Below are 119027 nucleotides of genomic sequence, written 5' to 3'. Positions count from 1 at the left end.
TAATAATTTACTATTTACATTTTTATTTATTTCTATGCCATCCTATCCTTTCATGCTTTCTTTTCTTCTGGGTGTGTCAGAACCACAGCCGTTGTAGACTACTGTGAGCTAGACATTTTCTGAGTCCAAGGTTTCACTTCCTTCCCTCTGCCCACCCTGTCCACTGAACACCTCCCCCAGGCCTTGTACATCTTTCCACAATGGCAGCTATTCTGAGGACAATCAGCCTGCATCTCATGCAAACACCCTGGCTACCAACTGTTTTCAGGCCCATGCCACAGCAAGCACCTATACCATATACGCTATTTTCCTTTTCCATTCCCTCAGCTGCCCTGCCTGTAGAATGTTGGCCCTGACCCTCAGCTCTGTTTGCCACTTCAAGAAGCAGGGCAGGCAGCATGGAGCAGCCAAATTCAAGTAAGTGAAACATTACTTTGTGTGAAATGCAAAAGTTGATTCAGATACTGGTGACAGGAAAATAAGTTTGATTCATTGCCTAAGTTCTCATGATGTAGACACGGGCATTGCATGAAACCACAGAGAATAACTACCCAGTAACTGCCCCGGAGCACACATTCTTACTGATTGGTAGCAGTCAGTCATTGCAGAGTCCTATCTATTTTTGCTCATACTAACAGCTGGTCTTCAGCTGAGGTGAAGCACAAACTTTAAGCTGAGAAATAATGTTTGTTTAGAGATTGAAAAATAGCTACCAGACCATCCCTACCAGCATGGTTTGTTACTCTCATCCACTCTAGGAACACTTCTTGGGGGGAGCATCTTGGTGAATAACTTCACTGGGCATCTTCCTGACTTGCCCTTTGCATTTTGAATAAGACCATTCTTGGCTTTCTAGTCAGTAGTAATAAAAGATGCAATTACAGCCTTCCTAGAAGATGAACAAATCATAGAATCATGGGGCTGGAAGGGACCTCAGGAGGTCATCTAGTCCAGACCCCTGCTTCAAGCAGGATCAACCCCAACTAAGTCATCCCAGCCAGAGCCTTGTCAAATATCATTTAGCATTTTTGATACCCCTACATCTGTAGCTTCAGCACTGGCCTGACCCTTAAAAGACACAGGGGCTTGCTCCCCATAGATCTGACAGGACATTTTCTCTCTTAGTGCCCCCTCTTGGTAGCTGCTCCAGGTATGCTGCAGTCTGCCCCTTTTTGTGGTTCAGCACTCTGGCTGGGCCGTAGGTTGTGTCCAACCCTTCTTGGGTATGCAGAGAGTCCAACAAATGCTAGTTCTGCTCCCCAGCAAGGGGTTTCAGGCTTTACCCAATTAAAGTCCTACAGTCAGGATTTTTGAGTTATTAGGAGTCTTCCTAATCCCAAGCTTCTAATATCAGAGACAGTCTTTTGCCTCCAGCCCCATCAGGGGTTTGGTAGGGAAACCCAGATGTACCCTTTCCGCCAGCTCCCAGTCCAGGCCCAAGGTAGCAGTTGAATCCTGCACACTGGAATGCTAAGTTGTTGCCTTCCTGGTAACTTCCTAACAGCCTACCCACGCAAAATGGAACAGCAAAGGCGCTTAAACAAAATCAAGAGGTGTCCAACCTTTCACACAGCCAGCACCATTTGCTCTCAACAGATCAAGTAGGCCATCCATAGCCTGGCATAGATCTGGCAGCTTAGCCTCCACAGTACATGTCTAGTGACTTCCACTGGCTGCCCACAATTGAGCTATTCTGTTTCTGTTTAAAGTTCTTCCTCCAGCCTGTGTATTCATTGCAGGTGTGACTGGGCAGAGCTGCATGGGCCTAGAATGGCTCTTAGCCCTTCCTTTCAGTGTGGCATTTGTACAGTCCACCACAGGCCCTTATTCATGACTGAAGAGTCAGCAAGGGGGAGAAAAGTGAAGGCTTATAATGAATTAGTTGCATTACATCACTACAGAAAAGCAAACAGAAAATGTAGAGACATAGAGCCAGTATGTGAGGATTTAGAGAGGGAATCTGACTGGGATCTTTCCAGGGAGATCATTTCAGTGGGAAAGGACACCATGGTAGTTTCTAGGGGATATGTTGCCATGGTCAACAACGGTATGGAAAAAAGGGAGGCAACTCCTAGAGACCAAGTAAATCCTGTTGCAGTGCATCTTGCTGGTGCGACAGCAGGTAATGCTGTACTGAAAACTAGCACCCATACAGGCTTCTGGGGACAATGGAATCACCTTTTCACTCTTCCTACCGTAACACTGCTCCTCGAGGCCATTCCCTTCAATGAACCCAAATCAGGCCATCAAGAACAGCGGCACCTAGGAACCCAGCTCCATTGAGCCTTTGGTCATTCCTAGTAAATTCATGTATATGCATTCCATGCCAGACAGCCGTGAACCACATGAGACAGATCCAAGATGTATACTTGACTCCGATTTAAAGCCCTCCTGTGTCTTATGTTGTGCCTTGTAACATACTGTTGCACTTTCGTGTTTTAATTAACTACTGGTATAATAAAAAGGGGTCTTTGCAGTTAGATTGTTTTGCTTCTTAATTAAAAGCTGTTCATTTTCATGTCAAACGAAGTTTTATTTCTACGTCACATAGTAGTTTAACTATAACCTTTAAAATTGCATACACAAGGAGTCAAGAGTTCATTTTACACAGAAAATATTGAAATTTACATTAATTCAAAAGGTTTTAGAGACATGCGTGGGCAAAGAAACAAGGCACAATAAGGATTGCTGCAACGTTTCACATCATTGCCAATAAATACTGAACTATACCAACTTCTATCACCCGCCAATGTTAACAGCTGGATATATAGCCACCAATTTTAGGCCTGACACTCAGAATAAGTACAATAGGAATGTCTGACAATACCACCAGAGTGTTTTTTATTTTCCATGGAACACATTGCTGACTGTTTAGACCTCTGTGTAAATTTTTGTATCTCAGTCTCCCAACTGTCATTAAGGTTTTCTCTGGTCTCACAAATGTTGTGCAAAATACAGCATGCTGCAATCACTCTTGGGAATCTTTTTCTGCTGCTTCCAACCTATTCTGCCTTTCAAATGGCTAAATGCATATTCTACAGCTATTCTGTAACTATGGAGGTGGCAATTAAATGGTTCTTGCCTTCTGTTCAAGTGGCCTGTAAATCACTTTATTGTCAAGGAAGTGGAGGATAAGCTGGGTCTCCCAGGATAGCCAGATAACTTTAACAGAATTAATATCCACTGTGACACAGTAGTTTCTCCAGTAATGTATATAGCTCTGAATTCACAGTGATCCTAGTGTGAACACAGCACACTCATTAATGTATTTATTCTCCAAATATCCTGTGAGCTACATAAATGTTATCATCCCCATTTTACAGATGGGGAAGTGAGGCACAGAAACTAACCCAAGCTCACAGAGGAAGTCTATGGTAGACTAGGGACTCAAACCCAGGATCACCCAAGGCCTATGACAATAGGTAATCCACTAGAACACCCTTTCCTGTGTAATTACAGGAAGCTGATATGCTTGTGTCAAGTGCCATTTTTATGTAGTCACTCTTCTGACAAAATTGTGTGATCTTATAAAGCATATAGTGTTTCATCCGTTAGCTTTGTGATGAGAGCCAGTGACTGGGGACAGCTGGCCAGAGCAAGTTGGAAAAGAGTACTTGTAAAATGCAAAAATTAAGAATGCAGTGTGGAAAAAGTATATTAATAGAGATTTTCCATAAGCACCATCTTGAACAGTGCACCTCATGTTCAAATTATGACAGCTAAATTGAAGAGATTTAGAAATCAATCCGTTACAAAACAAGAAATCTAAGAGGAACAGGAAAGTGCTACAGGAAGGAACAGTGAAAACCACAATAGTATTGGTTTTATATACAGATTTTATTGTCTTGCCTAAAGTAATACCAGCAAAGACAGGAGTTCTGTGAGGATACCTCTTAAGTTTGAGGAACAATAGTTCTTTCTGATGCTTTGGGAGGCCCCATAATAGGCAACTAATCTAATGAAAATTTGGTTCAGTAGGAATCTGTCCATTCCTAGGGTGGTAGGAATAGTAAAACGTAATATTATTTATTTTTTAAGAAACTGTTCTGTTCCCTCAATCTGTTCCTTTCATAGCGTGGAAAGGGCAGGAGTCAGCAGCTCCAAAAACCTCTACAAGTGAATTCTTTTTTGGTCATGGAAAAAAGGAAATGCTGTGTTTGGAGGATGGCCATTCTCAAGGCCAGATTTAGTACAAGCCTACAATTCTGTAGGATGCACAGCATTCAGTATCTTGACTGCTCTCACCCCTTCCCAAGGGTAGTATGACAAATGGGTATAATTTGATCTTTAAAAAAGGGATGTTTTTAAATTATATAACTTTGTTTAACTTCTATGTCATCATTCATTTTAAAAATTTTGAGCCAGATCACCAGCAGTGGTGTAAACCACTGACTTCAGTGACCTTTTATCTCAAAAATGCCAGTTTTCTCATACCCACTAATGCCCCAGTTTGGAGGAGTGTCCCTATTGAGAAGAAATACTTTAGCTCAGGCTTCACTTAAAGCAATATATATGTATCTCCCTGAGGTCAACTGGATTGCCATACATGCATAAAGTTACATGCTTAAGTGATTTCCTGATTCAAGGCCTTAAGCACGTGCTTAAGTCCTATTGAAATCAAGTGCTTCAGTTTCTTGTTGAACCACCCCTTATGTTCAAATGCTGAAATTTTACATATTTTAAAACTAGTCTTTTTAGTTAACCTAAATCTGACAAACAAACAAACAAACAAACAAGAAAGCCAATAAGAACCTTCACGGCATTAACAAAAGAACCATGTAGCTTAATTACAGTAACATTTTTGTAAGCAAATAAATGAAATGCAATTGTTTACAAGCTGAAGATTTAATTCCTGTGCTATTGTGTATGCTCAAATACAGTGGCATTACTCAGCTACCACATGATGACAGCAATATAAATATATAATAGATGAGAATGATGTCAATAACCTCTTGCATTAGATTGATGAATTAACTTATTAAGATCCAGAAGATTTTATGGGATTGATTCTCATTTACACTAAGGTCTCTTTATATTGGTCCAGCGTAATTCATATTTACTCTCACTATAAGGCCTTTTTGCTCTGCCAGAGCTGTATAAAGTGGACTTTGTGTAACTGAGAATCAGATCCTAGAAATTTAACAATGTCATTTGAAATATGTAATGGAAAAGGTGAGTCAAAATAGTTTCATTAACAGTTATTCATTCCATCACAATTTAATATAATGTCACTGAGCTGTTTGGGAGAATTTGTCCCATCCTTTTTGCCAAAGGCAGAGCAATTAGTCTTTCTTTCTCTCTCGCTCTTTCAAACTATTGTGTGAAACCAAAGCAAACGAAAGCTTGTAGAAACTGAGACAACAATGAAATGCAGAGATAGTTAAACCCATGGACCAGATCTGCTTCTTTTGGTGCAAAGCATAGAGAAGGGGCAGTCGTATCTCTATAGACCCACAGTAATTTCTCTCATCTCTTTCCCTTCCATTCTGGAATGGCAGCAGCAGCACTGAGGCCCTGATTCAGTTGCCAGGGCAGCATTTCCCACGCAAAGCAGAGAACTATAGCAATGGTAAGCCACATTACCCTTAAATCTTGACCTGCATGTACCTCTGATAACCCCTCTACATGTCACTGAGTATTTACCATGCTGTGCTGCTGTTTTTCATGCCTGATCATTTTTGTATAAAAGCTGTAGGGGGAAGTTATTAATTCTGGGTTTATCAGGGACTTCTGTGGGGATTTGCCTTACCGTACGCTTGCTACCCCCAGCTGCTGCTCCATTTTGTCAGGACACCAGCTCTTAACAACATAGTCAAGCTTCTTGACATTCTGTAGAGTTGGCCTCAATATTAACGAAGCACAATTGTCCAAATGACTGGCTAACACTAGACCCTCAACACTTGGGGATTAGGTGTGACTCTAGTGAGTTTTCACACATTTAGTACATTATAGGTGTAACCCTTCTGTTAACGCCAGATGCCTGCCAGAAGGGCCGGGTTCAACTCTTGTGGGGTTTTCCTATCAAGGACACAACCAACCAGCTCGAGCCCCGACCCAGTGGCCTGGGACAATTTCACCCCCGTGCTGGGTGCTTGTAAGGTGGTTCTCCCCCCCTCGCAAGCACAGAGTCTGAGATAGAAATGGCTTGTTTAATGACCGTAACCTACCCCAAGGTTACAGCGACAGATGCAGTATATCTCAGCACAGAAGAGACAAAACCCCTTTTACCCAGATACCATCCCCATATGCAGTAGAACCCAGTCTCTTGCTGGGGCTCTTGGCCCTTTTCCACACACACACAGTTACAGGGTGTACCCTCTGCGGTGCAGTCCCAAACTCAAAGCCCACAGATACATCACCAGGGCAGTACTAGCTGTCCACTTGTCTGTAGCCTCCCCTTGCTGTCACTAGCCGCCCACTGTCATCCACCACTCCTACCAGCCACCCGCTGGTCCTACTGTTGTCCACCAGTCCTAACCCCACTGCTTGGGACTGCCCTAAGGCAGAACCCAGTGATTTCAGCTCTCTGTAGCCTCAGCTACCACTCTGTGATTTTAGCTCTTGGTATCTTTACTGTGGGCTTTCACAAACACCCTAGTATCCAGCTCTGTTTTTCAACAGGTGGGGAGGGTTAGTCAAGCCAGGCTTATAGCTATATGGCCAAGACATAGGCAAGCCCAAAACACTCAGCAAGCTGACTCAACCAATATCCCTCCTCTCTCTCTCTCTCTCTCTCTCTTACAATGCTTTAAACCAGGGAGCCGTGTGTAATCAATGTCTTACACAGCTAAGGCGGCTGCCCTGTCCCCCACAACAACCCAGAGCATTGGTGAGATCTCACAACTCCCGCATTAAGTGTCAGCTTAAATTGTGATTTTACAACTAGATGTTTACAATAGACCAAATCTCATGGCTTACTTGCTACCCATTAGGCTTTGCCTGAAAAGGTATCACACATGCGCACCTTTTGCATTCTTATGCAGATGACCTCTGGGAGACTCATTCCTCCCAGCCTTCAGCAGCACTGCATTCCTTCTGCCACATTCCCTACATAGGCATTAAGTATTTGTCACAGCTTCCTGTTGAATAAGGCATTAGTTTTAGAGCTAGGAATAATTAAGGCAGAAGCTGACCTGACTTGATGATGCCATGAAAGGCATGGATGTCATAACCAAGTTTACAGTTTTTATTCCCAGCCCTACATGTTGTCTGCTCATTCCTGTTTCATATTATTGAGCTGTCTCTTAGGCTAATTGACTTGCTGATAGGCAGCAAAGAAATTTGCTCAGTTTCTGTAGACACCTCGATAGGAAGCAGCTCATGCTGTCCCTGGTACCCTGGGCTTCACAGCCTATCTCAGTCTGAGATCCATCCTACAAATAAAGGAAAAGTGGTAGTAGATTTCATTGGTTCCTAAATTGTCAATGTTCACAGTGTAGAGTGATAAAGAGTGGGATTCCCTCAAGGCTCTGCACTGGGATCAGTGCTGCTCAACGTATTCATAACTGGGCAACAAACAAACAAAGCAATTCACTGTTGATAAGTGCAAAGTGTGGAAGTATGAGTTACATTGTTAAAATCACACTATGATACAATGTTGCTTCTGAGCTCAAGAAGGGGAAGTTATGTTGATGCTGTGTGTAGTAATGTAGGGTGGGTTTGGATGGTGCCAGGTGTGCTTGGGAAAGCAGGAAAAAGAGCAGTAGGTGCTAGACGGTAATTAATTAAGGTAAGCAGAGAGTCATAAACAGGAGACTGCTGAAGATGATGTGGAAATGAAGATACGTGACTGGTCTCAGGGACTATGTGGGGTGTGTGTGTGTGTGTGCGCGTCTGGTTTTTCTTTTTTTATTGACTTGCCTTCTTTTGTCTGAAAAATTGAGAGACCTGAGCCCTAGGTTGGGGGCTCACCTTTTTCTGAATGTATTAGCAGAGCAGCTTTGCTAATAAACAGAGTGGTCTGACAAATTGTGAGTCTCGAGTCTAACTTTGACAATTTGGAGGTTCCACCGAGATGGCAAGCGTCTTCACTGAGGCTGTGATCCCTGACTGCTTTGCAGGACATCCGTGGCAGCTGGCGCCTGGCCATTTAGTCCAAGCGGTCCTCCATGAGACGGAAAGGTGCACAACCACAGCGCAGTCTACGCCATCGAACCTGTTGATTCCCACTCTGTTCTGGTAGGGGTCCTGGGATCTAACTTCTGGAATCTGGTCCTGATCAGGTAATTATTCTTTCTGGGTTTTGACTGGTCTGAGGACTGTTCTGTCTCTGTGTCTATCCATCGTCGCTGTGGTGTGCTTGAGTCTGGGCGCCATCTCCATCCAGGGACTGGCTGACCAAGGGGTTCCCATCCCCGTGGTCCAAATAAGTGAAATCTGCACAATTGCAGCTGCACCACACCTTGGGTATAACCCCTGGTGTGAAAGCAAGGGCAATTGAGGCAGTAGCCTGTGGGCTCCTTTCTGTGTGTTGCACCAGGTACCGCTCTGACAAGCCCGAGTTTCCCTCTTGTGTAAGTGGTGTGTGAAGTCCTCCTGTATGGGTAACCAGATGTCTAAGGTAGAACAGTTCCCTAAAGGGATGTTGGCTCATTTTATGTATTTTAGAAAGGGTCCAGACTCTTGTAGATTTCTTGAGAAATGGTCTGAACTGACCCTGGAGAACCCCAAATTGCGGTGGCCACTGTTAGGTTCTTGGGACAAGGACCGAGTGAACGCCTTAAAAGACAAACTTGTCCTCCCAAAAACTAAATGGCTAAAGGAGAGGTGGACTGCTTCATGCAGTGGTGGGAAGAGGCAAATCATAGATGGACTGAATCAAAGCTCACCTCTCTTAGAAATTCTAATGATAAATTAAAAGCCCAATTGGATGCAGTCTCTCCCACCACCAGTCCGAGCGCTCCCCTTTGCCCATTTCTGTGTAATGATCTGGATCAAACCCGACCCCCCCTGTACTCCTGCCCTAGTAAAGGAAAAGGGAAAGAAATGCCCTCAGTAACTACCGATGATGAGAGCAGTGATGAGAATGAGGAAGATACCCTCACTGGCCTCACAGCCCTGCAAAATGTTATGAAAAGACAACCCAAATCAGACCGCAAAAATTCTCCTGATCTTGCTACCTGGACAAGAGAATCTGATGGGAGGTTGAAAAAGGACTCTGATAAAAATGTTGTGGCACCTTTACGGGTCCTTAAGGTGGAAGGAAGTGAGCCCGTATGGAATTATAAACCCTGCACCCGTATGGAACTTTTGTCTATAGTTAAAGGTTTTCCTAAGCCACAGGAAAATCCTATCAAATTTGCTGAGGAGTTTCTGTTAATCTGTGAAACCTATGAACCCTCCGAGACAGACCTCCTCCAACTGTGTAAACTGTTAGCCTCTACCAGTCGGTATGAAAAATGGTTGACTGTTGCAGACTGGCCAGCTGAGGCACGTCATTCAACCATGAAAAGTACTGGCCCAGATACTGCACATAGAGACAGGTGTAGGGCTCTTTGGAGCTGCCTGTATGAAGCCATTCCTAAAGTGTGGTCCCCTAAAACAAACTGGACAGCCATACACTGCTGTAAACAAGGGCAGGGAGAGAGCCCAGGAGACTATCGGTCCCGGCTCACTGATATTTTCCTACAACATTCGGGAATACAACAGCCTGCTGTAAATGGACAGGGAGCCCTGGCACATGCATTTGTTGATGGCCTTCTCCCTGCTACAGGCAGTATGTTAAAACGAATAAGTGGTGGGTGGGAGACTGAGACCATGGACAAATTGCAGGCAGTAGCAGAGCATTGCTACCGCACTTTAAAGGGAAAGAAGGAACTGTCCTCCCAAAGGTTAATGGCTCTGCAAATGTAGCACTACTCAGGGCAGAGCAGGCAGCACCAGGGACGGGGACACGGTTGCCGTGGGGGCCGTGGGGCTGGACTTTTGAGGATTTGCAATTACTGTAAGCAGCCCAGACACTGGCAGAATGATTGTCCAAGCCGACCTAGTAACCATGCAGGAAACCAGCTAAACTCTGCTGGTCCCATCAGCTAATCCCCAACCCTACTTTGCGCCGCAACAGTGACGGGATGCTGGGGAACCTCAGGAAGTTTTAGCTCCCTTATTACCTCTATCCACTACTGGAGAATGTGTCCTGACTATTAATGATCTTTCTCTCCCTTTCCTTGTTGATACTAGAGCTTCTCTTTCTACAGTCTGTACCACTGACCTACCTGCGGTTCCCTGATCTGGAAAAACTGTGTCTGCTGTGGGCATTACGGGAATCCCTACCTCTTTTCCCCTTTCAAAACCTTTATCGGTTCAGGTCGGCCCCCTCTCTGAAGACCATGCATTCCTTCTCTCTGATTCCACTCCTGTAAATCTTCTGGGTCAGGATTTGCTTTGTAAACTTGGCTGTACTATTTACTGTTCCCCAGACGGTGTCTATCTACAAATTCCTCAGTCTTCTCTGTGTGATTCTGCAGCCTCCCTGCTGTCCGAAACTTCCCTTTCCACACCAGTTCCTTGTTGCCCCTTAGTCCCATCCCTCGAATGCCTAATTTCACAGGTTCCATCTTCTGTATGGCCATCGCACCCGTCTGAAGTGGGCCAATTAAACACTGACCCTGTTCGCATTACTGTAGACAATTCCAAACCTCTGCCTCGCCTGTCTCAGTACCCTTTAAATCCTGAAGCAGAGGCTAGTATTGCTCCAGTTATAACCTCACTGAAAGAACAAGGCATTATTGTTCCCTGTTCCAGCCCCTGTAACACCCCTATCCTCCCAGTTCGAAAGGCTGATTGTAAATCGTGGCGGTTTGTTCAGGATCTCCGAGCTGTTAATCACATTGTCATACCCACTTTTCCAGTAGTCCCTAATCCAGCCACAATACTGGCTTCTGTTCCGCCAGATGCAACCCATTTTACCGTTGTGGATTTGTGTTCTGCTTTCTTCTCTGTCCCAGTTCACCCTGGCCGTGTCTACACGTGCCCCAAACTTCGAAATGGCCACACAAATGGCCATTTCGAAGTTTACTAATGAAGCGCTGAAATGCATATTCAGCGCCTCATTAGCATGCGGGCAGCAGCGGCACTTCGAAATTGATGTGGCTTGCCACTGCGCCTCTCATCCAGACGGGGCTCCTTTTTGAAAGGACCCCTCCTACTTCGAAGTCCCCTTATTCCTATGAGCTCATGGGAATAAAGGGACTTCGAAGTAGGCGGGGTCCTTTCGAAAAGGAGCCCTGTTTGGATGAGACACGCGGCAGCGAGCCGCATCAATTTCGAAGCGCCGCTGCCACCCGCATGCTAATGAGGCGCTGAATATGCATTTCAGTGCTTCATTAGTAAACTTCAAAATGGCCATTTGCGTGGCCATTTCGAAGCTTGGGACACGTGTAGACGTAGCCCCTGAGTCCCAGTATCTTTTCGCCTTTTCTTATAAGGGTCAGCAATACATGGGGACGACACTTCCCCAGGGGTATACAGAGAGCCCATCTTACTTCTCCCAAGCCCTAGCCAGGGATCTTGCTGACCCGGTTTTCCCGTCAGGATCTACATTGATCCAGTATATAGATGACTTACTCCTCTGTTCCCCTTCATTGTCTGCGTCAGAGACTGATTCGTTGGTGCTCCTTACTGCCTTAGCAAACAAGGGCCATAAGGCTTCCCGCTCTAAATTGCAGCTCTGCCAAACCTCTGTCACGTACCTTGGCTTTCTTCTTTCCTGGGGCTCCCGTACACTTTCTCCCACCTGGGTTCAAGCCATCCTTAGCTTTCCCCAACCTCGTTCTCCATGCGAGGTCAGAAAGATTTAGGCATGACAGGTTTCTGCAGGCAATGGATTCCCCAATATGCTTCTCTTGCTAAACCACTCCAGGAGCTTACTCAGTTCTCTGTGCCCGACCCCACGCCATGGTCCCCAGAAGCAAATGCTGCCTTTATTTCTCTTAAACAGAGCTTAGCTTCTGCCCCTGCCTTAGGATTACCTGACTATTGCAAGCCTTTCACCCTTTTCTGTCATGAACAATCTGCTTGTGCACTTGGAGTCCTTACCCAAGAGCATGATGACAAAAATCACCCAGTAGCTTATTTCTCTGCCACCTTGGATCCTGTTGCCCAGGGTTTACCCCACTGCCTGCACACTGTAGCCACCAAAGCATGCCTTGGAACCCCGGTGGAAGGGTCCATACCAGGTACTGCTCATTACCCAGACAGCTGTAAAGCTATCCAGCATCGCAGCATGGATTCACACTTCACAGTGTAAGAAAGCATCTTCACCAGCAGACCAAGCACCACCTCAGGACGCCGCAGAGCCAATTTTGGCTCCAGAAGAAGACACAGATGAACAGCCTGCAATACCTTACAACTTACGCCCCCGTAAGGGTTGCCAGAAGCAGATGGTAAGCAGATAGCAGGACCCGAGAGGAAGCAGTAGTGAGCCTAGTGCCTGCTGCCTGGTGGACATAAAACTGTGACTGCGGTTCCCTCGAGAGAGGTTGTAAGAACCAGAAAGAGTCTTGCCTCCAACATGTGTCCTTGGTGGAACCTAATCCTTGGCTACTGGTGTCTTAAGGTCTGGGGAATCCAAAGTGACAATGACAATTATTTTATTCAGCAGCAAGTGTGGATAGCTCAGACAGAATCACAGAATCATAGGGCTGGAAGGGACCTCAGAAGGTCATCTAGTCCAGCCCCCTGCTTCAAGAAGGATCAACCCCTACTAAGTCATCCCAGCCAGGACCTTGTCCAGCCAGGACTTAAAAACCTCAGGGGATGGAGAATCCACCACCTCCCTAGGCAACGCATTCCAATGCTTCACCACCCGCCTGGTGAAGAAGTTTGTCCTAATATCTAACCTACACCTTTCCCTCTTTCTGACCATTACTTCTGACCAGACTCTCAATATCTCTAATTGCTGGGTCTGCAGCCACATCCCAGCTCACTCACAAGCTAGAGTCCCTGTCATGGTAATTCCTCTTAATCCCTCAGACCTCACTGGAGGACCTCATCCACTTGAAAAGATGTGGAAAAGAAATGACACTTGGGGATTGGTGAGAACAAATGCTTCTAAATGGATAAGTGTGATGGAGGGAAAGGGCCACTGGTGCTGAGTATGTAATGGGACAGGGCTGAATTTAGGGAGGAGCAGCTGTCTCCAATATATTGTGATCCATGGTGTATGGGACTATTCAAATAAGATTGGAGAATGGCGAACCGGGTATGGGGATATGAATTTTTTCTCAACCTGGGATTGAACAGGAAAATCAATCTCTTGCTCCCCCCACCAGCCTCCCTGAGAAAAACAATACAATCTTTCAATGCCATGTGAATGTTACTGCTCCCCGCAAGGAAGATTATCCTGTGCCCTTCGAGGGATATTACTCCTTTTTTATAGACGCCTATATGTCAAATAGATGCAGCCAACCTTTCCCAGCTTTAATAGGGCATCATTGGGTCTGTGGGACAAAAGTTTATACCACATTAGCAGCTAAGTGGTTGGGTATCTGTTATCCTGCTCAGCTTTTCCCACAATTCCATGTGCTTCAATCCCTCCCCCAAAATCGCCTCCTTAATGTTAGGCGAAAAAGAAGAGATTTGTCAGATGCCCAACGGTATGTGGATAACATAAGCCCTTTGACCTGGGAAGAGGCTATTAGTGGTTCCTTCATCCCAACTGGAGGAGAAATACGCCATGCAAAAAGGCTTTTAAGATTGCAAGCAGTAGTTGAAATCATGGCAAATGAAACTGGAGAAAGTCTAAAGGCTTTGGCAAAAAAAAAACCAGGAGCAGGCTGACAAGTGGCCCTCCAAAACCGTCAGGCGTTAGACATAATACTAGCAGCAAAAGCTCTCTAGCAGGTCTCGTCCCCTACTCCTCCTCCTCTACTTAAGATACATTGATGACATCTTTAGGATTTGGACCCATGGTACAGAGACTCTAGAAGAATTCCACAGAGACTTTAACAATCTACACCCCACCATCAACTTATGCCTCAATTACAACATGCAAGAGATACATTTCCTGGACACTACAGTACTAATCAAGGATGGCCTGATCAGTACCACACTGTACCGAAAACCTACTGATCGCTATACTTATCTACATCCTTCTAGTTTCCATCCTGCACACATGACTACATCTATTGTTTACAGTCAAGCTCTTAGATACAATCGCATTTGCTCTGATCCAACTGACAGAGACCAAAAACTACAAGATCTTTACCAAATATTCATAAACCTGAATTACCCACCAGGAGGAGAAAAAAAACAAATCGACAGGGCCAGACAAATACCCAGAGACCAGCTACTCCAAGATCAGCCCCAAAAAGCCCAGAACAGAACACCACTGGTCATCACCTAAAGCCCCCAACTCAGACCACTGCAACGAATTATTAAAGACCTACAACCTATCCTTAAACAGGATGCCACTCTCCAGAAGGCCCTGGGTGACATGCCTGTTCTCTCCTACAGACAACCTCCCAACCTTATGAGGATCCTCACTAACAGCCACAGTCTATACCCCAGCAACACCAGTCCTGGAACCTGTCCCTGCAACAAAGCCTGCTGCCAGCTTTGTCCACATATCTTCTCTGGAAATACCATCACTGGACCTAACCAGGTTACTCACAGAATCACGGGCACTTTCTCATGCTCCTCTACTAACATCATATATTCCACCATGTGCCAGCAATGCCCAGATGCTTTCTATATTGGACAGACTTCTAACTCCCTTAGACAAAGGGTTAGTGGGCACAAAACAGACATCAAAACACTCCAGATCCACAAACCAGTTAGTCAACATTTTAATGGAATGGGGCATTTTATTAATGACCTAAAGGTATGTGTGTTACTGAAAAAGAACTTTCACACCATTCTTCAAAGGGAAGCAGCTGAGCTGGCTTTTATGTTCAAATTTGGCACATTAACACATGGTTTAAACTGGGATGGGAACTTTCTGAGTCACTATAGGGGCTCGTCTGCATACTTGGCTTAATCTAATTCTTGACCTCTCCCCCCACCCCTCCACTCTCTGATTTGCTCACCTTGATTATCTTTTTCTGATTTGTCCTCCTTGCTTACTGTTTTTGGTTCTCTGTGCCTTAAATATTGAGTCTGTTCTGGTCTGGCTATGGTCTGAAGAAGTGGGTCTGTCCTACGAAAGCTCACCTAATAAACTATTTTGCTAGTCTTTAAAGTGCTACTTGGCTGCTTTTTGTTTTGATAGTGTATAGACTAACATGGCTTCCTTTCTGTTACTAGCAGCAAAAAGAGGGACCTGCGCCCTCATTAGAACAGAATGCTGTGTATATCTACCTGCTAATACCAACGATGTAAGAAATCGTGCTAGCCACTTGGAGCAAATTGCATACCTTCCCCACAAACAGCCAAGTTCCTTGTGGAAATGGCTAAGTAGCTTATTTAATTTCTCTAGCCTAGGAAACTGGTTGTTTCAAGGAATTCTGACTATCTTATTTGGAATTTTAATGATTTTTGTAGGTTTCCAATTAATCGCTTGTTGTATCCAAACCTGTGCTAGACACACCATCCAGCAGGTTACCCCTAACCAGAGCGTTAACCTGATGGTTTTAAATATCACTGATGAGAGGAATGAAAAGGAACGGCTAATGTATGTAGCCCAGTAATTGTTGGTCATAGGCGTAGCTTGACCAAAAGGAGGGATTGTGAAGTATGAGTTACATTGTAAAAATCACACTATGGCCGTGTCTACACTATCCAAAAACTTCGAAATGGCCATGCAAATGGCCATTTTGAAGTTTACTAATGAAGTGCTGAAATACATATTCAGCACCTCATTAGCATGCGGGCAGCCACGGCACTTCAAAATTGACACAGCTCACTGCTATGCGGCTCGTCCAGATGGGGCTCCTTTTCAAAAGGACCCTGTCTACTTTGAAGTCCCCTTATTCCCATCTGCTCATAGGAATAAGGGGACTTAGAAGTAGGCGGGGTCCTTTCGAAAAGGAGCCCTGTCTGGATAAGCTGCGTGGCCATTTCGAAGTTTTTGACTAGTGTAGACGTAGCCTATGATACAATGCTGCTTGTGAGCTCAAGAAGGGGAAGTTATGTTGATGCTGTGTGTAGGAATGTAGGGTGGGTTTGGATGAAGCCAGGTGTGTCTGGGAAAGCAAGAACCAGAGCGGTAGGTGCTAGACAGTAATTAATTAAGGTAACCAGAGAGTCATAAACAGGAGACTGCTGAAGGTGATATGGAAATGAAGATACGTGACTGGTCTCAGGGTCTATGTGGTGTGTGTGTGTGTGTGTGTGTGTGTGTCTGGTTTTTCTTTGCTTATTGACTTGCCTTCTTTTGTCGGTATAAATTGAGAGACCTGAGCCCTAGGTGGGGGGCTCACCTTTTTCTGAATGTATTAGCAGAGCAGCTTTGCTAATAAATAGAGTAGTCTGACAAATTGTGAGTCTCAAGTCTAACTTTGACAAAAGTAATGCTCATTGGGGAAAAAAAGTCAAGCTATACATACAAAGTGAAGAGGTCTCAAATAGCTCTTGCCATTTAAGAAAGGGGTCTTGGAATCATCATGGACAACTCTCTGAAAACATCCAATCAGTGTGCAGTGGCAGACAATAACTAATGGAATGTTAGGAATCAGAGCAGAGGGAAGAATATGACCCATTTTTGTTCTCAGCAGTGCAGGAATGGTGAAGTTGACTTGTATGGGAGATAATCCGTTGTTCTGAAACTCCTGCAATATACAAGCATAACAGTTTAAGATGTGTATTCCCCTGAGTAAAAATGCCTGATCTGAATGTTAAATATGCAATTATGTTGGAACATGAGGCCCGGCATCCAGTCAAAGAAATAATAAACCAAAGTAACCCATCTTTTAAAGCTGTGAGTCCCATGCATGTCAGAAGTTTATGGTGATGAAAGTGACACAGCTGTTCTAATTAAGCCACCAATAACCTATTCTAAGTGAAAACTATCTCATTGTTTTGATACAGTCTTCATGTGCTGCTGTCTTTAGAAACTTCCACTGCAATTGTTTGGTCATGTTCTGAATATTGTGAGGCTACAAGTCTCAGTATTTCAATACAAACAAACAAACATCAACATTTGTTCCATAGCTTATTTCAAGCTCAAGTATTCCAGTTATTTTGCAAATGTTTGGTGAAAATGCTCTCTCTGCACTTGAAGAATGGGATAGGAAATGCCCCTTTGTTTTGGAGAATATGCTCAATAAAATTCAGCCTCTGAAAGGAAGGAGGTGGCAGGTTAAAGACAGGAAACTAGCCACTGGCTACCAGATTCTCGCTGCCCTACCAAAGCTGCAAGGGGATGCAGTGCAAATTCATGGAGGATTGGTCCACCAGTGGCTTATAGCCAAGATGGCTAAACTTCCAGTTACCAGATACTGGAACTAGACAAGAGGAGAAGCATCACTCCATAAATTGCCATGTTCTGTCCATTCCTTCTAAAGAATGTGGCAGTGGCCACCATCAGAAGACAGGATTCTGGGGTAGATGGACCCTTTCTCTGACCCAGCATGTCCCTTCTTATGTTAATAAATTCATGCCCACTGAGATCTGCATCCAAAGCCCATAGAATTCAATAGGAGTCTTTCCACTGATTTCAGCAGACTGCGAAGTTATCATTGCTCTTCTTTGGGCTGTCAAAGTAACACTGGAGAGATCCTCACAGGTACTTAAGGGCAGCACTCCCATGGATTTCAATGGGAGTTTGGCACCTAAATACTTTTGAGCACCTGCACACCCCCACCCCCATCCGTGCCTTGAAAGAAGGTTGTAAAGGTTGCTTGCAGTTTCCCATGGTTCGCATAACTGGATTATTCCAGTACAAGGAAGCCTGGGATCTCGGACTATTTTTAATACTGAAACTAATATTTAGCTGCTGCTCGTCAATAACACTATTAAACACAATCTAAATTGCATTTTGCTGCAGCACAAATACAGAACCCTTCTCAGCCAATCTCAATCAAATTAATTTATATTTGCATGTCCTTAGAAATCTATTATGTGAATGCATATGTCAAGGCTCAGATCACTGTGAGGTGAAAGCAGCCGAAAGCAGGTTTGCTATTAGTAAAGTAACACAATCCTTAACGAACCAACTTCAACAGTACTATATATATTTTTATGACTTCAGTATTGTGAATTTTTATAGATGTTTTTGTAACATATAAACCCTAAGAGTAAAGTCCAGAATAACCATAAAGATTTAAAAAATATTTTGTGTTTTATCATGCTTTGGTGGAAACAAAAGCACATGGAAATGAATATAGCTCTTATGAGCCAGCATTTGTCTTTCATTTACATCCCCTCATACTACGGCACTGAAGCCTTATGCTATTTGGTGGACTTCACAAATTCAAAGCCTACTCCCACTGGTGATGTAGTAAACCTAGGCTACGTCTACACATGAAGCCTACATCGAAATAGCTTATTTCGATGTAGTGACATCGATGAATAACGTCTACACGTCCTCCAGGGCCGGCAACGTCGATGTTCGACAGCTGCAGCCAGGGTCACAGGGTGGACTAGCGCTTCCGGGGCAACAGTGGCACAGGCCCGAGTTCTGGAAAACCCGGGCGTCGTGGGTGCTGCCAGGCCAGCCCACATAAATGTCCTGGAAACGTCCCTGACTGTCCACCAAGGCCTGGAGGACCACAGAATGGTAGCCCTTGCGATTCAGGTATCGTCCTCCACTGTGATGCGGGGCGCGGATGGGGATGTGAGTCCCGTCCAGAGCCCCAAAGCAGTTGGGGAAGCCCAGGGTGGCAAAGGCCGCGATGGTGGCATCTGGGTCCCCCAGCCTCACGAGCCTGTGCAGGAGCATGGTGTTGATGGCACGCACAACCTGCAGAGAAAGCACATGGGAGAGCACCAATGAGGGGTGAGCAGGGTGTGCTTGGCCCTCCCCTGCCCGGCCCTCCTCTGCCCTCCCCCGCCCTGGCCTTCCCCACCCTCCCCTCCCCTCCCCTGCCCTCCTCTGCCCGGGTCCCCCTCCCCTGCCCTGCCCTCCCCCCGTGGGTTCTCTTACCTCCATGAGGACAGCCCCGACGGTGGCCTTGCCGACACCAAACTGCTGCCCCACGGATCGGTAGCTGTCGGGAGTGGCCAGCTTCCAGACAGCAATGCCGACCCGTTTCTCCACTGTGAGGGCACGCCGCATGGCTGTGTCCTGGTGCCTGAGTGCGGGGGTGAGCCACTGGCACAGCTCCATAAATGTCTGCTGGCTCATCCTGAAGTTCCTGAGCCAGCGGTCATCGTCCCACTCCCCAAGCACCAGCCGCTCCCACCAGTCGGTGCTGGTGGGGTAACTCCACAGCCGCCGGCGTGTGAGGCGGGGGGAGGGCGGGGTGCTGCAGGGTTGGGGGTTGAGCCCTGCTGCCCTGGGGGCAGCTCCTCCTCCGGGGTAGCAAGGAGGTGCTCAGCTGCCTCCCGCATGGCATGGAGCAGGGCAAGCCCTGCTCCTGCCGGGAGGGCTGGGTGGACCTCTGGCTGCTGCTGCTGCTGCTGCTGCTGCTGCTGCTGCTGCTGCTGCTGCTGCTGGGGGTCCATACTGCTTCGACGGGGTGTGCGTGCCTGTGGCTCTGCAGACCGCTTGCTGTGCAGGCTGAGTGTGTCTGGGAGGGGCCCTTTAAGGGAGCGGCTAGCTGTTGCCCCAGACGTGCTAGTCCACCCTGTGACCCTGTCTGCAGCTGTTCCTGGCACCCCTATTTCGATGTGTGCTACTTTGGCGTGTAGACGCTCCCCCGCAGCGCCTACTTCGATGTAGTGCTGCCCAACGTCGACATTGAACGTCGATGGCACCAGCCCTGGAGGATGTGTAGACGTTATTCATCGAAATAGCCTATTTCGATGTAGCATACACGTGTAGACGTAGCTCAACACTCCTTATTCATTTAAGAACTTTTTAAAAGAGCTTACCTATAAGCCTTTAGTTTGTGCATTAGTAAAATTGTTAGTTTAACTTTGTTGTTAGACACATAGAAAAGGTAACTGTTAAGTGTATTATTATTACTGTTATTTGTTTTATAGTAAGTAGTAACATTGTTAATGTTCCTTGTATTTGTTAGTTATTTGTAGTTAGGTATTTAGGTAGTTATTAGTTATTGTTGATTTGCTAAAATTCACCTACCTATCCAATCCCACTGAAGGACCTCAAAAACCTTTCAGTAGGTGTCTGGACCACAAAAGGGACGGCCTAGCAAACCGTCCTTGGTAATGTGAGGAGGCCTAGCAAACCTCTTCCTTACCCGGGAGGATCAAATAATCTCCCTTCCAGAAACTGATCCCTGTTGCCTCTTTCCTAAAAAGTTTCCTGAAGACCATAGTTCTATTTATGGAAAAGAGACAAAGATGGCTTCCTCAATCTTTATCACTGTGAGTACTTCTTAAAAAATCAAAAGTTTGTTAATTTAATCCCCGTTTTACTCTATTTTTCAAATTACCTACTGGATTTTTATTCCAGTGTGTTGATCTCAAGTTTTAAAATTTGTGTTTGTCATACCCTCTTTTAGATTTTATGGGTTGTTTTTTAAATAAAATAACTACAGTTGTTTTTCATAACTTCTTCTCGCGTGCTCGTTCTCTCCCTCCTGGTGTGGTGGTGCATCTTGAGGTTGACTAGGGAGTAGAGGGCAGGGACAGAACCACCAGAGGCAGAATTTTAAGACAGGGAGCAGTACCGGTGTGCCTGGTCAGGACAGCTGAGCTCTGTGCATGGGCTGTTATTGACTCACAGGCATACTCCTCTCCTTGCTGTGGGTTCCTGTGCCCACTGGCCCACAGGTCACCATTAAACTTGGGTGGAGAATGAGGAAATATTGGAAGATGGATTGTGCTGATCAGTTAGTACTTGTCCCGTCAGCCCTCCTCTGTTGTCAAGGTTGATTCATTCCCATTTGTGAAACCAAATCCGTCTGAAGGAGGGAAGGTTTGGAAGAAGGAGATGAGAATACTTCAAAGGCATTTCCCAGTTCCAATAACTCTTAGCCAGGAGTTTGAGTTCCTTCAGCAATCATGTTTGTTGTTTACCCAGGATACACATATTAGTGCCTCTTTTACATTAACGCCAAGCATATTTTATTTTTCTCATCCATGGGCATTATCAATTACCTGACTGGCATGAAAAAGTGATACAAAAATGATTTGACCTGTTTTTTGTCTGTATCTAATGATGTACATTTTACAAGTTATATACGTCTGGGATTAGACATTAGTATGGTTAATTGCTTAATGTGAACATCCGAAGAAGAATAAGTATTTAGCTTAGAAAACAGATAAAATCTGATGTTTTTGTCCATAAACTAACTTAAAACTCACTTGGTTTTGGAAGTTGCTTCCCAAGGGGAAGATTATTCCATAACTATCCACTACAGGGTATTTGGCATCTCTTGTGAGGCACCTGCTTCTGAGGACTGAATGGGACAAGAGCTGGACAGACCACTGATCTGATCATATATGTCTATTCTCAGATTCCAGTCATCCAATTTTTAAAAAGGGGCCTTTAGTGAGGTGTGCTGGCCTCCCCCAGACTCAGAGGTGGAGGAGGCTGCTCAGAGGCCCTGGTGGGCAGGCCCTGAGCCGGAACACCAGTGCCCTACCCCTAAGAGGGCAGCGCCTAGAGCCAGAAAGGCCAGGGGCAGGGCTCGAGGTCCATTAACTGCTGAGCCGCCAGGCTGGGAGGAGGCCACTGCTTGGGCTCCAGGGCACCAGAGGCGAGGACCCCGCCGCCACCTGGCCTGTCGGCCAGAGCTGCCCCCAGCCACCCAGACCAGCCTGTGCAGCCACAGGTAAGGATGCCACAGGGGTACTACCCGGACTTCCCAGACCTACCAGGGTCCTCACGCCGGTGGAGGGCCCCCTCCCCGAGGCCCGGCCAGGACCAGGCAGACTGCCTGGGGCTAGCTACCCAGAGGCCCCGGAGGCACACGATCCCGGAGTTCGGCCAGACACCCGCAATGCAGAGGCCTCCGATTGCCTCGAGCCCACAATGCTGCCACCGCCAGACTACCCCATCGACATTGAGATGTCCGACTGGCCGGAGCCCCCGAAGGCAGACTACTCAGATGAGACCTACCCGCCAGGACCGGCCGACCAGGCTGACTGGGACCCCACACAAATGGAGGCAGAGGTAGGAAGTGGCCCAGGGAATGATCCCCCTGAGCCAGTGGTGGTGTGTTGCGGTCTGGATCCCCACTGCCAAGCTCAGCTGTGAGCGATCCACAGGGCCCCGGGCTGGGTCACAGTGGAGCGGGAGGGCCTGCAACCCCCTACCCCCTCCCTGGCGGGGTCACTCCTCGCCTCTCTAAAGCCGACCCCGGCTAGGGGAAAGTGTTGTGACTGCTGCCCCGCCCTGAACTAAGGGCTGGGCTTCCCCCAACTGTTGGTTTAACCCTTGCCCTGCCCCAAGATGAGGGCTGGGGCCTGTAAGCCACTGTTTGACTGCTGCCCCGCCCTGATCCAAGGGCTGGGCTTCCCCAAACTGTGTGCACGTACCTGCAGCCCCACCCTGCTGCAAGGGCTGGGTGTCCAAACCACTTGCAGAACCCTTGCCCCAATCCAAGCTGAGGGCTGGGGCCTGTAAGCTGCTGTTTGAGTGCTGCCTGGCCCTGGACTGAGGAATGAGCTTTCCAGGACAGCGGGTGTGACTGCTGCCCGCCCTGAGCGGAGGGCAGACCCCTGACTGTTTGACTGACCGTGGCCCCACCCTGGACTCTAGGCAGGGCCCTCCAGCCGCTGGCCAACCAGCCGCTGGCCCTTAAAGGGGACAAAGCCCTGGGACAGCTAGACCCAGTGGGCAAGCTGTACGGGCCCCCGCCGCCCAGAGGGGGCGCAGCCATAGCACTGGGCTCTTACAGGGCCTCAATCAGCCTTCAGTAATTTTCTTGATTTCTGCTTTTTTTATATCTATTTTGCTCACAATTTGCAATAATTCCCTGTGGGTCTAATCCTGCAAGCACTTGCATACATAGCAAACATAGGTGACTTTGGAAGGCATCCTCTCATGAATACAGTTACTAATATATATAGGATTACTCTATTTCTCTATCTGAATACAGGAGAACTGGTAAAATGACTCCTGTTCAAGTGAGTTCAACCAATGTTCAAATTAACATCAAGTTAAGCGAGTTCCTGTTAAAAAGAAATACTGTGTATTTGGATTCTTTATGTTTACCTTCTTATCTTGAGGGTTCAAACAGGGAGGGGTGACATACACATACTCTGGTACATCTCACTTTCATGCGAGGGGAGTGAGTGACCAACCTAACCCTTCCTGCCTGCACTCTCTGCCATCCATGCCTGGCTGGACCCCCAGGATGGACACACCTCTTTAGGTAACAGGACAGCATCATCCTCAGGCAACATGAGGGGCAGGCATGAAGCTAAAAGGTAGCCCTGATTCAACATAATTTGCCTCAGTGTATCTTGCCAGTTATCCATTCTGACTAGTAGAAAGGAACATCCTTGTGCTGTTCGAAAAGATGCATTAAGATGGATGTTTGTGTTTGTTATTACTGTTAAGGCAGGAACAGATCAAAAGGGTCCTTGTGACTCACTGTGATCACCCTTTAACCCTTGGGACTGAATTTAAAAGTTTAAAAATGTTGTTGCTTTTTTGTTTGCTTATTATTTAGTATTATGGGAGAATTTGTATTAGTAGCAGTTACCTTAACCTTAGAATCTGGTACTAGGTCTGTTCTAACAAAAGCAAGAATGTAATCCTTGCTTATGGGAAGCATCCATGTAATTTTTGTTTGTGTGAATGAAGAATGTGGGTGTTTGAAAAGGGATTAGTCTGAAGGCCAGTTAAGCATCCAGCTGGTCAGAAGAGCGCCTGCAGACACAGGAACACCAAGCAAATATCAAATGTATCCACTGTGGTGTGAGAAGAGGGTAGACTGAAGACTGTAAAAGGTGAGGCAGGCACCTATCAATTTGGACAAGACTGAGTTGATCACATCCAGCATTATGGGAAAATGGATAAAGGATGAGAAGAACAACAAAAACAGGCATTCATCAAACAGTGATTGATTACAGCATGATGATATGAAACTCCCTGATTGCAATGAAGGAAAAGGAATATAAAAATGGGTTGCTTTGCTAAGGACTTTGAGTTCTACCATGTCAAAAAATCCTGGACCGTCGTCCATTAATGTGGATTTGGCCTCTCTCTCGTGCTCAGCCGGGATTGGCCACCAGGCTCATGAGAGCAACAGACTGGTAACTATAACATCGACTGGCGGGCTGTGCGTGTGTGTTTATGTGTCTTTATGTGAGAATATGTTAGCTGCTTCACTGTTGTAATCTTAAAAAACATGGAATATTGCCTTTTCCCCTCAAAATAGCATGCATGCTTCTTATAACACACATGAAGGGTCACATGACCCCCCTCCCCATATTTCTGTTAGGGTTTATGTCAGAATGGGATCAGCAGCAGCCAGTGGGGAAGGGATAGGAGCTACTTCTAACTGAAGGAAAGGGAGGGGAGGGGTGAGACTGCAGACCTCATCTCTTCCCCGTCACCACTTGCATGTGGCTGAAGCAGTTTGGCCCTTGCTAGCCAAACAGTGTCAAAAGGCAACTAACATCTCCAGGCTGCTGCTGGCCACTAGCATAACCCAGCCATCTTCTGTTTCCTGGTTACAACATGGGACACTAAAGTTTAAGCCATAATGATACATTGTACCCCATGGAAACTGATTACAGGCCCTTCAGTGAACCCAACCAGAGAGATGGCTCAGCAGAGAAGGGTGTACAGGAGATAGAGCAGCTCCATATTCCCTGGGAGCAGGACCCAGGGCTGGTGGGTTTGAGGGCAGGTGAAGAAGATGCTAACCTTCTGCCCTGGTGGAGGGGGGCGTGGGGAGAGGCTGCTGTGGAGCCTGCAGGCATGGGATGTGAATGGGCTGGAAATCACTCTCCTTCCCATAACTCCAGTGCTTAGCTGAGGAGCAGAGATGTTTGCCTTCTCTATGCCAGAACTATGGTTGTGTCTACACTTGCATTCTTCTTTCAAAAGAGGTTTGCAAATTAGGTAAATTGAAAATGTAAATGAGGTATAAATTTGCATATTCAGCACCTCATTTACATATTATAATTTCAAAAGAGCTTCTTTCGAAAGCAGAAAGCCAGTGTAGACGCTGCTCTTTTGAAAGTAAACCCCATCTTCGAAAGAATCCTTCTTCCCTTTATTTAATGGGAAGAAGAATTCTTTTGAAGATGGGGTTTACTTTCGAAAGAGCAGTGTCTACACTGGCTTTCTTCTTTCGAAAGAAGCACTTCCGAAATTAGAATATGCAAAATGAGATGCTTAATATGTAAATTTATGCCTCATTTGCATTTTTTATTTATCTCATGTGCACACCTCTTTTGAAAGAGGAATGCAAGTGCAGACACACCTTATGTGGGGCTTTGGCACATGCAGAACTTGACTATTCCTGCCCAGTGCCCCTGGCTGGAGGTCCTTGGGCTTCCCTAGTATGCTGGCCCACCCATGCAGGGCTAGAAGCAGGATGCACCCTGCCAGTAGGGATATGGAGAAACAGTGGTCTGGGGGAAGGGTTTGGAAAGGCAGAAAAGGCAGAGGACAGTGAGGGACAAAGCACATAAAAGGGCAAGAGGTGAACAGCAGAAGCAACACTTTGCACCTGGTCACATTCACCAGCCAGTGCACCTGATGCCAGCTAGAAAGAGGAATGTTGGGTGGGGCTTTGCTGGCCAAGGACTGACATGAAGCAGGGGCTGCATGGATGGACCAGACGGAGGAACAGCTGGCCCCACACACTGCATTTTGCCTTGCCACCAGTCTTGTACTCCCACCGCCACTCACCACTGGTGAGCAGGTAGCTAGTGAGCAGTGATCTAGCCAGTAGTAGGACCCAATTGTACTGATGGGGGAGAACAAAAAATATATGAGACAATTTGCCCATTTTTTTAAAAAAGGGTTGGGACACCTGCAGGAGGGCTTAATTATAGGACTGTTCCTTTACAAGTGGGACGTCTGCTTAACCTATATATGAATTAATATATATACCTTGATTTGTGTGTAGAAATTTGATTTGCTCTCCCACGTCTGTTTCTGTGTATGCAGCAATTTAGAGGTCAAAAAAATCACGTGCAAAAATGTTTTGTCAAGTTGGATATACATTTTAAAATAAAATTATCGGATTTTATTTATATCAGAATTTTTAACATAAATTGATTTTTATTTTTAAATCATCAGTAAAATATTAAATTTCTAATTTAAAAATAACAGTTACAATGAAACCATATCACAAACATGCTACACCTACACTTACAGCCTTATAAAAATGAATGAATGATAGCCTGTACAGCATAACAACCAGCTCTGACTTCTTGAAAGTTCTGGGTCTTCATTTTCTGTTTCTCATGAGACTAACATGAGCAAAGATAGACACAGGCTGGACAACGTTGTTTTTGTTCTGTGCTGATGTGGTGGTGGACGTGGGCCAAGCAGAGTTAGTTAAGATACTGTCTAAAGACAAAGAGATAATATGCAGGAAAGGACAGAGGCAGCATAGAAAGAAAAAGTTGAATGGACTTGAAAGAAAAAGGGGTGACAATATTCAGCACTGTAACAAGTCCAGAGACGCCCAGCCCCTTGGCCTAGGGCGGGCGGCAGCAAAAAGGGGGTTAGAGCACCAGCCCGTACTCAGTTCGGGTGGTCAGCGGCTCACCGCTACAACACCATACAGGCCCCAGCCCTCAACCGAGGGCGGGGCCGTAGTTCCCAAGAGTTGTATAGTTCTGGGCCCAGCCCTCAGTCCAGGGCAGGGCAGCAGTTCACAGGTAATAGTACAGTTCTAGGCCCGGCCCTCAGTCCAGGGTAGGGCAGCAGTCCCCAAGTACTAGCACCATTCTGGGCCCAGCCCTTAGTTTGGGGCGGGGCAGCAACACAAGGGTTTAAACACAAGCCCATCCCTCAGTTTGGGGCGGGGCAGCAACCCAAGGGTTTAAGTGCAGGCCCAGCCCATGCTGGCCCTGTCAAGGAGGGGGGTAGGGGGTCGCAGGCCCTCCCACTCCACTGCGACCCGGCCCGGGGCCCTGGGGGGGCGTCGCTCACACGCAACCCCGGCAGTGGGGATCCAGACCGCAACACACTGCCATTGGTTCGTGAGCGTCGTTCCCCGGGCCACTTCCTACCTCACCCTCTGCTGGCGGAAGGTCCCAGTCCATCTGGTCAAGGGGTCCCCCTAGATCGGTCTCCTCCAGGTCATCCACCTTCGGGGGCTCCGGCCAGTCATCCATAACAATGTCATTAGGGTAGTCGGGCGGTGGTAATACAGGAGACCCGAGGCGATCCTGGGTCTGAGTGATGTAAGGATCCGCCGGGACTCTGGGGCAGCCCGCTCCTGGGGCCTCTTCCAAGGCAGGGGGTCTCTGCCGGCGTGAAGGTCCTGGTAGGTCTGGGAAGTCCGGGTAGTACCCTTGGGGCATATGGACCCGGGATTGCTTGGAGCCTCTGGGGGTTTGCTCCTCTGGCCTGGCTGGGCGGCCGCAGGCCCTCTCCCTTTGGTGCCGAGGAGCTCGTGCAGGCACGTCCTCCCTGCCCGGAGGCCCAGGCCCGAATGGGTCCTGAGTCCCGCCTTTGGCTCTTCTAGCCCTTGGCCCCGCCCTCTGAGGGGCGGGCCTCTGGTCTCCTGGCTCCGGCCCCGCCCACCAGGGCCTCTGCATAGTCTCCCCGGCCTCCGGGTCTGCAGGAGGCCATACTGACTCACTACAAGCACATACAGAGCTTCTTATATTCCCCTATGCTTTTGCCACAGAAAACTGCCCTGGCTTCTGGGCATCAGAGAGACCCTAACTGGGAGTCTTTTGAAGAAAGTCATTCTCATTGTAGAAAAGGAAAATGTGTCTAGTGTAAGCAATGCAAGAGGAAGATGCAGGACATAGCTGTAAGAATGAAACATCATAAGGAAAACTGCTTATTGGGAGAAAATGATGTGGTTGAAGATGTAGATACATCTGAAGACCAATGTGGGTGAATTAACTTTGCAATTCATCATTCTTCAAAATTCTCTCCACGCTTTTTAGTGTAAGCGTGATTTAACAATAAATTTCCAAGCTGTTTGCTATGTTGGATGTTACTAGAAAAAAAATAAAAGTTTAGCTTAGCTAATCCATATGGTTTGTTTATTTAGTTAACTAGATTTACAATCTGTCACCCATGTATACAGTACAGAAAAGTTGCAGAAAGAGAAATCTAGAGTTGCCAATTGCCATTGAGTGTCATATTCTTATTTTATATTACATAACACATACCCCATATTTCGGAGCAGCATGGTCACAGACGAAAGGGGTGATACCATAAATCTATTCCCTATTTTCACAGAATCCCAGAATCCCAGCCCTGGAAGGGACCTCAGGAGGTCATCGAGTATTTTACTTTCGCGCAGCACAACTCAGCTTTCCTATATGAATCCTACCCTCCACTTGTTTTCAATGGGTCTAACTCCAAAATTAAGTGCACTCTAAGTACAAGCAGTCTTAGAATTTTTGGTAACTTGGAATCACACCTCCGTCAAAATGACAGTGTGAGTGAGGAAGAAGAGATCTAGTTAAGCTAAGTTTTAAGGAGACTGTATGTTTAGTGTTCTGAAGACTTGTTTGTTAGAACTAATAAAATTTGAAAATGAAGAAAAAGAGTTTAAGGACTGCTGCTGGATCTGTAGCTTGATATGGATAATGAGCATTGTACTATTTCTTAACTTGATTTTTATTAATTTATCTAGAAAATTACACAAAGAATACCCCCGAAGGTGTTGTAAAATGCTGTGCAGAGCTTTAAATGAACATATTTAGTGATCAGACTTGCATCATTTTAAGAAATACATTAAGAAGTATCATTAGGAAATGATTTAAATCAATGATTTGTTGGTGATTAAATAATGATTTGAATAAATCCACCTGTGTTTTGATTCAGAAAACTTAAGACTTCAGTTTTAAAACCAGCTTATGAAAAACTGATCCAGTGAGCTAAACTCACTGCTTGGAGTGGCAAAACTTCCTTTACATAAGTGGGGTTACTGCCATTTGAAAAAAGCAATGAATTCAACACTATGTATTTAAGACAATTTTATTGTCAATTTAAAATGAAATATAAAATATGTATTTTAAGTCATTAAAATCATTTGTATGATAACAAAGAATTTTCCAGTGATAGTGAAGACACGTTATGTACAATATAATTATTCATAATTTGTCACTATAGCTTTTTCTTACCAGACACAGCAATGGAATAGAGTTATCTAGAATCGGATCTATTCCTCTAATGTCCAGAAAAAAAAAACTTACAAAAATTATGCTTTACCATTTGTGAAATCCTCCCAGAAATGAAAACCTGTCTTGAGCATTTACATGTTGTTGACATCTTATATTGCTTTTGATGCAAGGGATCCAGCAGTGTTAAATTTTCTTGATAATTTACATGTTTTATATTTCAAGCACAAACTTTGAGTATTAGACCATGATGGTATTATAGCAATGATCCCATGCTATTTTTTCTTTTTTTAATCTTCAGCTCAGTAAACCACTTATTTCTATTGTTTGTTGTGCGCTACATTTGATTCCAACACATAAAGCATTGTAATTATAATTTTCCCCCTTATTTCATAGACTCATAGAATCATAGGGCTGGAAGGGACCTCAGGAGGTCATCTAGTCCAGCCCCCAGATCAACTCCAACTGATTTTACTAACTTCCAAATTTCGACCATATTATATCGAAAAAGACAAGGGTGAAATTTTGACTCCACTGAAATTAATGGCAAAATTTCTGTAGATTTCAATGGATCGGGATTTCACCCAAAATTTTTAATCTGAAGGCTCTTAACTGGAATAGTGACATACACAGTTTAATAGTGGTATATTAGAACACCTATGATAAACCTGCTATAATTTAGATGTATTTATAATGCTTTAAGAAACAGAAACCAACTTTCCAGATTATCTGTTTCAAGCAGACAGGGACCTTTTGCTGATGTAGAGACCTTGAAGTTGACTTGAGAACTATAATTAATTACATTATCTGATGATTTTCCCCCAGAGTTGTTTTTTTCGTCTCATGATGGCTGAAATGAGGAAGGAATAGTAAATTTTATTTTTTTTAAAAAAATTCTATATCAGCTATCAGGGATTTAACTTCCTTAGCTTTTCAGCCTGGGCCTCTATGATTTTTTTTTTTTTAACAATCTTGCTCCCATGACTAGTTGTTTGGCTCCTCTCCCAACTGGTATCTTTCTGCCAAGAGGACAGTCTATTTAACCTTAGTTTGACTGTAATCAGAAATGTCTCCAGGGCTTGTGGGTAAGTAGTATAGGAAAGCAGACACTATTCTTTTTGCTGAAAAAGCATTTCTTAATTAAGGGACATCATGTTTTTCATTGACCCATTATTTTAACTTCCTTGAAATAGGTGGTTTAAAAAGTCTTTTCAAATCATACGTTAACTTATATTTGTGTATAAATTACATTTATAAGAAACTTGAATTTCTTATGACTATTGTCTCAAACTTCACGGGTCTTTAATAGTCTTCTTTATTGGAGACACTCTGACATTTCATTAGTGTCTCTTCTAGTATTAATGGACCTCCTGTATTTTTTTGTTTCATGCTACTGTTTAATTTTGTATATTACAACAAAGGTTGAAGATATAAGAGATATTTAAATCTCAGTCAGCTTTTAACCTAGTTTAAAATTTTCAGACCTTTCCAGGTGCTGCATTATCTTAGCTTGTTTGTTCTGTCTACTTGTACATGAGGTCCTAGTCCATGAGTGGGCTTCTAGGCTTTACAAAAAGTAATCACCATCAACGCTGCCTGCATGGTGTCCTCCCTCAAGTATCCAAAAGTCCTTCTGGAAATACATGCTTCACTTGATTGTTCCTCTGTGAATAACACTTATTCAGTAGACTGCACTACTGCTATTCTGTCATTTTTCCTTTCTGTGTGCCAATTAAAGAGAGGCTGTGCATTTATTGTAATGTATTGTTGAACTGATTGTGAAAAGGAAATAATTTTAAAAAATGCAACCTGATTGTCACTCATGTTATCTATTTATCTTTGGCATTTCACTTGGTTTGGAACAGGAAAACCAGCGAAAGCCTATCCCTTTATATTCCTGGGTTCAAAGTGCTGCAATATTTGGCGTTCAAACAGTAATGAGGTTTTTTGTGTTTTCCCTAGAATTTAAAACAACAGTGGAAACATTTTTGTTGGCCTGAAGTATTTGAAGACATCAGTTTAAACAGATTTTAAGTTTCTGGGTAGATTTCTAGATTCATGAGCAGGAGAAGCCAAGGAATAGAGAGGCCTGTTGTCAACACAAATTAACAACCAGGTAACCGCAGCTCCCCAGAACTGTAACCAAAAGCACCTGCAGGTTGCAGCCAGCGCAGCTCACCGCGAGCTGGTCACGCAGCTGGAGCATTGCAATGGGTTCCATTGCTGCGGCCGCTGCCATTAACCCCCGCGCCTGGCAGAACTCGCCTGGTTTCCCATGGGCTCCCCCCTCCCCCCCGGGGGCTCGAGCAGCATCCTCGAGGCATCTGAATTCCCTCCTCTGCCTGTGATTGGTTCCCGGGCCTGGGCCGAGCCGCGGATTGGCTGCCGGGAAGTGGCACTCAGGCGCGGCGAGGGTGGCGGTGGCTGGCTCTGCGGCTCTCCTCGCGCTCTGGCGGAGGAGAGGCGGCGGGGAGGGGCGGCGAGGAGCGAGTGCGGGCGCAATGGTGAGGGTGAGGGTGAGGCTGCGGCTGGGGGGGGGGCACTTCCCGCTTTCCCTGGGATGGCGCTGCCCCCCCATACCTGTTCGGGTTCGGCCCCTGCTATGGCGCGGGGGTTGTTGCTGGGAGATGGGCTGCGCGCGGGGGCGATGGGGGGCTGCACCGGGCGCGCACCCCGGAAAGGCAGGTGCCCGTGCGCTGCTGCGCTGGGAGGCGGCATCCGCGGGTGGTGGGTGCAGCTGGCGCTGCTCGCCAGGGGGTTTTCTCCCGGGAGGGATGAGCGGCCCGGAGCGCAGCTGGGGTACCGGACTGGGGCGGGGGGGGGGCGCTTTGGCACGGCCGCGGCAAATGATAGCCACCCCCGCGCTGCTCTTAGCAAGCGACCCCCCAGGTCCTCCGCTGCCCGCCCCTCCCCCTGACTGACCCCCGCCCCTCGTCCGCAGTACGGGTTCGTCAATCACGCCCTGGAGCTGCTGGTGATCCGGAATTACGGCCCGGAGGTCTGGGAGGACATCAAGTAAGTGCCCCCGCCCCGCCCCCCGCTCGCTCTGTCCGGGAGCCGCCCCCACCCCGCTGCGCCCCCCATCAGCGGCTGCCGCGTCCCCGTGCGGCTCCGTGGCCCCGCAGGCTCCCCCCGAGCGGGCCCGCGCGGCTGCAGCCTGAGCCAGGGCAGCCGCGGCTGGTTCCCACGCTCCCGAGCCGGGCGGGGGCTGCGGGCGGGAGGCAGCTCGCGGCTCGCTGGGCAGCGGCGCTCGGGTTCGTGGGAAGGACGGAGCAGAGCGGAGCGAGGTCGGTGCCGCAGCCTGAGCCTCCGCAGCGGGCCGGGCTCAGGGGCTCGTCGTGGGAATGGGGCAAACGCGCCGCTCGCAGCCTCCGGCGCTGATCCCAGCTGAGCTCCCGAGGGGGAGTCCCGGGGCTGCAGCGCATCCAGGCTCGCGGCCCTCTGCGCCCAGCGGCCTCGGAGTGGGGCTGTGTGCAGTGAGGGACGCGATATATGCACAGAGCCTCGAGCAAGTGTTTATTTTTATGCTTTCCGTAAATAAAATGTTTAGTGTTTTCAACCACCGCAGTTTACTGTCAACATGGTCAGCTAAGGCAGACTTATCTCTTGCAATGTCCAGCCACAAAAAGTGTGCAGAGAAACTGCATAAACTGATCTCCTGGGTGTATTCAAGTCAGGGTATATAGGCAAACTTCTGTAAACATGCTCAAAACGTAGCATGCAACGACGGGGTGCTTTTGCACACACCCTTCTTGCCTGCATACTGTTGCATCTGGACCCATGATGGAGATTGCATTTTAATTAAAAATACATATTTTGTTAATTATATTGAGTTGTATACCTTCAGTTAGCTACAAGTGGCCTTCAGAAAGTAATCTCTTGCTGTGACAAGTTGAGCACAGCGTTTTCAAATTCATGCCAGTGAAAGTCCATTTTAGCTCAGCTGGGGCTTGATTTGTTTTCTCGCCATCGTTTTCAATGGAATCATATCAGCAATGAAATTGATCTCTGTTGCTTATGGATCCTGAACGTGATCTGATTTTTGGATAACGTAATAGATATTGTATATGTAGGGGGTTTGAGAGACTATCACTCATTCTCGACACAATTAAATCTCTTTGAAAATTCCTGAAAGAATTCAAATGGAATTTGTAGTTTATACCTTTTAATTAAACACAAAATTGACATTAATATGTGAGTTATGCAGTGAATTTGAAATAAGAGAAAAGAAAAATGGCTAGTATTTTCCTGTATATTATGGGATTTCCTGTATATTACTATAGGATGAACCTCTCTAACATGGCACCCTCGTGACCTGACCAGTGCTGGATATTAGAGACATAAACAATATTTTCACTGCATACTGGGCTCAGAGAGGATATTTAAGTTTAAATTACAGCTAAATAACAGCACAGAACACTGAGAGCCAGAACTGGTGGCGGGCAACAAACTTTATGGGACCACAGGAAAATTGGCCACATTCCTGATAAGTGGTCATTCAGCTCACTAAAATCATGCCAGATTACAGATGTTGCCTGATGAGAGAGTTCTGGATTAGAGAGGTTCAACCTGTAGCTTTAAAAATAATTACTGCCTTTTTTGAGCCCAAATCTTTGCTTGATCCAAGGAAGGCAAAATCTAGCCTGTGAAATTAGCCTGTTTCCAAAGAAATAATGATTATGTCAAAATATTGAATGATGTTTAAATTTTCACTGCTGGATTGGACAGAAGTATGATATGGGTTATAAAGAACAAACCTCTGTTTAAATCAAATAAAGTTATTTTGATATTTAACCAAAAACATAGGAAAAATGATAACAGACATGACATATTCCGAATTCATAAATGCATTGTATAGTTTTAAGTTTGCCCTGTAAAACATTTCTTTTTTAACTGTAGGCTTAGTAATAAAATGGATTTTAGAAAAGCCTGAAAACAGGATGTAAAACATGGGCATAATATGTTATTTTAAATGAGCAGTAGGATTTCTTAGGTTTAAGTAAATTACTTTGGTGTATAATTCTACTTTCAATTGACTGCCTAATTTCTTTCATATTATTTTAAATTTTTTCTGTGCCAAGTAGTAAATTGAAAGGATTTCTATTCATCTCACAGCATGCAGAGCATTATTTTCATGAGAGTCGTCAAGAGCAAATGTGCCATAAAATGAAGCTTTGCCTATAGCTGTGAGACAACAGATCATTGATGAATTTTTGATGTTGCTTTAAGAGTAATATTTTGCTGCCACCATTATAATCAGAACATAGAAACAATTGCCATATAAGTCTCCACTGCGGGCCTTCAAACAATCCTACAGCATTTCTCTGCCAACCATTCTTCTGCCTCATAAGCTGGGTTACTGAAAAAAGAGGCGGGCAGTTGAACTCTCAGGAAGGTTAGATATGTACTTTTGCATGCTATCAAACAGAATGCACTCAAAACATAGCATGCTTTTTTACAGAACAAATATTTCTGCAAAGGGATGCTAACACAAACTTATAAACTTTATCTTTGCTTTCTAAAAGTTGCATGGTCTGTGTCAAGCTTGCCATTTTAATCAATCCACTTTTTCAATTTATTTCTTCCGAAGCACTTGACTCTGGATATGGGACAAATGATTCACTGCATGCAGACCGATGTTGGATTATTCTGTGTTGAATGTTTTCATGCAAAATAAACTGACACGTAGGTCATTATCTCTTCTTTATATGCAGAGGCTTTTGGTGTTTTCCTCCCTTTCACAGAAGAAGAATACATTTTAGATTTTTTTTTATTGTTATGTATGGAAGGCTAGTGTGGCCATTTATACCTTTCTCTAGTTACCCATTGCTAGAAACAAGTGAGCTCATCAGGATTTACTCCTCTGTTCTTATGCGATTATCTATGCATTTGGTTATGTGCTTTCTGGTATGTGCACAGGAATTTAGTACTGTGACGTCCATGATATTGATGAGGAATGCTATGTATTGCACTGAATATTTAATCCAGGTCTGTGGCACACTGGTGCCATCAGGTTATTTTTGACACTTGTGTGCACTGTAACTCTTAACTGCAAATGGACAACTATCAGTGCCACCAATGCTAGAAACTCTCCATTATCCTTTATTCCACATCAATGTGTTGTCTTTTTTATTATTTCGTAATATTCATGCATATTAAAAAAAACATAGATACAGTTTGAGATTTCCCATAGAACAAGTATCATATACAGCTGGGCTATATTGTCAGCACACTTGAAAACCTCCTGGTATCTCTCTCCAATGCTAAGTTTTTAACTGTCTAGCAAAGTTAATCAGTGAGCAGGGATATATGCTTTATACATGTGCACGTGATTTTCAGCAGCCCTAAGACCATATGGGATTGTTGAAGGCAATGTTTCCAACAGGGAGTATGTAAATTATTGTCTTACCCCAAGCGTTCACCACTGTGGTTAGACTTTGTGCTGGATAATCTTTAAAAAAATGAAGGATTTTTTCCATCCATATATGGAACAAATTTTGCTGTGTGCACTGAGGCATGTGGGGATATGCACCACCGGTAGAAACATATGCTGTTAGCTGTGGGAGCCTGTGGGCACTCTACTAATTAGCCGTGTGGCATTTGACTCTCTTGTGGTTGGCTGCCCGAGTGCACAGCTTGCAGGAAACACTGCCCTATGTCCTCCTGCATCTGTTTTTGGCCAGGCTTGACTCTCACTCTGTGACAGTTTCAAGAGTGAGATTTAAGAAAAACAAAAAAGAGAGAGATTTTAAATGTCTTCCAGAAATATACAGCAAAAACTCTAAGGCTGTGGCCACACTAGCCCCTTCACTTTGGAATATGCTAATAAGGTGCTTTCATGAATATGCACCACCTCATTAGCATAATGGCAGCCACATGAGCTTCAAAACTGCTGGTTTTCAAATGCACGCCACCTGTGTAGCTGGGGGCCTTTGAAAACGACCCCCTGATTTTGAAAGCCCCTTCTTCCCATTTGGTTTTTGTTGATGGGAGAAGCTCCCCTGCTGACATCCCTTACTCCTTGTGAAAGTGAGGAGTACCAGGGCTGACTGTAGATCCCCACTGATTCTACTTAGTGCGTCCCTACTAGATGTGCTAAATTGAACCCCAGAAGATCGACCCTGAATGAGTGGATCTTCTGGTAAGTATAGATGTATCCTTATGAGCCTTTTACTTTGCTTTTAGTTTCCTTTTTTACAATTTAGGAAGGTACAAAAAAGGTGTTAAAATAAACCACATTATTAAGGCTTCAAAGTCAAGCATTCAAAAGTTTGGAAATGTCTGGATTAAGGTTGCCTGTCAGTCTGATTTGCGGAAGTGCTGAGCTACAACTGAGATAAACAGGATTTGGGCTTTGAACAGCCAACATATAAGGGCTGTATAATGCCAAGTTCTCTGAAAACTCAGGCCCTAGACTTCTCAAATTGGACATACTTAGTGGATACTTTAGTTCTGTGTGAAATACTTTCTGATGTTTGTTTTCAAGCCTGCTGTCTCTAAAATTCATTGGGTGAACCTTGATTCTTGTGGTTTGTGAACAGATAAATAAACCTTACTTTCTCCACACTTTGCATGATTGTACAGACCTCCATCCTATCCCCCTTACTTAACTTTTTTAAGCTCAACAGTGTTTATAACTTCTTTTCTTATGAAAGTTGATCCATAACCCAAATGGTTTTTGTTGTCATTCTCTGATCCTTTTCAATTTGAATATGTTTGTTGAAATAGGGTAAACAAAAATGCACACAGCGTTCAAGGTTTGTAAATAGCTTTCTAAAGATCAAAGACACTGCATACTACAATGTTAATGATTCTTAATTGTCTGCTATCAGTGCACATTGATGAAAGACTAAATTTTTTACCTATAGGTTAGGCTGGAAGTACATATTTATTTTGGATCATATAAGACCTAATTAAAAACAATGTCCAGGCCTATTATACTTAACTTCAGTGGGCTGCAAAAAGTTGTGGGTAATTGATTTGAGAATTGTATGGGTTTCCAAAGTGCAGAAGGCACACACAATAACGATTCAGTCAACCTCATAATAGATTTGGAAAACCATAAGTGTATAAAAATGCTATTGAAATGACTTCATTTGTGTGTGAAAAGATAATTCAGGATGAAATCTTCATCACCAAAAGGCCAGTAAAGGAATCCATTATTTTCTCGTAGGCCTTTCAACATTTAATGAGTTTTCTTTCAAATAGTGGTTTAAGTGGTGCTAATGGATAGTCAGTTAAATTCCTAAATGAAATTCTTTCATTCCTATTATTTGAAAGATTAATTAACAACAACCTGAATGCTAAGATTAAAGTCTTTTTTTTTAATCAAGGGTCTGACTTTCCATTGAAGATAATTCCAATAGGGAAACCTTGTGGAGGGCAGATCTTATTTTTAACTGGTACTTCCTGTTCATTTCAGTGGGGATTTCTTCTAAATAAAGAAATGATGGTGGAATGCGAGTCAGATTTTGTCATCCTCTCGCTCCCTTTACTGGGTTTCACAGTGTAGGGGAATATTTTAGTTCATGGTTTGTGCAGTACTTTGAGATCTATTGGGATAAAAAGTGCTATAAATACATCAGTTATTACAAATGAAACACTTATGACAACCTTTTCTAAATAGCATTCCCTTCAGTCAACTTGTATAAAAGAAGCAAAATGATACTGACTTTGTATTTATCATATTTTTAGTATTTGGGATAGTAACATGTAGCTTGTAAATTTGTTATGGTTGACTGTATCACCTAGGATTATCTTATTTTGAAAGCCTGCATTAAACATTCTCATCACCAGTCAGTCCATAGACCTGAGAAGCAATTCTTGAGTTCTGAAGTCTATAAATACACCTATTTACTTTACACAAAAAGTCAGTTTCCTGGACAGATTCCCATTTTATTTAACCTTGTGGTTCATGGTAATTTATGTTTTTTTCCCCCAGCTGAACATTTAAAATATCTTCAGACCATCTAGAATACATACAGGTCTTTTGTTTTGTAGGTAGATCATTACTTTAGATAGGGTTTAACAATGTGCCCTAGTGAACCATCTGAAAGGAAGATGATTAATGTAAAAAAGATAAAGATAATTTCCAAGGTAACACAGCAGTCAGTAATTTAAACATTGAAGAATACATTTGGTATGAAGCTGAGGTCCTGATTCTGATTATGCTAATTTTAGTTTTACACCTGTGTAATTCTGTTGACTTAAGTATTTCTGGACGTACCAGTTACTTACCAAAACCAATTGTTACTCTTGATTTACTTCATTGCCAGTTAAATCAGAATCATGCCCAATGTCTCAGTGTATTACTATATCATTAAAGATAATTTGTCTAATGTAGTCAGTCCAATGAGCATTTTTTCCATACTTGGAAATTACTTTGCATCATTCATGGAAAACCAGGAATAGTGCAGAACAATGAGGGCAAAAATCCTGACATTAACAATACCTATTGTGCAAAAACTTCTAGGAGTGATTTTGGAAATGTTCAGTCTGATATGTTCAAGTGCTATGCACAGTGTAAGCTCTCAGGAACACTTGATAGCAAGAGATACAGCTGCATTTTCAGTTTACAGAATGAGGTGTAAAGAGAGGGTCAGAGGTGCCTCAGCAATAATTGTTCTAGGTTGTATAGTATGTTTCATGTCACAGGGAAAGCCTGCACAGATTCAGAAAACAAAATACCTATTTTTAGTAGATTTTTACCACCATGGCTACGTCTACACGTGCCCCAAACTTCGAAATGGCCACGCAAATGGCTATTTCGAAGTTTACTAATGAAGCGCTGAAATGCATATTCAGCGCTTCATTAGCATGCGGGCGGCCGCAGCACTTCGAAATTGACGCGCCTCGCCACCGCGCGTCTCGTCCAGACGGGGCTCCTTTTCGAAAGGACCCCGCCTACTTCGAAGTCCCCTTATTCGCATGAGCTGATGGGAATAAGGGGACTTCGAAGTAGGCGGGGTCCTTTCGAAAAGGAGCCCCGTCTGGACGAGACGCGCGGCGGCGAGGCACGTCAATTTCGAAGTGCTGCGGCCGCCCGCATGCTAATGAAGTGCTGAATATGCATTTCAGCGCTTCATTAGTAAACTTCGAAATGGCCATTTGTGTGGCCATTTCGAAGTTTGGGGCACGTGTAGACACGGCCCATGTTTCTGAATATATTGATATATTTTATAATTACGTATCGGAGAGTAAAAATGTAAGCAACTATTTTATAAAGTTTTTTTTTTTACTAAAGAAAGGTTTTATTTTTATTTTCAACTTCTTGATAGCACATAGATGGCAAGTGGAGAAATCAAAGGATAACAGAAGCAATTCTTCATATGACTATAATTTACTCTAATTACCTTTGAATTCAGTGGTCCTACAGCAAAAATACATCAAAAATCCCCCTTGTGTTTAAAATACTGAATACGTAGGAGACACATATATAAAAAGAACATAGAATAGGATCTTGTCAGTCAGCCTAAGCTACTTCAGTCGAAGGTGTCTCAAAGATGGCAAACTGCTCCTTTCCCCCAGCAAAATGCAAGTAGATAATAACTATGTTTCCAGGATCCTAAAGCTTCATGCTAACAGGCATGCCAAATAAGAATCTCTGTAATAAACAGAAATGAACTTGTTCTAGTCATCTCTCATTGTGCTTTCACTGTTAACCTATTATGTGCTACAACTAAAATAAACATACATTAAATGAGCAATTCAGGTTTTGTTTTGTTTTTTTTAAAAACATAATGGGAAAAGCTCTTGGGTTTTTTATAGATAATTTTTGTCTTCATCCCTCTTCGTAAATTATTAACACTGAAAATGAATCTAATAATGGGAATATGTTTTCAAAGACAAAGCTACCCTCACAATGATACAGATTTTCAAAGGGTCCTTGGCGCACGGGGTCTGCAACCTGTAGCTCCGGTGCCACATGTGGATCTTTAAGGACTTATTTGTGGCTCCCAATGCTATAAGTACAAAGTAAAAAAGTAAATGGTGAATGTCTTAGAGCCCACCAATGAACAACTCATATCTAAATAGCAAATAACATGTGATCTGAAAATGTTGGATAACTCCCCCTTTAATGTGTGCCATGCATTGTGGGTTATGATACTGTATCTGTGTTTTGATCATGTTGCTAATAAAGTCTTCTTTTTGAAAAGAAAAAGGAAGCTTGCAGTATTTCTGCTGTGAAGGGCAACACACATTTTAAGAAAGAAAACGGAAATTAAATGTTATGTAAAATTGACATAATTAAATTAGGTTCAGGAATGGAAGTTAGGCAGATAATGGTGTAAACACACATATGTAAGTAGTCTGTGAATGTCTTGCAGTAAACATGTATTACATTACAAATCATAGTGTGTGCACTGTTATTAAAATAGGGCTTACAGAGAATACGGTTTGACCTTATTTATTGAGGACCATCTCGTATTCACATGCATTGTGGCTCTTGAATTGAGATTTTTACCGAATTCAAAAAATTAAAAAAGGCTCTTCTTGCTATTTTCCGATCCCTGATGGTGCATGCTTAAAGGCACCCGGAGATGTTAGCTTTTCTGTTCTGACAACACTTTCGAAGAGGCATGAAAGCCTCTTAATTTCCTTCTTTTTCTCCCTCTAGATCAGTTGAAGGCCAGGCTCATTTAGGCCTTGATACTGCCTCAATGTAATTACTGGAAACTTTTCCATTGATTTAAATGGGATCACTGTACTGCCTTATATGAGTTCCCTTCCAGCTCTGCTATCTCCTACTGCACAGCAGGCAAGGTTTTTTTTTCTCCTCCCCATTGCATGCAAGGCTGATCTGTCCCTGTTCAGATTGGCTTGGATGATTTATGTGGGAATTTTGGGGAGACGTCAGGGAGAGAGGTGCTAATGAACCTCAGAAGACCCTAAGCTTGAATCTCTCTTTCCTCACACTTTTTATAGCCTTCTACACAGGTGCAAAATGCTGCTTATCTGATCTGGTAACATTTTGTAAAGGTGAACATTGCTATCCAAGTTCAGGGCAATAATAAATCAGGCCTGATGTACCTATTTTGGGGAGTCAGTTTCGGCAAGAAGTGAGAGCACTTTCTACTGCAGTTTTTGAAGTTTAGTGTGTTCTCCTAGTTAGGAATGAAGTACACCTTTCTTTTGTTTTCAGAAATGTAAAGGTGACATAAGTCATAAATCATGTTACTGTTCTTTTTCTGTTTGGTTTGGAAGCTCTTTTCAAAGAAAAACACATACAAAAGTTTAAAGTTTGCTACTACAATGCTGCTAACTTGCTAAGAAATCAACTGCAGCTGTACTTGAGAGTTTGGCAGATATTGTTGCCATTGGCTGGTTTCCAGCCAATCAGTTAAGAAAGTCACCATGGCTGCCTCTACACTAGTAATTTGGGAAAACCTGACCCTTTTTCAAAAGAACACCTAAGGCGTCTACACGCAAAATGTGCTCTTTCGATCCAAAATTGAAGGAACACAGTTCTTCTTCTGGAGCTGTCTCCTGCTCCTGGATCAGGTAGAGTGCCTTGTTTTGAAAGCTGCTCAAGGCAAAAAAGCATGGTAGACACCCCACAGTCCCGTTTTTTGAAAGACCAGTCCTCATGGTGCCACATTTTTCTATCCCTGCCCCATTCTTTCAAAAGAGCAGGGGCTGTGTGGATGCTCTCTATTGAAAGAGCTGACTGATTTTTAAATCTGCTTTATTGTGTGTAGATGTGCTTTTTTGAGAGAAGTTTTTTCTGAAGAGATCTTCTGGAAGAATTTTTTTCGAAAGATAGCTGTAGTGTAGATGTAACCCACGCATTTACCATTGCTAGTACCTCTGTGGACAGATCTTACAATTTGCAAAACATTTCCAGTTTATCAGTGCTATACAAGTTTTACTCACAATTAGAGCTAGTTTAAAATGGGGATAAATGTTTCAGAAAAATACTGAAAAAGCATTTTTCATTAAAATATTGAATATTTTGAATTTTCTATCTGGCTCTTCCTATGATCTTTGCACAGAATTTGAGTAGTAGTCAGATGGGATGAGACAAGTCTATCCAACAGAAAAATTTCTTAAGATGGTGCTATTTGTCAACTTATTTTGAAATCCAGTTATTATTTATTCCAAAGCGTCTAGTTGCTTTAGCTGTGATCAGGCTCAATTATAGTAGGCGCTGAACAAGCATAGTGAAAGACCTTGCCTGGCCTGAATAGCACGCAATATAAACAGATAAGATACACAAAGGGTAAGATCGTGTTTCCTAACTGATTTACCATTGTGGGACACATACACAGCTCTAGATTTTGTTTGGGCCACATCCACACAATGAATATTTCCTGTCTCTATATCCCTAAGGCTGTCACATGGGATGTAGCTGTGTGCTGACTGGGCAACAAGTAGGCTGTGGTTTGAGAACTACTTGGAAAAGAACCAGATACACAGAAAGATGTCAAGTGACTTGCATAAGGTCAAACAGCAGGTCAGTGGCAAGGGTGGAAATAAAAGCCAGGCCCCCAGGCTACTAGTTCACAGATCTGTACAGCATATCATATTGCCCTGTTCACTAGATTATAGTGTATGACTTCAAATATTATGTGCCCTGCTCTCCAAACAATATAATAAATTTTCGCAGTGTCACACTTTAACAAAGAGTTGGTTTTCAGTTGATAATATTAAAAATATATGTGATTTAGTGGTGCATGGGACTGATAAGTGGATGAGGAGTGTAATGGTTTTTCCTGGTCATTTAGGGCAGGCAGTCTGTACCATCTTGTAACTGCTCACTGGTCCATATGCATATGCTAGTAGTTTCATCCCAGTCTTAATGGATTGATGGCCACGTGAAAATGCTTGTTATGCAGTTAGAACAATTAATGTACCCACTTACACAATAATTATTATTATTTCAAAACACATAGATGTACTTAGGGTGTGTATACACTTGCATTCCTCTTTCAAAAGGTATGCAAATGAGGTATATCGAAAATGCAAATTAGTTATAAATTTGCATATCTGGCACCTTGTTTGCATATTCTAATTTCAAAAGAGCTTCTTTTGAAAGAAGAAAGCCAGTGTAGACGCTGCTCTTTTGAAAGTAAACCCCATCTTTGAAAGAATCCTACTTTCTAAAGAGCAGCGTCTACACTGGCTTTCTTCTTTAGAAAGAATCTCTTTCAAAATTAGAATATACTATTGAGGTGCCAGATATGCAAATTCATACCTCATTTGCATTTTTGATTTACCTCATTTGCATACCTCTTTCAAAAGAGGAATGCAAGTGTAGACGCACCCTTATAGTTGAAAGAAACAGTACTACTGAGGTCATGTTTTAAAGTGTATGGCACAGTTTTAGTTAGTAAAGGGTTGGCTTAAAGTGTCCATTATATGAATAATGAAGTAGTAGCCAAATATGTTGTAGCATTAAACCTGTGTACCCTCACGCAAATTTGTCACAAGATAACCTATGTTACTATGAATTTGCCAGGCACAAATACCTCCACAAATGTACAAGTGGTGCCATTACACTTACTTTGCCATTTTAAATATAGGTTGGCTCACCTTGGTCCAGCACTTTCAGGACCTCACTGGTTTGAAACCAGGGAGATTTGTGGACCAGAGGAGGTCAGTTCTGGCCCCTGAGCTGATAGATTCCAGGTTCTCCTGGGATGAATCAGCAGACCCAGCCAGACTCCACTGCAGGCCCAAGCCATTGGGCTCTACCCCCTGGACAACTAGTAGGGTTCTGCTGATAGCCCCAACTGCATACACAGCTCCTCTGCCAGTCCTAGCTGCAGGCCTTGGCTGCCAGGCTCCCTAATCCCTGCCAGATGCTGTGGTCTTGACTGCCAGCCTCCCTGGTCCCGGCCAGACTCTGCACTCCTGGCCACTGGGCTCCTTGTACCCAGGCTGCCAGCTACTGCCAGACCAACAGCCTCCCTGCCACAGGACTCTCAGACTAGAGAGGTTTGACTTGTAGTTACAAATTTTAACAGTATTCTCCCATGACATGTACAGGAAATATCTCTGAAACTAATAAAACATTACAAAACTGAAAAAAAAATATCCATAAAACATTTACATAGTATAATCACTACAAAGAGTTGCTGGAGGATTACCAAAGGAGTCTGGCTATATTATGAAGAGTTTTCAGGGCTTGATCTAAAGCTCATGGAAACCAGTGGAAGGATTCCTGGTGCCTTCAGTGGACTCTGAATTAATCCTCCTCATGTGAATGAGGGTTTTTAAGAATGGTCTTCAGAAAAGTTGCCAATGTGTTGCCACAGGTCAGGTGTTGTAATGATTCATCATGTGAGTTGCTCTAGGCAAAGTGCCCAGCCCTGCAAGATGTTCTGCCTCTTGAGGAGCAGGTCTTATATTTGGCAAACAAGAATTCACAGGGAGAAACGATGTGAAAAATTTCCAGCCAACTAGTTTCCCCACTCTGAAGTTTCCAGCTCCATTCATCCTTTTAAGACCGGGTGGTCCAGTCAGGCCTTTGGTAGTGAAGAGGCCTGCAGAGAAGGAGAAGCTGCTGCTGATGGATGTCGTCAGATGGTTGAAGACATTGCAGAGAGTAAGGTGGTTCTTGCAGGGTCCTGAGTCAGTAGGGAAGAAGATACCAATGGGGAAACAGCTGTGTGGAGAAGGCTGAAATCCAGGGAGGAAGTGGGAGATCAGGTAAATAGACCCCTTGAGGGGAGGGGCTTTGCCCAAGTTGTAACTGCAGTGCAAGAAAGGAACTTTACAGAGAGGGACAGTCCTTAGGAGGTGAGACTGGATTTAGCTGAAACTAGGGTGAACCTGTAGGTTTGAGTTCTGTTTTGAATGACTTTGTGCATGATTTAATAACGTTGACCCAGAAAGCTGTTTAGGTCAATATTGATTGTGGCAATGCCATCACCTTATCTAATTTTTCTTTACCTCTTTGCAACACCCATCCATAGGGGACAGTCCCTGTGCTCAGAGGTACTCAGGAATGTGACAGTGATAGGACCTATATATTGCTCCCTGCCTGGTCTAGCAAGGGCACCCATTCTATGCTCTCAGCTTCTCAGCCATCAAGTCACTTGGGCAGAGACCCACATCTCTGTTGTACCTGAAACGGGCTTTTCCAGTCTGCACAGGTCTCTGCCAGCACTCTGAATTTCTCAGCAAATCAGACTTCCTGAACAAACTAGCCTCTGCACTGTGTATTCTATGAATGGTGTAATTGACAACAGTTGTAAGGTATCGTACAACCTTTCCTGAGCAAATATACTATCCTTAGGATGAAAGAATTACAAAGAAAACATGTAAAACAATACAAAAGCCTACACACATGTAAATGACTGTATCAGAGCTCAACCCCAGCTCCAAACAAGGCTTCTGGTAGGATTCAGTCCTTCAATCCATCCGAGAGAGAGAGAGAGAGAGAGAGCGCACGCGCGCGTGTGGTTTTTTGTTTTGTTTTGTTTTATTTTGTGGCCACAAGTTCATAAGCGCTTTGGCTCAGAACAAAAACACCTATGCAATTCAGGGGCAATTCATGAGAGGGTCATACATGGTCACATGACCCTCCCTAAAATGCTGAGGAGGGGCAAGGGGTCAGTGGCAGAGCTGGAAGAGAAGAGTCGGGGCCAGAGCCCCGCCTTTTCTGGTTCTGGTTGCTCTGTCTGTGTGAGATGCTGCCAGGTGTGGGTGAGCAAACCACTCATCTTGTTTGTGTCATCCACAAGATGGCCACAATATTTGTAACACACAGCAGTTGTGACAGTTCAGTCATTAAGTAGAAATTGTACAGCACCTTGCAACTCTAAAACAGTTTACTGTATCTGTTGCCCTAGGATAGGAAAATAAGGTGGTAAAAGAGTAAAGGATGGTCAAGATGGCTCAAAGACTTACAGCGATTACTAGCTTTGGATTGCTAGAGCATGTTGGTGACTAATTAGTGTGTAAATCCAGAGTAACTTCTTTGAAGTGAATAGAAATACACGGTGCCTTTTTTGTATAAAGAAAAAGAGGTGCTGGTACTTAGACAGCTCCCATGGTTGGTGCTGCTGAGGTGCTGATACTCAGTACCAGCAACTACTCTCACCAAAAAAGCACTGGAAATACACAATGAAAGATCAGAATTGGTCTCCAGGCATGTAAGTACAATACAAATCATTTACAAATTTGACACAGAAGTTTTCATGGGAGCTACAGTTGCTTGTTTTTTAATAGATGACTATGTTAAATTAATTGTGCTGTGGTTTGTGAACAAGAATACATACTTGGCAGAGCTTTTTCTCCTTTAATTAAAATAAGAAATATTTCCATTCTCTTATGGCTGCCTAATGCAACTGTAATCTGTGATTATTTGTTTAAATTGCTATCTTTTATATAAGGAATTAGCATTTGACATAATTGCATTTTTAAATGGTTGAACGCCAAATTGAGGAAATTAGGGTTCAAGATGTCCTCAATTTATAGTTTTATTTTGATGAGTGGATCATCACTGGATAATGTTTGTTAGAGAAATGCATTATTCTATTGCCAGGAAGGGAATGGGAGGATTTTATACAGTAGACCTATACCATGCTTTACTTTTTCTCATCTAATGGCCAATGCAAATTTAGAGCATATAAAATAATTGGCTGACAAACAATAAACTTAGTATCACCCCCACTGTAAAAAAGACAAGACATTCTTACTAGGAATACTAGTAATATTAGGAATACTTCTTATTAATGGCTCCTTTTGTTTGTGAACTACATAGATGATGGTTCCAAACCTGAGAAGATACATGTTTTGCTGCTGGCCTTAATCCATGGGACTCACATGGCATGTGCTGAGTTACTATTAGGATCTAACTCCGCATTTGCTTTCTTATGCTTTCTTCTAATTCTGTTGTTTTACTTGAACAGTTCTTTCCCTGGATTTCCTTTGTGTCATGTAAAAAAGTGTTATTCACCATGTCTCTCCTAAACTGGACTATCCCTTTTGCTTTGCTTTGTTTTTCTGGAGTAACACTAGAACACTTAAATGTGTACAGATAGAAGAATATTTATTTATTTTTAGTAAGGTATGTGTGACCCTCCACAATTTATTATTTTGAGATGTAGCTCAATCACAGTAGCTTGCTGAATTAAAATATAATCTAATCTGAGCGCGTAAATTAAAGCACACAAAGATTTATAAGTACCCTTCTTCTTTTGTTACCATCTCTGCAAGTGATTTTTGTGTCTCGGTCAGTAATTACCACAGGAGAGGCCTCCTTGCAAGCAGAATTATTCCCTGTAAAAATAACTGTATTCAAAAAATAAATGGGGGATTTATGCAAAACGTGAGAAATACAAATCAAAGTCACCTGATGAAACATACTAGAACTTCAGTAGCTGAGAACAGTATGTGCCCAATTACTTGTCCACCTCATAAAAAATCAATGCCCAGTAATGATGAACTACTAGAGGGCCCTATTCGAAGCTGCACTGGGGGAATATGCAGGAAGTCCTTCCCATTTCTCCACATCCCCTGGTAGGGCCAGAGACTGTAGTTGTTCCTGCACTAAGGGAGCACAAGGACTTCTCCTTTTTTGTTCTCATGAAGATACTTGTTGTCCAAAGGTGTTGGGACCAGCAGAGCCAACAGCCATTGCAGACCCTGTGGCAAGGTGGGAGAGGGGCCCAGCTGTCTGCCGCTGAAGGGGTGAGCCTAGGGACGTTAGCTCTTAGTGCTTCCCTCCCTCAGAGCTGCATGGAGTGGTGGAAGCAGTGCTGTCTTGGCACTTCAAAGGAGCCCAGAGCTCCAGCTGTTATCACGGCCAAAGTAGGTGCAGGGGTGGCTGGAGCTCCAGGCCCCTTTGAAATGCCACTCCCTTTGCCCCCCCTTGCCCCTGGTGGCAGGCTTGGGTGAAACCATGACTGCCTGGGGATGCGGGGGCATCTGACAGATGTGCTGGGCCCCTGGGAAAAGTGAGGAGGCCCTGGATCCATGCTCCCAGAAGAGGTGGATCCTCAAGCACAAGGGGTGGGGCTGGAGTAGCCATCCCTCAGCACTGCCTGGAGGGTGGTACGCTGGCCCTCCCACCTGCCAGCCAGTCCTGAGATCCTGGAGTGTGCCTCCTGGGATTTCAGCAGCAATGTAAAGGGCCTAGGGCTCTGGATGCCACCATACCTGCAATAGCAGCGGTGGCTGCAGCTGGAATTGCTAGGCCCTTTTGACTTGCCAGGCCCCAGGACACCTGCCTCCTTTGCTCCTCTCGTTGGTGGGCTTGTGATCATCTCCCTCCTTTGCACCAACTTCAGGACAATGCAGCTGTGCATACTGCTCATGCATGCCAGGGAGCTCAGAGAGGACAGAACGCTGAGAAGAATGGGAACTTAAGGCCCACTATAGCTCTACCGCCTTTAACACAAGCTTGTGCCTGACAGACACAGTTGACCCCACCGAGGGAGCAACATTTACTTCAGTGGAAAATCCTGTTATTTCTCAGCCCAGTGAAAAGAAGCAGTCAGGTTATACAGCTGATTGTCTACCAGACTGTGTTAGTCTGTATTCTAACAAAACAAAACAGCAGTTACGTAGCACTTTAAAGACTAACAGAATGATTTATTACGTGATGAGGTTTCACAGGCCAGACAGTTCACACTTCTTCAGATCTGTAGAATTTCCAGTCCAGACCTAGACCAGACCCAAATATGTAGTACAGAGGTCCAAAAAATTACAATAAAAACTGATAAATCAAATACAAAAACTGAAGGAGGGGGGATTGGGGTGGGGGATGTTAAGTGTCTTGCCTAAGATCATTACAAACATCAAAGGAAGGGAAGCAGTCCTTGTAATGCGTGAGATAATTGCTGTCTTTGTTCATACCAAGTATCAATGTGTCAAATTTGAATATAAAGCCCAGTTCACTAATCTCCCTGTGCAATCTGTTTTTAAAGTCTTTTTTCTTTTTTTTTGTAGGATGCATATTCTCAGGTCTTTAACAGAATGGCCCACTCCTTTGAAATGCTCACTGACTGGCTTATGAGTATTGAAGTTCCTGATGTGTGCTCTGTGTGCATTCATTCTTTGGCGAAGTGTTTGTCCGGTTTGTCCAATGAAAGTTGTAGAGGGGCATTGCTGGCACATAATGACATATATAATGTTGGTCAAGGAACATGAGAATGAACCCTTGATCTTGTTATTAACGTGGTTAGGTCCAGTGATGGTATCCCCAGAATAAATATGTGGACACAGTTGGCAATGGGATTTGTTGCAAGGAAACGTTCCAGGATTAGTACTAGTGTAGTGTAGCCTGTGATTGCTGGTGAGAATCTTTCCTAGATTAGGAGTTGCCTATAGGAGAGAACAGGCCTGTCACCTAGGGCCTTCCAGAGTGTAGTGCCATGATCTAGAATAGGTTGTAGGTTTTTAATGATGCGTTACAAGCGTTTGAGCTATAGGTAATGACAAGTGGTGTTCTGTCATTGGCCTTCTTGGGCCTATCTTGAAGTAGCTGGTTTCTGGATATTCATCTGGCCCTGTCAGTCTGGTTTTTTTACTTCTCCTGGGCTGTGGCCACACTAATCTCTCCTTTTGTGGAGCTATGGGAATGTGGCACTTCAGAATATGCTAATAAGGTGCTGCTAGGAATATGCAGAGCCTCATTACCATAGTGGCAGCCACGCACGCTTTGAAACTGCTGGTTTCTAAATGCACTTCACCCGTGTAGGCAGGGATCTTTTGAAACGGCCCCTGATTTCAAAAGTCTCTTCTTTCCATTCATTTTTGGGAAGAAGGGGCTTTTGAAATCAGGAGGGTTGTTTTGGAAGGCCCCCTGGCTACATGGGCGGCGTGCATTTTGAAACCAGCAGTTTCAAAGTGTGCACAGCTGCCATTATGGTAATGAGGTGCTGTATATTTATAACAGCACCTCATTAGCATATTCTGAAATGCCACATTATCATAGCCCCTCCCAAAGGAGGGGATAGTGTAGCCACAGCTCCAGTGGGTAGCTAGGTGTTCTAAATTCTTGGTAGAGGTCTTGAAGTTTTTGGTCTTTGTCAGTAGGATCAGAGCAGATGTGATTGTACCTAAGGGCTTGACTATAAACGATGGATCATGTTGTGTTTGCTGGATGGAAGCTGGAGGCATGAAGGTAAGTGAAGCAGTCAGTGGGTTTCCGGTAGAGAGTGGTGTCGATGTGGCCATCAGTGATTTGTACTGTGGTGTCCAGGAAACGTATCTCTCATGTGGAATTGTCCAGGCTGAGATTGATGGTAGGATGCAGGTTGCTGAAAGCTCTGTGGAATTCTTCCAGTCTGTTTACCGTGGATCCAAATGATAAAGATATCATCGAGGTAGCACAAGTAAAGGAGCGGTAATAGAGGACGAGATCTGAGGAATCATTGTTCTAATTCAGCCATGAAAACATTAGCCTATTGTGGGGCCATGTGGATGCCCATAGCAGCGCTGCTAGCTGGAGGTATAAGTTGTCCCCACATTGGAAAAAATTTTGGGTGATAACCAAGTTACATAGGTCAATCACCAGATTTGCCATGGTAACATCAGGGATGGTATTCCTTATCACTTGTAGTCCATCTACACATGGAATGTTGGTGTAGAGAGCTTCTATATCTATGGTGGCAAAGATGGTATTGTCAGGAAGGTTTCCAATGATTTGTAATTTCCTCAGGAAGGCAATGGTATTTTGGAGATAGCTAGGAGTGCTGGTGGCATATGGTTTGAGGAGGGAGTCTACATTGCTGGATAGTCCATTAGTAAGGGTGTCAATACCTGAAGTGATAGGGCATCCGGGGTTTCCAGGTTTATGGATTTTAGGAGGCAAATAGAATAATCCAGATTGGGGCTCAGATTGTGTGTCTGAGTGAATTTGGTCCTGAGTAGAGGCAGGGAGTTCCTAAAGGAGATAGGTAACAGAGAGGAAGCCGTGCTAGTCTATACACTATCAAAACAAAAAGCAGTCAAGTAGCACTTTAAAGACTAGCAAAATAGTCTATTAGGTGAGCTTTTCTCTGTGCCTTAAATATTGAGTCTGTTCTGGTCTGGCTATGGTCTGAAGACGTGGGTCTGTCCCATGAAAGCTCACCTAATAAACTATTTTGCTAGTCTTTAAAGTGCTACTTGACTGCTTTTTGTTTTGCTAAAGTAGATGGTGTAGTTTCTTTTGGAAATCTAAAGTGGGATCAGAGGAAAGAGATCTGTAAAATGTGGTGTTGGAGAGTTGCCTACCTGCCTCATGTTCATGTTCATAGATTGAAGTAAGCCTTAGAGTTTCACTTAGTTTTCAACTTGACTGGCACACGTGAAAAAAATAAATTGCCTTGTCTTTAAAATGATTTTACTAATGTATTAGCTAAAATGTGACAAGAACACATCTTTTTTTTCCTAATGTGGATATACTGTTAGAGAAGGAGGAGCTTAATGAGGGAAGAGATTTTTGTATTATATCAGGAGATCTTGATTTATTTATTAGTTGAGAGTGTGTTGCTGGAGGTTGTGTGTCATAGTTATTGAAGGTTATTAGGGCTAAGCAGACATGCTAGTTTTGCTTGCTGGCTTGTTTTGTTAGCAAGTTTGAGTCACCTACAATTTTCAGATAAATGTTTATATGTCACCTCAGTTTTTTGTAGCATTGTCCCAGGAGAGCTCTCAGAATGAAAGAGCAGCACAAATTTGTTGTTGTCATTGTCATTTCTTTGTTGTTTGTCTTTGGTATTGCCTAGATCTAAGTGGACAATAATGTGGAGTCAGTTTACCAGGATTAGCCCCTCACAGGCTGCTGGTGCTTTATTTACCTGTGTGTCCACAGGTATGGACACTTGTAGCTACCATTGCTGTTCCCAGACAATGGGAGCCATGGGAAATGGCATCGACTGGGCACTTCGTGAAGTTCCCACTGGCTGGGAATGGTGATCCACAGCCAACAGGCGTCGCAAATGGCTGTACCTGCAGACACAGCAGATAAAGCGCTGGCGGTCTGCCAGGGGCTAACTGTTGAACTGTGTCTGGCCCAGAGGCTGGCTATTATTCACTCCTGTCCTAGATGCCAGTTGTGCTAGGCACTATACGACACAGAGCTGATCCATGCCCTGAAGAGATGGGATGCAAAAACCCTAGACACCTTCTGTTTCTATCAGTGGGATTTGGTGAGTGCTCAGCATTTTTGAAAATACAGTCGCTTCAATAAGTACCTAAATATGGGTTTTAAATGCTTATCTTTGAAAATTTAGACAGATGTTTACTTAAAAAAGATCTCGTATGCCGTCTGTAAATAAGCTTGAATAATGATTCAGAATGATAAAATAATGTGTTTAATAAAAAAACAAAAACAAAAAACCCAAACAAAAAACCCCAGCTTCACAACAATGTATATCTACGTATATTCTCTTTATCTTATATCTTGCAGTTTTCCAGTCTATTGGGTATTAAGAATAAAATATTCTAAAATGTCAGACTTTGCCTTTGTTATCTGAATTACTCATTCTGTTGGATTGTTTAGTGTTAAAGGAATTTTTTTTCTCTCAACGATTTACAGCTTTCTGGATAACAGTGGGTGGAGAAATTTTGTGCTAAGTCTTAATTATAGTGAAATATGGAACAGATCTCTTCTAAATTACTTACAGTTTACATTAACTTACAAACTTATTAAATTTAGAAGACGTACGCCAGACTGTAAGTAAATAACTTCTGTGGTCAGTGCATAAGTCTTAATTCTTGATGACTGCACATTTTGTTTGTTTGTTTGTTTGTTTGTTTTTGCTTTTAGGAAAGAAGCACAATTGGATGAAGAAGGACAGTTCCTAGTTAGAATAATCTATGATGATTCCAAAACATATGATCTGGTTGCAGCGGCAAGCAAAGTGCTTAGTGAGTAATATGACTGTCTCTTAGAAATTATACCCTGCCTTTAATGGATCAGGCTTCATATAGGGCAGGCACTACTTTCTGTATAGGTTTAATGAATTAATGAATACATGGAAGATTAATTAAGATGCAAGTATGTCCAACAGGGGGATTTAAAACAGAGGAATTGAAAGTGTGGTTATGGTTAGAAGAAAAGACCTGCTCAGGGAAAAAAAATGTGTCATTGGTCATCCATAATTATTTAAAATCAGTTTCTTCCTTTAATTGGTTAATGAATTTAACGCTTGTGGTATCTGTCAGTGCGTTACCTCATGAAAGCGAAATCCCTTATTTTATGAACAGGACGTGTGTAATATTACATGCAATTGCAGAGCACTACAGCATGCCGCCATGTTCCTCCTCCCCTCAACCACTTTTCTCTAGACAGCATAATTTCAGTCTCCAGACCCACTCAGACATGAGCGTCTCTGCGGAGGTTGCTAACGAGGGTGCCTGTCTGTGGCCGTGGTTTTGTGAAGGGTGTAACTCTTACCATATAGGCCGTTAATCTGCATAGTAGTGACATTCATTTGCTGCTGCTCTGAGCTGGAATTAGAAAGGTTGTGTTACCCTCATCTCTGTTGTGTTATTTGCACTTCACCTCTTCACTCAGAGTGAACCAGTGACCAGCTACTGAACCTGTAAGGTCATGTTTTTTGGAGAAGAATGCACTGTTCTTGCTTAGGTAACTATGGTAGCTTGCATTGATCGTTGGGGATCTTCAGGTTAGAGGTAAAACCAACTGCTTATTACTGAGTAGAGAAACAGTCTGTGCAGGGGGGAAGTAAAGGTGAGGAGAATCTATCCCCTGATGGAAAAATGACCAGGATTTCTTTTCTTTTCTTTTCTTTTCTTTTCTTTTCTTTCTGTGGTGGGGTTGGTCTGGTGTACTGCATTTGGAGAGTGTGTAAAATACAGTATGCAAAATATCTCATTTTACATTATAATTATTGTATCATGCAATAGTCTAAAATTGGTAGCAAAGTATGAAGAATGCAGTGCCTAATATAATCAACTTTTCTGTATTGTAAATAGATCTTAATGCCGGGGAAATCCTTCAGATGTTTGGGAAGATGTTTTTTGTGTTCTGTCAAGAATCTGGTTACGACACAATCCTACGTGTCTTGGGCTCAAACGTCAGAGAATTTTTGCAGGTAAGAATTTTATGCCTAGCAATTTAGAAGATGTAGCATTGCCCAAGCAGAATAGGGTCTTGTGGTTATGGCATCAGTGTGGGACTTGGAAATCTTGGGTTCTGTCCAGGCCCTATCCTTAGGCTGGTGGGTGACTTCAGTATATTTCTTCCTTTCTCTTTTGCTGATGTAGAGTTTCATTTGGAAAATTTTGGCTGTACACCCCCGGTTACATATGCATTTTGGTACAGTCTTCAATTATATGATCATACACCATCTTCTGCACAGGACTCTTGGCTCTTCAGTGAACAGGATGGAGATAGCAGGGTGCAGAACAAAGTCTGTACAGGCATGAATTTGGTATCTCCTAATTTTCAACTGCTTGACTTTGCAACCCAAATAACATCCTTTTAACAAGTATGTGTGTTGAGGGGAAGGATATATGATGGGATCCAACTAAAGAAGAGAGGAAAGAGCATCTTTGCAGGCAGGCTTGCAAACCTAGTGAGGAGAGCTTTAACCTAGGTTCATCAGGGGATGGTGACACAAGCCCTGAGGTAAGTGGGGAAGGAAGAAGGTACAACTAAGGAGAACCACTCTTTCAAAAGGAGAAAGTAGGCAAATCAGCTAGTTACCTAAGGTGTTTGTACACAAATTCAAGAAGCATAGGAAACAAAGAGGAAGAATTAGAGGCCCTGGCACAGTCAAAGAAGTATGAGGTGATTGGAATAAATAGAAACTTGGTGAGATGACTCATATAGCTGGAGCACTGTCATGGAAGGGTATAAACTGTTCAGGAAGGACAGGCTTGGGAGAAAAGGAGGAGGAGTGACACTCTGTGTAAGAGAGCAATGTGATTGCTCAGAGCTTCCATATATGGATGGAGAAAAGCCAGTTGAGTATCTTTGGATTAAGTTTAGAAGCGGAAGGAACAGAGGTGATGTTGTGTTTGGTGTCTGCTATATACCACCAGATCAGGGTAGATGAGGTAGACAAGGATTTCTTCAGACAACTCAGAGAAGCTTCTAAATCACAGGTCCCGATTCTCATGGGAGACTTCAACCACCCAAATATTTGTTGGGAGACCAATACAGCAGCACACAGACAATCCAGGAAGTTTTTGGAGAATGTTGGGGGTAAGTTCCTGGTACAAGGGCTGAAGGAACTGATCAGGAGCAATGCACAGAAAGCTGGCTTGATGGACAGGCCCAATGGGTACTGGTCAATGGCTCAAGATCTGGTTGGCGATCGATTTCAAGTGGAGTCACCCAAGGATTGGTTCTAGGGCTAGTATTGTTCAACATCTTTATTAATGTCCTGGAAGAAGAGATGGATTGCACCTTCCGCAAATTTGCAGATGGCACTAAGGTAGGGGCACAGGTAGATACTTTGGAGAATAGAGACAGGGTCCAGAGTGACCTAGACAAATTGGAGGATTGGGCCAAAAGAAATCTGATGAGGTTCAACAAGGAGAAGTGCACAGTCCTGCACTTGGGATGAAAGAATTCCAAGCATTGTTACAGTCTGGGGATTGGCTGCCTAAGTAGCTGTTCCGGAGAAAAGGACCGGGGAATTACAGTGGATGAGAGGCTGGATGTGAGTCAACAAGTGTTCCCTTATAGCTAAGAAGGTTAACGACATATTGGGGTGCATTAGGAGAAGCATTTCCAGCAGATCCAGAGAGGTTATTATTCTCCTCTACTCACCCCTGGTGAGGCTGCATCTGGAGTATTGTGTCCAGTTCTGGGACCCCAGTATTGAAAATATATGGATGAATTGAAGCAGGTTCAGCAGCGGGCAACAAAAATGGATAAGGGGCTGAAGCACATGACCTATGAGGAGTGGCTGAGAGATTTGGTCTTATTTAGCTTGCAGATGAGAGGACTGAGGGGTGATTTGATAGCAGCCTTCAACTTCCTGAAAGGGGGCCCTAAAGAGGATGGAGAGAGACTGTTCTCAGTGGTGATGGATAGTAGAACAAGGAACAATGGTCTGAAGTTACAGAGAAAGAAGTGTAGGTTGGATATTAGGAAAAACTATTTCACCATAAGGGTGGTGAAGCACTGGAGTGCTTTACCTAGAGAGGCTGTGGAATCTCTATCCATAGAGGTTTTTAAGTCCTGGCTTGACATAGTCATGGCTGGGATGATTTAGTTGGGTTGATCCTGCTTTGGGCTGGGAGCTGGACTAGATGATCTCCTGGGGTCACTTCCAGCCCTAGAATTCTATGATTCTGTATGGTTCACTGTTCCATTTTCCATAGATTTGCAATGACATGCTGGACCAAATTAACTGCTGGTGCAAAGGGGTGTAGCTTGCCAATTGACACCAGCAAAAATTTTGGTCCTGTGACTTTTGGGCTCTTTCTTCTCCAAAGGACTGTCTGACTAAATACTGTCAATACTGATTATTTCTAGATGTTAAATATCCAGCTGCTTTGAGAAGTATGAGCTGTTACTTTTGTCTCATGGCACAGTAGAGTTGCTCCTTGTCTGTGTGTTGAGGAATAGGGAAGAGTAAAGGTGATTTTCCACTGCTTTTGTGCTGCCCAGGCTCTCAGATAGTGTGAATGTGTGCTGCTGTTTCTGTTGAAAAAATGAAAAATTTTTCATTACTAACAGAGAAAATCTAAACAGGTCTGTAGAAACTGTTCTAAGAGTGGGGTAAAATAGTGATTTTTTTTTTTTTGGTCCCAGGAAAATTGTTCACACATGAAAACAGTTTGGATTTAGAATATCAAATTCATCATGTACACAGCTCACAGTGGCTATGTCTACACTAGCCCCAAACTTCGAAATGGCCATGTAAATGGCCATTTGGAAGTTTACTAATGAAGTGCTGAAATATATATTCAGCACCTCATTAGCATGCGGGTGGCCGCGGCACTTCGAAATTGATGCTGCTCGCCGCCGCGTGGCTCGTCCCGACGGGGCTCCTTTTCGAAAGGACCCCACCTACTTCGAAGTCCCCTTATTCCTGTGAGCAGATGGGAATGAGGGAACTTCAAAATAGGCGGGGTCCTTTCGAAAAGGAGCCCTGTCAATTTCGAAGTGCTGTGGCTGCCCGCATGCTAATGAGGTGCTGAATATGTATTTCAGCACTTCATTAGTAAACTTCGAAATGGCCATTTACATGGCCATTTCGAAGTTTGGGGCTAGTGTAGACACGGCCAGTGAGGACCATACACTCTAATGAGTTGGAAGCACATGGACTGATTCAGTAAGATTTTCAATACACAAATTATGATTACGGTTGACTTTCGTTGGGAGTTGGGATTACAATTGCCATCTGTGTGCTTTTGGAAATCTCCTCCATTTTAAAGATGTGAAGAGGGAAATGCTTAGTCTGTATATTTTCCTTCCTGATTGAAGGGCTCTCTGAATACACTTATTCAGTTGCTTGTGCATACATCTGGATACCTTCACTGCGACCTAAATCACACCAGGACCTCCTCACACCCTGGCATACTAACTATCCCTTGCAGTGCGTCTTTAACCTCATTTCTTGGGAACCTGAATGGCTCTGTGTAGATTCCCAGCATAGGATACCACATACAATGTGCCCCAATGAGAGATGCTGTCAACATCCCTTTTTCAAACAGTTCTTTTCTTCTAGCATGTAGAACAACCTCTCACCATAATTTTGTACTCTAATGGAGTTCCCAAGCTGTGCCCAGCACAGGCCTGTAGGAATATGCACCCTTCAGCAGAGCATAATGTACTACCAGTCTTCATTTCATGTGTAAGCAATATTTGACAGGGTGAAAACAGACAAAATTAAAATCCATAGCTGACTTGTTTTCCCCTCAGCTAGGGAACAGGCTGACTCCTCTTTTCATTTCACTTGTAATTCTTTACCAGTTGAGGAGGTTGAAGGTGAGACAGTCATGCAGGAAAACCTCTGTAATAACATTACATTTGTATTGTTTTTTACTTCAATCTCTGAGATTGCCATTTGTTGGAATTCTAGTTTAAACGGATGACAGTGGCCATTTCTACTTTTGTAAACAAAGCTGGAAGAACATATAAGTGTTTGTACTGACAACGTGAGGTTGGGTTTTTGTAGCTGCAGTTATACGTCTCAGCTCATTTCCAATTATCTGTGATTTTTTGTTACTGGTGTTGGAAGTTGTGCTCGTGGATGAAGGTGATACATTATTTGTATAATAAACACGCTCAAAAGGCTCAGTACAGATGGGGGCCCATTGTGCTGAGCTCTGTGTAAGTACATAGTAAAAGATAATCCCAATACTTAGATCTGAACGACAATCTATACCGAGCCCATGACATAACAAATGCTTTTGTTTTGTGAAAATAATCTTGACTATTGTATTTCATGTTCCTTGGAATCGGTCTTAAAGGAGGTTGTTTGTAGGAAAGCTATAGGGGCATGTGGGCAAACAGGGACACGTACGTTTAAAGAATCTACAAAAGAGCAATACCTGTTGAACATCTCTTGTCCAGCACCCCTTGGGGCTTGGCTAGTGCCAGATGTGAGAATCTGCCAGACTATGGGTCATCAATCTCGCCTAGCATATTGCCAATGCTTCCATTGCTTACTGGGCTCTTAGTGCCAAATAACTGCACAGGCTAGTGAGAGCCAGGACTGGTGGCTGTAAATTAACTTTATGGGACCACAGGAAACTTGGCCATGTCCATTATAAGTGGCCATCTGGCTTACCAAAATCATGCCAGATTACGAATGTTGTCGGACGAGAGAGTTCCAAGTTAGTGAGGTTCAACTTGTGCTTAGATTTATAGTACTTCTCCTTCCCTGTACAAGGTGGCCCTATGAACATTGCTAGGCATCTTAAAAGAGAACGTGGTGCAGAGAGCCAATGTGAAGAGAGGTGCAACCTGAGAACTCCCGTGTGTGCTTTTATGTTAAATGCTTCCTAGAGAAAATCAATCAGACTCATAAGTGGTGGTTAATACCATTTCCTTCAGGGAACTGCTTAGTTGTCTACTGAATTAATAGTAACAGCAGTACAGTAAATCTATTTTATTTCTCTTTACCAAAAGTATCCACATCCATAATATAGCACATAGATGCCTAAGCTGCATAACTGTGAGTCTGGAAACCAATCACTCTCAAATAGTTTCCAGAGTAGTTTCAATTTGATTTGTGATTATTGGTTCAGGTTCTCTACTACACTGAGATCTGTTTGTCAGACAAGAACAGCATGGTCAAGGATTTGATTATGGCTCCCCAGTCAGAAAGCAGGATCTCCCTAGTTCTAACATAAATTGTAGCAGCCCTGGTAGCCAAAAATTAACTTTTACTGTAAATATTGTGGTAGCTTTTAGAGACCCCCGGTGGGATGATGTGCGAAGCAAAGTACACACAGAGAGACACACACACTCTCATGCAAAGATATTGCACCTCCCAGAGAATATACGATTTTAATATGTATGCAGAATCTCTCGTCACATACAACAAACAAGGTGATGGGGTTGGAAGAGAGGAGGACAAGGTAATAGGGAAATCATTGTTTCGCAGTACAAGCAGTATTCTCAGAATACTTAACCAATAGGAATGTATCTCTTCCATGCAAACAGGATGGTGATACATGCCACATAACTTTACAAAATGTATATGAAATATTCACAAGAACTGCAGGGCTGAAATGAAGATGTGAGATTACCAGCTAATATTCTCTAAGGGCTAGATTCTGATGCTTTTATTTATGTTGAGCAGTACCTTACCCCAGAAGGAATTATATTGATTTCAGACAGACTACTGGCTGACTGAATTGTGAGTAAGGGTATTGGAATTTGGTTCCAATCTATACTATTATAAAAGGAGAGGCATCTGTCCATCCATCCCACCCTGGCCAGGTCTCCCAGTCAGGGGCTGCTGGGGTTCCCCCATCCCTGAATGTCTCACAAGATGGAGCTCTGCACCCTGGCTGGCTCCCAGCCCCAGGGCTGCTGGGTTCTCCTGCCCTGGCTGGATCTCCAGGGCTGGAGCTTTCAGGCTTCCTCTGGTCGGACAAGTCCCTAGGGCTGCAGCTGCCAGCAAGCTCCTGGCTTGGTAACCATCACACAGGCAGACCCTGCTAGTATTTTAAACAAAAGCAGTACTAGGCATACAACTTATGATCTTCTCCATAATATTGGACTTAAACTCCTTTTGAGACTGTTCAGGTGTGGGTGGCTCTGTGCATAGGAAGAATTCTTCTGAGTCTCTTCTTCATAGACTTCTTCCAAAGATCTACACGTCCAAGCTACTCCTGGTGAGCGTACACTTGAACAACAGCTTAGCTGACACCCTTTCAAGCAATCCACTGTGAACTCCCCATCTGTGCACCTTGCCATCTCACTAGCTCTGCTCCCCACACAGTTTTTCAAGCCACTGTAAACTTGGTCTCCACCTCGCAAAGGGAATGTTCCTGGTCCTTACAAATATGTGGAATATGTTGGGTCTGTGTATGTTCTCTGTTGTATTCTCACCAACAGCTGGGCTCTGTTGAGGCCACGGATTTTTCCCTCCAGTTTCAATTTGATGTAGCAATAAAAATAGAAATGTATTACAAACCAAAAAGTAAAGGAGGATGTTCCAGGATGCAAGCATGCCAAGGAATTAATTTGTAAGAGACTCATTTCCTTTGGAGGCCTCCCAAGAAAAGTAGCAGCTGTTCAAGCCATCTTCACAACTGTGAAGATCTACAGATGGCGAGAAAAGAGAGATGATCCAATATGTACATTTAAAAATCTTCATTGTAGCACCCCTTGTCTTCGCAAAAATCACAAAACAAAACCGTGTGCTAAAAAAGTGTTAAAGAGGAAGAATATGCGAGTAAAGCTTAAGACCCAGTAAGTGAAGAAGGTGCACAATTTTGGCAAAAGTATTTGTAGTTAATTACCTGTGTTGTGATGCTGTTCGTCCACTCTGTTCTTTTCATGTAAGACTATGTCTGCACTGGCACTTACCCCACAAAACCGTTTTTGTTCACAATTACTTAAACATCCTTCTCTCTTCCTGTACCAACATGGGTTTGCTGCTGCAGGTGCTAGTGCGAATACTAATTTGTTGGCGGGAACATTCTCCTGCTTCTAAAGTGAAACTTGCCTATTGGGGCTGGAAGGATTTTGTCAGCAAAAGTGCTGACAAAAAGCACTCACGTGTGCCAACTTTTAGTGGCAGGGCTGTGTCGACACAGCCGTTTCACTAAAAGCTGCATAGTGTAGACATACTCTAAGCTATTACACAGTGAATAGTAAAATGGAGTCATAGTAATGACTCTGTAGTTCAGGTCGTAGTTGCATTGTAGTCTGTTTGATTCTGATCCCACTTTCCCCTCCACCTTCCACATGTAATGTGCTTTCCAATTTCTGAGGCATGTCATCCACAGAAGAATTTTTTTTTTTTTGTGCCAAAGGTTGAGGTTTACCAGACAAAATGAGATCTGTGGAGAGTTTGAAAAAAGCAGTTTTTTCTTTAAAAGTCTCATTTTTAAAAAATGCTTTGTTTTAACTATGATCTGTTCTAGAACCTCCATTTTGTGTTCATTCCACTTGTTCTCAGTGAGATCATGGGACTGAACAATATTAGGAAATGTGGCAGGTTATTTTTGAAGGCATTGGCTGTTAAATTTGAATACTGAAAATACTTATCAGGCTCTGGCAGAGATTGTAAATTTTGATAATGCTTGAAAAGGCATCATTAGCTTGCTATTTCATTATGAACAGTAAGAAAGGCTGTTTTGTTTTTGTTTCTTGTTTCAAATGCATGTGTCTAAAGTTAGACTCCTAAATCCATATATAAACACCCAGCTTAGCAGCTGTAAGCTATTCTGCTACAGCTGCTCTTTAAAAGATAGACTACAAGCAGCAGTATTCTTGGAAGAGGGAAGAGATAAAGTTAAGTGGCAAAGAAAGGGAAAGAAGAACCCTAGTCATTCCCATATACATTTGGAAAATTTAACCCTGCTATGAAAAGAAAAATATGCCCATCTATATTTCTCCTTCCTTTCTCAAACAACTTTTACCAGCTTTATTTTCAGCACCGGTCATAGACCAAATTCATAGTCAGGTGTGAGAACCTCTACACTCCCCAAAGTGTAAGACAGCAGTGCACCCTGCCTGGAAGCCCTGCAATGCAGGGTCTAAATCTTGTTAACACAAACCCACAAGAGAGTGTAGCCATTATGGACATAGTGGAGCCAGACTATCTCCTTGAAATGTGTTGAATAAATAATATATGAAGTCTTTAAAACTGCTACTTGAATTCTTGTCTTCTCAAACTGATAATTTGTCACATGCATGAACTCTTTTATGATGTGTATATGTGTTTTTTCATTATCCCTTTAGAACTTGGATGCTCTACATGACCATCTTGCTACTATTTATCCGGGTATGCGTGCCCCTTCCTTTAGGTGTACTGATGCAGAAAAAGGGAAAGGACTTATTCTGCATTATTATTCAGAGAGAGAAGGACTTCAGGATATTGTCATTGGAATCGTCAAAACAGTAGCTCAGCAGATCCATGGTACAGAAATAGATATGAAGGTAATGTTTCCTGGTATGTTCTTATTGAAAGTTGATGTCTTTCATAACATTGAAAGAGCTGTATGATATATTTTCTTTTATCCATTTTTGCTTTTCATAGACATTTTAAATAGTGAAATCACAGACCCATAGAATCATAGGGGTGGAAGGGACCTCAGGACCCAAAGCAGGATCAACCCCAACTTAATCATCCCAGCCAGGGCCATGTCAAGACGGGTCTTAAAAATCTCTACGGATGGAGATTCCGCCATCTCTCTCGGTAACACATTCCAGTGCTTCACCACCTTCCTGGTGACATGGCTTTTCCTACTATGCAACCTACACCTCCCTCTCTGTAACTTCAGACCATTATTGCTTGTTCTGCTATCTATCACTACTGTGTACAGTCTCTCTCCGTCCTCTTTAGAGCCCCCTTTCAGGAAGTTGAAGGCTGCTATCAAATTCCCCTTCACTCTTCTGTTCTGCAAACTAAATAAGCCCAAATCCCTCAGCTTCTCATCATAGGTCATGTACTCCAGCCCCTTAACCATTTTTGTTGGCCTCTGCTGAAGCCGCTCTAGTGCGTCCACATCCTTTTTATACTGTGGGGCCCAGAACTTGACTCAGTACTCTAGATGTGGCCTCATCAGTGTCAAGTAGAGGGGAATAATAACTTCTCTAGATCTGCTGGAAATGCTTCTCTTACTGCATTCCAATATGTCATTCATATTCTTGGCTACAAGGGCACACTGTTGACTCATATCCAGACTCTCATCCGCTGTAATTCCCAGGTCCTTTTCTGCTACACTGCTACTTAGCAAGTCAGTCCCCAGACTGTAACAAAGATGTTGAACTCTCTCTTTTAAAAGAAAACCAAAAAAACTTGTTTATGTGAAAGATAACTGTAACGCTACAAGAACAACAAGAAGTCCTGCGGCATCTTGGCTGTGTCTACACTAGCCCAAAACTTTGAAATGGCCATGCAAATGGCCATTTCCAAGTTTACTAATGAAGCGCTGAAATACATATTCCTCATTAGAATGCCAACAGCTGCGGCACTTCGAAATTGACGCGGCTCACTGCCGCGCGGCTCGTCCAGGCAGGGCTCCTTTTCGAAAGGACCCCACCAACTTCCAAATCCCCTTATTCCTAACAGCAGATAGGAATAAGGGGATTTCGAAGTTGCCAGGGTCCTTTCGAAAAGGAGCCCTGTCTGGACGAGCTGTGAGGCGGGGAGCCGCAGCAATTTCAAAGTGCCGTGGTCTCTGGCATTCTAATGAGGCGCTGAATATGTATTTCAACACTTCATTAGTAAACTTCGAAATGGCCATTTGAATGGCCATTTCAAAGTTTTGGGCTAGTGTAGACATAGCACTTATAGACTAACAGATAAGGTGCCACAGGACTTCTTGCTGGTTTTGAAGATACAGACTAACACATCTACCTCTCTGATACTATAACGCTACAATGATCCTTTATTACCACATTGGAAGATTGATTCAGTACTGACTCTCGAGTGCCACCTACTGACATAATTGGCATAATTCATGTTTTTCTTGGAAATATGTCAGCCTGAAGCTGATTATCCTTGTGTTAATTTGCATATTGTTAAGATGGCTAATGGCTCAGGACAACATCCAGTAATCCAAAGAAAGAGAAAAGGGATACAAAGATTATGTTTTTTATTGCCCTAACCCCGGTTGGAGTTGGTGGTAAGTCAACAGAAGGATTCTTCCCTTGATCCAGTTACCATCTCTTGGAGAGGTAGATTAATTACAATGGCAGGAGAAACTCTCCTATTTCTATAGAGAGTGACTGCAGTGAAGACTCACAGTAACACAGCTGTGACACTACACCATTTCTAGTGAAGACACAGCTTTATATTCCTAAGTTCCACAGTCACTTATGAAAATGTGATTTGGGCTCCTAAGTCCCCTCCTAAGTCTCACCATAGGACAATAAGAAAAATAATCCATTATTTGATGAAGTCCAATCCTGTTTATATCATATAGCATCAGCGGCCAGTCTATGGGAATGTAAGGTGTAGAAGAATAATAGAAGAATAATGTAAGTGGTAAGAGACCAGCGTTAAAAAGTGTTAGGCAATGACAGAATTTTTCAGCATGAATCAAACACTTTCCCAGCAAGTAAACAAAAGATAAGCAGATAATCTCCACACACCTGAGGCAGTTTTTCAACATCCTTTTAGTAACACATCAGCTTATGTTTTTGTTAAGTTGCATTACACTATTATGCCAAAACCAAGAATAATACTTGATTTTATTTTCAATCTGGTTACAGCCTAAGTCAGGAGAGACTTGCTGTTTACACAGTATAAACATGAAATATTGTCATTATTTCATTTGTTTGCTTAGAGGAATCATAAAAATGTAGGTCTGCAAGCAACATTGAGAATTCGTTGTGCCCAGCCCCCCACACTGAGGCAGAATCAAGTTGTCTTAGCCCATCTCTGATAGGCCTTTGTCCAGGCATTTTTGTGTCTTAATAGCCTCCAGAAACAGGAACTCTGTTGCCTCCCTTGGTAGCCTATTCCAGAATTCTGTCTTTTTACTTTAAAAGTTTTTCATAATATCTAACCTAAATCTCCTTTGATGCATATTAAACCTACTGCTTCTTCTCCTGTCCTTGGTGGAATTATTCAGTAAGGTTATGTCTAGATTATAGTGATTTGTTGACAGAAGTTTTTGTTGGAAAATATCTTCTGACCAATCTTCTATAGACAAATTATGGCCAAATTGCCAAGACAGGGACAAAACAGCCAACCCTGCTTCTGCACAGCAGACGGAGAGCCCCTCAGAATGTCCAGACCAGCTTCCTGTTGACTGATCTCTGTCGAAAGAAGTGTTATGCTTCATCGGGAGCGGGATAAGACTGTCAACAGAAGTGCTGCATTCTGTCATTTTACTGTCAGCACAGTCCCTTGGGAATCTGGATGCTTGACAAAACCCTCTGGTGTAGACATAGCCTATATAGCCTACGCTATGGAAAGTAGGTGTTAATCTACAGTGATATCACTCTATCACAGGGCTGGATGATAAGCAGTCCATGGGTCAGCACATTTCACTAAGGTTAGCCCCCGGAGGACACTATATTTACCTGCACATCCACAAGCCTGGCCACTTGTATCTCCAGTTGGCCACAGTTCACCATTCCCAGCCAATGGGAGCTGCAGAAAGCAGTGGGGGCCAGGCTACCTCTTCCTGCAGCTGCCATTGGATGGGAATGGCAAACCATAGCCAACAGGAGCTGCAAGTGTCCAGACCTGTGGGGATGCGCGTAAATAAAGCACTGGCAGCCTGCCAAGGGTAATCCTAGTGAACCACATCTAGCCCAGGCTACTTATTACCCATCCCTGCTCTAGCACATTTCAGAAACACTAAATGCACGAATGAGAATTAAATATGGATCATGGATTTATTTTTTATCATCAACATTGTCTCCTCAAAAGAACAATCCTTATTTCAGTGGTTTCATTGCTGAACTGACATAAAAAAGAAACTGAACCTCATCAACCTAAACTACTACAATTGTGCATAGCATTTATTTTAAATCTGAAGTTGTTCCAAATTATGAGAACCAGGCACAGAGTCGCATTATAATTTAGTCAGTAATCATGTGCTTCTAAACTGGGAAATGTATGCACTCTCTGTATTGAGCTGGAAGCATTGCATAAATTGGTGTCTCTCAGTCTGTTCCCCTGCTTGTACAGGGAGTGGTGCCTCCATGGCTTTGCCTTCAGAGACAGTGTCCTCACCTTTACCTCAAGGTCTCTGTCACAGTCCATTAGTGTCTATCCATAGTCCACAGTCTCTCAACAGCTCTTCATCTCCACTCAGAGCTCTCTGTGGTGCTGCTGCTGCTCAGGCAGCCAGTCCCCCCGGTTTCATTTCCCTGAGATCTCTAGGGGCCCTAATATACCTAGTCTGCCCAGTCACATGGCCACATTGCTTTTATTGGGAAGTTATCGCATATACATCAGCATGAGCAGGAAATCATACCTGTGGTTCCACTGTAGATATGCCCTTACGTTCTAGACACAAATATGTTATAGAAAATACTTTAGTGTCATTTATCAACCACTTTATTAAGGCTAATAGTTTCCAGTTGCACTTCATCCCATATATCTTTCGTCAACCCATGCCATTCTTAAAAGTTTTGGAGAGTCCTCAAAATTTCTCTATTTGCCCTTAAAGGCCAATAGGCTTGAGCTCTTTCTGACCTGAGGTAGGTAGTGCCCCTGCCATTTAAGGTTTTATAGGTTAAAACCAGCTCATTGACTAGCAACTGGAAACAAGTAGCCAAGGCAAATGACATTGCAAAGGTGTAATGTGTTCACTGTAATATTCATTGCAAAGCAAGTGAACATTTTCACATGCGCCAGCTGAGGTTTGTGAGGGCAACACTATTTGAGCATGTTGCGTAATTCAGTCTTGAAGTAACAAATGTGTAGTCACTGTACAGAAATCCATGTGCAAAAGGAAGATTTGGGATTGTTGTTAAATGAGTCACAAACAGCTGATAATTAAAAATCCAGTTTTCATTGCCCTGCTCCTATGGAATGGAGGTGTGGAGTTGGGTTCTATTAGCATAGTCATTGCACTGTGACCTGACCATTAAAATCTCATTACACATGAAACAGAAAAGGTGATAGAAGAGACAGCGCAGTACAACCTTCTGACTTCTCAGAATGGAAAGGACTGATTCTGTTGTAACTCTTGTGAAAGAAAATGTTTTTCTTCTCACAGTGCACAGTCAGCCTGTGGAATTTTTTGCCAGAGGATGTTGTAAAGACCACAACTTTATCAGGGTTCAAAAGAACTGTATAAATTCGTGGGAGATCGGTCCGACAATGTGAATTAGCTTCAATCGGTAGGAATGATGTCCCTAACCTCCATTTGTCAGAGGCGGGAAATGGTTGCCAGGGGAGGGACTACTCCATGATTACTTGTTCTTTTCACTCTCTCTGGGGCATCTGGCATTGACCAGTGTTGGAAGATTGGATACTGGGTTAGATGGACTTTTGATCTAACCCAGTATGACTGTTTTTATGTAGTTACATGTTCACTAGGTTGTCTACAGAGCATGGTAGTCATTGGTATTTAAGGCAACTAATATATCTAATGTCATCAACATGAGCATTTGATAGCCAGAACATCATGTCTCCAGTCTCACTGTTACAGTGTAGTGCACATTTCTTTACATAACCTTTAGTAGCAGCAGGATTTTAGGGACAGTCAGCAGTTTTTTCACAGGGAGATGCTGCAGAAAACTAAGGACCATTTTTTTCAGTTTCCGCAATATTTCCTGCTCTAAATGAGATGCCCAAAATCCTCCAAAGAGAACAAAACAACATTGAATTTGACTCCTGTCATGTTCCTGGACTGAGACTGCTCTCCAAGGGAGGGCTGCATTGATCACGTCCTTCACAAATCTCTGCAGAATAAGAATCCTCCAGAGGTATGAAAAGGGAAATTTGTCCTGATTAATTCCCAGCCACCCCAGTTATAATCAGTGATGCCTGTGTATATATAATTGGAATCTATACAAATTCAAGTTTCTCCTCATACTGGGCAGCTCTTGACCAATCCAATCAGTTGCAAAAAGTTGAGCTTTACTTGATAAATTCTGTTTTCAATAGGTCAGAAAGAGTGCTGCTGTCATTTTCCTATTCTGTCATTCTGGATAGGTTCTCCACTACAAACTGTAGCTACGTTTTTGGTTGAGTAACGGCTATATAAGATTTCAGCAGAGGCTTCATTATTGGGCCTGATGTTGTTGGTGTCCTGTGGTGTTTGCCCTTTATTTGCAAGGACTAGACTGATATTTTCGTGGCTGTTATCCAGAGTCTGTTTAGCTTTGCAGATGAAGTGTTTGCCTTGTATTTCAAAAGTATTATATTCTAATCCAGTAGTGGCGGTGGTTTTGTTACAAATTCTTATAGTTCTTTTTATCCTAGTGCCAAATAGATATCTGCGCATTTTACATTTAATTACTTTATCATCTGAGTTCTTCATGGGTTTTAGAGCAAATGCCTAAACAAATCTGTTGGTTGAAAGACTAAAAGATAAATTCCAACATTGTCTGTTTTTCCATGAGGTTTTTGCATATGGAAAGTTCTGCTTATGTCATCCAGGTCATGCATATATATATCAACAGTTTCTATGAAACCTATAGCACATTTTAAGGACTCTTCATGAAGTGATTAGATCCCGTGTGAAGGTTTGCTTTGGCCAGAATCATGTGTTCTCTGAGAGTCCACAGCTATGGAAATCACCGCAAATAGTGATTAAGAGTCTAAGCCAGGAGTGTCCAACCTTTTTTCATCAGGGGTCACATGGCAATTTTTTACAAATTCTGGGGGCCGAATACAAAGTAGCCCCAAACCCACCCTCTATCCCAGGCTTAAACCCCTCAGAGCCCCAAACCACTCCCGCAACACCCGCAGGCTTAACTCCTCACAGCCCCAAATCCAGGTTTAACTTACCTTACACAGGTGCTCCGGGTGCTGCCATCCCCCGCCCCCCAGCTTCACTTTTACTGGGTTGCCGTCTCCTCCTCAGTACAGCTGCGTGGCTCCCTCCAGTCCTCCTACTCCCTCCGCCACCTGCAGTACGTGCACCTGTCTGCACTGCCATGCTGAAATATTGGGACTCAATTTAATTGCTTTAATGGCCACATCCCTCCTGCCAGTCATTAAATCAATTAAACTGAGTTTTACTCTTTCAGTGTGGCAGGGCAGGAAGTGGGAAGAGGAGTGGCAGCAGTGGCAGGAGCTGCAAATGTCTCCTTGAAGATATATGGCTTAGAGCCACCCAACTGGCCTTCAAAAAGGTGCCACCGCCAGCTTTGTGGGCCAAAGGAAAAGGCTCTGTGGGCCACATGTTGGACACCCCGGTGTAAGATTTGATGCATTTAAACACAAATTCAAGATTATAATCCTTCTCACTGTAAAGGAAATCTAAGGCACACCCACACCCCCAGTCCTCCCAGTCACATAAAGACAAGGACAAAGAAATATTGAAGAAAACAGGCTGTTCTTTCTTTGTCCAAAATTTGTGGCTTCATGAGGAGGACCAACTAAATTAAAAAAACCTAGTGTTTCACAACTTTCCTTCAGTTGCACCCAACCTTATAATATCTTCCCTGGATGTCTTCCTATGGAGTGAAATAGAGGTTTCCTGTTACAGAATAATGTCCTTCATGTTACAGATATTTTTTGAAATCTAGATATTCTCTTTTCCTTTTAAATCATATTAATATTATTTAACTCCTTATATAATCACAGCATAAATACTAAAAATAATATATTTATGCTGTAGCTAGTCAGCTTGGCTCAAGGAGATCTACTACTAACACTATAGCTGTCTTTTCATCTTGCTAGACTAAGTCAGGAAACAGAGTTCATAGGGGCCATCATGTAAAAGTCCTGCCAAACTGCTAACAAACTCAGGGGTCCCATCCCATGTTAAATCGTGAATGGCTCAAGTAATTCATTCAACTAAATCTGTGTAAATAGTCATAAACTGAAGAGTGGGGACCCTTTGAATTATTTCAAGACACAACAGTAAGTGAAACCAGTGGGATAAAGATTTAACATGTTTGATACAGGTTGAAATTCTCTCATCCGGCACCCTTGGGAGCTGACCAGTGTCAGGTAAGAGAATTTGCCAGGCCCCAGAAGGTCAATATTGTCCAGCAGCATTACTAACATTTCCTCTGTGTACTGGCCTCTTAGGGGTACACTAGACATAAGTAACAGCACAGAATGCTAGAGCCAGGACTGGTGGCTGTAACAAACTTTATGGGACCCTGGGAAGCCTGGCCAAAAGCGTGGTAAGTAGTTATCCAGCTAACTGTAATTATGCCTGATTACATATGTTGCCGGACGAGAGATTAGAGAGGTTCAACCTGTGCAAGACTGCATTTATCACATGCTTAATTTCTTTCAAGGTATAATACAACATTTAAAGTTTAGTGTATAGCATTTATTATAGATGCCACTTTTGCAAAACATAAATGTATATAGCTCAGTTGTGGTGCTGGTCATTTTTAATAAGGCTGAAATGCATATCTTATCATATAAGACCCATGGAATGACCTCGTAACTGCTTCTGAAATTATTCAGGTTTTTCCCAAAGTGAAGAATGTGCTTAAGATGCTCTTGAGAGATGTTTCCAATTACATAGACCAGACTTAAAGACATTTTCAAAATTGTCGTTCTGTTCAGTAATGATGTGACGTTTCATTTAGCTAAGTAAGGGCATATCTGAAGATGCATCTTGGTGCAAAACACAGGGAGCAGATCCCATCTCTTTGAAGCCGGAAGGGCATATTATCTAAATTTTAACTGCTGTTGCCATAGTGACTGAATGCTTATATTTGGCAGGTTGACATTACTTGTCAACTGGGGCTGCATCTACACTACGAGATAAATTTGACTTTATTAGTACCAATTTTGTAATTCTGGAATTAACAAATTTGAATTTGATAATCCTCACCTCCCACATGCTCCACACAAAGTTGACTCATTGCTGCCACACTCAAATTGGCAAACATCTACTGTTGCAGTAGTGCATTGTGGGAACTTATCCCACAGTTCCCTCATCCCTGTAGCATTCTGGGTATGCTCGCTGGTCTTGACATCATCTTCCCACATTGCAGTTTCCTCATTTCCCTTTCATGCTAAGCATATGTTCAAAAGTAGGACATCCACACAGATGGCAAAAAAGTCTTTATAGAAATGTCTTTGTTCTGTAGCTGAATTCTCAACTGGCCATCCACTGAGTGTCCCCATTCCTGTGATTGCATCCGATCCCTGAAAGTAATACAAGGACCCTGACTGTACTTTCAAAGTTAGAAGAAAGAGGATAGAAAAGCCTAGGAAAAAAGATTTTGACTTCATTGAAAATAATACAGGGACCCCAAAAAGGATGAGGAAAGAGAAGATAGGAAAGTTTTTCAGAAAAGAATCGTTGATGAGGAGTCTTTGGCTTTCCAGTGCACTACAAGGCTTCTGTGTAACAACTGTGTTACCAACTGGCCATCCACTGAGTGTCCCACCTCCCATCATTGCAAGTGAGCTCTGAAAATAATACAGGGTACCAGACTGTATTCTGAAGTTAGAAGAAAGAGGCAGGGAAAAGATTTTTGATATTGAAAAGATATTGCCCACACTGGTGATGGCAGTGAGCTATCATACATATGGTGCAAACAGGAATCTCAACGAGCCCCGCCCCCATGCCCCCCAGTGTTTATGAGGGGGTCAAAGCATGAAAACGGATAGCAGATATTAGCAAAAAGTTTTTATAACCAAAATATAAAACCAGTAGGTGTCTTCAATGGACAGCAAGCTTCCAAAAATATTTTTGGCAAGTATGTGTGTGTGTGTTGGGCGGTGGGGGGTCTGTGATCCTCCCCGAGTATTTTAGCCACCAAGAGACGCTTCCCCCCGGCGTCTACAAACCCCTGAATATCTTAGCCACCAGGGGTTAGGGCTTACCCACATGATGTTCCTGAGCGTGGGAAAGACCCAGACTGCGTGGCCCCTGTGGGGGAGGGAAGGGGGTTTGTGCACAAATATAAACTGTTGAGAGGATATTTCTTGGGGTCTTATGAAAGCACGACCCCCACAACAGCCTTGTTGCCACGTGGTGCGACGGGGCAGCGGCTGGTGCCAGGCAGCATAGAAGGGAAAAAAAAAGACAAGTGTAGAGACAGAACCGTGAACTCCCTGCAGGGGCTATTTATAACAGGTAGATGACATGTGCTCACAGTGCTAATAATAAAGGAAGAAAAACATTTCTCAGGCTCTCATACAAACATAAGCCAACAGCCACAGGCTTCCTGGTGCAGCTTTGAAATTCACGGTCTTCCTGTTACTTAATTAACTGGAGAGCAGTGGCCAGAGTGGAGCACTGAGGAGCAGCACTGTGGGTTACATACAGGACAGCTCTGGAGGCTAATAAATTCGATTTTAAGATATGGCGTTTCCACTCTGCCCTTTAATCGAACTTCTGAATTTGAGCTTGACGCTGTATATGTCAGGTAACTGTGATATTGTAATCTCCCTATTAGTGCTCCCTAAACTGAGCTAATGGTATTTACAGAGAAGACAGTCATGTGGTAATATCGAGCTAACTGCCTTAAATTTGAATTTATCTTGTACTGTAGACGCAGCCTAAGACTACACAGGGAAATGAGAAGAACTAAACTTGACTCCTGGCTTTGTCGCTACTGATACTGATCCCTCATTTATCAAGCTTTGACAGAATTTTCTTTAGAAATATTTACATATAATTGAAAATCTATGGCGTGTAAATTTGACTGTAGTAATAAGACATTAGGTGAAGTTTTGTTCTTATTTACTCTAGATTTACACCAGGATTATTTGGTCTATGTCATTTTAGGGCCAAATTCCATAAACACCAGCTGAAGATGTGGCCTGGTTTGTTTTGCCTAAATTTGTCTGAGTGAAACTGACTGCAGAATCTAGATGAATGTTTAAATATACAGAAATTTATTTTTTAATAAAGGTAGATAATTCATGGTTTTTACATAAAAATAATAGAATTTAACTGGTGTGAAATTGGTAGGGGTATATAGAAATTACTATAAGTGCTCGTACAATTTAACAGAGAATTTGCTCTTTAGTGTGTGCAGATTGAACCTCTCTAGTCCGGAACTCTCTTTTCTGGCACACTCTGTAATCCAGCATGATTTTAGTTAGCCAGATGACCACTTGTCGTGGGTGTGGCCAAGTTTCCTGTGGTCCCAAAAAGTTCGTTTATAGCCATTAGCTATCAGTGTTCTGTGTTGTTATTTAGCTGTAATTTACCCCTAAATATCTTCTAGCAGCCCGAATATCAGAGGGGTAGCTGTGTTAGTCTGTATCTGCAAAAACAATGAGAAGTCCTGTGGCACCTTACAGACTAACAGATATATTGGAGCATAAGCTTTTGTGGGCAAAGACCCACTTTGTCAGATGCATTAGTTAGATACAGACTAACATGGCTACCCCTCTGATACTTGTCACCTTGCAAAGAATTGAATTTAGCTGTATGAAGTGGAAATCCATCAGCCTCAGTGCATCTGATGAAACAGGTTTTTGCCCATGAAAGCTTATGCTCCAATGTATCTGTTAGTCGATAAGGTGCCACAGGACTTCTCGTAAGCCATGGAAGTGTTGATAATGATACTAGACCGGGTATTCCCAACCTATGGGTTGTGACCCAAACATGGGTCGCTATTAGATTTGTTAAGGGTCGCCAGCTGGGCAGCTCCAAGCTGCATGTGGGTGTTAAAGAAGCCATTTACCGTTTCTTAACGCTGCTGCCTCAGGCAGACATCTATCAATAGAGATAGCTGCTGTCTCCACCAGCTGTCTTTGTCACTAAGGATAGCAGTTACCTTATACCTAGGTGCTGAAAGCTTAACACTTGAGTTAATTGGTTTAATGACTATTACCTGCTCGGGGAAGGAGGGCTGGGGGAGCCACCCAGCCTAGCAGCCCCGGTGAAGAGGCTGTGGGGGAGTGTCTAAGGCTGGGGCCATTTAGGGCTGTGGGAGGGGGGGTTAAAGGCTGGGGGCTTTTTGTGGGTGCTGGGGGGTTTTAAGCCTGGGGCCAGTTCGGGACTGTGGGGAGTGGTCTAAGACTGGGGGCGGTTTGGGGCTGCTGGGGGCAGTTTGGGGCTTTCGGGGGGTCTTAGGCTAAGGGCAGTTTGGGGCTTCTGGTGCGTCTAAGCCTGGGGGTAGTTTGGGGATGCTGGCGGGGTCTAAGGTTGGGGGACAGCTTGGGGTTGCTGGGGGGATATGAGGCTGGGGGTCTCAGGCTGGGGGCAGGGGTGGGGTAGTGGCGGTGGCTTGTGGCTATTTTGTGTTCAGCCCCTGAAACATTTAAACTTTGCCGTGTGGCCCGCAGTAAAAAAAAAAAGGACACCCCCGTCTTACGCATTACAAAGACTGCTTCCATCTCTTTGATATACATTGATCCCAGGCAAGCCACTTAATTGTCTCTGGCAGTAGTTTTTGCCCCCCCTTCGCCCTCCCCCCTTCTCTTCTATGTAGCTGATTTCTCGGTGTTCCTTTTTTTGTTTGTGACTCCCTCCAGCCCCTCCAACCTCAGAGTGTGGGGTTAAGCCAGGGGCAGGCACATTAAGTATAATAATAAAATAATAAACTGTAATAAATAAACATTGTTATTATTTTATTAATGCATTTTTCCTTCTTTATGGAATAACTATTAATATGTAAACAGAGAGGGGCACAATTTTATATTCTTGACTCAGGAGCAAAATTAGCTAATTACAGCACTGCTTCTTCTTCCCCACCCCCACTCCTGGTTTTGAATTACCTTGGGTCACCAAGTCTTCCTGAATTGCCAAAATGGGTCCCCTTCTGGAAAAGATTAGGAACTGATGTTAGACAATACTGACCTCCCTCGATCTGGCAAATTGTCTCAGGTTCTGAAGGTGCCATACTAGAGAGGTTCAATCTGTGTTTTGAATAATCCTGTAGAATTCTGTTGTGGTAATGTAATATTCCATTACATTCTTTAGGATGGATTAAAAATCAACAGAAAGGATATACATTTCTATGAAATTCTGTAGGGGGATTCCATAATACTACCTAACCTGGTCATCAGTTTTAATGGGCAGCTGAATACACTATAATCTAGGATGTGGTCCAGAGTGCATTAAATTTAATGAAAAGACTTCAGCGAGTTTTGGATTAGGCATTTCATTTTCTTGTTTGTTTCTCAGATTTCCTGTCTATTCCGTAATGGTGATATTTTCTCTTTCTGTACATGCCCATTTTCTGTTTTGGAATTATTAAAAGAGTTGCAGTTGCCTTTCATGGAGCTACCAATTAAGCACTCACATCAAAGTCAAACAGAATTAGAATGTTGTGTTTCTGACTCTATCTTTGGGCTGCTATTGACGTATTTGCATTCTGTAAAGATTAGGAGATTATCACAACACTCACAGAAAATAGTAGGCTGCCTTTATCAAGCTTGAACGCTTGCTGTTACTCAGTCTATGTAAGGTCACATTTCAACTCAAGCTTGATGGTACATGCTGTGTGAGGTATATATGATATAGTCATTCTCATACCTCCATATATATAGTAGGACTTTGGAAATCAGCATTTGCTTTCACCAACACTACTTGATTTATTTGCTGATGCAGCAAACTGGAGATTTGGGTGGATTATGAAGTTGCCTCATTGAAATGTATAGCATGAAAAGCTAAAAATAGATGGCCAAACGCTGGCCTTTTATGGCTTGTTTTTATGCTGAGTCCCATCCTGTATTTATTGATTGGTTTTAATGTCTCTCTTGTTATCAATAAGAACAGATGAGAACCTGTAAAGAGGTTCGGCATGACCACAAAGAAGTAGAGAAACTATCATGAGGTGATATTATTAATGCAGTTGGAAGATGTAATATTCAACATGGGACTTTCCTTAGGATATGAGATTTTTAAAATAGTTTCTAAACCTAATTGTTTTTCAAACAAGGAGCGTTTTAATCCAAGCTAGACAGTTTTTTTTTTCTAGTTATGTTCTTAGAAGTGGGATCCAATAGTCTTTAATCACACAAAAGTCACCAATGGAAATGATGATTTGGGTGACCTAGTTTGATAATGGTGATTACCTCCATGGACTTTGGAAAACATTAATCAGTTAAATTCTAGAGATCCAGGTGTTTGTGTTGACAATATCAAAACAGTGGGGTTGATGGACTTGCTGGGCTCCTGGAGAAGAAGGGGAAGGGACTGTGGATCTGCACTTATGGAAGTTCTGGAGCCCGAGGTGAAAGGGGTGAGATTGGGCCTAGTCTCCCTCAGGCAGCCTTCAGCACTGCTCTGGGCACCCTGCTTGGAACTCCATCAATCATTTAAAGGGTCTGGGGCTCTGGTGGTGTCCACTGCCACAGCAGCAGGAGTAGCAGCCAGAAGCCCTTGGCTATTTTGAATTGCCAGGACCTAAGGCAGTTACCGCCCTTGCCCTTTTCTGTCAGTGGCTCTGAAATAAAACATTATGTTGCAGAGAGAGAGGGAGAGAGACAGAAAGAGCCACCGAGCCACCAATGCTAACTACAGTATGAATACAGCCTATACACTTGGCTGTCCAACTGCAACTATACACTGCAACACTTTCCACTTTGGAGCAGGAGCATCTCTTTGATAATGCACATACAAAATAGCACCAGTCTTGAGGAAAAAGATGGACGAGGAGTTAATAATGTATTTTACAGGACTACGTAGAGGAAGGATAGGCCTGTTCTCAAGGCACAAGACTGGGACTCAAAGAACACCTCCACAGCATTCCTCTGTTAATGTGAGACTATAATTTTATAATTGCTTTCAAAGATGTTTTGTGGCTTCTTTGATGTCTGTAAAGCATTTTGAGATCCTTAGAGTCTCCCCATCTCATGGGAGCACAAAGCACTGTACATGGTTTCCCTATGCAAAAATGGGAAGTAAGTTTTGTGTGTGCATGTTACTGCTGTTAACACACAGTCGTTATGACCGTTCATAGAATGTAAAATACTTCTTAATATGCTGCATATTTTAGTGGTTGCATTTTTGTGTGCATAATAATTTGTACCCATATCTTTTCTTTTTTAAATGTCCAAAAATATTTTAGAACAACCTAGGCTAGCTCTTTCCACCTCAGATCTCCTCATGGCTTGTTTTAGGGTGTTTTTATCTTGTCTGTTGTGGAATTAAAAAATAGGATATGCAAGACATTCTTGAATCCATGTTTTTATTATGATTAACTGGAATTTCTGAACACTTGATTTGGACCTGTGCCTTTTCTGCCCTGATTTACTCCCCCTTTGAAATCTACAAGATTGGTCAGGGTATAGGAGTCTGAACAAAAGTTCACTGAAGTCTTCAAGAAGTCTCTCTCTGATGTCAGTAAACTTTCTATTAGGCCTGAGGCAAGGACAGAACTAAGCCTAATATATTCCATTATATTGCTGCTAAGCCGTACTGTCTAAGTAGAATTGTTCTGTTCTACCCATTAAATCAAATGAGATTTGTGAAAAGGTACATTTGTCCAAACTTCATAAATTATGATATTTCATTAGGCATCACCTTTAACCTGGATGTGTGAAAAATACCTCAGCAGGTGGAAAGCTTGATAGGCTTGGCTACAAAGGTGGACTGGGATATACCCGCCAGCAGATTGGGTCGAGAGAGGCGCAGTTGAAAGGTGCTGATTGGACAGTATTCCCCATCTCCCAGGATTTAATCCAGTATGGAAGCTATGTGTCCATCAACACCATTTCAACAGTGAGTTAAGTCAGAATGCACTTAGTACCTAGCTGAAGTACTAAGGAAAAGCTGTTCATATGTTTCAGTTTGTGGCCACATTTCCAGTGCAGTTAGAAGAATAAAAGGTATAGTTTCCAGAGGTGAAAGTGTGGAGTTTTGGTAATGGGCCTTAGGATTGTAGGGTAGAGTGAAACCTTATGACTTTCCTGAAACAAATTCTGCACCCTCTTTTGTCCTCACTGGTTGGAGGGTGCTAGGATCCAGAGATAGCTGAATTCCAAGGGTAGGCTGCAGTTATGTGGTATAGAGCTCTGCAAACCCTGTACTGGAACCAATTAAATATCTAATAATAAAGAGCATAGATGATGGGTAATAATATAGCCTGTGTATACCTTTCTTCTCCCCCGCATTAAAATTTAATAAAAGCTCAGGGTTCCTACTTAGTTCCATAGATGTGTTTGTCCTCATTTCACTGCTGTGCCTGTATCAGTAAACACATTCTAACATGTCATAACAATTTGGTGAAAAAGAAAACAGTGTATAGTTTGTTGAAGGCTCACACTTGTGCATATTTTGGTTTGCTAAAGCCTTTCTCTGTAACAACAGAGATTGAGTTACAAATGGGAAAAAACACATCCTTTTCTTTCATTTGTTTCTACAAAGTGAGGAGTAATGGGGAGCTATTTCTTTGTTTTATGCCAGCTACATACTATTATAGACATGTTCCACTGGTGCAAGGAGGTGTTAATTGCCCCTCCTTGAGCTAGCAGGGACTGTTTCAACAAGGAAGCGGTGGTGGGAGCGCTAGGTGGCTAGCTGCATTCCTGCCTTTCAGTGGAGGTTCATCAGCAGTATTTTGTTCCTGCTGCCCTTCGTTGTGAGAGGCATAGTGGGAAGTTCAAAATAGACACTTATTTTGAACTTCAGTGTCGTGTAGCAGGCACCAAGTCCAAAATAAGTTGCCTTGAAATAATTTATGCAGTTTATACAATGCAAATAATGTAAGTTATTTCAGGATAGGCCTAGCAATAGAATTTCTTCACAATAGAATTTCAATGATTAGGACATAAAAGGTAATTACTACTTGCAGTCTTTTTCTTCTTTTGTCCAGGTCATTCAACAGAGAAGCGAAGAGTGTGACCACACTCAATTTTTAATAGAAGAGAAAGAGTCTAAGGAAGAGGACTTTTATGAAGACCTTGACAGATTTGAAGAGAATGGAACCCAGGAGTCCCGCATCAGTCCTTATACATTTTGCAAGGCTTTTCCTTTCCACATAATATTTGACAGAGATTTGGTGGTAACACAGTGTGGCAATGCTATATACAGAGTCCTTCCACAGGTCAGACCATTGGCTTATGTGAAAGGCTGTTATCAGTGCCTTTTTAAAAAAAAAAAAAAGAGGAACTGGTACTCAGCCAGTCCGCTGGCCCATGCCCCCAGGCAGTCGCATGGGTGGGGCTGCCAAGGTGTCGTACTAAGTACTGGCACAAGAAAGCACTGGCTGTTACAATAGTTTTAGTTGAATAATAGCACTTAAGTGATGTTATAATTTCATATTTCTTTTTTATATTATGCAAGTCTTAACTGTGAAGACATTAAGCAGATTTGGGATTTTCTTTCTACATTACAATGTGGTGTTTGTCTCAACTTACAATGCGGTTGTACTTTGAAAATGGATTATGTAAAAATAGTACCTTCTTCCAGAACAGGTTCACCGCCTCAATGGGTTGAGGGACTCTTATTTTGACAATAAAAATTATTTTACCACTTTACAGGCTCGTTAGCATTGTACAGCTAACACAGTTGCAGCATGACGGGGTGTTGGGTGTTCTTTTACATCAGCACCATAAGTGTTAACTAAGTTCTAATTGCCAATTTCTAAGGGCCAGTTCTTGACTTCCATATGCCTATGGAATCCCACTGAACCCCACTGGTGATGTTCACTGTTTTTATTTATATTACAATAGTGCTCAAAGTCATCACTTAGGATTGGGGACCATGTTATACTATATACTCTATAAACTCATGCGATAATGTGGTCTTTGTCATGAAAAACTGACAATCTCCTTTAAGATAAGATGGAGATAGGGACTTAAGTAAACCCTGTAAGGGACAGGCCAAAGGTGTGAGGAGGATAATGTTAATGAGATTCTGCAGTTACAAAGGCACTTACTGGTTCTGAATTATTTACATATTTTTGCATTATATAGTTAATTTTACTGAGCTTTCACCTCACTATTGTGATTTGGGGGCTTTACAGAAGAGTTCAGGGTGGTTCACTGAACACATGTAACTAGTGACTTTCTGAAGATGGGCAGCAGAATCTTTTTGGCTGGAGATAATAGGTGAAGGAACACAACTTCATTATTTGATCCTAAGGTGAGTCTGAAGAACTCTGACATGAAGCTTCTAGGGGTTCCATGCCAATCCCAAGCTTTGATGAAGGAAGAGGGTTGAGCAGATACGTGATGATCCACTGATCATAAAACAACACAAATGAAATCTGATGCCAGTACGACTAACTGATAAAAGATGCTAGTTTGGACATCGCCCAGATAAACAAGGCCTGCAATACAAATCAAGTAATTGGGGTTGTGTCAATAAGTTAGCTACCAAAAGAAAATTGCAACTAATGCATATACTATCAACTGGAACATGGAACATCCAAACACTGTGGGCAACTGGACAGTTAGAGCTGCTTCGAAAGGAGATGGAGAAATACTGATGAGATATACTTGAACTGGCAGAAATGTGTTGGACAGCATCAGGAGGGATGTGCGGTTGCAAAGTCATTTGGTCAGGGAATTAAATGAAGCATGAGACAGGAGTCAGATTCTTTCTCAGCAAAAGAGCTAGTGGAGCATTGATAGGATACAAACCAATGGGTGCAAGAATGATGGTGGTGAGATTTGAAGTGAAACCGTTCAATATTTTGACATTCAGATGTATGCACCCACATCAAATAGTACAGAGAAAGAGCTATACTATTAGGATTTCACAAAGGCCCTAGAGGAGATACCAAAGAGAGATGTGTGGATCATTGGAGGAGATTGGAACGTGAGGGTCAGAACAGATAAGGAAGGTTGGGAGAGAGTCATGGGAAGGTTTGGATATGGAGAAAGAAACAGATTAGGTGAGAAACTACTAGAGTTTGCTACAGAGCGCGAGATGGTGATCTGCAAAGCAAGATTCCAACAAAAGGACTGTAGGAAGTAGACATGCTGATCGAATGACAGGAAGTCCAAGAACATGATAGATAGGATCTTGATAAGAAGAAGATGATGGGTAACATCAGTATGGCAGTGCTGAGCTTTCCAAGGAGTGGATATAGACTCAGACCAGAGTTGAGTGATCATGACTATCAAGATGAAACTCAAGAGAAAGTATAAGACACAGTTCAAGAAGTGAAGAGACATGGTGAGGTTTGGCGAGAAAGTAAATAGGGAATGCATACAGAGCAGCGCTCAAAGACAAGTTCAGGAATTAAGGCACAGAGAAAGTCATAGATAGGAGAGTCGAAGGGATAGCCATGGTGATAGAAGAGGCAATTGAGCAGATGGTTCCAGAAGAAGAGAAGATCAATAAGAAGTGGATTATGCAGGAGACACTGAAGTTGGTCCAAGATAAGAGAGCACTGAAGATCAGGAGGAATGTTTGCATTCCAGGAGGGAGGAACCACAGTATAGAATTAAATGCAACCAGGTAAGGAAAGAGGCTAGAATGGAGAAGGCAAAATGGTTAGAGAAGCAGTGTGCAGATATTGACCAGTATTACAGGGGCTATAAGACCAGGGAGATGTATAAAATGATTAGGACTATTAATATGAAATGGCAACCAAAGCAGATGGCAATCAAAGACGAGAACTTCAAGGAGCTCATGAACAAGAAGAATGTTGTGCAGCGGTAGAGAAGATATTGCTCTGATCTGTACAAAGCACTGTTGGACCCGAGTGTCTCAGACTGATCGAAGAACTAAGAAATACCTTCACCAAGCATTGAGCGTGAGAGTGATATTTCAAAGGAAGAAGTAGGAGCAGTGAAATGACTAAAGATCAAGAGCCCTGGAAATGATAAGATCACGGTTGAGATGATCAAATATGGCAGAGAAAGCATGATTCAGAAAATACACTGGCTGTATAATACTGTGCGGAAAGAAGGGTAGGCACCTAAGGAATGGACAAGATACATGCTAGTGACAATACACAAGAAAAGATGTGTGTTGTAGTGCAAGAAGTATAGAACACTTGCCCAAATGAGTCATGTAAGCAAGGTGCTGATGATACTGATGAGAGTGCAAATAGAAGAAACTCTCGCAGATGAACAAGCGGGATTCAGGAAGGATAGAATCATAGACTCGTAGAACTCTAGAACTGGAAGGGACTTTGCGAGATCATAAAGTCTGGTACCCTGCTTTCTCAGCAGGACCAGACACCTTCTAGATTATCCACGACAAGTATCTATCTAACCTGCTTTTAAAAATCTCCAGTGATGGAGATTCCACAGCCTCTGTAAGTAATTTATTTCAGCGTTTTACCACAGTGACAGTTAGGAAGTTTTTCCTAATGTCCAACCTAAACCTCCCTTCCTGCAGTTTAAGCCCATTGCACCTTGTCGTATCCTCAGAGGCCAAGGAGAACACTTTTTCTCCCTCCTTCTTCTAACCCTCTTTAAGGTACTTGAAAACCGCTACCATGTCCCCACTAAGTCTTCTCTTTTCTAAACTAAACAAGCCCAGTTCTTTCAGTCTTCCCTCATAGCTCATGTTCTGTACACCTTTAATCATTCTTGATGCTCTTCTTTGGATCTTCTCCAATTTCTCCACATCTTTCTTGAAATATGATGACCGGAACTGGATACAATACTTCAGTTGAGGTCTAATCAGTGCAGGGTAGAGCAGAAGAATGACCTCTCATGTCTTCGTCACGATACTCCCCTTAATGCATCCCAGAATCTTGTTTGCTTTTTTTGCAACAGCACCACACTGTTGACTCATATTTAGCTTGTGGTCCACTATGACCCCTAAATCCTTCTCCGCAGTACTCCTTCCCAGACAGTCATTTCCTATATATATGAAGCTGATTGTTCCTTCCTAAGTGGAGTACTTTGCATTTGTCCTTATTAAACTTCTTCCTGTTCACTTCAGACCATTTCTCCAGTTTGTCCAGATCATTTTGAATTATGTCCTACTCTTCTATGATTCTATGACCCTATCCTTCAAAGCAGTTGCAACATTTCCCAGCTCAGGTATCATCTGCAAACTCAATAAGTATACTCTGTATGCCAATATCTAAATCATTGATGAAGATAGAGCCGGTCCCAAAACAGATCCTTGCAGAACCCCACTGATTATGCCCTTTCAGAATGACTGTGAACTATTAATAACTACTCTTTGAGAACAGTTATCCAGCCAGTTATGCACCCATCTTACATTGGCCCTATCTAAGTTTTATTTGCTTAGCTTATTGATAAGAAGATCATGCGAGACCATGTCAAATGCCTTACTAAAGTCTATGTATACCACATCCATCACTTCTCCCTTATCCACAAGACGTGTTATCCTGTCAAAAAAACTATCACATTGGTCTGGCGTGATTTGTTCTTTACAAATCCATGGTGGCTGTTACCTAACACCTTATTTTCTTCCAGGTATTTGCAGATGAATTCCTTAATTATTTGCTCCATTATCTTTCCTGGCACAGAAGTTAAACTGACTGGTCTGTAGTTTCCTGGGTTGTTCTTTTTTTCCCCCTTTTTATAGATGGGCACTATATTTGCCCTTTTCCAGTGTTCTGGAATCTCTCCTGACTTCCAGGACTTTTCAAAGATGATCGTTAAAGGCTCAGAAATCTCTCCCATATCAGCTTCTTGAGTATTCTAGGATGCATTTTGTCAGGCCCTGGTGACTTGCAGACATCTAATTTTTCTAAGTAATTTTTAATTTCTTCTTTTTTTATTTTATCCTCTAAACCTACCCCCTTCCCATTAGCATGGATTATATTAGGTATTTCTGCATCGGCCTTCTTGGTGAAGACCGAAACAAAGAAGTCATTAAGTACCTCTACTGTTTCTAGGTTTCCTGATATTGTTGCTCTCTCCTCACTGAGTAGTGGGCGTAGTCTGTCCTTGATCTTCCTCTTGCTTCTAATATATTTATAGAATGACATCCTGTTACCCTTTATGTCTTTAGCTAGTTTAAGCTTGGTTTATGCCTGGGCCTTTCTAATCTTGCTCCTGCATACATGTATTGTTTGCTTATATTCATCTTTTGTAATTTCTCCTAATTTCCACTTTCTATATGACTCCTTTTTAATTTTCAAATCATGCAAGATCTCCTGGCTAAGCCAAGATGGTCTTTTACTATACTTTCTATCTTTACTATGCAGTGGTATATCTTGCTTTGGGGCCCTAAATAATATCCCTTTGAAAAACTGCCAGTTCTCTTCAGTTGTTTTTTCTCTCAGTCTTGCTTCCCATGGGACCTTACCTACCAGCTCTCTGAGTTTACCAACATTTGCTTTTCTGAAATCCAATGTCTCAATGTTTCTGTTCTCCCTTTCACTATTTATTAGAATCATGCACTTCATGATTTCATGGTCACTTTCTCCCAAGCTACCCTCCATTTTCAAATTCTCAGTGAGTTCTTCCCTATTTGTTCAAATCAAATCTAGAACTGCTTCACCCTTTAGTAGCTTTTTCCACCTTCTGAAATAAAATATTGTCATCTATGCAGTCCAAGAACTTTCTAGATAGTTTGTGCCTCACTGTGTTAGTTTCCCAACATATGTTGGTATAGCTGAATTCTCCCATCACCACCAAATCCTGTGTTATGAATGGTTTTGTTAGTTGCTTGGAAAAAGCCTCATCCACCTCTTCTACCTGCCTAGGTGGTCTGTAGTAGACCCCTATCATGACATCAACTTTGTTTTTTACCCCTTTTAACCTAATCCAGAGACTTTCAACATCTTTGTCTCCTGCATCTATCTCCACCTCAGTCCAGGTGTGCACATTTTTTAATATATGAGGCAACACCTCCTCCCTTTTTACACTGCCTATCCTTCCTGAGTAAGTTGTACCCTTCTATACCAATATTCCAATCATGTTTATTGTCCCACCAACTCTCTGTAATACCAATGATGTCATAATTGTGTTAATTTATTAGGAGTTCAGGTTCTTCTTAATTACCCATACTTCTTGCATTTGTATATAGGCATCTAAGATACTGATTTTCTTCTGCCTCCCAGTTCTGCCTAGTCCCTCTTTTTTTGTCTGCTATTATAGCCCATGATCCCTCCCGTTTCCAACCCAACTCCCAGTCTCCAGATTTTTTACTTACCTGTGGGCTTTGGTCACCTGACCCCATCAAACCTAGTTTAAAGAGATCCTCACTAGGTTAGCCAGCCTCAATCCAAATACATTCTTCCCATTCCTTGAAAGGTGAATTCCATGCCTGCTTAGCAGTCCTTCATGGAACAGTATCCTGTGATCAATGAAGCCAAAGCGGTCCTGGTGACACCATCCTTGCAGCCAGGCATTAACCTCCGGGATGCACCTGTCTCTGCCTGGGACCCTACCTTTGACAGGAAGGGTTGAGGAGAACGCCACCTGTACTTCCAGATCCTTCACCCAGACTCCCAGAGCCCTGTAGCCGCACTTGATCTGCTCAAGATTACACCTTGCAGTATCATTCGTGCCCACATGAATGAGTACCATGGGGCAGTAGTCAGTAGTCCGGATAATCCTCTGTAACATCTCGGATACAGGCTCCTGGCAGGCAGCATACCTCCAGTGATGACATGTGAAGGCAACAGACAAGTCCCTCCGTTCCCCTCAGAGGAGAATCTCGGACCACCACTATCCTACGTTTCTTCCTCATAGTGGTGGCAGCAGACCTCCACACCTTACAGGTACAAGACTTCTCTGCTTCTGCTATAGGGGTGATTCCCAGACGGTTGGGAGCAGGCATGGAGTACTGCCTGTTGCCAGAAGTGACCAGCTGCCAGTGTGCCCCCAAGCCATCTCAACCTCCGCTGATGATGTGTCAGTACTCTTTTGGGGTGGGACAGCTACCTTAACCTCAGCTGTCTCCACTTGAATACTGTCCAGGAACTGCTCAGGGATACAGACACTCCTTAGTCTAGCCATCTTCTCCTGTATCTCTCCCACCTGTTTTCTGAGAGATTCCATCAGAAGACACCTTCCACAAGGAATTGTCCCGCCAGCGTGGACTTCAGTAAGTAGGAATTGCAAGTCACAGTCCCAGCAAAACCACGCTAGGGTCTGGGTGGAGACATCCCTGGTCAGGAGGTCTGTCTGACTACAGGTGCTGGCAGAGGAGACAGAAACACTGCTGGCAGAGGTGTTCTGGGTCTTCCTACCCATAGTGGATCCCCCTCTTTCACACTCCCTCTATCAAAGTCCCTCTTAAAACTCCCCTGTCTGCAGCCTCCTGTCCACTTTGCTCCCCTCGTCGCTCTGACTCTGGCTTTTTACAGCCTGAAAATCTCAGCCAGGCCTTCCCCTCGTTAGTCACACAAGGGAAGTCTGATCCTGAGGCTGATCAGAGACAATCAAGAGAACAACAAACAAGGATCAAACAAGGTTCCAATCCTCCCAGGCACACAATTCCAACTGTCACATTATCCATACAGCAGATACTGGCACTAAGATTGATAGCGGAGAAAGCTCGATGAAAGAAGAACATCTACAATTGCTTTGTTGATTTTCAGAAGGCATTTGACAGTATAGATCAGAAAGTGACTTGGGCAGCATTGTAGTCATACGGAGTGGATAGCAGATGGATATGATTCTTGAAAGTTATAAACAACAATGTGGAGGCAGCAGTGAGAACATGCAGAAAGTTGGGAAGTTGGTTTAGAATGAGTAGAGGTACAAGACAAGGAGATCTGATATTGCCAAGTATCTTCATCATGCACCTAGAGAGAGTTGATGGACAAGATCAAGAAAGAGGTAGAAGGGATATCGATGCATGGGATGAGAATTAACAGCTTGAGGTTTGCAGATGATAAAGTTATCAAGGAAGATGAAGAGAAGCTAGCAAGAATGGTGCCGGTGCTACGTGAGGAAGGGAAGCAGTAGGGACGGATTATGAACATCGATAAAACAAAAACAGTGGTATGTGGGGATAAGGAAATAGTTATTAGCTTAGGAATGAAGCTGAGCATCATGAAAATGGGTGTATTCAGCTGCATGTTGTATGGATGTGAAACATGGGTGATAAAGAATGATTCAAAAAGAAAGATATTGGCTTTCAAGAAAAGTTGTTATAGAAAGATCCTGAGAATAGGATGCCCACAGAAGATAACCAACAAGAAAGGTGGGAAGATATAGCCAAAAGAGAACCTATTACAGAAGGTTGTACAACAAGAGTTACAGCTGTTCGGGCATATCTGCAGAATGAACAATGAACGAAGAATCAAGGCCCTGGTATTCAGCATAATGGATGGTTCGAATAGGTGAGACAGATCCCACAGAGAATGGGTGAATGATATAGTAGATTGGTGTAGAGCTAGTCTACAGAAGTTAAGCCATTCCACACTGGACAGGGAGAGATGGAAAGAAATAGTGAGGGAGGCATTGGACAATAATGGGTGCTGAGCCAATAGCTGTTGTTGTTGATGGTGATGAGTATGTCGGGAGGGCAGTTAGGCAAAGAAAATGCTTTTAGGTGTAAAGTGAAGGAGTATTGAGAGCCATCATACAAAATATGGTACTGTGCTATTTTTGCAGAGGTATGGTCCAAAAAAAGAATTGTACTTTAAATTACATAAGGACCACAGCCATGACTTGAAAACCATAGTTAAGTCTTATATTTATATTAATGTATGCCTGCATTCTGTAGGTCAATAACTGTAAAACTCTGCCACCTTGTATATATAGTGAAAGAAATACATCATTATGTGAATTTTTCCTGGTTTTTAGAAAAGTCCTTTATTTCCTTAGTGAATGAGTTTTTCTTGGTCTTGCTTATGTTTTAGCTTTTGCCAGGAAACTGCAATCTGTTGTCAGTTTTCTCCTTGGTTCGGCCGCATATTGATATTAGCTTCCATGGGATCCTCTCACATATCAACACTGTCTTTGTATTGAGAAGCAAGGTAATCAAATGTTGGTCTTTTGTATAAGTACATTTACAGGCATAAGGAATAATTCAGAGCCGCTCCACAAACATTCTTTGCACAGTAGTAAGCCCTGTGTCTGTTCTGTGTCTCGGGCCAAGAAAAATCGTGATGCATGAATGCATATGTTTTTGTTGGATCAGCTATAGGAGCATATCATGTTTAGGCCCTTCCATGCCCACACTCTTCAATTCCAACATGTTTCTGCTTCCTCTTCCATGGTCAGGAGAGGAGCCAGGAAAATTATACAAATGACTATAGCACGTGAAGTAGCAACTGCTACACAAGATAATTGCTTGTTTATTGGAAGTAATATCCCAGAAAGCTGAAGCAGAAATCTTGCATATGCCCTGACAAGATCAGAACTTCAGTTTGAGAAATGACATCTAACAGAGGAAAGGGAGGACAAAGCCATCAAAATGCATTCACATAGTCTCAGTAGTCTCTGCTGAGCTTTCCTGTAGTGAAGGTTTGCATGTGTCTGTTTGTATGTTGAAATAACAAAGGAATCATGTTATTTATTATTATTTTTTTCACAAGGAAGGTCTGTTGGACGTAGAAAAGTTGGAGTGTGAAGATGAACTAACTGGCACGGAGATCAGCTGCTTACGTCTCAAAGGTCAAATGATCTACTTACCTGAAGCAGACAGTATTCTCTTTCTTTGTTCTCCAAGGTACTTCAAGCAATAAAACTACTCTGTTTGACAAAGCTGAATAGCTACCAAATTGCAGGAGTGTCTCTAAGGCTTATTCTATACTAGGCAGGTAAATCAATTGCAGAGACGCAATTCTAGTTATGGCAATTGCGTGGCTAGAATTGACTTATCTACAATCAATTTACCTGGCCATCATCACGCAGGGAGGTTGACAGGAGAGTTTCTACTGTCAGCATCCCTTACTCCTCAAGGTAGCAAGTTTCGATCTTCCCTGTAATATAGACAAGCCCTAAATGTATATGACTCCAAAAACTCATTGGCCCAGATTCTGGTCTACATTAGGGTATGTCTACACAGCAGCCTTATTTGGAAATAAGCTATTCTGGAAGAGCTATTGCAGAACAGCTTACTTTGATATGATGCTGCTGCACATAAAATGCATTTCAAAATAGTCTTCAGCTATTTCAAAATAGAGCGTCTACACACAATAGAGCCTATTTCAAAACAGAGCCATTGGATACACTGTAACTTATTTGTAAATAGGCCCTATTCCCTGTCTGCACAGCTTTTTTTTTTTTTTTTATAAATATCTAGTCTTACCTAAATAGGTCAAAATAGGTGCTATTCCTTGTGGAATGAGGTTTACTTATTTTGAAGTAAGTCAACCATTATTTTGAAACTCTTTTGCAGTAGCGGTTGCATTGTGTTGATGCTATCAAAGTTATTTCAAAATAATGGCTGTTATTTTGAAATAACTTTCCTCTGCAGACCTACCCATATAGTGGTGCAAGCCCGCTAAGATAAGGGAACATAGAATGTGGTGCAGAAAAAAAATCATTGATTACAAACATTGGGACATATTATCCTATCTCTTTTTAAGCAGAACACCTCATTAACTGAGTGTTTTTTAATAAGTCATGACATTTGGTTTATCAATTTGATAACACTAAGAAGAACTAGGAAACAATATCTTGTCTAATAATATGCCTGCATAGTAGTTTCAATGCAATTTTCACAACATGATGCACTGATATTTAGGGATCACATGGAAATATTAATTTGGAAAATAAATTAAGTAATGGACCCATGTCATAGTGTGACACCTGTCATCTTAGTTCTGATGAGGGATTGAAGTGAGGCTCTTTAAAGCTAAAAGCATGAACCTTTATAATTTAAACTATAGAATCAATCTTTAAGCAGAAAGAAAATACATTCATAAAATTTCTGTAACAGGCACAGGTGGGAGACAGGTAATGCACTGACCAGTCGGTTATACTACATCACTGTTAGTGATTTTTAATACATCAGTCAGGGCTCTGTATTGCATATGTACTATAAAAGACATGCATTAATGCATACAAATTACAATATGGTTGATGGAAACTACTTGTTTTACCATATTCCCAAAAGTTTCATCCAGAATATCACCTCACTACTTACTCACTAATCCCAACCACTACTATTAGCCAGCATTTTAAAGAGGTCCTTTGGCAAGTTTACTTTAACATGCCTTTCATTTATAAAGAAATATATTAGAGATGTACATACCTCATAGAACTGGAAAGGACCTTGAGAGGCCATTGAGTCCAGTTGCCTACCCTCACAGCAGGGCCAAGCAACATCCCTGACAATATTTTTTTAATCTATTTGCCCCATACACCTAAATGGCCTCCTCAGGGATTGAATTCACAGGCCAGGGTTTCTAAGGCCATTGCTCAAACCACTGAGCTATCCCTCCCCTCATTCAAGGTCACATACTGGTTGCTGTTTAGATACGAGTTGTTCATTGTTGGGCTTTTAGATACCCACTGACATATCCAAAATAGTTAGAGGGTTTTTGTTTGTTTTTTGTTTTGTTTTTTAAATTTTACTTTGCAATTATAGAATTGAGAACCCTAAAGAACCCCTTAAAAAGCCTCATGTTGCTGTGGAGCTGCAGGTTGCAGACCCTGGCCCAGAACTACATCAACATCAGCACTCTAAAGAAGATTTTCATTACAAAATAGGAAACACAGTCTCTTGTCATGTATGTCAATGCAACTCTATAGCTTAGCTTTTAGCAGGAGCAAAATTCTATTTAGGCAATGCAATGTAATTAATTTTTTTTCCCTGCTGGTTTATTCTTACACTTCTCTGTATTACAGTGTGATGAACTTAGATGATTTAACCAGAAGAGGGCTATATCTGAGTGACATTCCATTGCACGATGCCACCCGTGACCTAGTCCTTTTGGGAGAGCAGTTCAGAGAGGAATACAAGCTGACTCAAGAGCTGGAGATCCTCACAGACAGACTTCAGCACACACTTAGAGCACTAGAAGATGAGAAGAAAAAGACAGACACGTAAGAATTAATTCCCAGTTTTAAATGGAAACAAAAATCCTCTGGTAATTGTGGAGCCATGGAAGCACATTTTTTTAAAGAATGTATATATAGAAAGTTCTTCATCATCTGCAATATGGAATATCACATGCCTAGAAAATTGAAGGGCCTTCTCTTCTTTGCTGTGGAGAGCTAAAACTAAAGTGAATCAACAGTGCCCAACACTTCAGAAATGACCTAAGAGAGCATGGTCCAGGAAAACAACTTAAAGAAGTTGCATTAGGTAGAGCCAGTGACAAAGTGCCGATGATGCAGAAATCAGTCTATAATTTGGCCTTGTAAATAAAAGAGATAATTGATTTGAAATAATACTGAGAAAAAATAACATGTTAAGGAATTTTGATCTACCATATGTAATATTTAATTATTAAAGTTTAAATCTGAAAATGACGGAAAATGCAATTAGGGTACAAAGACTTTGATTTTCTGATTTGAAAACTGTACCACAGTCTGGAGGCTGAAAAGAAAAACATTTTACACATGATTTTGAGAACAGAGTCATAGGAAAATGATAGAAGTTTGAAACTTGATACAGGTTGAACCTCTCTAATCCAGCATCCTCAGGACCTGACCAGTGCTGGACAAGAGAATTTGCTGTGTTGTAGGACGTCAGTATTACCTAGCAGCATTACCAACACTGTCACAGCTTGCTGGTCTCTTAGGAGACATTAGGGGATTATTACAGCTAAATAACAGCACAGAACACTGACAGCAGGGACTGGTGGCCGTAAACAAACTTTATGGGGCCACAGAAGCTCGGCCACACCCATGGGAGGTGGCCATGCAAGTATTTAAAATCATGCTGGATGAGAGAGTTCCAGATTAGAGAGGTGCAACATGTGTAGAAACAGGACTCAGCCATCAAACTTTTACTTATGAAAGTAGCACCTTGCTCATGCAAATAGTCCCGGTGAAATCTCTCTTTGGAATTTGGTATCCCTGGTACCAGAACTCTGCCCTATTCCTTGTGCTCAGGGATGGCAAGGACCAAGATAAATGATAGCCAGTATGCCATTGCATAAGTGAGGGAGGAAAAAACACTTGGCACCCTCTTTCCTGCTCTTCTACCATACATGCAGAAGGTACCACAACCATAACCATCAAGTACAAGAGAGTTCAGAATTGTGTAGGGAGGTCAGGAATGTGTTTAAAACCAGTTTAAGTGGTTCCAGTAATTGAGACTGAGCACTTTGATGTGTTTAAAATGAAATAATTTTAGAAAATTCCATCTGTTATTCTTTGGAGAAATGCATTAATCCATTATTCTTATCTCTCTTCCTCATCTTTCTCCTCCTGTTTATTCTGTTCTTAACTTTCATGCCTCTCTTAGCCTGTAATGTTTATTGCAGGCTGCCAAAACTTTAAAATGCACAATTTTAGATTTCAAAGTGGTAGCATTTTATCTAAGTTACCATCAGCTATTTTTTGCTAAGCTTTGGCAAATTGCTGAGTTTGTGTTCTGTACAGTGCCCGATGAAAAGCTGAAGTGGGTGAAATAAGATTAGAATACAGGCCTGTGTAAATGACTTCATTTTTAATGTGCATGGTGATTTGCAATATTTACTGTTTTCTTTTTGTCATATGGACTGTTTGATATGTTGAAAACATAAATAAACCTTAATGGCTAGGTCCTGTGATAGTGAAAATTGGTGTGGATCTTTTAAAATCAGTGAAACAAAACCAAATTGCACCACATACTTTAGTAATGGGGAAAAATAGAAACAGGTATCTTCAATAGATTGTGATAAAGGAATCACCAGTATATTTCGTGGTAGATACATGGTGGCTTCTACCTGTTAGCATGTGTTTTTGTAATGTAGTTGCATTAACCATATGAACCATACAAATGTATCACAGCCTGCTGTTTAAGGAGTAGAGAGTCCAATATAAGACTCTTTTATCACTAACAATTGGATATCATTAGTGCACAATAACACCTTAAGAAAAATTAGGGTCATATTTAAATAAAACATTTATATTCTTTCTCTTTCTTTCTCTCTTTCTCTCCTATCCCTTACTTATTGTACCTGTCTAGATTGCTGTATTCTGTCCTTCCACCCTCTGTTGCAAATGAACTGAGACATAAGCGTCCTGTACCAGCTAAGCGGTATGATAATGTGACCATCCTCTTCAGTGGCATTGTTGGATTCAATGCATTCTGCAGTAAGCATGCATCTGGGGAAGGAGCCATGAAAATTGTTAATCTTTTAAATGACCTTTACACAAGATTTGATATTCTGACTGATTCACGAAGAAACCCATTCGTTTATAAGGTAAACATGATGTTTTTGGGCATTCCTACTGTGTTACTATCTCGTAGTGCCATAAAATAATCTCTGTTCATTCCATTGGACTTCAGACATCATTACAACTTTGGTATGGATTTAATCCTCAGTGAAGACAAGAGCATGTCCACTGCTAGTTTTAACATCATACAGAGTGAAGAATTCTCATTTGGAGCTCTGCACATTGAAATAAATGCATGAATCACTCAAATAGGTACTTCATGATAAATAAAAATGAAATAAGCAGTTAAGGGGGGGTGAGCTCTCCAACTACTTTTTGGGCTTGTCTACACTACCACCTTCCTTTGAAGGAAGGATGGTAATTAGGGTGTTGGGAGTTTACTAATGAAGTGCTGCCATGTACACGCAGCACTTCATTAAGCAAATTTCCCCCCACGGCAACTTCGAAGTTTTAAACTTCTAAGTGCCGGCATGCGTCTAGCCACGGCTCACCCGCCGGTACTTCGAAGTGGCGGGGCAACTTTGAAGTCCCTTTACTTCTCAAAATTTAAAACTTTGAAGTTGCCACAGGGGCGAATTTGATTAATGAAGTGCTGCATATGCAGCACAGCACTTCATTAGCAAACTCCCAACACCTTAATTACCATCCCTCCTTCGAAGGAAGGTGGTAGTGTAGACAAGCCCTTTAAGTCGTATACATGAATCTCCAAGGGTGTGTTAGGAATATGGGAAAAGGTGAAGGGAAAAATACTTGAAGCATCTAGCAGTCTTGGAAGATACACCACAAGAGTTCTAGCACTCTGAAGCATGATTGCCAACTATGTTTTAATAGGTGGAGACTGTTGGAGACAAGTATATGACAGTGAGTGGTCTACCAGAGCCATGCATTCATCATGCACGATCCATCTGCCACCTGGCGCTGGATATGATGGAAATAGCAGGACAGGTTCAAGTGGATGGAGAACCTGTACAGGTCTGTATTTGTCCAGAATTCAGTAAAGAGTTGCTGAATTTTTAAAAATCTACCACTGAAATACAATAAACCTCACAGTCCAGTCTTCAAAAGTTTTATGATTTCTGGAAGACAAGTGATCTGTCAGTGATAAGATGAAGCAGAAATATGTGTCATACGTGTATCCCAATCACCAAACCCCCAAAAGATAGTGTGACAAAGTCCCTTGTCAGCCTCTGTGGGTCCCTGCGCTTCCTGGCGGATCTGTGCTGCCTCAGAGACTCACAGAGGCCCCCCTTTTGCCCAGGCCCTTCCAAAGGCAGAGGTCTCTGCTTAGCGAACCATCCTCATCATAGGCAGGACCAGTACAGGGAAAATAATACCAGTCCTCTTGCAGGCCTGTGCCTGCTCCAGTAAAGTGATCCCTCGGGGGGAAGGGTGGGGGGAGGCCAGACCCACCCTCTACCCTGGACTCCGGCCCAGGGTCCCTATGAGAACAAGAGGCAATCGGCAGGACCTTTACCCCTGCCCCAAAGTAGTAGCCTCACCCTGGGCCACTTCGCCCACCACTTCCCCGTGGTACCTTTTCACTGTGCTCCTGCTCCTGCTCCTGCTCCTCTGGTGCACCTCCCAAAACCTTCCCCCCTGCTACCAGATGGGGATCCTTTTATAGGGAGCACAGGGCCTATCTGACCAATGAAGGTCTGGGCCTAGACAGGGAACAGGAATGCATTGGCCCACCACCCAGTATACTGTCCTTCTAGAAGGCTCTGGAAGCTTTCCGGTAAGGGTCTACCACTGGGTTTACCACAATAGGCACTGAATTTATTAATCTTAAAGACCAAATTCTACCCATGGTCATGAGTTTGGCTGCCATTGACTTCAGAGCAAGCTGCAGATGGCCAACTTTGGGCTTGTCTACACCACCACCTTCCTTCGAAGGAAGGATAGTAATTAGGGTGTTGGGAGTTTACTAATGAAGTGCTCCGCTGCATACGCAGCACTTCATTAAGCAAATTCCCACCTGTGGGAACTTCAAAGTTTTAAACTTGGAAGGACCGGCATGCGTCTAGCCGCAGCTCACCCACTGGGACTTCGACGTGCCGGGGCAACTTGAATTCTCTTTACTCCTCAAAATTTAAAAATTAGAAGTTGCTGCAGGGGGGAATTTGATTAATGAAGTGCTGCATATGCCGTGCAGCACTTCATTAGGAAACTCCCAATATCCTAATTACCATCCTTCCTTCAAAGGAAGGTGGTGGTGTAGACAAGCCCTTTGTGTAGTATACGTAGGCTTGAAGTACAGCGCACAGAGCAATATTGTTCTCTAACCAACCCATTGTGATTCTGCTTCAAAGCCATTGGCATGGGGAAATCTTTTGTTCCAGTGCAGTGTTTGTTTCCGTAGGCATTCGCTGAAATGGGGAGTGACAATACTATGGCTACTAGAAATTACACATTGAATTAAAACCAATTTAGAGGCCTTGTTATAATCTCTCATCTTCATAAAAATAACCACTAAACAGTCATGTCCCCATGTATGTGAACTGAATTGACCCTGCTTCTGCCAGTAGCTTATTTGGCCCTATGTTTTTTTCTCTGTATTTGTGAACATATAAGTGGAAATGGTCTGATTTGATGCTGTGCAAATACTGAGAGATATCTTACAGGACTTAGCCCATTCTTCATAATGAGAAGAATCTTTGCTAATAAGCATCATATCTGTAGAAAGCTGAGCCTTGAAATCCACACTGAACTAATACTACCCTAGCAGGGTTGTTTGAGTGTATATATCTCCTGATTCACTTGTGACCTTTTTATCACTCAACCAAATTATTGTATATTAAATAGTTGGGATGCTTCATAAGTAGATAATCCTGCTGGCTCATTTTCTTGTGTAATTATATACTTGGAGCCAGTTATTACAGTATGGCTACATCTACACGTGAAGCCAACATCGAAATAGGCTATTTCGATGAATAACGTCTACACGTCCTCCAGGGCTGGCAACGTCGACGTTCAACATCGACGTTGCACAGCACCACATCGAAATAGGCGCTGCGAGGGAACGTCTACACGCCAAAGTAGCACACATCGAAATAAGGGTGCCAGGCACAGCTGCAGACAGGGTCACAGGGCGGACTCAACAGCAAGCCGCTCCCTTAAAGGGCCCCTCCCAGACACAGTTGCACTAAACAACACGAGATCCACAGAGCTGACAACTAATTGCAGACCCTGTGCCTGCAGCATGGATCCCCAGCTGCCGCAGCAGCAGCCAGAAGCCCTGGGCTAAGGGCTGCTGCCCACGGTGACCATAGAGCATCTCTCAACCCCTCAGCTGATGGCCGCCATGGCGGACCCCGCTATTTCGAAGTTGCGGGACGCGCAACGACTACACGGTCCCTACTTCGACGTTGAGCGTCGAAGTAGGGCGCTATTCCTATCCCCTCATGTGGTTAGCGACTTCGATGTCTCGCCGCTTAACGTCGAAGTTAACTTCGAAATAGCGCCCGACACGTGTAGCCGTGACGGGCGGTATTTCGAAGTTAGTGCCGCTACTTCGAAGTAGCGTGCACATGTAGACACGGCTTATGTGAGTCAGGCACTGTTAAAAATATAGTGAAATATTTGCAAAGTTTTCCCACTTACCAACTAGTTTGTATGTGTACAGGATTTCATGGAAAGGGATGCAAATTTTTCTCATGAGTCACAGTGTATATCATAATCTGTACGGGAAATATAGGACAGCATCCTCTACTTAATTCAATAACCACAAAATTTAATCAAAACAGGACACAAACTATTTGCTTTTAAAATAATATTACTACCGTATTTTGGTTATTTTAGGCACGACTTATGAATAATTTAATCATCATTTACAGAAGGAGGCCATCTGTTGAAGCTCCATTGAAGTTACTCTTGATTTACACCAGTTGTCTTGAGGGGGGAATTGTACCTGTCATAAGCAAAGAAAGAGACAATAATAAATACAGCAAAAATAAAATGATCTCACAGAAGGCCTATTTTATGCTGAGATGGGCTCTCTCTATAGAGAAGCTGCATTGGCCGAACTGAAATTATTTTGGATATATGGTGCTATAATAGAGAAATTGAGCTGATGATTTCACCAGAAAGCTGAGTACTTCAGACATTACTATTAACATTACAAATATCGTCATGTACTATCAAAGATGTGCTATGTTTTTGTTGACCATATGAATAATGGGGCTAGTCATTAATTTCAGGCAATGGACTTGGTGCCGAGAAAATTCTGTCACACTTGCAGATGAATTCTTGCTTGTAAGATTTTTGAGTTACAGATCTGTGTGCTCAGTTCAGATTAGAGTTTGATATTTATAAAGAGCACATCTACACGGATCCTTTCTTCAGCACTGCTGATGGCAGCGATATGCTAAACAGGGTTATTGAAAGTGCAAATGGCTTCCATTTGCATAATTGCTAAGCTAATTAGCATAGCCACGTGAGATCTCCCTGTCGTCAGCAGCCTCTGCCAGCAGTAAAACAGGCTGTGTAGATGTGCCTCTGCTGGCAAAAATCCTCTGTCGCCAACCCCTTAGCCGTGATTTTTTTCAGGGATAAGGTGCTGGTGACAGAGGGGGATTTTGCCACAACACATATCTACACAGCCTGTTTACTGCTGGCAGCAGCCTCTGCCATCAAGGAGATATTGTGCAGCTAATTACCATAACCACAAAAGCCATTTGGATTTTTGAGAACTCTGCTTAGCATAGCGCTGCAGGCAGCAGTGCTGAAGAAAGGATCTGTGTAGATGTGCCCAAAGACAGTGTGCAATATATTAGACTTAGAAGCTGGTCATTGCTCTAAGTTTTAACTTTAAAATCCTTATGTTTCGGTGGTCAACAAGAAAAATATATATAAAAGTCACCTTGGCTGTGTCTACATGTGCCCCAAACTTCGAAATGGCCATTTCGAAGTTTACTAATGAAGCGCTGAAATGCATATTCAGCGCTTCATTAGCATGCGGGCAGCAGCCGCGCTTCGAAATTGACGCTCCTTGCCGCCGCGCGGCGCGTCCAGACGGGGCTCCTTTTCGAAAGGACGCCGCCTACTTCGAAGTCCCCTTATTCCAATGAGCTCATGGGAATAAGGGGACTTCGAAGTAGGCGGCATCCTTTCGAAAAGGAGCCCCGTCTGGACGCGCCGCGCGGCGGCAAGGAGCGTCAATTTCGAAGCGCGGCTGCCGCCCGCATGCTAATGAAGCGCTGAATATGCATTTCAGCGCTTCATTAGTAAACTTCGAAATGGCCATTTGCATGGCCATTTCGAAGTTTGGGGCACGTGTAGACATAGCCCTTGTGTGCTCTACACCTAATATGTAAAGCTTTGTGTTTCAAACCTCCAGTTGGCTTAGGTAACAAACATAGTGACCACATTCTGCTCTGTGTTACACTCACAACCCATTACAGTCAATGAGTGTATACTTATGCTTTTGATTTTGGGAGGTGCAACACAGAACTCTGGTGTTGTTCAACATCTTTATTAATGATCTGGATGAAGGGATGGATTGCACCCTCAGCAAGTTTGCAGACCATACAAAGCTCGAGGGGGAGGTAGATATGTTGGAGGATAGAGATAGGATCCAGAGTGACCTGGATAAATTGGAGGACTGGGCCAAAAGAAATCTGATGCGGTTCAACAAGGAGAAGTGTAGAATCCTGCACCTGGGGCGGAAGAATCACAAGCATTGTTATAGGCTGGGGTCTGACTGGCTAAGCAGCAATACAGCGAAAAGAGACGTAGGGGTTATAGTGGATGAAAGGCTGGATATGAGTAAACAGTGTGCCCTTGTAGCCAAGAAGGCTAACGGCATATTAGGGTGCATTAGGAGGAGCATTTCGAGCAGATCTAGAGAAGTATTCGTTCCCCTCTATTCAGCACTGGTGAAGCCACATCTGGAATATTGTGTCCAGCTTTGGGCCCCCCAGTATAAAAAGGATGTGGATGTGCTGGAGCAGGTTTGGTGGAGGGCAACAAAAATGATTAAAGGTCTGGAGCACAAGACCTATGAGGAGAGGCTGAGGGATTTGGGCTTGTTTAGTTGACAGAAGAAAAGACTGAGGGGTGATTTAATAGCACCCTTCAACTTTCTGAAGGGGAGCTCTAAAGAGGAGGGTGAGAAACTGTTCTCAGTGGTGTCAGATGGCAGAACAAGGATTAATGGTCTGAAGTTAAAGAGGGAGAGCTGTAGGTTGGATATTAGGAAAAAACTGCCTCACCAGAAGGGTGGTGAAGCACTGGAATGCGATTCTCCATCCCTCAAGATTTCTAAGTCCCGGCTTGACAATGTCCTGGCTGGGATGACCTAGTTGGGGTTGATCATGCTTGAAGCAGGGAGCTGGACTAGATGGCCTTCTGAGGTCCCTTCCAGCCCTAAGATTCTATGAGTCTAACTCATAGCCTGGGCAAGGGACTATGGTGACAGGAAGCCACATTTGTGTAACTTCCAGTACTGGATTGCTATAGAGGTTGAAACAGCACCTGATGTAACTTTGCTAGCTGTGGAGGTCCCTACAGGGGTCAGTGCTACCCAGAATCTACCTAACAGCTTCCATTGTGGCCCACAGCCTCCATTTTTCACCACCAGCACACTTCTGTACCAAGATTTGTTGCATGGAGTAGACCTCATGAGAGCCTGCAGTTATTTGTTATCCTGTGCCAAGATCGTTCTCCTCCCACTGAATCTATGATCCTTAGTGGCCCTTACAGTGGCATTTCCTTTGTACAAAAAAGTGTGCCTGATTTTCCATTGCCTTACACCTTTTGAAGTCATGTACAAAGTGGGTGTGGAGTGCCCCCATTTTGAATGAATAACCTTTTATTCCTCAGTCTGTACAGCAGTAAATTACTACATGTGGTGTAAAGTAAGGTGTCAAAAGATTCAAGACTGGTGTCTCATGACAAATAAATGCAAACATTTAGAAAATGTATATTGTATGTATTTAGTTGGAAATATGGAGTTAGTAAAATTGACCACGAATGATAAAGTATTCTAGTTTGCTTTTCTTGTTAAAGATAACAATAGGTATCCACACTGGGGAGGTAGTTACTGGTGTCATAGGCCAACGAATGCCACGCTACTGTCTCTTTGGAAACACTGTTAATCTAACAAGCAGAACAGAAACCACTGGAGAAAAAGGAAAGATTAATGTTTCTGAGTACACCTACAGGTAAGACATGTAGAGCTCCTTCTTGTTAAGAATTTCAATAGAAACAACTTTATCAGTATTCCTTTAAAGTAACTTTAGAGGCGATAAGTATCAGAGGGGTAACTGTGTTAGTCTGGATCTGTAACAGCAACGAAGGGTCCTGTGGCAGCTTATAGACTAACAGAAAAGTTTTGAGCATGAGCTTTCGTGAGCACAGACTCACTTCATCAGATGCTGGTCTTGGAAATCTGCAGGGCCAGGTATAAATAAGCCAGAGCAAGGGTGGGGATAACAAGGTTAGCTCAGTCAGCAAGGGTGAGGCTTACTACCAGCAGTTGAACTGGAGGTGTGAACAGCTCATGGGAATAAGGGGACTTCGAAGTAGGCGGGGTCCTTTCGAAAAGGAGCCCCGTTGGGACGAGCCGCGCGGCGGTGAGACACGTCAATTTCGAAGTGCCGCGGCCGCCTGCATGCTAGTGAAGCGCTGAATATGCATTTCAGTGCTTCATTAGTAAACTTCAAAATGGCCATTTGCGTGGCCATTTCGAAGTTTGGGGCTAGTGTAGACACGGCCAATGATTTGTAATGTGATAGATGTTTACTGCAGGACGTTAACAATTTTTTACATATTCTATTTCCTCACACTTTACGTATGTGTTTATAGCACTCTTTTCTTAACTTTTAGTCCTGGAGTTTCTCTGGAGAAGGCTGGGGGGAGTTATCAAACATTTTGAGATCGCATATCATTTGCTATTTAGATATGAGTTATTCATTTTTGGGCTTTCAGGCATTCACTATTCATTGAAAATAATCAGGAGGTTTTTATTTTTTTACTTCATAATTATAAAGTCAGGAGCCCAAAAGAACTCCTTAAAGATCCATATGTGACTCTGGAGCCATAGATTGCAGATCCCTGGTTTTGGGAGTTCCAGACATACAAAGTTAGGCTGCAAACTTCTTCCTTTACGTACAGTTACATGTTTCATTGCATTAACTATACATTTCATTACACGTTTTGGGATTGTGTCGACAGGAACCAGTCCCTGTACAGAATACTGTGTACACTTATGCCAGGTCTACCCTGGGAGGTAAAATAGATTTTAGATTCACAAATCTAGCTATAAGAATTGCATAGCTGGAGTTGACTTATCTAAAATAGATTTTGCCACCCTCCACACTGCAGGAGGTTGATGGGAGAAACTCCCCAATTGATTTCCTTTACTCCTCATGACTACCAGGAATGCTGGGGTCAACAGTGGCACCATGACAGTTCAGTTTAGTGTGTCACAATGAGGTGCACTAAAGTAAGCCCCAGAAGCTCATCCACTGGCAGGCTGATCTTTCCCTAAGTGTCTGTGTACCCTTACTGTCTACATTATGACTTACTCTTTTCCTCATCTGATGTTCCAGGCTTATTTTCTCTATTGTTACCTTGTTCATTGTCAATGGTTCCCCTTATTTTAGCTAATACAGACATTGTTTTTCCAGCCTGCTGATCACTTTGGCTCCCTAATCCTGTGTCCCAAGAAATAAGTCCTCACAGGTGTCCAATTATTCATGTTAAGCCAGGTCTATAATATTGCATGACAGTGTAATTAATGTGTGAGTAAGATATAGCATGCTTAACATTTACTCACTATGTCGGGTGTGGGGGGCTATGTATGTATGTATGTTTGGGTGTAACGTAATATTTGTTTTTAATTTCAGATGTCTTATGTCAGCGGAAAACTCAGATCCTCAATTCCACCTGGAACACAGAGGCCCAGTTTCCATGAAGGGTAAAAAAGAACCAATGCAAGTCTGGTTTTTGTCCCGAAAGAGTACAGAGACAGAGGTATGATTAACCAAAGAGTAAAGATTCTTTAAAACAAGGAATACACACAACAAGTTTAATCTAAACCCCTGAAAACTGTTTTCACTTGCAAAAATAAATGTTCCCTTCGAGAAATGAACCATTTTGTAAAATGTTGTTGAATTACTGTTTGCTGTCTTTACAGCAGATTAAAGGGCTTGAATATTTATCTTTGCTGTTGATGCGCTCTCTAAAAATACTTTTGTATTTTAAAAAGTCCTTGAGGCAGGCCAAGTATTTAAATATTTATCTCTCCTTACAGATTTCTCTGTTATATTAGACTTTGTAATCTACAATACATCTCCATTTAGCTGACATGTGTAGTTAGTGCCTTTTGAAAATCCTCCATTTGCCTGCCTACAATGAGTAAAATACTGTGCCTCTCCTATTTTTGGAAGACAATCCAACAGCTACCTCTGTGTGGAGTCCCTATTCAAGTCAGTGGGGCCTTGTGCAGGCACAGAGTTCTGCTTGAACACAGGCTGTTGCATGGCACATTTAAGAAGATACAGAGTAGAACTTTGTGAAAGCACTGAAATGACATAAGAGCCTGAATCTGATTTTCAGAAGTGAGCAGTACTTAAATATCTTTTAAAAACTGATCCTTAGCAATCTCAGTCAAGTTGCATCTACACTAGCAGGTTGTTTTGAAAGATTTTTCGAAAGAAGGGGGCTTTTTTGCCAGATCCTGTGGAGCGTCTACACACAAAAAGTGTTCTTTCGAAAGTAAATCAAAAGAATGTGGTTCTCTTTTCAAGGCTATGTCTACACTAGCCAAAAACTTCGAAATGGCCATGCAAATGGCCATTTTGAAGTTTACTAATGAAGCGCTGAAATACATATTCAGTGCCTCATTAGCATGCGGGCAGCCGCAGCATTTCGAAATTGATGTGGCTCGTGGCTGCGCGGCTTGTCCAGATGGGGCTCCTTTTCGAAAGGACCCTGCCTACTTCAAAGTCCCCTTATTGCTATGAGCAGATGGGAATAAGGGCACTTCAAAGTAGGCAGGGTGCTTTCGAAAAGGAGCCCCGTTGGGATGAGCTGCGCGGTGGCGAACTGCATCAATTTTGAAGTGCCACGGCCGCCCGCGTGCTAATGAGGCACTGAATATGTGTTTCAGCGCTTCATTAGTAAACTTCAAAATGGCCATTTGCATGGCCATTTCGAAGTTTTTGGCTAGTGTAGACACGGCCATAATCAGTCTTCCTTTCCCATTTGAAGAAGAGTGCCCCTTCCAAAAGCTTCTTTCGAAAGCAAATGTGTGTAGGCACTTCGCAGGCCCTTTTATTTAGAAAGAGCAGTCCTCATGAGGCCTGTTTTTTTGATCCTTGGCCCGTTCTTTCGAAAGACGGGGCTGTGTGGATGCTCTCTCTTGAAAAGAGCAGATCACTCTTTTGATATACCTTTTTGAGTGTGGATGCACTCTTTTGAAAGAGATCTTCCAGAAGGGCTTCTTTCAAAAGATCTCTGTATTGTAGGTGTAACCTCAGAGTCTATGGCTATGTCTACACTAGCCCCTGGCTTTTGAAAGGGAGATGCTAATGAGACACTTCAGGGTATGCTAATGAGGCACTGCCATGAATATATAGTGCCTTACTAGCATAATGCTGGCTGCGGTGATTCGAAAGTGCTGCTTTTGAATCACGAACCACCTGTATAGATGAGGGCCTTTCAAAATGAACCCACAGTCTTCGAAAGCCCCTTATTCCTATTTGGCTTTAGGAATAAGGGGCTTTCAAAGACTGGGGGGGGGCCCTTTCTAAAGGCCCCCATCCACATGGGTGGCACGTGATTCGAAAGCAGCACTTTTGAATCACCATGGCTACCATTATGCTAATGAGGTGCTGTATATTCATGGCAATGTCTCATTAGCATATCCCAAAGTGTCTCATTAGCATCCCCCTTTCGAAAGGCGGAGGCTAGTGTAGACATAGCCTATGGAACTAAGGGTGCATCTACACTAGGAACTAGCTTTAAAGTTAACTTCAAAGTTAGGCACTGCTTCGAAATAGCCAGCAAGAGAGTCTGCATGCATTTTCCTGTACAAGCCCAACTTTGAAGTCCTTACTCCATTCCTGGGAATGGAGTAGTGCCTTACTTCGAAGTTTAACTTCAAAGTACGGTGTGTGTAGATGTTCAACTTCAAAGTTGCTTACTTTGAAGTTTAATATGGCTGATATTTCCCCTTGAGATATGTATTCATAAGTAAAATAGTTTTATTAAAGTATTATCTTTTGAGCAATAGAGGTGTTATTTAAAAAAGCACGTTATTTTAAATGTAGCACTAGAGAGGAATGAACAACCAGGTGGGTGTGATTCACTCTAGCCTGAGCAGGTATTTAAAAGAGGTTTTTACGGGGTTCATGTAGCCAATTTTGCTGCTGATATTAATAATATTTAGTGTTTATGTCAAGTAGCAATTGTCATCCTTAAAAGCTTTTTATCAGCACTAATTTATTGATTCTTCCACCTTCTGTAGGAGATTGAGGAGGAAACTGAGGCAAAAGAGCACAGCTAGACACCTTGCGCCTGATTTCCAGAAGCACTAAGTACATTGATTTCATACAGGCTGGGTCTACACAAGCCCCTTCCTTTTGGAAGGGGCATGTTAATGAGTGGGTTCGAAAGACTCTAATGAGGCGCTGATGTGCATATGCAGCACTTCATTAGCATAATGGCAGCTGCAGCGATTCGAAAGTGCGGCTTTTCAAATCGCACTCCGCCTGTGGAGACAGGCCCTTCCGAAAGGACCCCCCCCCGGTTTTCGAATGCCCCTTCTTCCTAACACCAGATAGGAAGAAGGGGCTTTCAAAAACTGGGGGGTCCTTTTGGAAGGTCCCCGTCTCCATGGGTAGCGTGCGATTGGAAAAGATTCACTTTCTAATTGCCGTGGCCACCATTATGCTAATGAGGCGCTGCATATTCACAGAAGCACTTCGTTAGCATATTTCAAACCCGCTCATTAACATGCCACTTACGAAAGGAAGGGGCTCATGTAGACACAGGGACAAAGTTACAGGTGCTGAAAAAACACTTCTGAAAACTAGGTCCAAGGTGTTTTAAATTGCACTGCCAAAAACTGAGGAGCCTTTGATTAATGATGACTTTTGACAATTTGCCTGTAAATAACTTTCTTATAACCACAGTCAGAGATGTTATTAGAACTTGAGAGCTGCTGCTTCCCAAGCTTTTGTTCAGAAAACTAGATGCTACTGTAAGATGAATAATTAACAGACAACTGACTAAAACGCCCACATAAAAGAATTGCTCTACTGATTTATTTTCATTTACCCTTTCACAAATCATTAGCTATTTCCAAAACACTAATAAAAAAGTAGAAACAGTATATTTAGGATACAACTATCTATACCTTAACTACACGAGTTGTGTAGTATTGCGATGCGCTGCCCATTGTGAGTTACACACAAAATTATTTCACCCTGGAATTAAGAGTTATAACTAATGCTATGTCTACACTGCACTGAGGTATCCCAAAACAGCTACTTTGCATCTAATCAGAGTGTTGCCCCAAAAGAATAAGTCCCAGATGTGGGGTGCAGAATTGGCTTTTATACCTTCCTCCCAGATGTAGGAAAGCTCATTTGTGTTCTGGACAGAGCAATGCCTCTAGGTCTGCCTCACATCATGTGCTACAAAAAGGCCTTGTGCCTGCTAGGACACATTTACCTAGAATTCCCAGACATGCCTCACCCCAAACACAGGGCACACTTTCCTCAGACTCTGATGGACGATAGGATTATTTGCTCATCTGATAAAAGCCAGGGATCTTTTTCGCTATGTTTACACTAGAGAACTTTGTCAACAAAACACCAGTTTTGTAGACAAAACTTGCGGAGCATCCACACTAAAATTGTGTTCTGTCGACAGTAAATCAACAGAACATGGGACTTTTGTTAACAGCCTTCTGCCTCTCTCCCACGAGGCAGAATGCTTCTGTTGACAAAATCTGTCTACAAAAAAGCTGTGTGAATGTTCCGGGGTGCCCTCTGTCGACATACAGGGCTTCTGGGTGACTGGGCAGCTCTGTCTGCTGTGTTTCCAGTCGGCTGTTCTGTTGAGAGAGCAGCCGAGCAGTCCAGCCTTTATCTGTCAACAGAGTTGATCGCTTTTTTTGATCCACTTTGCTGTTTGGCTGCAATCTGTCAGCAGAAGTTTTGTTGGAAGATATCTTATGACAGGAACTTCTGTCAACAGATCACTCCAATGTGGACATAGCCTTTGGTTGTAGCTTTTTCCTAATTTCAGATGCACACACAATATTGCTGTACAGTAGGGCTCCTCCCATGACAAATGAATTGCTCTGTTTTAGCTCAAAAGCTCACAGATTGGTCCAGTAAGGAATATTACCTCGCCTGTCTGCTCTGTAATATCCAGTAGGGACAATCCTGCATATGGCATAGCATGAGTCAGATATTTCAAATCATCTTTTAAAACCATTCTCCTGCCAGTTGTTCCCTCCAATACACCAAGGAACACCTGTTTCAGCTCTGTTATCTCTGATTCCGATGGGTTGATTGATTCATGCTGGTAATGTGCCACTTCCCTCCCCTTTGTTAAACTAGATTACAATAACTAATGTGAGAGGTAAATGTTTTTAGCACGTGGATAGAAATTTTATGCCATGCTTTAAAAGGCCCCGAGTCTCTGAAGTGTCAGTAGACAGCAATTGGGGTTGTAGCAACTTAACACCTCTTAAGTATGCCAGCCAGTAACATACTTCAATATAACTAGGTCTTAGGAGGCTCTGCTTTGCAGACACCCATATTTGCTTGCATTTTTCATTCTTTTTCTGCTCTCCACTTACACCCAATAATTTTAGGCCTGCATCTGAATTATGGGCTGTGGGTGACATCATGGCTTGGGGAGGTAAACTCCCTAGACCTGCCCCTTCCATCCATGGCCCTGTCCATTCTGTGCCCTCCAGAGCCCAGTCTCCACACTGTGGCGGCTGCTGGCTCCTGTCCAGCCCTCCCTCCCACAATGTGTCTCTTGCCCCTTGTCCCTTGTCCGAGGCTAGTGCCCCCAGCCTGAGATAGTATGGCTCCGTGCTCCTCCAGCTCTGGTGGGGCAGCACAGCCCCAGCCTGCCCCAGAGCCATGGAAGGCTGGCGAGTGGCACTGCCCCAGCTTCCCTGGTCCCAGCACCAGAAAGGAGAGACAAGAGATGTGGTCCCTGCCTCCCCACGCTGGGCTTGCTGGCCAGACCCTTAACCAGACACACTCCTTCTCTGCCCCCACAGCTGAGCCACTATCCCCAGCACTGGGTGGCCAGAGTGGCCCTAGTGCTGAAAGGACAGGTGGCATAGACCCAAGCCTGCCTGCCCCAGCCACTGGCACCACAACAGCAGCCTTGGGAAGGCATCTTGGCGGACTCCACTGGGGCATGGCTGGGGCAAAGTGAGGCAGTTTAGGAAGGCGACGCCTTCTTCTGTCTATGATACCCACCACGCTTTGTTTGAACTGAGCATTGGCCCCAGTAGCTCCGGCTCTGTCTTTTGTTTTGCAGTGCCTGATGCCTTGTTTCGGTGTTTTTAGAACAAAATGCAGCTGCAGCTCCATTCCTGAGAGGCAGGTTTGTTTTAAAAACACAGAACTAGGATTGCCCAGTTCATAGAAACGCTTGGGTATTTATTTTTATCTTTTTGTAGTTTGCAACATTCCAAACTGGTGAATATCGCAGCCAAAGAAAAGGGAACAGGGAATAAAAGTACAGGTTACTTAATATAGCACCCCAAATGTTGGAGGCAGCTGATGTGAGTAAATACTGTTCCTCATGATGCCTTGTGCCCCATGTTTCCCATTTTCAGAGATTCCCAGTGTGATCTCAAACATATTCCCTCCTGCACAGTAATCTCTCTTACCTCATATGCTGCAGCCTAAGTGGCTGGGGTAGACCTGTGTCTTCACTGTCACAAGACTCACAGGAGCCACGGACAGTCAGGAACAAATAAGGGCAACTTGCCACATGACTATGGAATTGTCATAATCCTGCTAATAATTGCACTAAAGCCTGTGATCCCAGCACAACAGTATCCTGGCTTTACTAAGCATGCATTTCCTAACTGATAACAAAGCCAGAGTGAAAAGCATCACACTTATGTTGTCACTGCATGTCGTGGTCTGTTTTAAAGAAAATCCCTCATTTCTCAAACTTTCCTTACATGCGCTCCAGGAAATAAAGCAAGATGTGCGCTGAGCTGGGGGAAGAGGAAGAGGACGCTGACTAGGGTGCAGTGCTGAGTTCCAAACATCTTACTGGTCTGGCAGTGATGAGTTTTGTGGGTATCACTTCACTTACACTTCTCACTTGCCTGTCTGCCCTCCTTTGAAAGCATCATATTCACTGGTTTCCTCCAGACTGTTTTGCTGTTATTTGCCTCAGCTTTTGATATTGTATTTTTGCCGTGGGTATGTTTTCCAAGCTGTTTTCATGGCTCATGTAACCGTGTGTGTGTGTGTGTGTGTGTGTGTATTGTGAACATCAAGTAGTGCTGAATAACATTATGCAATGTGTGTGCCATAACAAACACTCTTAATCTGGTGCTTCTCACGCATGCTTATTGTCTTGATCATGAGTATAAAAACTATCCTCATAATCCTGTCCATTTTCCTTCAGTATGTCATTATGTTGTAATCCAGTTCCTTCTGGGAATAATGCTTGAAACAATGTGGTAATTGGTAGTGCAAAAACAACAGCTTTTTTGATGTTGTTGTATAATTTCCTACTGGGTATACAATATATACGTCTTCTATATTGAAAAGCTGGGGTTGGTCATTTAATACTGCAATATGTATTGTGTGTAAATGTAATTCTATCCAAATGCTCTCACTTGTGGTGTATTTTTCATTGATTTCTTTTAACTGAATGCTTCTGATGTGTGTATAATATATTTCTGGACAATTATATGCCACTCTGTAGACCATGAACACTGAAAGGCACACTGCTGGGACAAAGTTGTCAGGCAAGCCTTTTATTTTGGTCTGTTTTGTTTTCAGAAGTTTTTTTTTTTTTTCTTTTGCTGTCCTTTGAAGAATGTGAAAATATTCCGCACAAGTCAGGAATAAATAGAAGGCAGTCTTCTTGGAATAATGTGTTCATTCTTAGCTCAATGATATTTTCAAATATCTGCTTTCTGCAATTAAATGCTAGTACAGTACACAAAATTAAGTTTGTCTACAGTGTATCTTATTACCCAAAAATATATGTATAAATGTTTCATGCTAATGTGTAAAAGAAACTAAAATAAATTATTTTTCCATTGGTCTTCGGAAAGTTTATTTCTTCAATATAAACAAACATAGTACACTTGCTATAACATATGTATCATCTCCTTTATTTTATTATATGAAGTCTGAATCTTTACCATACTGTCAGATATCACTTAGGGTAAGTCTACACAGGAAAGCTATTTCAAAGACAACAGCAATTATTTTGAAATAATTATCCTAGTTTCTACACAGCACACCCACTATTTCAAAACAGCAATTGGCTTATTTCCTAATTGGTAAACCTCTTTTTATGAGGAATAGTGCTTATTTTGAAATAGCAGTTAAGACAGGGAGTAGAGCTTGTTTTGAACGAAGCCAGAATGCATCCAATGGCTCTGTTTCGAAATAGGCGCTATGTGTGTAGATGCTGTATTTCAAAATAGCTAAATGCTATTTTCAAATGTATTTTTGTGTGTAGCAGCATTATTTTGAAATAAGCTATTCCATATTAACTCTTCGGCTGTGTCTTGACTAGTGCTCTCCTTTTGGAGGGGGCATGTTACTGAGGCAGTTCAGAAGATGTTAATCAGGCACTGACATGAATGTGCAGCGCCTCATTAACATAATGGTGGCTGTGCACGATTCGAAAGTGCCGCTTTTGGAATGCACGCTTCCCATGTAGACAGGGACCTTTCAGCAGGAGCTCACCCTCAACTTTGAAAGCCCCTTCTTCCTATTTGGTTTTAGGAAGAAGGGGTTTTTGAAGTTTTCAGAGTCCTATCAAAAGGCCCTTGCTACATGGGCAGCGTGCATTCCAAAAGTGGCACTTTCGAATCACGTGTGGCCACCATTATGCTAACGAGGTGTTGCATATTCATGTCACTGCCTCATTAGTATCTTCCAAACAGCCTCATTAACATACCTCCTCTGAAAGGAGGAGGCTAGTGTAGACACAGCCTTCTGGAATATCTTATTTAGAAATAAGGCTGCTATGTAGACATAGCTTTTGTCTCAGAGTGGTAGTCATGTTGGTCTATATCTGCAAAAGCCACAAGGAGTTCTGTGGCACCTTAAAGGCTGTGTTTAGACTAGCCCCAGACTTCAAAGGGGGGCATGGTGTCGGGAGATTGGTAATGGAGTGCTGTGGTACATATGCAGCACTTCATTAGTCAAAATCTCCCCTGCGGCAACTTCGAAGTGTGAAACTTTTAAGTGCCAGCCTGCATGTAGCTGCGTGTCCATTGTGAGTACTTCGAAGTTGCCACGGGAGGGGTGGGGAGGGAGATTTTGACTAATGAAGTGCTTCATATGCACCGCAGCACTTCATTAGTAATCTTCCAACACCCTAATTACCATGCCCCCTTCGAAGTTCGGGGCTAGTCTAGACACAGCCAAAGACTAACAAATTTATTTGGACATAAGCTTTCCTGGGTAAAAACCATGATGCAGCTGACAAAGTTACCCTGTCCGCTTTGCAAACAAAACTCTGTGTTAGAAGCTCATGTGTGACAGTCAGGAGTGCTTGTACACAGGATTTACAATTTTGTTCAACAGCTTTCAGAACCCCCCACTGCAAACATTTTTCCAACGCCTCTGTCACAGAGGTGCAAGAACCTGAACAAAACAGAAACACATGCTCTCCAACCTACAAGGTGGCACAGACTTGTGGTACAGCTGTGACCTTACATGATATAAATTATTTATGAATGTCACTTTGCTTACTTCTCTTGGCTGGGAAAAGCTGTTGCTTTCCATGTAGCTACTCTTTTTTCAGTATGAATGGGGCACAAGCAAAGTATTCATATTGCTTTTTCTTACAAATTTTAATTTTTGTCATTTTTTTCCACTTGGAAAAATATTAAAGTTGTTTTTGGATTTCAGGCATTGTGGTTCTTTCATGCATTCAGCTTGCAGTCAGAATGTACAGAAACTCATATTTGTTGGGGTTCAACTGCAACTATTTTCCTTCCTCTTCTGATTTACTGCACCTAATATTCTTTTAAAGGGAAAAGGCCTGAGCCAAATGTTTCAAAGAATATAGCTTTACTCCCGGATATAGAATTTCAGACACAGTGCCCTTTGTTCCTCTCGTATTGTTTCTGAAGCTTCAGATTGTTTTGGATGACGGTTGTGGAAAAACTGGAACAGTATGTGCTGTCTCCGGTAAGTCATTCTTTGTTAGTTACCAACAATAAATATTAATGCTCACTTCCATCATAATAGCTGATAGATCCTTTTTTCCATTGTGAATACTGATTAAAAAAAGAAAAGCAAGTTTAAGACAAGTTTTGTGCTTGCCTCAGGGTTTAAGATTTATCTCTTATAAAGGTTTTGTTGCCTGTGTAGGGCACGCCTCTTTCAGTAATTTCCAAATGCAGCAGCCTTCTCTGGACATTCCTTTGTTATTGACTTATGCAGAGACGATTATGGAAGTTTCAATACCAATAAAACTACTCATACAAATTTTAATCTATGGATAAGTAATTCTTGTGATGGATGGCTGAGAAGTCAGAATATATCATCACGCCTCTAGCAATCACACATTTATTTTTATCTGCTCATGTGATATGTATGCCCGGCATGACAATAGTGTTTTTTGTTACAGATTTGCAGGGTCATTGCAGCCTTCCAAAATTGATTTTGCCCTTTGCATCATGGTTAAATCATGGTTAAAATGAATCCATAGTTAAAATGAAATGCAGTACTCAGTGTAGACAAAAACTGGAGCTATTTGTGTTCCTGGTTATAGTTAATTGTAATCCTAAAAACGATATCAATTAAACCTATCATGCTCCAGCTATATGAGGAAAAGCAATGTCTCACAGGACTATGTTTTAGGAATGGCAAGCCAAATGTCCCCTTTTAAAGATGAATTTATTATCACTGATTTCAAATTCCATGCTCAGGACATCAATAACAGCACCACATTGTAATGAATTGTGTGAAAATGAAGCCGACTTCACGAATCTTACTCTACATTAGCATTGATTGACCAGGATGTATATCTATATATACACACACCAGCAAAGCTACACTTTGTACTGGTAAAGTAAAGACACTATCTGGCAGCAAAAACAAGCTAGACTGGTCAAAGTGCTCTGTTTTACAGAGGAGGATGGTAATTCCCAAGAGATTTAACATGCTCAGGAACACAGAATGAGGGTTTGAATGTCGGAAGTAGATCTCTAAAAGTTTCTGGTTCTTGGTTGTGTGCTCTTCCCTTGGCACACATCTCACATATATTCTCTATATTGGGATCTGTGTGGCACCCAGTTTTCCTTTTGAATCGGGGGGTGGGGGAGGGCAGGCTTCCCCTGGCTCACACTGGCAATGAGCCAGCAGCCCATTCAGATCCTGGTAGCCAGGGAGAAGGTGGCCAGGGTAACGGCAGTGAGTTCGAGGGCGGCAGGGGTGGGGACAGCGGTGGCAGGGGGAGCAGCGGGAGGGGGCAGAGGGTCAAGAAACTGGAGGGCCACTGCCACCTCGCCCCAGATCTCCCACCACTAGGCCCTGTCTGCCCGCTCCATCTGGAGCCACTGTCTGGTCCCGGATGGCAGTGGTGTGGGCTGCTGTGGCCTCCTCCAGGTCAAAGAACAGATCCAGGGACTGGTATTTAGGTAACCTGGGCTCTAGTCCTAGGTGTGCTGGGTAACCGTGCATAGATTACTTCCCAGCTCTGTACCTCAGTTTCACTATCTATAAAATGGGGCTATGAATGCTGCGCCCTTTCATAAAGTGCTTTGTGAGCTGTTAAAGAAAAGCAGTGTTTAAGTACTAGGTATTACGGCTTATTACAAATGAGAATGTTTGTGCTCTAATGTAGGGCTAGTTAAGAGGTTCTGAGAGTCCCCAGCTCTTTGCCTCCTCTGTTGTGTTGCTTTTATCGGTGTGCTGGCATGAGCAAACTGAATGGTTTATTGTAGTGGGTGGACGTTTCAGTGGGTTGGGGAAGACAAAGAAGACTGGCTCAGGGAGACAAGAAAGTGAATATTACTGGTGAGAAAAGGGTGAGCAGGAGGCGTCCACAGCAGTATCAGCAAGGAATTGGTGAGCAATATTTTGTTTAGAATTAGTAAGTGTTTGGGGCAATGGCTCAACCCCCACTCTTATCCCTGTCCACCTGCGCCACCCCGGGCCAGGACCAGGAGTAGGGCCGTGCTTCCAGTACAGGAGAAGTGCAGTGGTAAGTGGACAGGATGTGGATTTAGGGTGGGGGCAGGGCCCAACGCATGGAGTTGGCAGCTGAGGCCAACAGCCAGGCCGCAGTGGATCTGGGTGGTTCCTCCTCCCTCCATGCCCTTGTGAGGTGGCTTGGGCCCCACCCTCCCCAAATTTTCTTCTGCACCCTCTCCCCCAGGGTGGCATGCCCATATTTCGGGGTCCTCTGGTTTGGGGAAATACAGTAGAACAGAGAACTAAAAATAATTGAGAGCCACTGGCCAAAAGCCCTATCATGATGTTTGTTCCATTTTAATAAGTTTTGTTTGCACTCAATATACAGAGGATGCCTGCCTGGCATCCCCAGAAAACAAAGAGTTAACAGCAATTAAGGCTCATGCAGGTGCTCTTGGGAGGGGTTCTAGAAGCAGCTGCTTCACGACAGGAAAGGGAGATCTGGCAGAAAGCTGCTTTCTGAGCTCTCATTGCTAGGTAAGAAATGCTGCCCTGAAGTCCGTTTTCATGTTGTTTTAATGTTTGTGTAACCCTTCTGTTAACGCCAGATGCCTGCCAGAAGGGCCGGGTTCAACTCTTGTGGGGTTTTCCTATCAAGGATACAACCAACCGGCTCGAGCCCCTACCCAGTGGCCTGGGACAATTTCACCCCCGTGCTGGGTGCCTGTAAGGCGGTTCTCCCCCCTCGCAAGCACAGAGTCTGAGATAGAAATGGCTTGTTTAATGACCGTAACCTACCCCAAGGTTACAGCGACAGACGCAGTATATCTCAGCACAGAAGAGACAAAACCCCTTTTACACAGATACCATCCCCATATGCAGTAGAACCCAGTCTCTTGCTGGGGCTCTTGGCCCTTTTCCACACACACACAGTTACAGGGTGTACCCTCTGCAGTGCAGTCCCAAACTCAAAGCCCACAGATACATCACCAGGGCAGTACTAGCTGTCCACTTGTCTGTAGCCTCCCCTTGCTGTCACCAGCCGTCTGCCAGTTGCCTTCATCCGCCATCGCTCCTACCAGCCACCCACCATCGTCTACTGCCGCCGCTCCTAGCAGCCACCCAGCAGTCACCACAGCTCCTACCAGCCACCTGCTGGTCCTGCTGTTGTCCGCCTGTCCTAACCCCACTGCTTGGGACTGCCCTAAGGCAGAACCCAGTGATTTCAGCTCTGCATGGCCTCAGCTGCCACTCTGTGATTTACAGCTCTTGGTATCTCTACTGTGGGGTTTCACAAACACCCTAGTCTCCAGCTCTATCTTTCAACAGGTGGGGAGAGTTAGTCAAGCCAGGCTTATAGCTATATGGCCAAGGCATAGGCAAGGCCAAGGCACACAGCAAGCTGGCTCAACCAGTACCCCTCCCTTTTTCTTTCACAATGCTTTAAACCAGGGAGCCCTGTGTAATCAATGTCTTAACACAGCTAAGGCGACTGCCCTGTCCCCCACAACAACCCAGAGCATTGGTGAGATCTCACAACTCCCGCATTAAGTGTCAGCTTAAATTGTGATTTTACAACTACATGTTTACAATACACCAAATCTCATGGCTTACTTGCTACCCATTAGGCTTTGCCTGAAAAGGTATCACACATGCGCACCTTTTGCATTCTCATGCAGATGACCTCTGGGAGACTCATTCCTCCCAGCCTTCAGCAGCACTGCATTCCTTCTGCCACATTCCCTACATCCTCCCCCCAAGCCTCCAGGTCCTTAGGGGCCACCATGAGAGAAGACCTCCTCGCAGAGCCCCTGTTACACAACCCCCACCTTCGTGTGCAGGCGGCAGAGTCTCGCACGGTGCGCCGGAGGCTGGTCCTAGGTGGAATCACCAGGGTCGGAGACCTCCTGGACTACGAGCGGGGGGACTGGATGGAGGCCCCGGCGCTCGCCCGGCGCATGGGGCTCTCCGACCTACGCTCCCCCCGTCTCGTACTTCGGGAGGTGAAGGCTGCCCTGCCCTCCACCGCTCACAGTTACCTCGGCCAGGTCCTGCGAGAGGGTGCACCCCGCCCCCCTCCCACTCCTAGCCCTCCGGACCTCTCCGTGGGCCCCCGGCTTCGCGATCCTGCCCGCCCCCCTCCCCCCCATCACCTCAGCCGGCTGCACACTTTCCAGCCGGTCCCCTTCTGAACCGCGCCTCGACATCTTCTGTACGCGCTCGTGCTTCACACGCTCCACTTCCCCACCCTCGTGTCCCGCCCCGATCACAAATGGCGGGACTTCTTGCCATCATCGGAGGGTGGGGAGCCCCGGTGGGCCGGCCTCTACTCCACCTTGGTCCCGCGGCCCGCTGGGGACATCGGCTGGAGAATCCTCCATGGAGCGGTGAGCACGGGCATGTACCTGACGCGGTTCACCCCCATCCCGGACACCTGTACCTTTTGCGGCACGAGGGAGAACCTGGCGCACATCTACATCGAGTGCGTCAGGCTGCAGCCCCTCTTCCGGCTCCTCCAGAACCTCCTCCTGAGGTTCTGGCTGCACTTCTCCCCACACCTTCTCATCCTCTCACACCCTATCCGTGGCCCCACAAAGTGGCGGGACCTCCTCGTCAGCCTCCTCCTGGCCACGGCCAAAATGGCCATTTACAAAACCAGGGAGAGGAGGCTGGCGGGGGGAGCGACCTGCAACTGTGGGGCCTACTTCCGTTCCTCCCTCTGCTCACGAATCTGAGCAGAGTTCTTCTGGGCGGCATCCACCAACTCCCTGGACGCCTTTGAGGAACGGTGGGCGCTGTCCGGGGTCCTCTGCTCGGTGTCCCCCTCTGGCTCCCTTCTTTTAAACCTTTGACCCTCACTCCCGCTCCTGGTTTTTCTTTCATTGTCCCCCGTATTTACTTGGGACCGGGCTGTTTTTAATGGGTCCCCTCTCGTGGTGAGAGGGGCTTTGTAGCCGTGGGCAGGCATAGCCCCGGCATCCAATATGTACATTTGTAACCTGTTTGTGTCAGGTTATGAACTTTCCCTCTCCAGGGAGAGCTTTACTGATAGGGCCTGTGCTTTTATTGTGCTGGCCACTTCACCATTTTTACACCCAAATGTTCCTCTGAGTGCCTGTTGTGAGCAAGGAAGAAGAGAGGCATACTTTGGTGTGTGCATGTATGGCCTGCTCCCTTCTCAGACAAAGTGTGTACAATGTCTGTGGCTTTAGAAGCAACTGAAATTATAAGACCAGTTCTATACTTCGTAGACTACTTTCCAAAAGCAAAGAAGAAGTGAGTAGAGAGGCTCCAATCACCCTGGTTTGTTATAACATGTGGTTCTGTATGTGTTACTTATGCTTGTGTGAAGTCATGGGTGCAGTCTGGATTTGCTGGATTTTGTGTCCTGTGCCTGAGTCTAACATTATATTCACAAAGTATCTCTGTTGGGATCTGCAAGTAGTATCTATTGGCTTAAGTTACAAGCCCTTATTCTTAACAAATTAACCACTGAAAGATGAAACATCTATTTTTGCTGTTGTCCAGTCAATGTGTTTCTGAACACAGCTGATGGGACACACTCATTCACTCTATTTCTGTTCAGGTATATTGATGAAAGCACTAATTTAAAGCTGATGAATTTATGAGAATACAATAGAGCTGACGTGAACAGCACCTTATCTGGGAGTCAGGAGGTGGCTGCCCTGTGGAGGCTGTCACCCTGCCAGTGAAGCTGCCGGCTGCTGCACAGGCCCAGCTCTGGCCTCCTCCAGCTAGGGGAAGCAGCTGCACAACTGTGGGGAAGCTAGGGGGGGCAGCTGCCTGAAAATAGGGGGGCAGTTAGCCCCTTTGACAAGATGAATCAGGACACCATCCTGGAGTCCCAAATAAGGGACCGTCCTGCCGAAACCAGGGTGGATGACCACCATAGTGGTTGGGGGAGGTGGGAGGGCTCTGGCTGGGAGGTGTGGGCTCTGGTGGGGCTGGCATCGAGGCCTTTGGGATGCGGAGGGCAGGGGGAGGGGTTCCAGGCTGGGTCCAAGGGATTTGGAGTGTGAGAGGCAGGAGATTGGGATGGTGGTACAGGTCTAGATGGGACTTAGGCTGTGGCAGGGGGTCAGGGTTGGGGTGTGGTGTCCATGAGCAAGATGGGTGCAGGAAGGGGGCTCAGGGCTGCGGATGGGAGATGTGCTGTGGGTCACTTATCTGGTGAAACTGCAGCTCCCCTTTGGTGGCCGTGGTGATGGAGAATGTGTGGCTGTGTATGGCCCATGCTGCCACGTACTAGCCTGCAGGCACCTGCCTCCGCATCTCCCATGGGCCGCACTTTCCAGCCAATTGGTGCTGTGTGTGTGTGGAGCCTTCAGGTGAATGCATCATGAGGTTGGATCTTCAGTGCTCATGGTGCTCTCGCTTCAGCCTGTGGGGTGGAGGAGGAGGGGGAAGGAATGGCAGTGCCTGGAGCTGCCACCCCTCCCCCCGCACACTCCAGGAAGGACAGACCCAGAATGTAGGGGCTTTCATGGCTGCAGCCCAGGATCCTTGGCTGAGGGGTGCCCTTTAGCCCAGGGCCCTGGGCTGCAGCCCCTCAAGTGCTTTCTTATTCTGCCCCTTCTTGGTGACAAACTAAAACAACCCCCAAGAAGGCACAGTAGCTCCGATGCTGGGAGCACAGGTCCCACTGATGAAATTGATCCACCTCAGTGCTTTAGGTTATTAAATCTTTCGTTATTCAGGGTGTGTAGTCCCCAGAGTCAAGCCATCTGATTGTTACGGTTGACATTCAGAAAAGTTTATCTCACTGAATAGGACAAATATTTACGCTCTTAGAGAAATGTGTTAGATGATTCATTTAACGGGAATACACAAAACAGCTGTTTTCTTTTTGGTAGAAGTATTGGTGGTTAGTGTCCTAACAACCAAAGAATGTAATTTAACCTGTATTTTTAAAATTGAAGTCAAAACAGTTAAAATATGTGTGTCTATTAAAGGATTTGTATGAGTTACATAACACACTGTGATTTCCAATTCAGTTTAAATCTATGGAAACTTTTATACAGAACTAGACTATTCCCAAAGCTACCATTAAAGGAAACTTAAACTTACAGTTCATAAAGTACAAGGTTTCTTATGTACATATATATCACTTGACACACCTCTTAATAATTCATTGGGAAAAAATTAGAGAAAGATTGAGAAAAGTAAAGCATCACAAAAAAGCCCAAAATCTTAGGAACTGGTAATTCAAGACTGCAGCCCAAATTCCTCAACTGAATTTGGCACAGTGACATCTATC

General features: G+C 43.3%; 1 protein-coding gene across 2 annotated transcripts; it reads left to right on the top strand.

The window, feature by feature from the left end:
* Positions 1-31664: 31664 nt before the first annotated feature.
* GUCY1B1 (guanylate cyclase 1 soluble subunit beta 1) lies at positions 31665-109679 on the top strand. 2 transcript variants are annotated; one of them, XM_074993136.1, is made up of 14 exons: positions 31665-31733; positions 32171-32244; positions 52937-53037; positions 54109-54227; positions 62519-62716; positions 79109-79339; positions 87995-88111; positions 88673-88806; positions 90933-91130; positions 93205-93442; positions 94248-94388; positions 100422-100576; positions 102263-102389; positions 108600-109679. In XM_074993136.1, exons 1-14 carry the CDS (start codon positions 31731-31733, stop codon positions 108621-108623), a joined length of 1860 nt encoding a protein of 619 aa, XP_074849237.1. In that variant the 5' UTR covers positions 31665-31730; the 3' UTR covers positions 108624-109679. The 2 variants fall into 2 exon arrangements, with proteins under 2 accessions (XP_074849237.1, XP_074849238.1); XM_074993137.1 differs by lacking the exons at positions 31665-31733; positions 32171-32244; positions 52937-53037; positions 54109-54227; positions 62519-62716 and adding exons at positions 72549-72760; positions 76971-77053.
* The last annotated feature ends 9348 nt before the right edge of the window (positions 109680-119027 follow it).

This window comes from Carettochelys insculpta, chromosome 4 (genome assembly GCF_033958435.1).
Source record: "Carettochelys insculpta isolate YL-2023 chromosome 4, ASM3395843v1, whole genome shotgun sequence".
NCBI classification, from domain to species: Eukaryota; Metazoa; Chordata; order Testudines; family Carettochelyidae; genus Carettochelys; species Carettochelys insculpta.
The sequence above is the reverse complement of the archived record's forward strand: the minus strand, read 5'-3'. Positions and strand labels throughout refer to the sequence as shown.

Coding starts and splice junctions, on each gene's coding strand:
- GUCY1B1 (XM_074993136.1), top strand. Junction 32,245..52,936: donor GAGGTCTGGGAGGACATCAA/GTAAGTGCCCCC, acceptor TTTTGCTTTTAG/GAAAGAAGCACAATTGGATG. Junction 88,807..90,932: donor CTCTTTCTTTGTTCTCCAAG/GTACTTCAAGCA, acceptor TCTGTATTACAG/TGTGATGAACTTAGATGATT.